General features: G+C 43.3%; 12 protein-coding genes and 1 pseudogene across 27 annotated transcripts; 7 read left to right on the top strand and 6 right to left on the bottom strand.

The window, feature by feature from the left end:
* On the top strand, positions 22595-24016 carry LOC8060305 (peroxidase 2). The gene is made up of 2 exons (XM_002457664.2): positions 22595-22907; positions 23021-24016. The coding sequence occupies exons 1-2, from the start codon at positions 22680-22682 to the stop codon at positions 23837-23839; spliced, it is 1047 nt and encodes a 348-aa protein (XP_002457709.1). The 5' UTR covers positions 22595-22679; the 3' UTR covers positions 23840-24016.
* Positions 24066-29650, bottom strand: LOC8078156 (60S ribosomal protein L22-3). The gene is made up of 2 exons (XM_002455450.2): positions 29409-29650; positions 24066-24242 (listed from the first exon to the last, which is right to left on the bottom strand). The coding sequence occupies exons 1-2, from the start codon at positions 29648-29650 to the stop codon at positions 24089-24091; spliced, it is 396 nt and encodes a 131-aa protein (XP_002455495.2). The 3' UTR covers positions 24066-24088.
* Positions 41490-42977, top strand: LOC8078155 (peroxidase 5). The gene is made up of 2 exons (XM_002457663.2): positions 41490-41929; positions 42067-42977. Exons 1-2 carry the CDS (start codon positions 41702-41704, stop codon positions 42832-42834), a joined length of 996 nt encoding a protein of 331 aa, XP_002457708.1. The 5' UTR covers positions 41490-41701; the 3' UTR covers positions 42835-42977.
* On the bottom strand, positions 44260-46422 carry LOC110434212. Of its 14 annotated transcripts, none has more exons than XR_002451687.1 (5): positions 46191-46420; positions 45922-46110; positions 45123-45199; positions 44708-45022; positions 44260-44619 (listed from the first exon to the last, which is right to left on the bottom strand). XR_002451687.1 is itself a non-coding variant. In XM_021458028.1 (3 exons), exons 1-3 carry the CDS (start codon positions 46311-46313, stop codon positions 44579-44581), a joined length of 378 nt encoding a protein of 125 aa, XP_021313703.1. In that variant the 5' UTR covers positions 46314-46422; the 3' UTR covers positions 44260-44578. The 14 variants fall into 14 exon arrangements, 4 of the variants coding, with proteins under 4 accessions (XP_021313703.1, XP_021313701.1, XP_021313704.1 ...); XR_002451686.1 differs by having other exon boundaries at positions 44260-44615; XR_002451689.1 differs by having other exon boundaries at positions 44285-45022; positions 45922-46097; positions 46183-46422.
* Positions 62212-63624, top strand: LOC8078154 (peroxidase 5). The gene is made up of 2 exons (XM_002457662.2): positions 62212-62541; positions 62665-63624. Exons 1-2 carry the CDS (start codon positions 62296-62298, stop codon positions 63424-63426), a joined length of 1008 nt encoding a protein of 335 aa, XP_002457707.2. The 5' UTR covers positions 62212-62295; the 3' UTR covers positions 63427-63624.
* Positions 70588-72967, top strand: LOC8078153 (transcription factor TIP2). Its single transcript, XM_002457661.2, has 4 exons — positions 70588-70676; positions 71169-71816; positions 71956-72408; positions 72610-72967. Exons 2-4 carry the CDS (start codon positions 71202-71204, stop codon positions 72679-72681), a joined length of 1140 nt encoding a protein of 379 aa, XP_002457706.1. The 5' UTR covers positions 70588-70676; positions 71169-71201; the 3' UTR covers positions 72682-72967.
* LOC8060304 (S-adenosylmethionine synthase 4) lies at positions 76982-79968 on the top strand. The gene is made up of 2 exons (XM_002457660.2): positions 76982-77103; positions 78471-79968. The coding sequence occupies exon 2, from the start codon at positions 78481-78483 to the stop codon at positions 79669-79671; it is 1191 nt and encodes a 396-aa protein (XP_002457705.1). The 5' UTR covers positions 76982-77103; positions 78471-78480; the 3' UTR covers positions 79672-79968.
* On the bottom strand, positions 81385-87525 carry LOC8060303 (squamosa promoter-binding-like protein 1). Of its 2 annotated transcripts, none has more exons than XM_021456925.1 (13): positions 87291-87525; positions 87150-87213; positions 86400-87062; positions 85019-85200; positions 84697-84912; positions 84540-84604; positions 84005-84079; positions 83788-83895; positions 83561-83678; positions 83322-83463; positions 83100-83241; positions 82413-83030; positions 81385-82043 (listed from the first exon to the last, which is right to left on the bottom strand). In XM_021456925.1, exons 3-13 carry the CDS (start codon positions 86927-86929, stop codon positions 81588-81590), a joined length of 2652 nt encoding a protein of 883 aa, XP_021312600.1. In that variant the 5' UTR covers positions 86930-87062; positions 87150-87213; positions 87291-87525; the 3' UTR covers positions 81385-81587. The 2 variants fall into 2 exon arrangements, with proteins under 2 accessions (XP_021312600.1, XP_021312599.1); XM_021456924.1 differs by having other exon boundaries at positions 84540-84607; positions 87291-87524.
* Positions 99700-100733, bottom strand: LOC110433854 (annotated as a pseudogene).
* LOC110433852 (pto-interacting protein 1-like) lies at positions 110325-115440 on the top strand. 2 transcript variants are annotated; one of them, XM_021456715.1, is made up of 10 exons: positions 110388-110530; positions 110824-110879; positions 112962-113065; positions 113203-113450; positions 113528-113654; positions 113763-114036; positions 114114-114246; positions 114405-114491; positions 114811-114925; positions 115091-115440. In XM_021456715.1, the coding sequence occupies exons 3-10, from the start codon at positions 112981-112983 to the stop codon at positions 115093-115095; spliced, it is 1074 nt and encodes a 357-aa protein (XP_021312390.1). In that variant the 5' UTR covers positions 110388-110530; positions 110824-110879; positions 112962-112980; the 3' UTR covers positions 115096-115440. The 2 variants fall into 2 exon arrangements, with proteins under 2 accessions (XP_021312389.1, XP_021312390.1); XM_021456714.1 differs by lacking the exon at positions 110824-110879 and having other exon boundaries at positions 110325-110530.
* On the bottom strand, positions 115560-117941 carry LOC8078152 (myosin-11). Its single transcript, XM_002455448.2, has 5 exons — positions 117373-117941; positions 117194-117301; positions 116644-117108; positions 116431-116532; positions 115560-116103 (listed from the first exon to the last, which is right to left on the bottom strand). Exons 1-5 carry the CDS (start codon positions 117568-117570, stop codon positions 115930-115932), a joined length of 1047 nt encoding a protein of 348 aa, XP_002455493.1. The 5' UTR covers positions 117571-117941; the 3' UTR covers positions 115560-115929.
* On the top strand, positions 126231-128117 carry LOC8060302. Its single transcript, XM_002457659.2, has one exon. It carries the CDS (start codon positions 126660-126662, stop codon positions 127818-127820), a length of 1161 nt encoding a protein of 386 aa, XP_002457704.1. The 5' UTR covers positions 126231-126659; the 3' UTR covers positions 127821-128117.
* LOC8060301 (CBL-interacting protein kinase 1) lies at positions 128549-133309 on the bottom strand. Its single transcript, XM_002455447.2, has 13 exons — positions 132861-133309; positions 132688-132750; positions 130986-131057; positions 130772-130879; positions 130526-130606; positions 130381-130434; positions 130163-130288; positions 129865-130071; positions 129655-129756; positions 129313-129429; positions 129150-129221; positions 128983-129057; positions 128549-128878 (listed from the first exon to the last, which is right to left on the bottom strand). Exons 1-13 carry the CDS (start codon positions 133050-133052, stop codon positions 128756-128758), a joined length of 1392 nt encoding a protein of 463 aa, XP_002455492.1. The 5' UTR covers positions 133053-133309; the 3' UTR covers positions 128549-128755.

Genomic DNA, 142012 nt, shown 5'->3' with positions numbered 1-142012 from the left:
CAGCATGAAGATAGAATTTTTTTTATGTCGCCCGACCAGGTAACAATGCCAACTTATTGTTCTGCCAACTTTTGTTTTCTTCTTTACAAAAAAAGGGGTCTGATGATGCTAACACAACGCATTGGAACTTGGAAGTATTCGATCTGCTATTCAGACCGCCTGCATGCATGTAGTAGGTGGCAGAGACAATGTGCATCACATGGTTGGTTCTCGGCGACGGCTAAATACGTTCTAGAGAATGTTTTAATTTCATCATGAGGAAGATATGTTAGTCTAACAAGGTAACTTATGGATAAGGAAAGTCTGAGTCACCTTATTACAGGCTTACAGCATGAAGATATACTAATTTTTTTATGTCGACCAACCAGGTAACAATGCAAAAACCTAGTTCTGCCTAGTCTTTTCAAAAGTTTGCCTATAAAGATGGTTAAATTCAGGCCTTGTTTAGTTCACAGAAAATTTTGCAAAATTTTTCAAATTCCCCGTCACATCAAATCTTTAGACGCATGCATAAAGTATTAAATATAGATAAAAATAAAAACTAATTGCACAGTTTGGCCGGAATTGACGAGATGAATCTTTTGAGTCTAGTTAGTACATGTTTGGATAATATTTGTCAAATACAAACGAAAGTGGTACTATTCCTATTTTGTAAAATTTTTTGAAACTAAACAAGGCCTCAGAACAAATATATAGTTTTAAATAAAATTCCAAATAAGCTAATGGGCCGATGGGCCATGCTTTCTTTATAAACTTTTGGATCAGCCAACCTAGATCATATGGACTCAAGCGGAGAGCTGATGATGGGCTGAATTTGGCCGGCCGTTCTAGTTTCAAACCGAGATTTCATCTATCTATTTTACCTATACATACATGTCATTGGCATCCGAATTATTTTGCATTGAGTTTTCATTCAAATTTTGGACCAATGAGAAAGTGGCACATCACAAAATAAATAAGATAGAAGACAAAGGTAAATCAAATTACCCAAAATTTTCAACTGAAAATCGCAACAAGCAACACAAATAAAAGAACGCTCTAAATGAAAACTGAATAGAAACTAACCAGGAAAATCAATTAGATTTCGATGAGCACGAATCCCTTGGTAAGTTGTAATATTATAATCACGTGCTACGTACTCACGTCTTCCTCTGTCCGTCAGCAGTGTGAATTGGATGTCTCACGTCTGTCACTGGAAACAGCAAACACACCATCCACCTTCTCAGCTACATCACCACCATTGAATCCTAAAAATGCCCCCAGCCCAAATCCTCTTCCCAAGTATATAATCATATAAATCAGAAATGAAAATAAAAACATGAACACTAAACAACCGGTGATAGAAAAAAATCTAAACTTATCTCGGTGCACTGGTCAAATTTCTAAATTATAAGACGTTTTGAAATATTCATGGATTCCCACATACTTAATACATATAGAGGATATGCAGGTGAAAGGTTGAGATGAGGGACTAGGGGGTGAATAGCCCTTTCTAAAACTTAATTGCACCGGCTTACCGAAACTTATACAAAATTGAAACTATTGGTCTATCTATCTAAGTTCTCTAGTGTAATACCCGATTTTAAGGACAAAACCAGATATGCACCATATGCGAGTTTTAAAAGGCAAATCTCAAATATAGCTACAAATAAGGGGTAATATTAAAAGACAATGCATAAGTATATAATAAAAGAGATAACCTTTAATAGCAAACAGCGGATAGACAACTCCAACTTCGGGTATTAACTTCACTCTACAGGATCCAACTGACTGGTTGATCACAAGCCTAAACTTCTCCTGAGGTTTGGGAGAAATAGCAAGAGTGAGTCCACGTCGAACTCCACAAGTATAGCAACTAGATTGTATTACTCCCACAATCTCATGATCAATGTGACATAAATAATGTAAAGCATTAAACAATAAACAATGAGCATATTTAACACACAAGAATCATCACCCTTAATGTAGATGCCCCCAAGGCCGCTCCTGACCGTGAGCTCGGCTAGTATACTAGTTTTTAACCCTCTGTAGAGGTTGCACATCTTTACCCATGAGTCATGATTTACCCTTTCGCCCGAGGTAACTAATCTCTTAACCCCCTTCCTAGGGAGGTCGGCAGGGATCACTATGAAGTCTTTCAAAGGTTCGTCTAACAAGTTAGGGCCGCTTGGTTTCATTAGCCAGTCCGTGTGATTCACCCGCAGGAATCCACCAGTCTGCTATTCCCCAATTGCGCCACAACGGTAAACGCTAACGAGCTAGAAAAGTTACTCATACTTAACTAAAGCCAGAGCCATTATAGCCCTCATGGTTGCACTGTTGTCCCGGGTGATCACGCACAGACAAATCATCAAGTTGCTAAAAAGTCATTTTTATCATTTATTACTTAACATTAATCTAGCCACACGATCATGGTTACAAAAATAAAATCCAATTGCTATACTTGCCTTAATCCAAATGCTCTTGTTGATCCCGCTGGTCTTACTGTTTGTCCAAGGCTCTGATCTTGATCACTGAAGCACTCTTGATCACCACGAATTGCTCAACGACTAATTCCAATCATCGATCACAAACAATCGAAGAAAACATACACGAAGCAAACAAAGCTACAATTAGAACAATACACCAATCATATAAAACAGTATGAAACATTTATAAAATGATTCTACGCATCGCTACGATTTCATAGACGAAAAGATCACGAAAATCGAAGCTAAAACGGAGAAGTTATGAATTTTCTAAGATTTTATATAGAAAAACAATTAATTAATTAAGGTCACAAAATTAAAAAGTTTCAAATTAGTAAAACAGTGAGACTATCATGTAGATCTTATTATTATGAATCCAACGCAATTTGAATGGGTCCAATCGGAGTTAAAATGAGCACTTTATGACTAAAACAAAATCAGTGGCAAACTTGTAAATTCAGAAAACGTATTTGAACTCAACTGATCAGGAATACGTATTCCAACCGAGAAAACGTACTTCAGGGAAGGCGCTAGGACTGCGGGTTGATATGCCAATTTTTTCGGGGACTCTTTAGCAAAATAACCAGCGAACCGGTAACTTCTTTTCTCGGCCGCCGATCTTCGATCGGACGGCTCCCGATCCATCCCGCAGCCGCACCGGCTGGCCGGCCACCTCCCAGAGCTCCAGCACGGTGGCGCGCCATGAGCACCGCCGCGAAGCTTGCCGGCGCACGCGAAGGAGACGTTTCCAAGCACCAAAAACTCAACCGAGGACATGGGCGCGTAGAGGAGGAAAAGGCGAATTCACCAAGGCACTAAGCTCGGGCCGGAAGGCAGCAGGGAGCTCGCGCCGCGTTGGGAAAGGTGTGCGGCTCGGTGAGATCCAACCGAGCTCAAATAGGGTGCCTAGGGTTCGGTTTTTACGGCATAGAAGGGAAAAACTGGGTGTGGCACGACGCTAGAAACTTTATAGGACACGTTATAGCAAGAAACTCCGAGGTTTTCGGGATTGAAAGATTTCGGTTGGCTCCACGCAGGGAAAGAAGAACCGGAGTCCAGCTCGGCTCCATCTCGTGAAGAAGGAAGGAGGAGATGGGGAAGATCTGTCGCGTGGGACCCGGCTGGCGGTGAAAGAAGGGGTGGGGCCTGCTGGCCAGCTAGAGAGAGGGGGAGGCGCGCGCGGGGGCGAGCTGGGCCGCGGGGTCTGCTGGGCCGGTTGTTCCACTGTGGGCCGCAGCGCGAAGAAAGGAGAGGAGGTGCACTGGCGGGCCGCGAGTGGGGAGAGGGGGTTTTGGCCTTCGAGCCAGGAAGAGGGGGAGGAAAGGGTTTTGTCTTTTTATTTTTTTTTCTATTTTCCCTTCTTTTATTCCAAAGCCATTTTCAAAAACAAATTTGAAAATCATTTAAAAAAACAGTTTGACTTATGTTAAACTTAAATTAAATCCACACAATTCAATAAAATATATGCCCAAAAATGATGCACAATCATGTTGCTAAATCCTTTAATAAATTTTAATTTAATGAAAAATATTATTTCTCCTATATTTTCATGAGCACAAGATACCAAATTAAATCCAATTCTTCTATTTCAAAGACTTGCAAAATTTAGGGTGTTACAAATCTACCCCCCTTAAAATGAATCTCGTCCTCGAGATTCGAGAGAGACACGGATCCTCTAAGAGAACACAGGATAAAGATCTTGGTAACTCTTTCAACCTCACCACTTGTATACCAAATGTAACTACTTATGTCTCGGAATCACAACTTGTGAACAGAGTTTGCATAGAATGTCTATTATTCATAATTGGTTGAAATCCATCTTAACTACCAACTTTTTGACTTATGCATCTTTCTTCAAAGGCAAGATGATCATAATCTTCCCACATATCCATAGGAGGTGTCATATTACGCTCATGATGCATGGGACGCTACACTCCTTGTCATCAAGTGACCAATGTCAGTAACACGGCAAGGATAGATGACCATAACCATAAGATATCTCAGAAGACAGTTCTCACTTCATGATAGTTTAAAATGCATCTTCCAGTGATATCAAGGTACTACCCCCCTTAAGACGAGGTTGGTTGGGGGACATTAGGGACTAATTCTCCTATCCTTCTTAGACGCTACACATCATAGTCTTTTAAATTCCTTGTACCAAGTCTCTTAATCCAAGGTTTGTTTCAACACTAAGTTCCATCTATTGGTACCTTTATCGCAATTAAGTTGTTTCACTCTCATATTGCATATGTAACTTTGTAGCCCTTGGTGTCATCTGATCCTCATACACAACTCTTAATCCATGAGTATCAGCAATGACATATATCTATATTAATATTCTCTAAATGGGATGATATCTTGAACAAGGGAGCATATGCTATACAAACCGGTTAGCTGTGCAAACTACGCAAACTCTAATCAAGTTCACATGATTCTAATCTGATGGCTTTAGACGAAGGTGGGTCAATTTAGCACTTAAATCCTCCCACCATTTCCATCCTAATCATTCTTTTCACAAAACAAACCCAGTAGTCGCCGTCTCCGTTACGTCCGTCACGAGTCTCCCGTCGCTCCTGTTTCGTGATACGTCGCGCCGCCTCCTACTCGCGCTGCCCTGTCGATCGGCGCGATCCTTGTGATCTCCCTAGGGTCGCACGTGGGAGGATCTCCCTAGGGTCGCGCGGGGGGGGGGGGCAAGGATCCTTGCGAGGGCCGGTGAAACGTGGAGCAGCGATCCTTGCGAGGGTCGATGAAACGTGGACCAGCAGAGATCGATCGGACACCTGCCGAGACATCGCTGGAGTCTGGCATCGTTGGAGTCCAAAGTGGTCGCAAAGTCCACCATGGAGACCCCCGCGTCCGTGACCCTCGATCACCACTTGTCGTTGACGACCATGGAGACTCCCCCTACCACAGCCGGTCATCCCGTCGTCAATTGTAGTTAATTGTTGTCCATGTGCTATTGCTAATTCATTTTGCAAGTTAATTATTATCCATGTGCTATTGCTAATTCATTTTGCAAGCTCTTGTGTCCTATTGATCGCCGTGCCCTAGCAGTTTGGTTGAACGTATATGCAAGCTCGTGTGTGCAATTGTTGGACGTCCATGGCCCTGTAGTTCGGTTGGGCATAAATGCATGGTCCTGTTCATGGTCTGGGACATGCAGACGAACTGCGGCCTGCCCCTGTCATGAACGATCTGCGTCGTGGGATCTACAGACGAACTGGGCCTGTGGACGAATCATCACAGGGGCAGTGGCGATCATCACAGTCAGCGGGCAACCATCTGCTGGGTGGGTGGGCGATCGCGTTCTGGGCGGCAGTCCATCTGGACTCTGGAGGGGGCGGGGCGGCGATTGGGAGTAGTCGGAGGCGACGCGACTTATCACGAAACGGGAGCGACGGGAAACTCGCGACGGACGTAACGGAGGCGGCAGCTGCTGGGTTGTTTTGCGAAGAAATGATTAGGATGGGATTGGTGGGAGGATTTAAGTGCTAAATTGACCCACCTTCGTCTAAAGCCATCAGATTAGAATCATGTGGACTTGATTAGAGTTTGCACAGTTTGCATAGCTAGCCGGTTTGCATAGCAAACGCTCTCCTTGAACAAACCCAACACTTGATGTCCTTATCGATGTTCCAGTCATTAATCACTTCTTCTCCTTGTAACTTCTTTAATTAGGCTACCCCCCTTAATAAAGTCATTTAGGGGACACACGAGAGGTAGCTTGCATGTTTTCCAGACAAGTTAACCAACATTGAGAACTTCTCACATCCAAAGAAACTTATATGTAAGAGAACAAACCGGTATCCTGAAATTTTCTCATAATATGAAAACATCAGCGTAATAAAATAGATATAACTCTTACTCAGTTACTCCAATAGAGATATAGATTATACCGTTGGAAAATTTATGAAATTCCCTACAACTTTCATATAGAAGCCTTTCTTAGATTCTGTCTTTAAGCTTAGGTAAAATAGCCAAACATATTATCCATCGTGACAATGTCTCAGCAAAGGTGCAGTAACTTCCAAAAGTTATATCTCGAGCTTCTTAATTCATCTGGAGATGATCCTTACATTTTTCGAAAAGCTTAGGAAATCCTTTACAACTTTCGTATACCACTTTTTCCCAGATTCTGTCTTTAACTTGACTGAAAATAGGAAATGTCAGATCTGTTCAGAGTTTGAAACAGAACAGAAACATCCAAGTGTAAATGTCATATCTCAGGTTCTACTTATCCAAATGAGTTCCAGCTTATACTGTTGGAAATCCTAGAAAATCGCCTACAAATTTTCTATAGAACACTTTTCCAAATTCTATAGCTATATTTGTCTAAAACAGTAGGCAACCAAAACTGGTCTAGATTCCTGACAGCACATTTATATCATCTTGTGATTTTTGTAACTTCCAAACCATAACATATATGAGGGTGATTCTTGCAGTCAGAGAAAGATCTTGAAGTCTATTTGTTCCCAGAAAAATTTGATAAACCTTGCACGATCAGATCTTGAGATACACCAGAACTATTGCAGACTGCTCCAGAAATCAGCAAGGGATAGAAACAAGAGATAGCCAAACCCAACTACTTATTTCATTAATCCTTATGCCTTAGGTCTATAAACTAATGAAATTGTGGAGAAATCCCACAAGATCATTGCAATCATTACAAAGATCCAAATCAAGCATAAGCATAATAACAAACCAAGCACACTTCACTCTATTTGCGATACTATCGTTCTCTTCATAGTAAGGGTAGAGATCTTAAAACACCTATTCCAATGATACCAGAAGGTGGTAAGAAAAAGTTCTAAAAGCATATCAAGCAAGGAGTGGGGATGAGAACAAGTCTTTAAAATAAGCAACAAGATGAAGATGAATAACAATGAAAAGGATATAGTATAGAGGAAAATATCAAGGTTTATAGAGCAAGGATCTTATAGCAATTTCAAAACCTTAAGATGGCCAATTTCTAAGTAGGCTTGCGTCCTATAGTCAGCATTGCTTTGATACCACTTTGTAATACCCGATTTTAAGGACAAAACCAGATATGCACCATATGCGAGTTCTAAAAGGAAAATCTCACATATAGCTACAAATAAGAGGTAATATCAAAAGACAATGCATAAGTATATAACGTACTTAGTATAAAAGAAATAACCTTTAATAGTAAACAGTGGATAGACAACTCCAACTTCGGGTATTAACTTCACTCTACAGGATCCAACTGACTGGTTGATCACAAGCCTAAACTTCAACAGAGGTTTGGGGGAAATAGCAAGAGTGAGTCCACGTCGAACTCCACAAGTATAGCAACTAGATTGTATTACTCCCACAATCTCATGATCAATGTGACATAAATAATGTAAAACATTAAACAATAAACAATGAGCATATTTAACACACAAGAATCATCACCCTTAATGTAGATGTCCCCAAGGCCGCTCCTGACCGTGAGCTCGGCTAGTATACTAGTTTTTAACCCTCTGTAGAGGTTGCACATCTTTACCCACGAGTCATGATTTACCCTTTCGCCCGAGGTAGCTAATCTCTTAACCCCCTTCCTAGGGAGGTCGGCAGGGATCACTATGAAATCTTTTAAAGGTTCGTCTAACAAGTTAGGGCCGCTTGGTTTCATTAGTCAGTCCGTGTGATTCACCCGCAGGAATCCACCGGTCTGCTATTCCCCAATTGCGCCACAGCGGTAACCGCTAATGAGCTAGAAAAGTTACTCATACTTAACTAAAGCCAGAGCCATTATAGCCCTCATGGTTGCACTGTTGTCCCGGGTGATCACGTACAGACAAATCATCAAGTTGCTAAAAAGTCATTTTTATCATTTATTACTTAACATTAATCTAGCCACACGATCATGGTTACAAAAATAAAACCCAATTGCTATATTTGCCTTAATCCAAATACTCTTGTTGATCCCGCTGGTCTTACTGTTTGTCCAAGGCTCTGATCTTGATCACTGAAGCACTCTTGATCACCACGAATTGCTCAACGACTAATTCCGATCATCGATCACAAACAATCAGAGAAAACATACACGAAGCAAACAAAGCTACAATTAGAACAGTACACCAATCATATAAAAACAGTTTGAAACGTTTATAAAATGATTCTACGCATCGCTACGATTTCATAGAAGAAAAGATCACGGAAATCGAAGCTAAAACGGAGAAGTTATGAATTTTCAAAGATTTTATATAAAAAAACAATTAATTAATTAAGGTCACAAAATTAAAAAGTTTCAAATTAGTGAAACAGTGAGACTATCATGTAGATCTTATTATTACAAATCCAACGCAATTTGAATGGGTCCAATCAGAGTTAAAATGAGCACTTTATGACTAAAACAAAATCAGTGGCAAACTTGTAAATTCAGAAAACGTATTTGAACTCAACTGATCAGGAATACATATTCCAACTGAGAAAACGTACTTCAGGGAAGGCGCTAGGACTGCGGGTTGATATGCCAATTTTTTCGGGGACTCTTTAGCAAAATAACCAGCGAACCGGTAACTTCTTTTCTCGGCCGCCGATCTCCGATCGGATGGCTCCCGATCCATCCCGCAGCCGCACCGGCCGGCCGGCCACCTCCCAGAGCTCCGGCACGGTGGCGCGCCATGAGCACCGCCGCGAAGCTTGCCGGCGCACGCGAAGGAGACGTTTCCAAGCACCAAAAACTCAACCAAGGACATGGGCGCGTAGAGGAGGAAAATGCGAATTCACCAAGGCACTAAGCTCGGGCCGGAAGGCGGCAGGGAGCTCGCGCCGTGTTGGGAAAGGTGTGTGGCTCGGTGAGATCCAACCGAGCTCAAATAGGGCGCCTAGGGTTCGGTTTTTACGGCATAGAAGGGAAAAACTGGGTGCGGCGCGACGCTAGAAACTTTATAGGACACGTTATAGCAAGAAACTCCGAGGTTTTCGGGATTGAAATATTTCGGTTGGCTCCACGCAGGGAAAGAAGAACTGGAGTCCGGCTCGGCTCCGTCTCGTGAAGAAGGAAGGAGGAGATGGGGAAGATCTGTCGCGTGGGACCCAGCTGGCGGTGAAAGAAGGGGTGGGGCCTGCTCGCCAGCCAGAGAGAGGGGGAGGCACGCGTGGGGGCGAGCTGGGCCGCGGGGTCTGCTGGGCCGGTTGTTCCACTATGGGCCACAGCGCGAAGAAAGGAGGGGAGGTGCACTGGCGGGCCGCGAGTGGGGAGAGGGGGTTTGGGCCTTCGAGCTAGGAAGAGGGGGAGGAAAGGGTTTTGTCTTTTTATTTTTTTTCTATTTTCCCTTCTTTTATTCCAAAGCCATTTTCAAAAACAAATTTGAAAATCATTAAAAAAACAGTTTGACTTATGTTAAACTTAAATTAAATCCACACAATTCAATAAAATATATGCCCAAAAATGATGCACAATCATGTTGCTAAATCCTTTAATAAATTTTAATTTAATGAAAAATATTATTTCTCCTATATTTTCATGAGCACAAGATACCAAATTAAATCCAATTATTCTATTTCTGACTTGCAAAATTTAGGGTGTTACATCTAGAACCTTTCAAAAGATCCTAGACAAGCAAATATGGTGCCGGCCTTAGCTTGAGCTCACCTAGATAATTACTGGAGCAAAATTACACAAACTATGCAACTAGTACTTTGCACAGGGGGAGCTCCTACACAACTAGAAAGCAAAAGCATAAAGCTCCTAAGCTCACTAGTAAAGCTCAATAACAAGGCAACCAATACCAAATTAGAGAGTGCAAAAAAACTTAGCTACACAAACTAATCAAAGCGACCAACAAGATCACTAAAACCAAATTAGCCACACAAGGGAGCTACTTCTGTGCTACACAACCAAGAAGGCAACTAGCAATCTACACAAGCTAACTAGTTACAAGAGCAACTACACAAGCATAAGTATATGAATGTAAGTATAGCTTGTGTTGGGGATTGCAAACCACCAAGAAGAGTAGACAAGGTTAACATGGTGATTTATTATTGAGGTTCTCTTGGTTGCCACCAAGCTAAGTCCTCATTGAGATAAGCTCCAAGATTATCGCCAGTCCTCTTGCTAGTGGTGACCCACAAGTCACACTCTCCCACATGGAGTGCTTACCATAAGCTCTAGCACTTGACCCAGCCAGACCACTTGTTTCCCTTCGCGTCTCGCTCTACTAGTGTTGCTCTTCGTGATCCCCGCAGGTGAGCACAATAGCCCTCACAATCTCTTCTCTGGAGCACCATAAAATCTTCTTGCGTGCTTTGATGGAGTCACAAGCCACCAAGCCGTCTAGGAGGTGGCAACCTCTAAGTCTAACAAGCACTACCGGCTTGCAACACGAACACCTAGTGCCACTCGATGTAATCTCTCAATGCAACGCACTAGGAATCACTCACTCACAATGGATTCACAATCTAGTAAGCACAAGTGAGTTAGAGGATTCTCAATCCAAGCACACACAAGGGAACCACAACCCTAAGGTGCTCAACCTCAGCCAAGCCCGAGCTCCACCTTTATTTATATCCCTAAACCAAATAGAGCCATAGACCCTTCATTTTAAAATATGCGCAGGTCACGTTGTTGCAGTAGCGTTCGGTCAATGTTGCAGTAGCACCGGACGCATATTGCAATAGCATCGGACACATGTTGCAACGTTCGGTTGCTACTTAGAGAGGATCTAAAGAGGTATTTTTATGATTGGACTCACCTAGCATCAGGTCATCCAGTAACACACATGTGTCCAGTGACAAGTTGCATTAGCGTCTGTTTCCTATTGCACTAGCATTCCCTTGTTGTTGCACTAGCGTCCGATTGCTGTTGCAGCATCCGATCACGTCTAAAAACCTTTGTTTCAACTCAAACTTTTTCTCTTTTGCAAATGTGCCAATACCATCAAGTGTATACCATCATGTGCAAGTGTGTTATCATTTTCACAATTATTTTTCAAAGGAGTTAGCCTCTAAACTTGTCACGCCACTCAATCCTAACACATATGCAAAGTTAGATCGCTCAAGTGGCACTATATGATCGATATGCAAACAAGTTTGCCCCTCTTGATAGTATGATCATCTATCCTAAACCTGGTCATAAACTTCTCTACTCAACTATGACTGGTGAAATGAAATGCCCTATAAATATATCTTTCCCTTGCGTATTCTATTCTATCTTCTCCGATGTTGATGCAACACATGCACCAACCAATCACTAAATTATATGATCCACTTCATATCATCACATGAATGTATTGGTTCATCGATATTGACCTCACTTGCTCTTCATCGTTGCCTCGGTCCATTGGTGCCAAGTCTTGCTCAAGCTTCACCATCACATGTAGTCCCTCGCTTCGAATTCTCTGACTTGCCCTTTACACCTGCAACCGGTCCGTCGAGCCAAGCCTCATCTTGATCTTCACCTTGGTCACATGGCTCCAAGTCATGTCTCATATGCAATGAGCTCCTCTATCATCACATATTCATCTATGGACTAATCTCCTGTGTATCTCACATAAACACAATTAGTCCACCTAAGTTATCACTCAATTATCAAAATCAAACAAGAATCTTTCCGTAGTTAATCTCAAATCAGGAGTGTGTAAATCTACTTGACCCCAACATGAAGTTGGCAAATAGCAATTCAGTAACGATGGTCCTGCTATGACCTTATCATACTTCATAGATTCAATTTATCCTTTTGATATGTAAATTAACTTTTATTATACCAAACATTGTCATTTTGTACTAAAATATACTATACTATATGTTCATTGTGTAGCTCTATTCATGTGAAGTCTAACATAATTAGATTTTTTATATTGTGATTTACTATGATTTTTAAAGATTCAGCAAAAATAAATAAATAAAAAGAAAAAGAGAAAATCACCATCACTGTAGCAAAACCACCGTCTAAAACTACTTGAGGGGGTTATTTGACAAGTTTTGAAAAGCTTAGGGGTAGAAAATCTGGTTTTATACTCCCTCTATCACTGAAAGCTTTAACTCCTAGAATCCGTGCCAGTCAAACTTTTTTTAACTTTGACCAACTTTATATAAAAGAGTATCAATATCTATTACATAAAATGAATATCTTATAAAAATATATTCTATGGTAAATCTAATGATATTAATTTGGTACTATATACCTTAATGTTTTTTCTAAAAATTTGGTCAAAGTGTTAAAAGTTTGACTTAGGACAACTCTAAAAGTTGCAGCTTTCAAGGACAGAGGGAATAGTTCAGAGGTGAAGTAATCCACTATATATACATATATAGTTGAGAGAGTTATATAGATTTTTTCCCTATATATTATATATATTGGCGGCGGAACAAGAACATTATAGTAATATAATATATATGTCGCACTTGCATTGCATGGACCATTTTATCTAGATATATTTCAGAAAAATTTGCAGTGCATATATATACATAGATAAGTCAGCGCCCAGCATTGCACCAATATTCACGGCCTTGTTTAGATGTGAAATTTTTTTGATTTCGCTATTGTAGCACTTTCGTTTGTTTGTGACAAATATTGTTTAATTATAGACTAATTATGATCAAAAGATTCGTTTCGTGATTTACAGACAAACTGTGTAATTAGTTTTTATTTTCGTCTATATTTAATGCTTTATGCATGTGCCACAAAATTCGATGTGACGGAGAATTTTGAAAACTTTTTGGTTTTTAGGTGAACTATACTTTATGAAAGCGTTAAAATTTTCAGCAGTTGCATGTGGAAGTTGTAGGCACGCCGCAACTAACCGCACAATGCAAGAACGCGGTTTTCTTTTTTGCACTTAAGCGCATATGCCCTCACTCTCCCACCCATTAGATTCGCTTTGAGAAGTCTACAAACACACATCTCAAAACAGTTTCGCATTGAGATGTGTGTTTGCACACTTCTCAAAACGAATCCAATGAGTATGAAAGTGAGGGCACATGCCCTCAAGGGCAAAGAAAACTTTACCCACAATGCAAGCACTACTCCACGAACTAACCACGTGTCTACGTCTCCACCTGTCCAGCCTGAAATACATATATAATTAAAATCATTCGATTAGAGACGACGATTAAGTATAGTACATTCCACTGCATCACGCGGTCAACATGCAATTGTAGCAAAGCACACGGTTGCGGTTGGTCTCAAATCAATGGATCGAAAATGATCCATCACTTGCTAACTACTTTATTACTTTCATCATGATCATGTGTACATTATCATACTACTACTACACACGGATCGAAAATTAAATTAAAAGTCACCCAGGCCGGCTTGAACTGCAAGCATGGGATCATATCGGCCCGTCGGTTGACCATCTAGCACACGCGATCCATTCCCGCGTGTAATTTGCATGTTCTTTTGAAACTGTGTGGTTTTATTTAGTTTTCCTTTTTGAATGAAAAAGAAAAATGTGACAAGTCAGTGTCTTCATCATCATCTTTTGGATCTCTCGCTCCCAATCAAATTGGGTTTGGAGTACTGCTGCTACAATATGGCCTCGCCGACAGTCTTGTGGTTACTTTTGGTTTTTCTGTCGTCTTTTCGTGCATGATTCCGACATTTTAACTCTCGGCTCGATCGTTTGATCGAGCTCAACTGCCTGAATGAGACGAGTTCGATCTAGCCACACCCAGACCCAGACACAGGCCACGCATATGTAGCTTGAATAGTTATTCTGCTTCTAATTAAGTTGGATATTCTTTTTTTCTCAGCATCCTTCCGATTCCAAGTGGTATTCGTTTATATAGTTTGAGTTCTGCCAACTTTTGTTTTCTTCTTTTCAAAAACACATGTGATGCTAACACAACACACATGCACATTGGAAGTATTCGGTTTGTTGTTATTCAGATCGACTGCATGCAAGCAGGCAGGTGACAGAGACAACGCATTGCATCAGGGTGGGTTCTCGGCGACGGCTAAGCGGCGGCGGCGGCGGCGGCTATCTTCGATCATATCATCGCAGCTTCTTGTCGTATGGGTTTGATAGTGTAACCATTAATGTTCTCATGAGCTAGCTAATCAGGTACCTCATGAGCTAGCTAGGATCAGTTTTTTCTTCGAAAAATTATTCTTGTATCTGGGATTCTGGGTTGATGCATGCAAATGAGTTTTTTTTTCTTAATAGCAAACTACCCATCAATTTCAAAGTAACCAATTGCTAGTTGAGTTTTTTTTTTCTTAATAGCAATTGACGGGTACTTTGCATATCTGGTTGTTAGTGGAATTAATTTGTAAAAGTCTTCTATTAATAAAAAATTCTTGTTCAAAAAAATATATATTATAATTTATTTAAGAGAAAAATATTGTATTCAATAAAATAAAAAATGATTTTACTTCACGAGAAAATATGTTAGTCTACAAGCAGATAAATTATGGGTATAGAAAGTCTGAGTCTCTAAGTCACCTTATTACATAATGAAGATATTTTTTTTGTGTGTCGACCAACCATGTAAGGGAAACCTAGTTCCGCCTACTGTTTTCAAAATCTTGCCGACGGTGTTTTTTTAATAATAAATTAGTAAACAGTACTTTTAGTCATGCCTTTTCAGCCAAACAAATGTTCCAATTTCAAACCGAGATACGATCCATCTATTTTACCTAATCTATCATCGGAATAAAAGAGCGCTCTAAATAAAAACTAGGTAGGAAAATCAGTTAAATTTCAATCAGCGTGAATCCCTTGGCAGGTTGTAATACAATCTCTGATCGGCCAACCTGGATCATATATGGACTCACGTCTTTCTTTGTCTATCAACAGTGTGAATTACCATCCTTTGTCCCAAACTATAGTCCATTTTGTTTTCTAGGTATATATACAATATATCTAAATACATAATAAAAGTTGTGTATCTGTAAATACCAAAATGACTGTAAATTAAAACCGGAGAAGTACATGTTTCTCGTCTATCACTAGAAACAGGACACACACCATTCCCTTAAATTGAAAACCACCTACTCCTCAGCTACATCTGCATTAAACCCTAAAAATACCCCTAGCTTAGATCCTCTTCTCAAGTATATCTCTACAACTAAAAACCTCAAATGATATCGTCATACCTCCCGTCGGCCTGCCTCTCCTGCTCGCTGCGCCCGTCCTCATGAGCAACCGCCGCGGCTCCCCCATGCACGTTCCCTTCCACGGTTCCCGAATGTTATAGTCGTCAGATTACGAATCGGCCTGCCATTGCTCTCCTTCCCTCATGCGCCGCGCCCACAAAACCGTGCACGCTCCCACGATCCTCCCCTTCTCCTCAAACCGGTCGCATAAACACCCCACCCCCACATGCCCTGGACGCCTCCCTGCCCCTCCCCTGCCGCCTCTTCTGCTCTGCGCCATCGTGCGGGTGCCTGTTCTGCCAAGGCAGCATGGCATGTTCTGCTAAAAAGCACGAGTGGCCCCCTCCGTCGCCAATGCCGGCAATAGGAGGACCCTTACGCACGCCGAGCCTCGTCCCTGTAGTTGGTGCAGTGAGAGCACGGTCAAGCGCGCCTCTGTGGTCGGTAGCTACCGATTTCGGCTTCAGATCCGCCACCGCCATGGATGCCCCAACCTTCACTGGAGCTTTGTGGGCTTGTGGTCGTGAATCGACTTCTTTGGTAAGGTGAGTGACTAGCATTCTCTAGCGAGCAGGTGGCGCCCGGATGCCTAGGAGACTCCTTCAACAAGCGGAGCGCCTGGAGAGGAGTGGATGCGCCTGGATGCTTCATATGATTTGGGGAAATCAGAGCAGATCGGGAGTCGAGAGAAAAGCTAGCACGTGCTCCTACTTTTGGCCTAATGTTGTTCTGTTCATGATGTAGTAGAGTGAAACTTACTGACGAGTTACTGTGCTCTTGAAGAAAGCGTTGAGAATGAAGAATCGATGGAAGTTCAGTTGATGTCTGTTGCTTGTTTGCTGCTTCGGTAAAGCAAGGAAGTGCTTGCCAAAGTATTTTACTCAATTGCTTTCATCAATTTAGATGGTAAAAGAGTAGTAAAAAATTGCTTACTGAAAAGTCTGACAACTATTTTAGATACTTACTGAAAACTCATACACATGAATATTGGATTTCCTGTCTGTTTCTTGTAGTGCCTTACAGTTGATATGTGTTGTTTAATTCTATCGAAGATGCAGGGAAAGCAACTGTTGTAATTTTTTTTATGCATGAACAGGTCAGTATGATGCCCATTTTATTTCAGACTCTCAATCGAGCAGAATATAACCTACGAAAGGAGCAATGCAGTTATCTTGATATGTAATGCATGAGTACTATCTACTTGTATGTTGCTGCTAGGTTTTCATACTCGTTGTGGCCCTACTCATGTGTTGGAGAGTTTGGGACTGATTTTTGCAAAGTTCATTGAGGTTGTGTTTAATAGGATTACCTGCTTTATTGCACTGAACAAATTTTTTATCATATACTAAAGTTACTGATCGGTTTCTACAAACTGGTGAATTGAGGTCTAAAAACTTAGAGTTACTGATATGTTTGTTGCTTTGCTCATGAGTGTATTAATATCTAAAATATTTTGTTATTTTTGTGGGTTAGCTCTCAAGTTTCTAAACAAACCTTCATCAAATATTTTTTTGGCTTTGTATTTGGAAACAAAAGTAGTCATTTTGGTATGTTATCAACAATTCATTATTAAAACAGTCCAAAAAAATACAGGTTTGAACACAAATTTATTGTATATTGTCATGCTTTATTGTATTGTTTTGGCTTAATGTTGTGCTCCTGTTGCAACGCACGGGCACTCGACTAAAAAATATATGGAGCACTTATGTGCACACTTCTATCAGCACTTCCCCCTCCCCCAACTCTACATCTATAATATATGATACTTTTAGTATTTTTCAACTAACTAATGGTTACCCTATGACTCATGGATAATCTCTACTACAAAAGGTACACTACAACAATTGTGGGTGAATTCAATGGAAAGTAGTGGCTCTCCTACACTATTTTGAGTTATGTGTTTTAATATTAATTATTATAATATTTGTGATGATATGAATTTTTACATATAATTTGTTATGCGATATTTTACCTGTAGCAACGCACGGGTACTCAACTAGTAATAATATAAATAAAAAATGAAAAGAAAAACATGAACACTAACAACCAGTGATAGAAAAATCTAACCTATCTCAGCTCAAAATATCACCGGTGAATGGTGAAAGGAATTAAGATGCTCCCTGCATTATAAATTATAAGACATTTTGAATTTTTCTAAATATATTATATATTTTTTACTATGTATCTAGATATAGTGTATCTCGAAATACACAGTAAAAACTATAAATCTAAAAAATACAAAATGTCTTATAATTTGGAATGAGTATAAGATATGTCTAATAAGCTCATAAATGACACGTGAAACAAAAACCATGTACCATTTACACAAAGAGGGTTGACGCTCATTATTCCTTTTATGAAGGCAAAATCTTTGCCATGATTTTATTAGAAGAAAAAGGAAATTAGTTTTTTTAAGAGAATATGGGCCCACAAACCATATAACTAGGAAGAGTGCGCGACACATCTTGCCAAAAAATTCGATACAATAACTGACCAACACTAACAACTTCCCGCTAGTAATTGCTCGGTATGCTATACTGAGCTAACTTGGTTGGAAACTGACCCAACTAGCAACTCAACGAGATCCAACTAGCAACTAATGAGCTAACATAACCCATAACTCGCTCTACATTGCATCATAGAGAACCTCAACCCAATTAACAACTAGCGTACGTAACCATTCTTTTTGGAAACTAGCTAACATAGAGTACAACTAACAACTGGGTATGTGGTAGCCACTATATATGGCCATGCATTGGGCCGTGCCAGCCCGGCCCGACATGACACCGGGCCACATCGGGCCACCGTGCCTCACGGGTCGTGCCTGTGGCGTGCCCGTGCCGCGCCTACGGCCCAAGGCACGGTCCGTGGGCCGTTTTGTCGGGCCGTGCCGCCCGGTGAGCCCGGCAAATTCAAGCGGACCGTGCCGGCGACAGCCCGAAGAACATGCACAAGTGAATCAGTGATTAACTAACACACAAGAATACAGGATTTACAGATTCACAGATCAAAGAACAAGACAGATTAAAGAGATAATATAATTAACTTTACTGAGCTATGAGCTGTTTTGTGCAATGCTGCCTCATTAAAAACCTTGCTAGGTAAAACTCACCCTTGTGAGAAACCCTAGCAAGGGAAAAAGAGTGCAGCCAACTCCAAAATGTGAAGTGTTTAGGACTTTAGGCTATCCTATTATAAATTTACAGTAGCCAACAACATGTCAAACTAGCAAGTGGCAACTGCCAACTCAATGTTTCAAGACTGCATGTCTATCACTCTATCCTATTAGGCTATTACAAGATCAACTCAATGTGACCAACAATCTCAGACTTGAAGTTGCAATGCAGACACCAGACAACCAGACTTCAAAAGAGCAGACCAAAAGCTCCTGCTGTCCTACACAATGTAAACAGGTTCTTGTCAAATTCTTACTCATTCTAATAAGCTAAATAGCTAACTGCAACAAAATGAAGTTCTAAACATGATCTTGTCAAATTCTTACTCATATTCATATCAATGTCATCTTCTAAACAAATGTATTGCCGCTGACGCTGCCATTTCCGCTGCCGCTGCCGCTTCCTTGAGCTTGACCTTGTTCGTCGAGGTAGAGGTTCTTGAATGCATCTACCAGGTCAAAGTCTTCAGGTGTGTGCTGCTCCCTTGTTGCTCCTAGCTCCCAGTCCTTGATGCATGTGAGCATCTCCACATGCTTAGGCAACAAGCGACGACGCCGGTCCTCTAGTACCCTGGAGGTACAACTGAAACACGACTCGGAAGAAACAGTAGACACAGGGACAGACATGATATCTCGAGCCATAATAGATAGGATTGGATAGGTAAGCTTGTGATCACGCCACCAAAGGAGTATGTCGAAGGATTCCTCATAGCATGTGACAGGGTCACTGTCCAGGTAAGCACTGAGCTCACTAACAGCAGATGGAGTAGAAGAGGATGTGGGGGAACAGGCAGGGGAGTCACCAGGACCTCCAAAGATCCTTCCCCATGCCTGTTTTCTCTTACCAGCATGAGTTGAAGGGACTACAGGCCTTTGAGACCTAGCTGCACCAACTTTATCTTCATACTTGCCAAACATTTTAAACATTTCATCTTTGACTTCACCATAGTATAAACTATAACTACAACCAATTGCCTTACCAAGCAGATCAAGTACATTATAGAAACCTTTCATCTTAGCTCTAGGATCAAGAATGAATGCATATGAATAAATGAGTGAGATTTTCTCCCAATATTTAAGGAATTTCAGTTTCATAGGAGTAGCAATGCTTCTGAAGCCTGTATCTTTTTCAGCTTCTTGCAAATGCTTAGCAATGGCAAGCAAATGGTGCAAAACAAGTGGAGCAGTGGGATAATAAACACCAGATAAAACAACAGTACAATCATAAAACAGTTCCAGGAATGCCATGATTTGCTCAGCATTATGCCAATGTTGTGGAGTCAACAAAGTAGAACCATAATTAGAGTTAATGAACACATTGAATACTTCCTTGTATGGCAGCAAGTGCTTGAGCATCAAGTAAGTAGAATTCCATCTAACATCCATATCTAAGCCAAACTTTCTAGGTCTAAGACCCTGAGCATTGCAGTAATTCTTAAACAGGGCAATTATTTGATTAGAGGAATTTAAAAAGTTGATTGCAGTTCTAAAGTCTTCAAGATAAGTTTTCACTCTCTTGAACCCAGTTTTAACAATCAAGTTAATGATGTGGCATGCACAGCGTTGATGCACAAGCAAGTATTTCACCTTGTTTGGATTCTCTCTTGTAGGTGCAGGGTAAGAACCCAAATAACCAAAGAAAACAGGTTGCAGAATCTCATGAGCTCTAGTATTAGCAGAAGCATTGTCAAGAGACACAGAAAAATCTTATCCATCAAACCAAACTCATCAACAACACTAGCAATCCTATCAGCAATATTTTCACCAGAATGTTTAACCTCAATCAACCTTAAACCAACAACTTTCTTTTGTAACTCCCAGTCTTTACTAACATAATGAGCAACAACAGAAATGTAATCCTCCTTGGCATTACCAGACCAAATATCAGATGTCAATGAAACAGAGGATGCAGGAGGCAACACATTTTTCATAAGCAAAGTACGTTGTTCATCAAACAGTTTAGACATATCTCTAGTGGTGGTCTGCCTAGAAACCTTCTCAAATAGAGGATTATGAGCACGTCTTATATAATCCTCCCAAGCCTGTGTCTCACCTATCCCTAAAGGTATGTCTAACCTAGCAATCAAACGACACAACTCAATGCGAGCAACCATAGAATCATAAACCCAGTTTTTCAAACCATCAGGATTTAGAGCAAGTTTAGACTGGGTCATTTTAGCATGGTACTGTTTTTTCATACAGGATCTCATGTGCCGTCTCAAATGACCAGTACCATTACCAGATCTAGCAGTGTACTTTGAACGACAATGCTTACGGATTGCAGCAATTCTAATCTTATTCGTCGCATCCTTAACCTCGTGAAAGTACGTCCAAACAACAGAAGTTTTCTTACCAGAGCCAGAGGTGGTTGAGGTACCTCCAGTGTTAGCGGGGCCGGCATCATCATCGTCCTTGCCATCGAGCTCGATCGGCTGGTTGCCATTGATGCCATCCGAGCCATCACCGAGGTCGACGCCGAACAACGCAGCTGCGTCCTCACGCAGGTCGTCGTCGTTCTCGTTCTCCATCTCCCGCTCGTCGTCCGAGTTCAGCGCTAGGTCCTCGCCGTCGACGAGGGGGCGGCGCTGATCCGCACCGGCCCCTGCGTTGCGAGGCCAGCACTTTCACCGGACGAACAAGACTGAGACTGAGAGGCTCCAACTCCAGCACCGCCCCTCGACGGGCGCTTCGGTGGCCTGGCCATGTTCGCCTCCACTCCAGAGGAGGAAGAGGCGGCGTTAGGCACCACCAACCTGCCAAGAAAAGGCGAAGAAGAATCAGAGTCAGAGAACACCGAGAGAAATCAGAAATGAAGTTAGGGTTAGGGTTACCTGTGCGATCGGAGCCCGGTGCCAGAGCCGGAGAAGAAGCATCAGAGAAGTAGAGAACACAACAAACGACGGCAAGCGGTGGCGGAGCGTGGAAGATGCACACAAACTCACATGCTTCACTGGAAAAATAGAGAGGAGTGGAGGGGAAAGGAGGGAGGGAGGAGAGCTGGAGAGGATATGTGAACTCAGCCGGAGTGGAGGAGCGGCCAACGGTGGGCGGCGGCGAGCCGACGAGGTGGAACCGTGGAGGAGCAGCGGCCGGCGACGGATCGAGGACGAGGAGACAAGAGCGTAGGAGACGAGGAGACGAGAGGGGCAGAGGGCGAATGAGCGATTGCGGCGTGGCGCAGTGGATGTGGAATGAGGGAGACGGGTTAGGGTTAGGGTTAGGGGGCGTCCGTGCGGCCGCGGCTTATATAGTGGCCGGGCCGGCCTGTCGGGCCGTTAGTTTAGTCGGGCTGTGCCGGCACCGTGCCACGGGCCGGGGTGGCGGCCCAGGCACGGCCTGGTGCGTCGGGCCGGGCCGGGCGGGCTACGGGCCAAAACAGCGGGCTGCGGGGCGGGCCGCCGGGCTGCATGGCCACATATAGTAGCCACTACTCATAGCATGTGAGAATTGTTACTAGGAGACATTTAGTAGGAAAATTTATTCTAAAATATTGAATGCTAAAATACTAGGAGAAACTCATATCACTCGAATAAGTTGTAGATTGTAGTTGTGTAGAACCTTAGAAATGACTAGGGCCGGAGAGGAAGCGCTCGTCATCGCAGTTTGAACCAAATTGGCTGCATACAGCCCAAAACTGGCTGTACTAGCCAATAATACCACTTTCAACCAGGTCAGCACTCAGGAACACCTTTAGGCTTTAGGTATGTATGTATTGCTGCACTTATTATTATATTTGAAGCTAACACTATGGACGTACGCACATTATGACTAACCGAAGTCGCAAGACGGGCACCTTCCCCGTTGTGCTGCTCTCATTACCGGCGCCAAGCTATCATCAATCATTGATTGTTGAAAAGGTAGCCGAAGCCGAATATAAACCCTGCACCTGCAGGCCCAGTCTCAGAGCTCCAGCATCCGTCTCTTGCTCATCATCAGCTACTCAGCTTACCACCCGGCTTCGCCGATCAGGCTTCAGGAAAGAAAAATGAAGCTCTCGGCGGCAGTCCTCTTCGCGCTTGTGGCTGTCCAGGCGGCGGTGCTCCTCGCCACCGTGCCGTCGGCGCAGGCCAGCGAGCTGGAGGTCGGGTACTACAGCAAGAAATGCAAGGGCGTGGAGAACGTGGTGAAGTGGCACGTTATCAGGGCGATCAAGGCCAACCGCCGCACCGGCGCCGCCCTCGTCCGCCTTCTCTTCCATGACTGCTTCGTCAGGGTAAGCAGCACTAAGCACTCAAGCATGCCACCAATTCATTATAGTAAAGTGTGTGGCGTGAAATGCATGTACAACTAATTGACGGTAAACTAAATAACTAATTAACCATGCAGGGGTGTGATGGTTCTGTCCTCCTGGACGCTTCCTCCGACAACCCTCACCCGGAGAAGGAGGCGCGGGTGAACATCGGTCTGGCCGCCTTCGACGTCCTGGAGGAGATCAAGGCCGCCGTCGAGAAGAGGTGCCCCGGCGTGGTCTCCTGCTCCGACATCCTCATCTACGCCGCCCGCGACGCGGCCAGCGCCCTCAGCAACGGCCACGTCCACTTCGCCGTCCCGGCCGGCCGCCTGGACGGCTTCGTCTCCAAGGCCGATGAGGCGCAGGCGGAGCTCCCGGACTCCACCCACGACGTGCAGCAGCTCATCGACAACTTCGCCAGGAAGAACTTCACCGTGGAGGAGCTGGTCATCCTCACCGGGGCGCACTCCATCGGCCAGGGCCACTGCTCCTCCTTCAGAGGCCGCCTCTCCGAGCCGTCGAGCCAGATCACCCCGGCGTACCGCGACCTGCTCAACTACAAGTGCTCCCAGGGATCGAACCCGCCCGTGGACAACAACGTCCGCGACGAGGACTACGACGTGGTGGCCAAGTTCGTGGCGGGGTTCACCAGCCGGGTGCGCAAGATCCCGGACTTCCTGGACAACTCCTTCTACCACAACAACCTCGCCAAGATCGTCACCTTCCACTCCGACTGGACGCTGCTCACGCACAAGGAGGCGCTCGGCCACGTCGTCGAGTACGCCGAGAACGGCACGCTATGGGACGAGGACTTCTCCGAGTCGCTGTTGAAGCTCAGCAAGCTGCCCATGCCAGCCGGAAGCAAGGGCGAGATCAGGAAGAAGTGCAGCGTCGTCAACCACCGGCTATACTAAGCCAGCTGCTGTACCTACAACAATGGAAATCCAAGAAAGATGTCGTGCCTAATGGAATAATGCCTACATCAAGCAGCATATGGTTAATTTTTCAATGTTTCTATTCTATCCATTCTATTGATTCTGATTAGTTGTACTGCTCTTTATATATTTATATTTAACATTTTTTTGTTCCAATTGTTAACTTGTCTCACTGCATTAAAACCATAATTCCACACGAGTGTCATTGTGTCAAGTTAACTATAATTGTTAACTTGTCATTGATGCAGAGATGGTTCCTAATCTACAGTAAGTCAACATATTAGCATATCCTTCGCCCTGGGACACCTTCCAGTTGTTGACTTCTTTTAAGATTAGAAACCATCTCTGCATCAATGACAAGATATGGTGCCACAGGATAACGCTTCTCAATTGCCATCTTGTTTCTTGTGACCCAAAGGGTCCAAGCAAAACATGCGAAAAGAAACGTAAGAATTCGTATTGGCAGGACCCCTTGCATTGCAGCCAAACTTCCGAGTTCTTGCAAGGAATGAGGAATATCTCCCAAATTAAACACTTTTTTTATGATTGCTCAGATCATTCTAGCAAGAACATAATCAAAAAGAATATAGTTAATAGTTTCTAGAACCCTACAAAGACAACATTTTCCATCTCCTCTCCAGCACCTTCTTATCAAAGACTGACCAACCGACACTTTGTTGTTAAAGATTTGTCATAGAAGAACTTTATTTTGAGTGGGATTTTATACTTCCAGATTATCCCAGCAACTCTACTCGGCATGGCTCAAAGCAGAGGAATTGAATTATTACTACTATGTCATTTTAGTTCTGTGTGAATTCAAAAGTTATTTTATGTTTGACCAAATTAAAAAGTTCCACAAAATATTACAGTATCAAATTAGTTGAGCCACTTCGAAATATGCTTCATCATGTAATGATGTAATTGCTACGGGAAGGATAACTTTTTCTTTTATAGAAATTCAACGTGAATGATTACTGAATGGTGAAATTCAGTAATCAAGTCAGAAGGTACGTTAATGGGCTGAATGGCAGAGATCATGCATGTTGGTACGATCTGGCCCATGTGCTCGGCATTGGGCCTAACTCTCTGTGTGCATGTGGAGTGTAGGTGCGCGCACTGTGATAAATCGCGCGTGAGTGACAGTTGTATCATATACAATTTTGACTAAATTCTGAACTCTTTGTTATCTGAATCCTCTTCCCAATGGAACTCATTTGGTGTTCTTCCCTTCTTGTTCCCCATTTCTTGCAATCTCCTCTAGAAAATCTCGATACAAAATTGCAAAGCAGTCGACATCATAACAAGTTCCAAGTCACCGAATGAAAATTTTGATCGCTTGCACGTTGGGCTTCCATTGGAGTCAGTAGACTCTTTTTTTAAAAAATAAGTTTGCAATTTATTATATCTAGAGAGGATCATTTCCATCATGAGACACCAGTTCTAGTACAAACTCTAGGAGGAGATTAATCCAAATATGCGAACGATCTGGGTCCCAATTCAACCCAATTCGAGCAAGCTCGTGTGCACACCAATTGCTAGAGCGTGGCATATGAACAACATCAACCCAAATAAAATTTATAGACATCAGAAACTTTGCTTCTCTAAACAACACGCCACAAGCTGAGAAATCATAAGAGCAGAATTGTAGAGCATCAACTAAAATTGTCGAATCAGTCTCCAAAATGATATGGGACAAACCATGATCCATTGCTACTACATACTAGGTAGCGAGACAAGCCTGGGACTCAGTATTCAATGCATCATGTACCACATTGATTCTACCTGCTCTAACAACCACCGTAGCACCTTTGTGTTCCCTCACAATAGAACCCCAAGGATCTTTCTGTTTGGCCTGTATAAAAGCTCCATCAATTTAATCTTTTGGACATCGACTGTTAGGGGAACACAGCAAGAAATTCCACTTTTTCTCTTATTTGGCCTCTCATGTGTATGAAGAGTATCAACATATAGAAAGCACCTTATGAACCATCTCCTCAGTACACATGATTTATCTCCAGTGTTTGCCTTGTTACAAGCATCCCACCAAAGCCAAAGAAAATAATATTTTATCCTCCTCGAGAGAAAGAATTTTGGTGGCTACCTATTTTGCAGAGTTAATATCAATTAAAGTTAGACAAAGCTCCTCTAAGTTCAAAGCTCTCCAACATTTCTTGACAAATTTGCATCTAAAAAAAACAATGTCCACCATCCTCATTTAGGGCGCGTTCGGTTAGAGGTGAATCAGGCTAGGAATCATTCCAGCTAATAAAAGGTAGTATAATTAAATTTGTCTTGCAATTCCGGCCGGAAGTTTTCCAGGGAGCTGTTCCCTGCGAAACGAACGAGCCCTTAGCCTCCAACAGACAGGACAACGTGTATCAATACTCGTTCCCCGACGAAGAATATTCATGCGTAGGGGTAAGCTATTATGTGTAAATCTCCAGAAAAAAGTTTCTGCTTCGGTGGACATTGAAGCTTCCATATCTTGTGCCAATTGTTGTTACAGAGAGAATTCAAGCTGGCACTAGCTTCGTCAATTTGCCTTTTTTCGATAGTTCTTTCTTATCTATTAGAACGTGATGTGTAGATTTGACTGAAAAGTCTCCCTTTGGATCAAAATGCCACGCCAAAGTATCATCCATTCCATTTTTCAGTGGGATAGAAAGAATATTTTTTGCATCTGCTTCCCAGATAATTTCAGTTACTAGATTTCTGTCCCATTCACCAAAAATTAGGTTAATTAGTTCAGAGACCTTATTTAAAATTGTCTGTCCCCAAAGGGTACAAGGTCTTCAAGTGACACCTTATGGGATCCAGGGATCTGTCCAAATATTATTTTTTGTGCCATCACGAACCCTCCAAATTAGTCCATCTTTTAGCGCTTGTTTCACCCGTCCAATGCTTCTTCATGCATAAGAAATTCCAGGCTTCTCCATTACTGACAAGCGATCACCATTAGGAAAGTATTTAGATCTCAGAAGCTAAGCACAAAGAGAATCAGGATTTAGTAGAAGGCGCCACCCTTGTCTTGCGAGCATAGCTAAATTGAAAAGGTGCAGGTCTCTATAACCCAAACCACCTCTTTCCTTTCTGCAACATAGTAATTCCCAAGATAACCAATGCATTTTATTTTTCTTATCCTGCTGAGCCCACCAAAATCCACTTATCATGTTACTAATCTCATCAGACAGAGATTTTGTTAGATCAAAACAAGACATTGCATAACTTGGAATAGCCTGTGCGACGGCCTTAATAAGAACACCTTTGCCAGCCTTCGATAAAAGCTTCTCTTTTCCACCCTTGTATTCTTTTCCAAACTCTTTCCTTCAAATATTCAAAAGTTCTTTTTTTGACCACCCCATATAAACTGGAAGTCTCAAATACTTCTCATTTTGTGCTTCTGATGTAATGCCCAAGACTGACATCAATTGATTTCTCTCTGCATTTTTGGTATTCATACTAAACATGACTGAAAATTTCTCTTTGTTAATAGTTTGCCCCGAGCAATCCTCATATAATGAAAGAATATTTGCAGATGATATGCACTCTATTCATCAGTTTTCAGAGAAACATCGGCAAATAAAAGATGATTTATACTCGGTACATTTTCAACACACAAAGGTTCTGTTGGATTTAGTTGGCCGGTGTTGACACTTTGCATATGACCCTGAGACGATCCTCCTACACTACAAGAAACACATGGTTTTTTAACGTTTAGTTATGTCACAATATATGAAATTTATGTTACAAATTAAGATTTGTGACATCTAGTTGACAAAAATCAAAACGTGGAAAAGCCCGCGTCATAAAATGATTATGTGACATTTGTTTAGTTCATGTCACAAGCATATGACATTGGTTTAATGTCACAAAATCGTAGACCTTGCCACATGGCAGCTGACATGGCAGGAAGAAAAAATGTCACAAAATAAGTTTTGGCCTACTAAAGCCCACATAGCTCATGGGCCTAAAATATTTAGAGTGGTGTTAGCTAGTCCATTATTTTCAACTACAACCCATATATATTTCAAGCCCACAATAATTCAGCCCATATAATATTTTTTTACTCTCATAATGCATCCCTATTTTATCCCACATATTTCAGCCCATAAAATTCAGCCAATATAACTGCATCCATATAATTTTTCAACATATAAAACATCAGATCCAAATGAATTAACATCTCCACAGTAAATACAATATCATTACATCAATCCACCAATTCATTACACATGTAGGGTCTCAAGGGTAAGAAACAGTTTTTGCTTTCTTTTTCTGAACTGCTTCATCCAGAAACATTTCAACAATGTTCTCTGTTCCACACAACATAATTTTACCTATGGCTAGGATACACATGCAAGCATCATGCAGCTATCTTTCATCTCCTTTCTTGGGTCTTGTATTCTCTGGAGCAGATGGATCAAATACGTGGGCTTTCTGGATTTGCCTAAAATTAAAACACAAAAACACATAAGTACAGTCACGATGTTCCGAAGGCATGGTTCATAGAAAAGCTAACCAATGAGCTAGTTGTACCTCATGCAAACAGATAAGTTTGAATTGAAATTAATGTAAGAGTTTTGGTGGAGTAAATTGCAAGGGACCACAAATTGTTTGAAATTATATGTAATCCAGCAGCTAACATTTGCCATTAAAATCAGTATGTATGAAGTTCAAATAGACAAGATGTCTACTTTATCAGACAGACAATTTTTCCACATCTAATTTCCCACCCTATGTACAGAAAAACAAGAATCAGTTTACAGCACCCTTGTTTGCATAACACCATTCAGAAATTCAGGGAGAGTACATGCAACTGAGAGGACCCTTGTCTTTTTTGTCTATTTTTATCATATGCAAGGATAGGTTCCTTCTTAACCTAGCTTCGGTACAGCAATGTGCTAAGACAGCAACCTTAATTTTATTTATTGCATAATCACAGGTATGCACCTGCCATACAACAATGTGCTAATAAAACTGTCAAGCCACTTACAAGTTCAAAATGTGATTTGTCCTAAGCAAACTTAATTTTATTTACTGCATAATCACAGAATGATTCACTAGCTGCAACAAAAAAAATGTACAGTCCATCCCCTTCGGCACCAATACGAACAGTGGATCTATCTAGGTGAAAAATATATGTCAAATTATTTACAAATTATTCACAAATTTCAGAAAAAATACAGACATCAGAGGAAGAGAAGAACCGAGTGCAGAGCTCCACGCTGGCGTGTGGCAGCATGAGGCGTCTGGTCAGCAGTGCGTGCGCGGGGCGTAGGCAGCCCACCTGGGAGTACATGCTCATACAGTCATATGCATCACGCCGGGCAGCCGTACTTGCCTGCAAACATCGGAGCTCAGCGCCGAACCGCGGCCAAATCGAATGGCCGACAATCAGCTCAACGCCAAATCGTGCCCAAATCTAAAAGCCCAAAAATCGGTTGAGTGAAACTAGAGAAACAACTGGTTGATGTTTAGCCTTTCTGATAAAGAAATATGCATTCGTGGATCTGAGCAGGATTAACTAGCACGCTTTGTGCTTATATACCTCTTGGAGAAAGGCCCATCGGAGGTGACGGTGACCTTGGTCTTATCGCGGGTGACGGTGATGCCCTCGCCGAGGTTGCCAGCCTTGCCGCCGGCGACCTTGATGCGCTCCTGCAGGAACTTCTCGAGCGTGGAGATCTCCTTGATCTTGTCCTCCACGAGCTTGGTGCAGTAGATTGTGAAGGTGACGGAGCCCTTCTTCTTGGCGCCGCCCTTCGCCCCAACCGCCACGCCGCGCGCCATCTCCTCTCCTCTGCCTCGCTCGGCTCATCCGCATGCGTCGCTGCTTCGTTGGTGGCTGCGCCGGGAGGGAATAGGGTTTCTGAGGATGCACCACTGAGATGGCTTATGTATGTAGTAGGGCTGAACGGATCGGACGGCCACGATTGGTTTGCAGTTTGGGCCTTTCGGCTGTCATGGGCCTCTCTTTTGTGGCCATCTTGTGTGCCCGTTCAGAGATGGAGTAGCCTATATATATATATATATATATATATATATATATATATATATGATACATGACCAAAATTATCAAACATGTGACATATCATTATTTATATACAAAGAATATGATCTGATATAATAAAAATAAAATAAAAAAAGGAAAAATATATGTTGACGTGGCAAAAGACCTTGTCAACATGGAAAGTTTTTTAAAAAAAAATAAAAAAAATAATTTGTGACACACAAACAGGCCTTGTGACATAGAAAATATTGTCACTAGATGAAATCAGATTTGTTAAGTGACATTTACTGTGACATACAATTTGTAATTGTCACTAAGTCACTATGCCTAAAATATAATGTCACAAAATGGAAGATATAGTAACATTCTTACAATTGTCATACTAAAAACGTTAAAAAGCCATGTATTTCTTGTAGTGTTATATCAACAGATAGATTTCTTGTGAACATTATTATTATTTGTAAATGGAGACGATTAACAATGACGGCTGCTGCTGTAATTTTCACGTAAATGTAATAGCGGAACGGTTAAATTTAGTTTAGAAAGAGAACATTTCATTTCATTTCATGGAAAGAGATTAGAGCACTTCTTTTAGAAACGAGAGATCAGAACACTTAATTGTAGTCGTCGTTTGTCATAGGGCTTTAGCCTTGTCTGTAGGTAGCTATGTCTATGTTAGGGCACTTGTTTGGACACTTTCTAACTTACTGTAGCCTTTTCAAAGTACTACCCCTCCATTTAGCATGCGAACGAACTAACGTATAAATGGAGGCGATTAACAATGGCGGCTGCTACTGTAATTTTCACGTTTATGTAATAGCGGAACGGTCAAATTTGGTTTAGAAAGAGAACATTTCATTTCATGGAAAGAGATCAGGGCACTTTTGTTTTTAGAAACAAGAGATCAGAGCACTTAACTGTAGCCGTCACTTGTCATAGGGCTTTAACCTTGTTTGTAGGTAGCTATGTCTATGTTAGGGCACTTGTTTGGACAATTGCTGACTTACTGTAGCATTTTCCAAAGTGCTACCCCTCTGTTTAGCATGCGAACGAACTATAACGTAGTCGACGGCTCTCCTACGCGGCCAAATATATTGACGCTGAATGGGCCAATGCAAATGTGTGGACGTGGGCCGAAACTCTTCCCGTGGGCGAGAGGAATTGTCCGCGTCGATGCTCTCTCACATAGTCACAGGTAGTGGGTACCATATATGTCCACAAAAAATCTACTTTTCTCATCCAACTTTCACGAAAGTTAATTTTTTCTTCCTCAACCTCAAAATCGAGCAAACCACCTCTCTCAACTTTTCAAACCATGCATTTTATCTCTTTGGAGCACTTCCGAAGATGGTTTTGCTATAGTGAATGGTGGTTTAACAGTGGTTTTGTCTTTTTCTTTTTAAATTATTTCGGCTGAATTTTTGAAAAATCATAGTAAATCACAGGAAATCATAACATGGAAAATCTAATTTTTTTACTCCATATAAGTAGATACACAGCTTCAAAAGTTGAGGGAGGCAAACCAATGGTACTGTAGCAAAACCACTATTTACTGTAGTAAACCTGCCTTCGAAACCGCTCTAGGGAGGTAAAATACACGGTTCAAAAAGTTGAGAGAGGTGGTTTGCTCGGTTTTAGAGTTGAGGAAGAAAAAACGGACTTTCATGAAAGTTAAGTAGAAAAAATAACTTTTTCCTATATGCCCATATACCAAAGGTTTGGGCGTCTGGCCATTGGCCCAAGATGCTGACTCAGAAGGCATTGTTTGGCTCGTAGCTGCCGGCCTGCCGCGGCTTTGCAATCACATATGGTCAATTAGGCTAGCTCGTTTAGGCATGGCACTAAGGTCAGTTTCCATAGAATTTTATTAGAGTTTTATCAATATTAAATATATTGATATAATATTATTTAATAAAAAAGAGAGATGATAAGAGTTTTATAATAGTAGAAAGAGTCTTATGAGGATGAAATTCTTCTCTACTGTTTCTAAAATATGGATGGATTCGAAGCGATGGCCTAGAGGGGTAGGATTAGCCAAATATGTCGTGCTCTGCGCCTCTGCCATCTGAGGGTTGTTGGGGTCAACAGTGATCCTAATTCCTAAGCACGACACTATGGCCTTGTTTAGTTCAAAAAAATTAGATTTCGGTACTGTTGACAAACATTGTCCAATCATAGACTAACTAGGCTCAACAAATTCATCTCGTGATTTATAGGCAACTGTGCAATTATTTTTTTATTTTCTTCTATATTTAATACTTCATGCATATGCCGCAAGATTCGATGTGACAGTGAATTTTGAAAAAAAATTGGTTTTTGGGGTTAACTAAACAAGGCTTAGCTGTGCCTGACCTAGCCCGATAGCCTCGTAGCCCAATAATATATAGATCATTGATGAACAAAAAATATATAAAAAAAGATTATAGATCTTCACAGGTGAATCAAAGTATATGCTGTTAGAAATTTAGACATTTTAATGTTTGATTTAATCCAGAAAATTACGCATAATATAGTGGTGGCATATATGTGCACGTGTGCAATTTTATCACTACTCAGATTAGAGATAAACATTGCAAGAACTACTGCAACTACGGCAGACATACTGAAAACGAAAAACAATCGTTTAAGATTGTACCCTGAGGAGGGACCAGTGCCGAAGGCACCGGCGGCTAAATTCGCACTAGTCGACATAGTGCGTTGGGTGAAGTAGCGGACCACAGTCGATGCAGGAAGATGTTCGCAGTGCAGTCCCGCGAACGTCCACCAGGAAGAAGACGAAGACGCTGTAGTTGATCTCGATCCACCGGAGTGGAAGAAGACGATCTCGCCGGTGAGCAGTCGCGGAAGACGCTCCCCAAAAACCTGATTGCCCGATGCTAGGCGTCGGGTTCCGGAGGTCTGCTCTCCAGATCTCTGTGCGCGCAGAGGTTCGGGACGGGAATGGACAGAAAGCAACGCGACTAGAATGGAAAGGAATGACTTGTGTCTCGCAGGTAAGGAAAGAGTGTCACGCGTATGAAATATATAGGCCCCAGGAGGAAACGTCTGATTGATGACAATTAATCACATTTAATTGCCATAAACCGAGTCAATCAATTAGCAATTAATTGCCATTAATTGTACAACGGTCAATCAATTAGCAATTAATTGCCATTAATTGTACAACGGTCAGATCCCGTTTTCCTCCCTTTCCTTATATTCACCACGCATGTGCCACGTCACGTCTGGTCTGGTCCTCGTGTGTCACGCCTCGGCATAGCGGCGGCGGCGCGCGCGTGTGGCACCCCTTTTTCCTCTCTCAACTTCTCCATAGGAGCTAACAAGGGCCACCTATTTAAGTTGAGTTAACACATGGTCAATCATCAATACGGTACTAAACCGTTTTCATTATAGCATTAATTATGGACCCTTGAATTAATCATCAAATATAATTATGGCCTAAACGCCCATTATATTCAACATATGCGCATAGTACAACCACAAATCGAAAGGGAATTGCCCTGAGAAGCTATGGATCTAGCGTGATTAGTGCTCTCGCTGTCTCGGCGTGCCCCACACCAATATGCATGTCCTGCTCGCCTGTCACTAGGAGAAGAGTAGAGGAGAGGGAGGCATCAGAGGATGGGGGTACCGGTGGCTAGGATAGTAAGGGAGAGAGTGGCAGGCGGAAAGGGTTGGCGGGTGCCATATTTCCAGAGCTACCGCTACGATCAAATTGGGTGCCATATAGCCTTTTATCCTTGAGGACATCAAATGACTGCAACCTGTCAAGAACATAGTGATATTTGGGCTTTGTGTTTGGGATTGGCATGGATTTTTCTTTTTTTGCGAACGGAACAAACTTTATTAAAAATTAAGTAACATCGTTACAAGAGAGAAACACAACCCAATCTGGAAAACAATCAAAAAAACACTGACACTCCCTAGACCTAGAAGCAAAATGCGCCAACTCATGCGCCAAATTATTCTGATCCCTATTAATCTTAACAACCTCTAATTTGCATAGCTGGCTGCCGGCCTCGTGCATCATCGCAAGGACATTCCACAGGACAGAACGATCACAGCCCTTGGCATAAAATTTGGCAACCACCAACTGACAATTAGATTCCAGGATCATCGGAATATGTGGCCATCTCAAAGCCATGTGAAGGTCCTCTAAGCATGTTGTCGCCTCGGCCTCCTCAGCGTCCCTGCAATGAGATAAAAAGCGCCAGGCGGTAAGTTTCATGGAGCCATGCCAATCTCGAATCACAATCCCTATCGCAGCATCACCAGATAGCTGATCAAACGCAGCATCAACATTGATCTTAAAAGAACCCTACGGTGGTGACACCCAGCATTTCCTCTTCTGAACTGAAATCTGCCTCTGAGCATTACTAGCCCCAGACACTGCACAATATTTTCCTTTGGCATCCATGTGCTCAGTTTGTTATCGGATATTATTCAGAGATGTCATATACCTGGTTAGGAAGGTGACCGATATGGCAATAAAAAGACATATATCTTCATGGATCACCTTATTTTGTATACTCCAAGTGTGCCAAAAGAACATAAAAACATTTGCCAGTACCTCTGGAGAATTATTGTGAATCAGCATCATCAACCATTCTGGATCAGCCTTAGCAAACATCTGCTCTGACGGTAACACCCAGTGCTCTCTCATAGCCAGCCGCAGGGACACAGCATGTGGACAAGCCAACAAGGCATGGTAAACATCTTCAGCATATTGCCCACATATCTGGCATATATCCTGCTGCTCAAGGTGGCGGTGTTTCTTATTAACACGAGTAGGCAGACCATTGTTAACAGCCTTCATAGCAAAAACATTGACTTTGGATGGCACATCAATCCGCCACAATTTCTTCCATCCAGCCCGACCTTCAACAGAACTAGAACTACTTGCAATATTAACAGCCCCATAGAAATTTCAGACAGCTAACCTGTAAGCACTGCGAATAGAAAAATAACCCGTCTTCTCATAGTGCCAGGACACAAAATCTGGGGTCTCATGAGCAGGCAACTTGATCTTAAAAATTTCAACAACATCACAAGGAAAAAATACCTCCGAACAGCCATTTCGTCCCAAGCACCACTGTCATCAATGAGGTGATGCACCCATCGAAGTCGACAAGAGCGCATAGGACTAATCGGTTTCAGTCCATACCCTCTTGGCAGCCAGTTATCTCGCCAAATCTGAGTCGATCTTCCATTACCAATCCGGTGAATGACGCCCTGTTTTAGCAGCTCCAAACCATATTCAATAGCTCTCCATGTCAGTGACGCATCACCGGCCGGAGCCCGGTCTAGAAGTTTACTGTTGGGATAGTATTTAGCTTTCAACACCTTTGCACAAAGACTATCGGGAAAAGCCACAAGTCTCCAGGCCTGACGAGCGAGCAGCGCCTGGTTCATCAGGCGAAGATCCTTAAAGCCCATACCACCCAAACCTTTCGGCAGCACCAATTTTTCCCATGGGATCCATTGCACCTTCCTTCGACCCTTCTCAGCACCCCATCAAAAAACACGAATCTGCTTCATGAGTTGATCACACAAGGTTAGAGGAAGTTTAAAAACACTCATAATATAAATTGGCAAGGCCTGAGCCACCGATTTGATCAACACCTCCTTCCCTGCTGCAGATAAATATTTTTCCTTCCAAGCGATCATTCTTTTGTGGAAGAGCTCCTCGAGGGGTTGGAATAGCCCTCTCCGGACACGTCCATTTGGAGTTGGCAGTCCCAAGTACTTGGCCTCAAAATCAACTCTTTCCACTCCCAAAACTGAGCGCACCTGCTCCGAGATTGAGCCATCCAGATCTTCATTTACCAGCAAAGAGCACTTGTTTGGACTTAGTAATTGTCCAGAGCCTTTTTCAAAAGTAGTAATCACTGCCTTAACAGCCTGGGCCTACTCCATGTTCGCCTTGAAAAACAATAAACTATCGTCTGCAAACAATAGATGAGACACACTCGGTGCCCTCCGACAAACTTTGAGGCCATCAATTTCACCAAGCCCTTCACTGTGCTTTAACAAAGTAGAGAGACCATCAGCAACTAAAAAGAATAAATATGGTGAGAGCGGATCACCTTGTTGTAAACCACGTGATGGGGAGAAGGAGCGCGACGGCACTCCATTGAAGCGTACTAAGTAGCGTACAGTCGAAACACAAGTCATGATCCACTGCACCCACTGACTTTGAAAGCCTAGCTTCTCCAACAAGCTTTTTAAAAATCCCCAGTCAACCCGGTCATACGCCTTCGACAAATCCAGCTTATATGCACAAAAATTCCTGCCACTGTCTCTTTGAATCGCATGAATACATTCAAAAGCAATCAAAGCATTATCTGTAATAAGTCTTCCTAGGACAAAAGCACTCTGCTCAACTGATATGATACTGTCCAAAATGGGTCTAAGTCGATTCACCAAGCACTTTGAGATCACCTTATATATCACGTTGCATAAGCTAATCGACCTAAAGTCTTTGAGTTCCGTTGGGTCTGATCCTTTAGGAATAAGCACAATAGCTGTATCGTTGATCCCAGGGGGCATATAACCATCCCGAAAGAAGCTCTGCACTGCAGCAACCACATCATCTTTAACCGTATCCCAATGCCTCTGAAAGAAACGTGCCGGGAATCCATCAGGTCCAGGTGCTTTGAGTGGCCCCATCTGAAACAAGGCATCAGATATTTCATCTGCGGAGACAGGCCGACACAAATCCGTATTCATTGCAGCAGAGATTTTTGGTTCAATCAGGTGTATCACATTATCTGGTTCAACACCCAAATCAGCCTTATATAAATTGGTGAAAAATTCAGTCGCCATCTGCTGTAATTGCTTTGGATCATCACACCATTCTCCAGTTGAATCCCTTAGTTTTTTAATTTTATTTTTACGAGCACGCCAGACAGCCTGTCTATGGAAATAACTTGTATTTTGGTCACCTTCCCTCAACCAGGCAATCCGAGAACGTTGTAACCACATCATCTCCTCTCTATATAGCAGTTCGTCCATTCTGTCAGTAATCTGGCGCATATCCGATGGCCTACAGGATGGGTTAGATTTTGCCCCTTCCAGCTTCACCCGCAACTCTTCCAATTCTGTGGTTACACTGCCATAGGTATTCTTGCTCCAATTGTGCGTAGAGCAGTTTGAACACGTTTCAACGCCGCAACCACACCACCCAGACCCTCTCTACTCGAGTCAGTGCACCAAGCTTTCTTGATTTCTACTACAAGAGACTCGAGCCGCTCCCACATAATCTCATACCTAAATATTCTTGGCTTATGTCTCTCCCAGTTCTCTTTACGAATTTCCAAAAAAAGAGGGCAATGGTCAGATCGAGAAGAAACAAGATGATGAAGCACTGCATCCCCAAACAGATCCCTCCAGGTAGAACACGCTACTGCTCGGTCCAATCTGACCTTTACATTGTCATCACCATTGTGCCAATTATTATAAGTATAGGGGAGGCCTGAGAACCCCAGGTCAGAGAGCCCACAATCAGACAGAGCGTCACGAAAGGCAACCAACTGACGTTCTGGTCTGGGGCACGCCGAGAAGTGTTCAAAACCCCACATTGCCTCATTAAAGTCCCCAATAGCCAGCCAAGGCTCTGATGATCTGCCATGTAAACGTCGCAACAGCTCCCACATAATATGTCGCTGATCAGTACGTGGTTCACCGTACACAAACGTGATGCGCGTCCTGACCGCCTCAGGATTTTCCTTGACATGAACATCAATATATCTCTGGTGTTTCTCAATCAGCGATACTTCAACAGACTCATGCCAGAAGAGAGCCAAACCACCTCCTGTGCCCACACTATCCACAGTAATGCAGTATTTTAGACCCAACCTCCATCTCAGATTTGCCACATGACCACCTTTCATACGAGTCTCCGAAAGAAAAACCAACATTGGACTTTTTGCTCTCATGAGAGCCACAAGCTTCTGAACTGTCCGGGGGAGTCCCAACCCCTGGCAGTTCCAGCTGAATAGATTCATGGCTCCTGACGGGCCTCGCCATGAGGACCCGTCAGGTTGATAGATAGCTGCTCACCATCACCAGTCTTGTTCCAAAAATTAACCTCATCTTGTATCTTTCTCCGTTTACTCGAAAAGTCCCGCACTTCAGAATTAGCACTGAGATCCTGATTCTGCACATTAATTTCTAACCCATGGCGTTTGCCAAGGACACCCAGCTTGTGCTTTAAAATTCCTGCATTGTGTTGCACAATTTCCCGCAGCTCAGGATCGAGATGATCGCCCCGACAAACTGCGACAAGCCGCTCGGCCTCACCTGCCGACATAGTTGGGAACTCAGTTCACACCTTACGAATCTCTTCTGAAGCTGTATGCCTGTATCCAAACCCACATCAGCCCCAGCTATTGCCCCTGCTGGTAATTGGAAATTTTCAGACGAGGAACAGTGACTTGACATGAGCGAGCCTTGGCCTTTTGGACACTTAGCCTCCGCCATCCGATCCTCCCACTCTCTAGCAACACCTTGTGCCACCTCAGCAACCCTTGTATGGAGGACAGATTTTACAGGGGCCTGAGAAACAAGACCATTGTCACCCACTTCCTCACCGTTTCCACCACCTTCATGTACCTGCGAACTCTTAAACACTAGACGGGGTGTCACAGATGGGCTATCCTGGAACCCCAGGGCGAGCACCTTACGAGCAATATCATTTGCCGCCTCAGTCCCAGCAGGGCCCCCTCCTTTATTGGCATCAGGAGCAGCAGGCTTGCTAACATCAGGCTGCTCCCTGCCTCCCTCTCCTTATCCATGGCTTTGCCTTTTCCATTAGCATCACTTTGTCTCTTATCATCATCCTTACCATCAAAATTCAGATTTCTTTTGGCCAACCCCTCCTGACGTTAGGAACCTAAAACTATTTTGGCAACATAATTCTTGAGATCTTCTAGCAAGAAATAGGCCATTTATTTCTACATTACATTCCCAAGAGGGTTCCTCCTTGAACAAATGTCTCATTTATGGATACATTGGGAACAAATTGAAAACCCTAGCCAGTATTTGATTTGAAAGATCAACAGGGCTACGATGGCATGGCCCTCGTTACCCACTAGGAGCTAGGGAATCTCTAGTCAAGTACTCCATCCAATCCAAACATCAAAGCGCAACATGTAAAAGCGTTGGCGAGGACCAAGCCTAGTCTCAAAGCATGTTTTCATGAGAGTGTTATGCACATTAAATAGGGTGCCACATAAGCAAAATTGCTGACTTGGCAGGGTCATTAAATGAAGGAGTTTCATTAGTTGAGAGAGGAGTTTCATCCCTATGAAACTCAAGTGGCTCGGTTACCTAGTTTATAGTCTTGATAACTATATCGTGAAACTATGCATTGAGACTGCCCTTAGTGCTACTCCCTCCGTCTCCTAAACTTTTTTAATTTTGACTAACTTTATAGAAAAAAGCAACAACAACTATGACATAAAATGCACACTTTATGATAAATCTAATAATACTAATTTGACCGTAAATTGTAGCATTTTTTATAAAAATTTAGTCAAAGTTAAAAATGTTTGACTTTGGACAACTCTAAAATTGATCCTTTCGTGGCGGAAGAAGTAAACTATCATAGTGCCATGTATCTATCGAAATTTTGAGAAGATTGGCATTTGGAGGCCAGCAACCAGCGAGTTTAGCCTAATTCCTAAATATATATGTAGTTAATTAACTAAAAGTCTTGTACCATTGAAAATATTTTTTGTGTTAACTATTAGATGTGTTGACACCGTTTTTGGTCACTTTTGCACCAACAAGACGAGATTGTTGCTATAAGAGCATTATACATATAGTTGACCATGAGGTCCGAGCCCGTTATATATGCATCCAGGGACCAGGCATGCATGGGCCATATCCTAGGCACGCGGCACGGCCTGGGCACGGCCCGCTCAAATGATAGGCACGGTGGCAGCCCCGGCCTGCTAATTCCACCAGGCACCAGGCCGCATGCCACTAGCCCACCAGCAACCCTAACTCCCCTACCCCACACATTCTCACTCTCTCACCCCTTCCCTACCTCCCAATCGCACACAACGGGTAGCAGCGCCACCCCACCCGGTGCCACTCACTCCCAACGCCGTCGGCCTCGGTGCGTCGCTCGCATCTCGTCTCTCCCCTCCTCCCTGTGAATCTTCTCCATCTCGCTAGCCGAGAGAGGGTGAATCTGTGAAGGTCGCCAGCCGGCACTCTGGCAGCCCCGGCCCCGAGCTCCGCCGGCCGGTGGGGGTGCGCCGACATGGTCTCCTCCACACCTCTGGGTGCGAGCATGACGGCCCCCTCAACCAGTCGACCCCGCTGGCCCGCTCCTCCGCTGACCAGCAGCGTGCTTTCGGGCCGACACGACCCGTTAGGCACGATGGCCTGTGATAGCCTGACCCTCACCGGGCCATGTCGGCCCGATGGCGTGTTGTGTCGGGTCGTTGGCCATCATAATTTATACATATAATTATTATTCTATTTATCGTTAGGGCCTACTTTAGGCCCTGTTTAGTTCCCCACCCAAAAAATTTTCATCCATCACATCGAATCTTTGGACATATGCATAAAACATTAAATGTAGATAAAAAATAAACTAATTACACAGTTTGGTTGAAAATCGCGAGACGAATCTTTTAAGTCTAGTTAATCTATGATTAGCCTTAAGTGTTACAGTAACCCACATGTGCTAATGACAGATTAATTATGCTTAATAGATTTGTCTTGCAGTTTCCAGACGAGCTATGTAATTTATTTTTTTTATTAGTTTCTAAAAACTCCTCCCGACATCCTTTCGACACATCTGATGCTAAAAATATTTCATCTTCAATCTAAACATGGCCTTGGAGCTTGGAATGGGGCCTTGGATTTTGCCGACACCGCCTGATGGTCAACAGCCCAGTTTCTGTATTTCCGGTTTAAGACCACTAGCTCTAACTGGCCTTGGTTTGTTTTTCCTAAATCTTGTGGTTAGGACTGAAGGTTCCCTTAAACGGCAGTGCAGGTGCAGAAGTAGGAGATTCGGTGGACAAAGGGCACCTCAACCAAATCCAATACCAACAGTAACAAAGAGTTGTCGATTCAAGTACAGACGCAGTTTTTCTGCTTGGCGATTAAACGGGTTTGTCGGCCGTTTTAATCTTTGTATGATTGCTGTCGGCGTAAGCCCATTGAGATGGATCTATCCTTGTGTGCCAGTACTATGCATACATCAACATGCTTGAGGGCATATGGTACAATGCTTACCTGGACGACATTAAAATTTTGGTGCAATGCAAGCATTCCAGCGTGGTCCTTCGATCTGGGATCCCGTATGGAATTTACAGCGCAAATCCTGCCTCTCTGATCAATTCGCCGGCTGCATGATCCTGCCCCATCTTCCAGCGATCGAGTCCTGGCTGTCCAACCCTCTCTATGCCTCTGTGCATGCCACCTGAGTCTTAAGCAGGAGAATCCCCAGCCCAGGCCCAGGTGGCCTGCAAAATAAAGTCAAACGCACCATGTGTCGGCGCCATGTTCGAAGCTTCGTCAAGCATCAGAGTCCAGGAGTGGCAGTGACAGCTATATAAATGCACACGAAGAACATCTCAAGCTGCAGTTCATCCAACCAGCACGATTTGCGCAGTCACCACTCGCCAAAACACCATTGCATCTGCACTACCATTTGCTAGTTGCTACCTATATATATATCCAGATCTTGCATATCCTCTTTGTCTAGTGTTTCAGGTCTCGCCTGCTCTGCCAATTAATCGATCTCAGCATATCTAGCGAGCAACGCGGTAGCGCCAGGAAACTTGGAAGTAACACTGCGCCAGCGCAGCATGTCACGCGGCTCTGACGTGATGCTGCTGCTCTTGGTAGCCCTCCATGCGCTTCTGCCGGCAATCGTCACTGATGCCGCTCTGCAGGAAGGTTTCTACACGAGCAACACCAATTGCACCGTCGACGTCGAGGCCACCGTGGTGAGCGTCGTCCAGCAGTTCATCTCCGCGGATCGTGGCGTCGGCGCTGGCCTCATACGGCTCCACTTCCACGACTGTTTCGTCAAGGTATAATACGTGTACCAGAACATAATTTGCACACTATATTCTCGAATCTGGATTGAAGATAGACGATTAAATCGACATGCATGATTATACTGCCAGCAACTAATGAATTGCTGCACATATGATTCTGTACGTGCCAGGGTTGCGATGGTTCGGTTCTCCTTGACCGGAGCCCTGCCAACCCGGACCCGGAGAAGGCGTCGCCGGCGAACGGCGGCCTCCGCGGGCTGGAGGTGATCCAGGAAGCCAAGCGGCAGCTCGAGAGCGCGTGCCCGGGGACCGTCTCCTGCGCCGACATCCTCGCGTTCGCCGCGCGCGACGCGTCCAACATCCTGAGCTCCGGGGCGATCAACTACGGCGTCCCGTCCGGCCGCCGGGACGGGCTCACCTCGGCGGCGTCCGACGCCAGCCAGAGCCTGCCCCCGCCGTTCGCGCAGCTCGACCGTCTCACGGAGCTCTTCGCCGCCAAGGGGTTCACGCAGGACGAGCTCGTCACGCTCTCCGGCGCGCACTCCGTCGGCCGCGCTCACTGCGCGTCCTTCTCGCAGCGGATACACCCCAACGTCAGCGACACCATGGACCAGGAGTACGGCGCCGGGCTGCAGCAGCAGTGCCCCGCCGACGCCGGGGACGACGGGGTGGCGCCGGTGGACCAGGACCAGGGCACACCGGCCGAGCTCGACAACCAGTATTACAGGAACGTGATCGACGGGAAGGTGCTCTTCAACTCCGACTGGGCGCTCATCAGCGACGACACGACGAGACAGATGGTGGCGGACAACGCGGGAAACCAGGCTCGGTGGGCGGCCAAGTTCATCGACGCCATGCGCAAGATGGGCACCTTGGACGTGCTCACAGGCGACCAGGGCGAAGTGAGACGTTTCTGCAACGTCACCAATAGCGGCTAACGGAGCTGGCCATCGCCGGCGAACCAGCAGTGTGAAAAATAGGGTCGTCATGATTCATGAACGTACATAAGGATATACGTATATTATTTAGCTACGTACTGCATTATTTGTAATCTGTTAACGTTTTTTTTAAGAGATAATATGTTAACGTTAATCCCTCCAACAGTCACACTCACACAGAAGTGTGTGCGTCACATATAATTAAACTATATAAACATCGATATCATGTACTCTCTCCATCCCAAATTGTAAGTCCTTCCAAAAATCTTGGAGAGTCAAAGCATTTTCACGTTTGACCAAAATTATAGAGTGAAATACTAAGATTTGTAACGTAAAGTGAGTATACTATGAAAATATAATTAAGGAAGAATTTAATGATATTTAGTTGGTATCATAATAATTATTATTTTATCATATAAATTTGGTCAAACTTTGAAAAGTTTGACTCTCTAAGATTCTTGGAATGACTTATAATTTGAGATGGAGGGAGTATAATTTACACTAGTAAAAATTCAATATAATACTTCCTTTCAAAAATGCTATTAGATTAAACAAATGCACATAATCATGAAAGGATGAGGTGATTTTCCTAACTGCCTCTGCTTCAAGCAGTTCACCCTGTTTTATTTGTTTTGCCCCCCTTGGACCCATCTTGATCTCCCATTGTGCAATGCACATGAAACATGGCCCAGACGCCCCGGAGTTATGCCCGAATGTTACATTCTTGACTGGGTGGTTCTCAAGTGGAGGTATGTAATGATGGAAACGTAACATATGCATCTTTATTTTACTATTTATATATGGAGAGCCATCAAATGTACAAGAGCTATCACGATTATGACATGAGGGTTACAGAATTCTGATAGGTGAGGTATTTTTTTCTCAGTGTCGAACGTATGTACATGATTGTGGGTGTAGATGCACCCATGAAAAAAATAGAATGCTTTTGAGTATATCAATTTTTTCACATGTTGCGGCTCTAAGTCTATATATTTATAAGGTAGATGCATTACCCTCTGATTTATTCTAGCTTCGTCAATGATTTTTCTATAGCTTGGTGTAACTTACCAAATTTTACAGTGCTTAAATTATATCACTACAAGGATTGGTGTTTTACATGACGATGGATTTGGTCACAGATTGCCAAAAATACGTCACAGTCAACTATCCATGACGAACGAAAAATGCGTCATGTATCTCAAGTCATACATTTGTTGCACCGAATTGAGCCGTCACGGATTCGTATTTATTTCTGTCATAGATTGCATGGGCTGGAAGCATAGCAAAAGGGTACTGTGATGATCTAAAACGTCATGGATTTGGTCCTTAAATTTTTTGTTCAAATACGACTTAAATTCAAATTTGAATCGACATCACATGAAGATCGTCACAAGTCACAACCAAATATCATCACATATCACAACCTATTTTCATCACAGAAAAGGTTTAGAAAATAAAAGATCAGGTACATATGATCAATGCAATCTCCATTACATGTTAATCTCATCTTCACAACATAGGGTATTAGTTACAGAGAAAATGGCAAGACTTACACATGTCAATGCCATCACCATTACAAGTCTCAACACATTTCAAACAAATATCAACACATTTCTTGGGCACTTGATGTAGTGGAAGAGGATCAAAATACATCTTCTTTAACTTGGATTGCATTCTTCAGCATTCTTCAACATCTTGATGTAGTGGCGAACAACATTCTTCAGCATAGCCACACATGCTTTTTTCACATGGATTGAGGTTTTATCCACTTCAAACTTGGACTGCCTTTAACAAGATTACAAGTACATGAAATTGAGTAGACACTGTAATGGTTGAAAAGAAATAGTGAACCAAGTTAAGTTTGAATACTTACACAAACTGGTAAGTATAGCAATATTTAGTGGTTGTTTACAAGCAACTGGTAAGTCCATATTTATCATTTACAAGCAACTAGTTAAACAATTGCCTTGTTTAGCAATTAGCTCATGACTGGTAAGTCCTCGAGAGCTTCTGAAGGGTGACGACCCAGAACAAGCGGCGGCGAGGACCCTTAACCGGATTGAGGCCGAGCCACCCTTCTCCACGCCACCCTTGATCAGATCAAGGCTGGGGCACGGAACAACGACCAGCTCGACATCCCCGATCTGGAGGGCGACCTTTGCCACAAGACTCACGATCCTTCCGAATCCTAAGCAAAATCACAGACTTAGGCGCAAAGAGAATCTAGTCAAAAGACTCCAAATCCAACAAATCAAACATGAAGAACAAGCTTGGTGGTACACACTCACAAGTAACCATAGGCGGATCCACCACTAGGGCGAGCCAGGGCGGCCGCCCTAGGTCCTTTTAGGGCGGATCTGAAATTCTATGGAAATTTTAGACATTAGTACAAAATAAAAAGAGGCTCCTAGAGTATCCGACAGAGGTTGAAGACACCTTAGACGTCTTGGACTGTGGTTCAACCCATATAGAAAACCACAGCCCACAAAACACAATAAGAATACGATCGGCCTTTCTCACGTTTCTCGCTATTGTCGACTTCTGACTTTTTGGTCGTCTCTCTCGCTAATTCACAAACTTGCGGAACCTAAGAACCTACGCCGGGCTGCAGGTATCTTCATTTTTTATTTGCCCTTTTCATATAGTTAATTGTTTAAAATTTGATTAAGGATGAATCATCGAATGATTTGGTGAAGTCAGTTTAGAACTATTAGTATTAGTAATTAGTATGTATGGCTTCTCTTAATTTAAGGAACAAACTTATCTAATTTTGATGTGGAAAATATATGCTGAAAACTTTAATATTGGTCAAATTATTATGTTGCTAAAGCAACTTATGAAATTTGTTAGCTTATATTGTTATTGGTTTGTCAAAATTTTATAGTATAAGTCCGCCCTAGGTCATTTCTAGAGCCGGATTCGCCACTACAAGCAACCGGAGTAAATCTAATAAATATGTTGCTGGCACCTGCTCATGAGTAAGTCGTCACCTGTATGTTGCTGTCACTCGAGAATATATGTAAAAAAATTGCTAGCTTATGAACCCCCCGCACCCAACACACAAAAGCAACTAGAGTAAATCGTCACCTGCTCAAGAACATGACTGCTAGCCCTGTGAGCCTTCTTCTCCGTGGCTGCTTTGGCTGTAGAGCGGCCCACACTAGCGACCTGTAAGCCCTCTCATGCTGCAACTCTCTGAAGGGCACATCCGTGACCTCCAACTCCCGCTCCCGCTCCGCATCCTTGTCTTCGCTCTCCGACTCCTACGACGAACCTCTTGGGGGCACCAGCGAACTCTGGTCAGTGCTCTGTGATTCATGCGAGGAGATCGGAAGAAGAGTAGCTCACCAGCTCACCTGTCCGTAGCCCAATTTGTTGGAGGCGCTGGCAGATTCTTCTTGAAGGTTGCCCTTGCTAGACATCGAGGCCATGGAGGCCGAGGTGGAGATTCCCATGCCGTGGCCGTTGTTGCCTCTCATGCCGGCGCATGGGCTTTGGCTGTAGATCCATCATTGGTGATATTGGTTTGCGGAAGTGCTGAGGCAGAGATGTGGACAGCGGCGTACAAAGGGGAGAAGGGCCACACAGGCAAAGAAGCTAGGGCTCAGAAGAGTCATGTGATCTCAACCATTGGATACAGAGATAAACGGCTGAGAGTGAGGGAGGGTGTAGCTGGGCTTTGTAGGAGTTATTGGGCCGATTTAGCATTTTGGGCTAAACAAAAGCTCTATCAGCCCGAAGATATTTATGTTTTTTCATTTTCTTTAGTGCAGAAATATGTGTAAATTCTAAAAAGATATATCATTGTATAAAGGTGTGACTAAATTTTTTAACAAAAGATATAGACATATATAATTAAAGTCTTCAACTTTTTTGGTCATTTATCCATTTGAATTTATTCAAACAATTTCAAATTTAAATTTCAAAATACTAGAACTTCGAATAGAATTTTGGCATAGCAAACGATCTTGTCATAGCGAACGATTTAAAATGAAAAGGTCATCAACATCAAAGTTATAAAACACACAAAGATTTACATCTTTTGTTTTAGCCATTTCTCCATTAGAGTTTGTTTGGACAATTCAAAATTTGAATTTTAAAATTTGATAACTTCAAATAGAATTTTGGATTAGTAAATGATTTCAAATATAAAAGCCATCAACAACAAAGTTGTATAACTCATTGAGATCTACAAGTTTTGTTTCGGTCAATTCTCCGTCCGATTTTACTCGGACAATTTAAAATTTGAATTTCATGACACTAGGACTTCGAACCGAATTTTTTGATAATAAAATAATTTCCACGTTGGATGATTTAATTGTGACCAAATCAGCCATTCGTCACAGATTGTAATACCCGATTTTAAAGACAAAATCAGATATGCATCATTGTAAGTTTTAGAAGCCAAGACTCACATATAGCTACAAATAAGGGGTAATATCAAAAGACAATGCATAAATTATATAACGTACATATTAAATTAGGGATAACCTTAAGCAGCAAACAACAGAAGATAACTCCAACTTCGGGTATTAACTTCTCTCTACAGGATCCAACTGATTGGTTGATCACAAGCCTAACACTCCTGCTGAAGTATGGGGGAAATAGCAAGAGTGAGTCCATGTCGAACTCCACAAGTATAGCAACTAGATTGTATAGATTCCACAATCTCATGATCAATGTGACATAAATAATGTAGAGCATTAAACAATAAACAATGAGTGTTTTAACACAACAAGAATCATCACCCTTAATGCAAGAATCCCCAAGGCCGCTCTTGACCATGAGCATGGCTAGTATACCAGTTTTAACACTCTGCAGAGGTTGCACATCTTTACCCATGAGTCATGATTTACCCTTTCGCCTGAGGTCGCGAGTCTCTTAACCCCCTTCCTAGGGAGGCCGGCAGGGATCACTATGAAACCTTTCAAAAGTTCATCGGGCCGCAAGGTTTCCTGGGCAAGCAGATATAGATACCCCCTTCTAAATGGCACAATGACGCGCAGCCTATACACATATATACACATAGGGACAGGGGCTCGCACTATACCCGTGTCGGTTAAGCCCCTCTAGCGCCCTTTCGGGTAACCTCTAACAAGCTAGAAAAGGTATTCATACTGAGCTAAAGCCAGAGCCATTATAGCCCTCATGGTTGCACTGTTGTCCCGGTTATCACTTACAGATAATTCATCAAGAGGCTAAAAAGTCATTTTTATCATTTATTACTTAACATTAATCTAGTCACACGATCATGGTCACAGAAATAAAACCCAAATGCTATACTTGCCTTGATCCAAATGCTCTTGTTGATCTTGCTAGTTGTCCAAGTACTGATCTTGATCACTGAAGCACTCTTGTTCACCACGAATTGCTCACCGTCTAATTTCGATCATCGATCATCAACACACAAACAATCGGAGACAACATACACGAAGCAAACAAGGCTACAATTAGAATAGTACACCAATCATATAAAACAGTATAAAAAGTTTATAAAATGATTCTACGCATTGCTACGATTTCATATACGTAAAGATCACAAAAATCAGAATTAAAACGGAGAAGTTATGAATTTTCTAAAATTTCCTATAGAATAATAATTAATTAAATAGTACCACGAAATTAAAAAGTTTCAAAATAGTGAAACAGTGTTACTAACATGTAGAGCTCGTAAATACGAATCTAACGATAATTGAATGGACAAAAACGGAGTTAAAACGAATATTTTATGAGCAAAACAAGTTCAATGGCAAAACTGCTATTAAAGCGTATTTTCTTTTAAGCCGATAAGAATACGTTTTCCAAATTGAAAAGCGTAAACCGGATAACACGCCAAGGGACGACGGGTTTTATTCTTAAGAAGTTTGAGGGCTCTTTAGCTAAAGTGACGTTGAACCGTTATCTTGTAATCTAGTGCGTTGGCTCCAGATCGGACGGCTGTAGATCGATCTGGAAAAAAACAGGGAGGCTGCCGGCGGCGCACAGGATCCCCCACGGCGGCTCCATGGCCGGAAGGGGCCAAGCTCGCCGGAGACAACGGTTTTCGCGAAACCGAGCACTAGAAATCAAAAGAAATACACTGGGCGGAGGAGAAGCTCATGCCTAACTCACCTAGGGCGTTCTTACGGTCGAAGAGGGCTTGGAGGAGGCGGGCGACGCGCGTTGGCGGGTGAAAGGCCCCTGTAGTGTTCGGCGATAGTTAGGGAACAGTAGGCGTGACAGAGGACACGAGATGAAGCTCTACACCTTCTTCATCTCGTCCCGAAGCTCGGCAAGTGGTTTTCGGTGTTCTGAATGCAGCAGAGGGCGAAGACCTCAACGGCGGGCGAGTTCATTAGCCGGAGAGATCTGAACTGCGCCGAAAGGGCGGCTGGGGCGGACTCTGGGCTTCGTAGATGGAAAAGAGGGTCGAGAGGGGGGTGTTGACGGTCCTTAAGTATCAAATTTAATTATCAAATAAATAAAGAAAAGGATCCAAATGAAATCAACATCTAGACTTAGGGTTTTATCTGACAGAATTCCACGAGTTTTGGTGTTTGTCTATTTCTGCATGGGGTTATCAGGAAATATGGAAGAAAGGCCCACACGTCGGGATTACGTAGAGATATTAACGTGCCGCGCAATTATATTACATCTAGAAGACTCCAGAAGCCACGAGACCGAAGCGGAGGCGAAACGGGGCCAGAGACAGGGCGCCCACCCTCCTGCCCTGGGCGCCCGCCCTCTGTTGGAGCCCAATCAGGACTCTTTCTCTCGGGAGATCTCCACCGACCTAAAGGATCAAGGATAACCGTTCAATCTAAGTCGGTTTAATCCAACGGCCCATATTCACTTGAAGGGACTATAAAACCAGACCCCCTGGCCCGTGGAGGAGAGAGCCTCTCAACCGTAATTCATTATTCTCAAGGGAGAAGAAGCCCCTGATCAAGATTAGAGCCACCACATCAATTAGATATCTAGATTAGCATAGCTACATAGGATTAGAACTAGAGGGAGTCAATCTTCGATTGGTTTCCGGATCTGTCAGGAGGATTCTTGGTAATTCTCTAATTGTGCTTCTAATTGCTTTCTAATCATCTTTGTTCTTCAATATTATGAATATAACTTTGTTCTACTTCAATATATTGCTTATGACTTTGCTCTACTTGTTTATATTCAAGATTATATTGTTCTTAGTTTATCATAGTTATGTACTTGGCTTAGTTAGATTGGATCTATATACATGCTTAGGATCGTATAGCGTTTATCCATCGGATCCATGGGTAAATGATAGATATTGTGTAGGCGTGGTGCTTATACCGTATTTATCTGCGATTGTACCCAATATGCCAGATCGTGGGGTAGTTCGTGATAGTGACAGCTTCATTGATTCTTATATAGTCCCCCTCTTGTGTATTGGGTTGGCAGAGCAATATTATTACAGGGGAGTGATTGCTATGTTTCTCATTTACCTTGCTAATATCACTATGCATGGGCGTAGTCTTGTCTCACAATGATTGCTAAGTATGCTTGCACTAACTATGATAATGCTAGACTATATAGTTGAGAATAACTTAGGAAATATTCTTGTAGTTCGTTCTAATTCCATGCTAATGACTTTCTAGAGTATCTAATTGAGGTGCTTATCATATTTATATGTGGCTAAGTTATGATCAGATTAATTATCTTTGTCACTATTCATTATTTCATATAACTTTTATGTGACACTTACCCCTGTATGAAAGAGTTAGATAAATGTTCTCAATTATACATGCAATGATAGATACTCAATCTCATATTCTATTCTGTAATCAATATTGATGATTGCTAATCCCTTCCCAGTGGTAAAAATATAAATAACGATACCTGGAATACTTCCCGGTTAAAATGCTACATCGGTATTAATCTGTGCGCTTGCAGATCCCATTCATTATTTATTTAGAAGAGCAATTGCATATTTCAATACCGCGTCTCTCAAGTCATGCTGGGGATGACAACTTGGATTAAGTGGTGTGAGGGATAGGTTTGGCATTTTTGGCACCGTTACTAGATTTAGAGAACTTAGTCTACTTTTGGTAATGATGTTAAGAATAACCAACAAGCATTTTTGGCGCCGTTGTCGGGGAAGGTTGATTACTAATCAGGAATGGATTAAAGAATTTTGAGTTATCATTCGCATCACTAATATGATTGAGCTTATCTATTCTCTCATACAGTTTTACCTCGATATTTTTCTATTTTATCTTATGTAGGGGAATGTATGAATAGAAGACATCTTCCAGGAAATTTTGTTGATAATCCCGAAGCATTATTTAGAAAAACTAGAGCCAAGCTCAAGAAGAGATCATCAACACTTCAGCAAGAAGCTTCATCCAATCAAGAAGATCACCGGAACTTGTCTTCAGAGTTCGAAGCCGTGGCGAACAAATCAATCCGCGAGTTCTCAGCTCCCACTACGGACAACATCTGCACTAGACCTGCTACAGAGATCGATGGCAACTTTGAGCTCAAGCCTGGACTTATCAACATGGTGCAATCCAACCAGTTCTGTGCGAAGGCACACGAAGATGCTAGTGCTCATCTCCAACACTTTCTGGAGATTTGCAGCACATTTACCATATCAGGAGTCCCCAGATATGCTATACTACTTCGCCTCTTCCCATTCTCACTGTTAGGAAGAGCGAAGCAGTGGTTCTACGCTACAAAGGAGAAGAATACTACGTGGGCACTCTGCTCAACAAACTTCCTGGCAAAGTTCTTTCCCATGGGCAAGACCAATGCTCTCCGTGGGAAGATTACAAGTTTTCAGCAACAAAATGATGAATCTGTTCCAGAAGCATGGGAGCGCTTTCAAGACTACATCCTAGAATGTCCCCATCATGGAATGGAGAGTTGGCTATTGATGCAGACGTTTTATCACGAGCTCGGCAACAGTGCCCGAGAGACCATAGATGCTGCAGCTGGAGGAGCATTCTTATCACTTACCATATCACAAGCCACAGCTCTTGTGGAGAAGATGGCGTCCAACCAAATCTGGAATGAAGAGAGGACCCAAACACGCAAGAAAGGTGGAGGTATGCATCAGCTCAAGGAGGTAGACATGCTGTCTGCAAAGCTAGACCTTCTCGTGAAGAAGCTCGATGATAGAGCTGGAGACAAGAAAGAAGTTATGCACATCTACGAGTCTCACATGACTTGTGAGGAGTGTGGAGATACTGGACACTCAGGCAATCACCGCCCTGAGATACTTGAGGATGTAAACTACATCAACAATAACAACAACAACTACTACTACAACCGTCCTCAACAAAATCAAGGTTGGAATCAACAGAGGCCTAACTACTCAGGTAATTATCAAGGTAACAATTCTTACAACAATAATAATAATAATTTTCCACCTCTGAGAGAGTTAGTGTCTAATCAAGGAAAGCTAACGGATAACCTGTCTAAGAAATTGGCATCAAATGATAAAATGCTAGAAAATATAAATAATAGAATGGATAATTTCTCTACTGCCATCAAGAATCAAATTAGCTTTCATAAAATGATTGAATCTCAGTTAAATCAAATAGCTGCTGTTGTTCCTACTACTAACCCTGGTATACCATCACAACCAGAAGGATTAGAATCTGCAAATCTTGTAGACATGTTTGATGCAGGTAATTGGAGTAACCCCGTCACTGTTTGATGCAGGTAATTGGAGTAACCCCGTCACTGAATTTACTATTGACCTTCTGTCGGTCAAGAGAGGCGATCCAGGGCGCCCCGTCATCCCGATCTCCATCGGCATGGTGGACGTCCCAGAAGCACTCTGCGACTTTGGCTCCAGTGTCAACATTATACCCAGGGTAGTCTATGATAAATTCTTTACATATCCTTTATTAGAGACAACCATGTGTTTGCAGTTTACAGATCAGGCGATAAGTTTTCCAAAAGGAATATTGAAGAACCTTTGTGTCCGAGTTGGTACCTTGTACGCCCCAGCAGACTTCGTAGTGGTAGAGACCGGTAATGATGAGAGAGCACCCATCATCTTAGGGGAGGCCATTCTTAAACACCTCGGGAGCTATCATCTACGCTAGTGCTGCCAAGATCAGTTTCTACATCAAAGGAAGGAAGGAGACATTTTTCTTCAAGAACAAGACTACACAAATCCCAGATCAATCCAGACGTGAATCAAGGAAGAGGACCAACAGGAGGAACAGGAACAAGCAAGTGTGGACCGAATCAGCTAAGATGGTCACTGCAGTTCATGGAGGCCAAGATCATCAACTCAAGCCACCGTTTTTGACCAAGAAGGACGACCTAGGAATGCCAAGCATCTACTGCTCCATAAATGGATACAGCTTCTACAAGACGTTTTGCGACACCGGATCGGGCGTCAACATAATGGCCGCAGTCACCTATCGGCTCTTGTTCGGAACCATGCCACTAAGACCAACATACATTCAGCTCCAGATGGCAGATCAGACATTTCGAGAAGTTAAAGGAATAGTAACTGATGTCCCTGTCAAGATAGACGATCACTTTGTCTACACAGACTTTCATGTTATTGACATGGGAGAAGATGAATACGATCCACCCATCATCCTTGGAAGACTATTCCTCAGCACCGTTAAAGCAATCATCTATATTGGAACCGGAGAAGTCCATATGCACTTCCCCTCAGAGAAGGTACGCCATTATTTTACTGACCCTAACTACATCTTTGAAGAATCTAAGTAGGTAAAAAAACGACGCAACCGCAACCAGAGGAGGCAAATTATCAAGGACGGATGGGCAGACTAGGAAAGAGAAGTGGTAAGGTCAGAAGACGTAGAGTTTAAATAGAATTATCCAGAGGAGACCGTAGCACCGAGTCAGGTATGAAAAGAGAAGATAACATGAAGAAGAGGCGCTGCCGGAAGTACCGACTCCGCCACCCAACGAATCCCAGGACAATTGAGAAAATGGAGAGTCCTGTTCGGAGGACTTAAAAACACCGAACGCCTTGCCAAGAGGTAAACTTGGTAGTTATCCTTTCTCTTTCAATTATTTCGAATAGTTTACTTAGTTAATCATATTTATATTATCCTAAACAGAAAATAAAAATGTTAAAAAAATAGTAAGCCCCATGTGAGTATACGAGTGGTATGAAATCCATAAGTACATTCACTGTGGTGGCATAAAAATAAAATAAATATTTCATTTCTGCTTTATAAAATAAAAACATAAAAACAAGGAGTAATAATTATTAAGGAGTCTCAACATGATAAAGGCTAGATATTTATGCTAACACTTAATCAGTTCCACAAAGCTTTGTTGTCTATTTGAGCTCCACAGAATTCAAGAATCAAGAAGACTAGTAGACGAAGGACATTCTAATCGCTGTCAGAATTCTACTGACTTTCAAATACACCTCTGCCACCTGCTAGCTACATCAAGAGAAATTACGTCAAAATTCAGCTTGGGGGAGAGCACCCTCCATTTATCCTGATAAGTATTTCTATCTATCTATCTTTATACTTATACTATTTTAGAATATAAATATACATAAACCAGGAAAAACCAAATAAAGATTTTGTGCTTATATCTTTTGCCTAGTGTGTTTAATAAATAAATAAAGTGGCTATGCTAATCTGTATCTTAATAATAAAACTCTAGCATGGATATGATGAATAGTTGCTCTGCCTAATTTGCACATTTTAAGTTCTCTCTCAAGTTTAGATATAACTGTTATAATTTAAAGCTTGCTCTAGACCTAAACTTGTGGGATGAAAACTTGATCTAAAGTCTAAGTTGTTAACGGATATGATATGGGAAGGTTGAGCTGTTGTTTATCTGTTTCTAGAGATGCTAGAATTCTGGAGAATTTTATCTTTGAAAATCTTTAAAATATTACATGATGAGTTCCTGTATGATGAGAGTTTAAATTCCTACCACAGCCATATATACATGCTTGCTAGACTTTGAGCCACACATTTACTATTTACTGCTTATGAGCATTGAGTGTGGTAAAGCTGTGTAGACCCTTAGGAGCTTGTCATGTGGTTAAATCAAGATTCACTTGCACGTTCACTCATACATGCTACTTCTACTCCGGAAGTACGCATCCACATATATCCACCCATTCCATCTCCAGAACCACCCAAAAAAATATTCTACTCCTAATTCGGGAGAGAATAGCCAAAAATATTTCTGTTCTTCCTTATGAAATAAATGCTCAAGATATCTTGTTACTACCACTTGCTATATTATCTCAAGAGATGAGTGCTCAAAAAAAAGAAAAAAAGAGATACGAGGAAATAAAAAGGGGCAAGTGCCCGGAGCCTCGAAAGAAAAGAAAAAGTGAGACGAGAGGTAAAAATAGACAAGTGTCCGACAGTAGAATTAGGGGTACAAAATACCCACCTGAGAGAAAAGAAAAATAAGAGCATCTCATTCTCTTCAAAAGTTTCAGAAAGCAAGGAAGGTATGTATCCCCTCAAAAGAGCAAAAGTAGAATTAGGCTTTCACCATTATTATAACCATCATCACCATACGCCATTCATTCGCCACACATGCACATCTTGATTTGGCTTATTGATTTGTTTCTTTGGATCCATGGTTTGACTATACAATAAATGTCTTGTGAGTATGTATATTTTATCTCCCACCTATGAGCTCTAGATATTAAAGCCTTATTAGAGTAGGGTGAGAGAGAAGGCAATGTCACTATGCCTTATACCACAAATACCACATATTTTGAGAGAAGGCATATACCATCACTACCTTGGTAAGGATCCAGAAATACCACAAAAGAGAGATTTGAGAGAATTATACAAGGAATCTCTGAGTTTTATTTGAAAATCTGCAAAAACTCCAGAGCTATAGCTGATCAAGAATAAGAGACATGGCACTTGACTAGACTATTCTATCTTTTAACTACTCAAGACAGAAGTGACGGTTATAAGTCCCATGGTGAAAGGTAAAGTAAGTAAGTTTTAAGTCTTGACAGTTTACTCTAATTCAGAGATGAGATCTTATTTAAAAGCATGTGTACCGTCAATTTTTAAAGATATTGCAACAACTTATTGTTGGGTATTCTTAACACCATTACCAAAAGTAGACTAAGTTCTAAATCTAGCAATGGTGCCAAAAATGCCAAACCTATCCCTCACACCACTTAAGCCAAGTTGTCATCCCCAGCATGATATAAGAGACGCAGTATTGAAATATGCAATTGCTCTTCTAAATAAATAATGAATGGGATCTGCAAGCGCACAGATTAATACCGATGCAGCATTTTAACCGGGAAGTATTCCAGGTATCGTTATTTATATTTTTACCACTGGGAAGGGATTAGCAATCATCAATATTGATTACAGAATAGAATATGAGATTGAGCATCTATCATTGCATGTATAATTGAGAACATTATATCTAACTCTTCATATAGGGATAAGTGTCACATAAAAGATATATGAAATAATAATAGTGACAAGGATAACTAATCTGATCTAGCCACATAATAAATATGATAAGCACCTCAATTAGATACTCTAGAAAGTCATTAGCATGGTATTAGAACGAACTACAAGAATATTCCCTAAGTTATTCTCAACTATATAGTCTAGCATTATCATAATTAGTGCAAGCATACTTAGCAATCATTGCGAGACAAGACTACGCCCATGCATAGTGATATTAGCAAGGAATATGAGAAACATAGCAATCACTCCCCTGTAATAATGTTGCTCTGCCAGCCCAATACACGAGAGGGGGACTATATAAGAATCAATGAAGCTGTCACTATCACGAACTACCCCACGATCTGGCATATTGGGTACAATCGCAGATAAATACGGTATAAACACCACGCCTACACAATATCTATCATTTACCTATGGATCCGATGGATAAACGCTATACGATCCTAAGCATGTATATAGATCCAATCTAACTAAGCCAAGTACATAACTATGATAAACTAAGAACAATATAATCTTGAATATAAGCAAGTAGAGCAAAGTCATAAGCAATATATTGAAGTAGAACAAAGTCATATTCATAATATTGAAGAACAAAGATAATTAGAAAGTAATTAGAAGCACAATTAGAGAATTACCAAGAATCCTCTTGACAGATCCGGAAACCAATCGAAGATTGACTCCTTCTAGTTCTAATCCTATGTAGCTATGCTAATCTAGATGTCTAATTGATGTGGTGGCTCTAATCTTGATCAGAGGCTTCTTCTCCCATGATGGAACAATGAATTAGGGTTGAGAGGCTCTCTCCTCCAGGGGCCAGGGGGTCTGGTTTTATAGTCCCTTCAAGTGAATATGGGCCCTTGGATCAAATCGACATAGATTGTATGGTTTAGATTCATCCTTTAGGTCGGTGGAGATCTCCCGCAAAGCAGAGTCCTGATTGGACTTGGGGGCAGGGCGGGCGCCCAGTAGGACAGGGCGAGCGCCCTGTCTCTGGCCCCGTTTCGCCTCCGCTTCGGTCTCGTAGCTTCTGGAGTCTTCTAGATGTAAGATAATTGCGCAGCACGTTAATATCTTTACGTAATTCTGACATGTGGGCCTTTCTTCCATATTTCCTGATAACCCCATGCAGAAATAGACAAACACCAAAACTCGTGGAATTCTGTCAGATAAAACCCTAACTCTAGATGTTGATTTCATTTGGATCCTTTTCTTTATTTATTTGATAATTAAATTTGATACTTAAGGACCGTCAACACTTATGATCCATAGCTGAGTCTATCCTTGCTCAGGGACGAGCAAGAGGTAAGCTTGGGGGAGTTTGTTGACGGTCCTTAAGTATCAAATTTAATTATCAAATAAATAAAGAAAAGGATCCAAATGAAATCAACATCTAGACTTAGGGTTTTATCTGACAGAATTCCACGAGTTTTGGTGTTTGTCTATTTCTGCAGGGGGTTATCAGGAAATACAGAAGAAAGACCCACACGTCGGGATTACATAGAGATATTAACGTGCCGCGCAATTATATTACATCTAGAAGACTCCAGAAGCCACGGGAAGAAAGCGGAGGCCGAACGGGGCCAGAGGCAGGGCGCCCGCCATCCTGCCCTGGGCGCCCGCCCTCTGTTGGAGCCCAATCAGGACTCTTTCTCTTGGGAGATCTCCACCGACCTAAAGGATCAAGGATAACCGTTCAATCTAAGTCGGTTTGATCCAACGACCCATATTCACTTGAAGGGACTATAAAACCAGACCCCCTGGCCCCTGGAGGAGAGAGCCTCTCAACCCTAATTCATTATTCTCAAGGGAGAAGAAGCCCCTGATCAAGATTAGAGCCACCACATCAATTAGATATCTAGATTAGCATAGCTACATAGGATTAGAACTAGAAGGAGTCAATCTTCGATTGGTTTCCGGATCCGTCAAGAGAATTCTTGGTAATTCTCTAATTGTGCTTCTAATTGCTTTCTAATCATCTTTGTTCTTCAATATTATGAATATGGCTTTGTTCTACTTCAATATATTGCTTATGACTTTGCTCTACTTGTTTATATTCAAGATTATATTGTTCTTAGTTTATCATAGTTATGTACTTGGCTTAGTTAGATTGGATATATATACATGCTTAGGATCGTATAGTGTTCATCCATCGGATCCATGGGTAAATGATAGATATTGTGTAGGCGTGGTGCTTATACCGTATTTATCTGCGATTGTACCCAATATGCCAGATCGTAGGGTAGTTCGTGATAGTGACAGCTTCATTGATTCTTATATAGTCCCCCTCTCGTGTATTGGGCTGGTAGAACAATATTATTACAGGGGAGTGATTGCTATGTTTCTCATTTACCTTGCTAATATCACTATGCATAGGCGTAGTCTTGTCTCGCAATGATTGCTAAGTATGCTTGCACTAACTATGATAATGCTAGACTATATAGTTGAGAATAACTTAGGAAATATTCTTGTAGTTCGTTCTAATTCCATGCTAATGACTTTCTAGAGTATCTAATTGAGGTGCTTATCATATTTATATGTGGCTAAGTTATGATCAGATTAATTATCTTTGTCACTATTCATTATTTCATATATCTTTTATGTGACACTTACCCCTGTATGAAAGAGTTAGATAAATGTTCTCAATTATACATGCAATGATAGATACTCAATCTCATATTCTATTCTGTAATCAATATTGATGATTGCTAATCCCTTCCCAGTGGTAAAAATATAAATAACGATACCTGAAATACTTCCCGGTTAAAATGCTACATCGGTATTAATCTGTGCGCTTGCAGATCCCATTCATTATTTATTTAGAAGAGCAATTGCATATTTCAATACCGCGTCTCTCATGTCATAGTGGGGATGACAACTTGGCTTAAATGGTGTGAGGGATAGGTTTGGCATTTTTGGCACCGTTACTAGATTTAGAGAACTTAGTCTACTTTTGGTAATGATGTTAAGAATAACCAACAGAGGGCACGAGGCTTAAATGATCTTGGAGAAGATCTCCTAATGCAAACAATCCCGTCCTATGCGGGATTTGGTTTCCACCGAGAGAGGGAGAGACCGACTCGGCCACGACCCGAGGAAAAAGAAAGGTAAGTCACCGACGTGTGGGCCCCAGATGTCAACGAATCAAGGCGCGGGGACCGGGTGACAGAGAGATGGAGAAGGGGGTGGCGCGGGGCTGGTCCAGCTGGGCTGCCTAGGGGCGTACTGGGCCGGGCGCAAGGGGGAGAGGGCGCGCGCGGCCAGGCCTGCTGCTGGGCTGCGAGCTGGGCCGGGACTAGGAAGCTGGCTGCGGGGCTGGGAAGGAGCTGGGCCTCGGCCATAGGTCTAGGCCGAGAGCAGGTAAGTTCTCTTTTCTTTTCGTTTTTTTCTTTTTGTTCCTTTTTATTTCAAAGCTGTTTTCAAATCAATTTGAAAATATTTTGACTTTGCCCAAACTCACACAGTACAAAAGTATAAATGCTCCAGCATGTATGCACATCCATGTTGCTAGATTCTATGATAAGTTTTATTTTAATGCAAAATATTATTTCCCTATATTTTATGAGCACAAAAATACAAAATTAAATTAAATTTCATCTATTTAAAAAGGAGCAAAATTTTAGGGTGTTACAAATCTACCCCTCCTTAAAATGAATCTCGTCCTCGAGATTCGAAAGAGACATAGATTCCAAAAGAGAAACAAGAACAAGATCTTGATAACTATTTCAACTTCCCAACTTGTATTCCAATGTAAACACTTATGTCTTGGGATCACAACTTGTGAATCAAAGTTTCCACAGAATGTCTATTATTTATAACTGGTCAAGGTCCATCTTGACTACCAACTTTTTGACTTATACAACTCAAGGACATGATAACTTTTTGATGATTTTTAAAAAGATCATAAGAAAACGTCATGTAAAACACCATTTCTTGTAGTGTATCCACCGTACAACAACTTGCACAATAATATCATATACAATTCAAATATGCTCAACAGACAGCATCTGGTCACACACCAGTCACATGAACATGAGTGGTTATATGTATAGTGATTTGCACATGCATGGGCGTGTGTAGAGACACCTTGAATTGATGTTATATTTCTCCCCGTGTAAAAACACATCGGTAGTTAATTGTAAATAGCTTATGAATATGGACATGACTGCAACATAAGATTGCATGCATTAGTCCCTTTTGTATGATGCAATGCACACACCATGAAATTACTATTATACATGCCATAGACTATTCTCAGCCCCTCAAAAAGCCTACGTGTGTACATGGGTGCTTGGTCTCATCAAGAACTACATATATTATAGCACTTGTGTGTTGGGCTTGGTGTGTTTGTCTATCATGCTAGCTACATGGCTCTCACCACTGTCAATGTTTGAATTGTCATTAATTCAAATGTAGATTGTACTGATGAATACATAACTTGTGATGTTGTTCTACCATACATGTACTTTGTTTTGCATGTGTTATCTATCATTGTATTTGTGCATCACTGTTAGTAGTGCTAAATTATCAGTTGAATGTTAATCGCAATCATGAAAATACTTATTGCACCATTGTCCTATCATCCTTCATCCATGTGTTCATTTGATGTGCTTGAACAATGTATACACAAACTACTCTTAGTTCCCGTATTTGAGATTTTAGTGCAATGCAAAAAAATCGAGAAAGGGTACTAAACTTTTTTGCTATTGTTCCATTTATGTGTCCAAATAATTGTCATATGCATATCATTGCTAATGTTTGAGTCACCTACTGAATAAATAAGTAGCACTTGGTGCTCAAATTAGTAAGTTCAGTGAATTCACAAAAATTAAGCCTATTTACGGGTTCACGGATAAGCATGCTTGCGTCCCTAGTTTATATATAATTACTTAGAAAAAACTATGCATTCTGAATTGCATGACATTTAATTTTTTTCTAAATATAATATTTTGCTTTTACTATGTATCTAGATATAGTATATATCTAAGTGCATAGTAAAAATTATGTATATCTAGAAAAGTCAAAACATCTTATAATTTAGAATGAGTGAAGTAATTGTTACTACTCCATCTATTTCAAATTATAAGTTGTTTTGACCTTTTTTTTAGATTCATAGCTTTTGCTACTTATCTAGACATAGAGTGTATCTAGGTTCATAGTCAAAACTGTATGAACCAAAGCGACTTATAATTTGCAAGAGGGACATCCACTAATAACAAAGTTATCATATTGTCACGACAAGCATGATGATTTAACTTATGTGCAACTCTATTTTAGGTTATCTTTTTATTTGTCATACTCAGTCTATCATAACAAAAACTAGTACTTTATATCTATGAGTAATCCATATTTAAAAATACAAGCGAGTTGCATCGCTATGCTGGTAAGATCGGGTAGCGCAGTGTAATTCGACACTGAATCCGGTGCGAATTAAATTTGTGTTCCTTTTGTTCGGCTCCCGTTGGCGAAGAAAGGAGAAGAACACGGTGCCTTGCAAGCTGTGTGTTTGTAGATCGTCAGCGCATCGCGGAACTCGTACAACAGCTCCAAATTAAATCCCATGTGCAGCATCGGCATTTGCGCGCGGCGTGTCGGGGATCGATCTCCATGGTGTGGACTGTGGACGCTGGAGCAGATGCCCTGCACACGCGTGCCAGTGGGAGCACGGTTTCCACGGTATTTCTTCGACCGTTTGCTAGAGAAGAAGAAAAACGAGCAGACAGAATCCGCAAATCATATGCTGCGAGCAAAATTGGCACGACTACCCACGAAACAACGTCTATCTTTGACAGTTGACACGACACAGGCTCGCGCACGTGGCAGTTACTCTGTATGCGCAGGTCAACTATTGTTTGCTCCGTTCGTCTAGGAAACACAATCGGGTCAGTGCATCGATTGGCGTATATAAATTACCGCCATCGCCTTGTTTCCTTCCATTTAGGGACACGCATTGATCGAGCACTGCCGTGTATCACTGCACAAAACCCCAGCAGGAGCGAGATCCTGACAGACTCCACTGCACTAGTCACCAGAGATGATGAAGAGAGGCAGCAGCAGCAGCACTCGTGTTGCTCAGCTTGCTGCTCTTACCACCCTGCTGTCGTGGTCGTGGATCGTCGTCTCCTCTGTCGCATCGTCGGAATTACAGGTCGGTTACTACAGCCGCAGTTGCCCACGGGCAGAGGATCTCATCCGCAACGTCGTCCACGCCGCCATCCGCCGTGACCCCGGCAATGGACCAGGCCTCGTGCGCCTCTTCTTCCACGACTGCTTCGTCAGGGTAATTAATTAATTATAAGCAGCAACAAGCCCGTGGTTGATTGGCATCTAAACTCACAAACAGAATCAGCTCTAGTCTACTCTAGGCAAGCAGAAGCTTAATTATCGTGCATTCTGGCTGCAGGGGTGTGACGCGTCGGTGCTGCTGGACGCGGCGCCCGGCAGCAACGCCAGCACGGTGGAGAAGGCGTCGCAGGCCAACAACCCGAGCCTCCGCGGGTTCAGCGTCATCAGCCGCGCGAAGCGCGTCCTGGAGCGGCGGTGCCGGAGGACCGTCTCCTGCGCCGACATCGTCGCCTTCGCGGCCCGCGACGCCTGCGGCCTCATGGGCGGGGTCGACTTCGCCGTGCCGGCGGGGCGGCGCGACGGCCGCGTCTCCAACGCGTCCGAGGTGCTCAACAGCCTTCCGGGGCCCTTCGCCAACGCCCGGAAGCTCGTCGACAGCTTCGCCGCCAAGAACCTCACCGCCGACGACATGGTCACGCTCTCCGGCGCCCACTCCTTCGGCCGCTCCCACTGCTCCGCGCTCTCCTTCCGCCTCTACCCGCAGCTCGCCGAGGACATGAACGCCACCTACGGCAGGTACCTCCGGACGCGGTGCCCCGCGGCGACGGGGCGGCGCGACCGGGTGGTCGACCTGGACCCGAGGACGGAGCTCCGGCTCGACAACCAGTACTACAGGAACGTGCAGACGCGGGAGGTGCTCTTCACGTCGGACGTCACGCTGCTCAGCCGGAACGACACGGCGGCGCTCGTCGACCTCTACGCGCGCAACCGGACGCTTTGGGCTTCGCGGTTCGCGTCCGCCATGGTGAAGATGGGCCACCTCGACGTGCTCACCGGCACCCAAGGGGAGATAAGGAAATTTTGCAACAGAGTCAACTAGAAGTGCTAGCTAGTTCATCACTTGCATTGGGGTGGATCATCTTGCTCCTTATAACACAATTGAATTCGTGAAAATTAGATAAGTTGCATAATGTCTAATATTCTTCGTTATTTTGTTTTTCTTAAGATTCATTGTATTCGTTTGATAAAGAAAGATGTATTAAGTGTTCGATTAGTTGAATTCCCGAAAATTAGATCAGTTGCATAATGTCTAATATTCTTGGTTCTTTAGATTTTTAAAATGATTCATTGTATTCTTTGATAAAAAAGGATGTATTATGTTGTGTTGGATTAGTAGATTTTGTAAGAGTAAGTCACACTTAAGATTGGCTGATAAGACATGGCTGAAAGTACTGTTCGCTAATTTATTGTGTGATAAAAACACTACTGAATGGTTGGCAGATTCGGTAGATAAGCTCAAGCAAATAGGTTAAAGTAGATAGGTTAATGATCGATCTATGTGTTAAAGTGCATCGAAACTTGCCTATTAAAACATAATGCCCCGCTCATTATTAGTACACATATACGGAGTAGGTAGGCTTGTTCCATGACCATATTATTTGTCTAAAAGAAACTTGAAATGACGTTTATATAACCGTAGGGAAAACGTTAGTTCTTAATGTCACTTTGGTACAACTATATGACAAATTATCATACTGCATGCCTTCTAGAATACCAAAGAGAGAGGGGTGAATTCGACTTGTACAAAGTTTTCAAGGAAATTGACTACGTATTGCGTGCAAATTTTACTGATGTGCTATTTTTTAGAATTACACAATACTAGGTGAGCTAAAAGAAAGACCTTTGTATCGAAACTTAATTCAGCCTAATGTATCTTGGACTCTTACCTTGCACCCACTTCCCACTATCCATCCACGCACACTCACACCTAATCAAACCAAACACTACACACAACTCACATAGACGCCAGATACATGTAACTTTGTTCAATTGTTCTCAGCTCACAACAAAGGATTCCAATATGGTGGCGGACCACTACTTCAGCCACCATGTCTACATCTCTTCCACGGTTCCATGTTGCCACCTAGCCACTTCCCTCCTACCTTTCCACAACTATGTAGCGCGAGAGACTGCGGTTGAGGTAGCAGACTAGTGGTCAAATACCGGATCTAGCAATGCCAAGATATATGTAGTTGATAATAGCTCACCGCCTATCGGCAACGCGAGGTGACCTATCTACCATAACATTTGGCAAGCAGAAACAACCACAACAAAGGCTAAGGTTCATTGGTTGTACTAATAGGACAATAAGGCTTTGCAAAATCACCACGACTCTAACAGTTCCAAGATGTAGATCAAGGCAAGGACACAAGATGTAGATGTAGAGGCTCTTTAGCTTGCTATGGTTGGTTTTGTTTGTAGTCTCCCCATTTACGCCCTGCTCTAAATCCTCTAAGTTATATATAGGTTGGTTCGGTGTGATCGAGATAGAGGTGGTAATAAGGGGGTCTACTCTTGTAGTTCGGTTTTCCTTTCATTTTGTTTTTTCTTCGTCTAATAAAAATACCAGCAAAACTTTTACCGTCCTTTCTAAAAAACAAGATGTAGAGGCAAGCCTAGGGTGGAGATTGGAAGGAAGGCATTGGGTATTATTCACTTTTTTTTATTTTTGTATGTATGTATGTAAATTGCTTTCTCGGGTATTTTTGAGAATCTAATTTTTGGGTAGGTTCTCATTTGCTTAGAAAAAAATTGGGTGCCAAGTATCAAACCCTGATTTTTTTTGGATAACCAAAATGCCAACCTCTACTCCTTATTACTACTCATTTATAGTACTATAAAAACCATTTGTACAAACTGTTGGTAACCATTTGTATGCTTGTTTAACCAACCGCTTGACTTTTGTGGAATGACAATTTGTACGAGTAAAAATATACAATTGCATGTATAAATTAGTTATAAAATTGTATAAAAGAAGTTATTAAGAACTTAGATTATTCTTCTCTAAAATTGCAATAAAGTCTCAGTTGGAAAATTTTTATATAGAGAAACTTCCCAAAAACCTGTTCGTGAATTTTTTAGGTTTGGCTACTGTAGCACTTTCATTTGTATTTGGTAATTATTATCCAACCATAAACTAATTAGACTAAAAAAATCGCCTCGTAAATTACAAATAAAAGGTGCAGTTATTTTATCTATATTTAACATTCTATATATACATCCAAAAATTGGATACTCCGTATACAAAGGCTTAAGTACGGGAGTGCTCTATTGGAATTGGATACCATACCGACAAGCACCAACGGCTAGAGGGATGACGGCAATATGAGGGTGTTGACTTTTGTACGGCAGAGGGTAGAATTCAACTGACGATTGCGCAACGTTCTTTTTTGGTGTCGATTCCAAAATTCAAAGACCTCCCTTGAGAGAGACAAAAAAAAAGCAACTACTACTCTGTACATGGGACCTGCGGTCCGTGTGGATTGTGCCTCCGCTCACTGGCAATTTTTTTTTTTTTTTTGCTTTTGCTTATCCATCGGAGAGATGTTCCTATATATGGTTAAAGCTAGGCACGCTGTCCAAGAAACCCCATCAGTAAAAACAATGAAAGTGTCTTAGCATAATAAATATTACATTAAATAATCTTTCTTTTCTCTCTCTTTGTCTCTTCCTCCCTCCGATACTTTCTCTGCTCTCCTGCTGTCCCAGCTTCGCATGATGCAGTACAGCGATAGAATGCACGCCGGACGCAGGAGTCCGAAAAAAAAAAAGACAGAACACATGTGGCGGTGCGGACAAGTGCGGCAGCCTTCAAGCCCTCGTGGTACAGGCAAGCACACGGTGGCAGCCAAGCAAGCGCGCGCGCGAGCGAGCGCAAACAGCAGACGAGCGGCGCCGGCAAGCCCACGCGGCGGGTGAGCGCACACAAGCGTGGCCGGCGCAGGTGGCTCCGGTGGTTCGACCAACACGAGCGAGCAGAACTGGCAGGCGGGCATGGTCGGCACGGCCATCGCGACCGGCGCGAGCGAGGGGTGGATGGCGAGTGGCGACCGCAGCCTGTGGGCACTGGTGCGGCCTGCGCGACGGCATGGCCATGCACGGCGAGCACGCGCACTACTGCGTAGCGAGGCGCCACTACGCACGGTGGTGGCCGGCGAGCGTTTGTGTAGCAATGGTGGGCGGCGTGGGCTAGGTGGCTGCTCGCCAAGGAGGAACGCATGCTCGGCTACTTGCGCCCGTCGTCGTCGTGGGGAGGCGTGGCCGGCGCGGCCGGGTGCGGTGGAGCGGGCTGCATGGTCGAGCAGGGCCGGCGAGGACTGGCACAGCGCGAGAGTAGTGTGGTGACCAGAGCCAGTGCTGGCCGCACGAGTGAGCGCGGGCACAAACGGTGTGCTCGGCCCAAGAAGCTTAACATCATCAGTCCTAAAATCAGTAGATATATTTAGCACTTGACAATTGACATAAGCCTTCAAGCTTCTTGGGCTGGTTTTGTTGGGCCTTTAAAGGCTTATGTCAAGTGCTAAATATATCTATCGATTTTGTTGGGCCTTTAAAGGCTTATGTCAATTGCTAAATTTATCGGCGCTGATGTTAAGCTTCTTGGACTGATGCAAGATGGTCTCTTGTTCTTTGATCTCACTGGGTGTGATCACACGGTCAAACTCAAACCCCACTACCACTAGCCTTTCCTGACTTATTCCAATGGCCATGCATGCATGGAGAGCCTTACTTGCAGAGATGTGATGAGATCATGCATACCATCATAGCTTGCCTCATCCCCAAATAATACTTTACTACTAGTAACTTTTTTGTTCTTCCTTTTTTTTTCTTGTTGACTCCAAAGTCGTCACAGCCGTTGGTCGATCGGAGATGATTCAAACCGCAGCAAAACCATCTGTGTTGCTAAATAAAAACGACAATGCTCGCTAATATCTTTTTATTTGGTTGATATATAAAAAAGGAAGTAATGGAGTGGAAGCCATATATTGCATTGCTCAGGAATATTTGTATATAGCATGTAGCACTACCAGGGGCGAAGCTAGAGCAAATTAGAGGGGGTGTCTTTCTCTTATATATAGCCGTGAAAATTGAATCTATAAACATGGTGAAAATTTGTTTCTAATAGTGATTTTACAAATTTTGGTGGGTGCCTGGGCACCCACAACCTTCAACGTAGCTTCGCCCCTGAGCAGTACGTAGCAATCTCGGAAGGACAATGCATGCAAGGGCCGGAAATATAATCTAGCGTAAAGCTCACAAGAGGGCCTGCAAATATAATCTGCAATGATAGACGTTTAATCGATCAGAAATGGTGAGGCAATGCCCTTATTATCCTCAGGCTAGTACTACGTTGGATGGAGGACGAGGCAAAAGCCTAGCCTGGTGAGCATCAGATCGATCACTCACCTATAGAGAAGATCGAAGCATGAATTGGTCAAAAAAGCAAGCGCCCGGAGTTGCATCGGTCCAGGAATATTTGGTGATGCAATGGATCGGCCGGTACAATAATTTTATGTGAGTATTTGTTAATTTGCTCTACCTGCCGCCGCCTCATTTTACATATGGTAATTGTAACTTAGCTTAATCTGTACCAGAGTAAATGTGACGTCTCTCTTACTTTGTAGGATGGATGGGGGCTCGTACACGGTACGGGCGCTGATGAGGTGAGAAGATGGAAAAAGGCGTGATCCAACCTCCAAGGGCACCGGTCTAACAGCTCGCGTGTCCGGTTAACATTGCATGATACTCTTACGGTTTTCCTCTCTCTCTCTCTCTCTCTCTCTCTCTCTCTCTCTCTCTCTCTCTCTCTCTCCGGCCAGTACACTGCTCGATGAATGATTACTCGGATCAGGTTCGTAGGAAAAGGGAGATCCTTGGACGTATTGTCAGTTAGGACCGGGCAATGTATACACGCCAGCAAGTCTCTCATTACTAATTTTTTTTATTAGGTTGTGTGGATATATATAGCTAGGAAATTAGCTATGGCTTTGTTCTGTATAAACTGAAAAACCCAACAGGTTTAATTTCAATTGTTAAGAGTATGCATGCATCTTCATAAAGTGACTTTGCAAGCATGGCGAACTAGGTTATTAGCGGCATATACAAGCAGCATCGCAACCATGACTGCTTAACACTGAGCCTACTCTTGCATATCTCACTTGCACGTAGGTCAATTGCCGTTGGTGCAGATGCTCCTACATATATGGATTGTAGTGTGGATGATTGGCTCATCAACACAGGAGTTAAACTGAAGAAAGGCTTTCCTGAAGTTGGTTGTGCCCTTTTTAGAGGAGCTAATTGTTACGCCGAAACCATCTATAACATCCTTATTACATACTCCCTACATCTTGAAATAGAGTGTGTTATTGTAATTTCTAAAATTTGTATTAGAATACAATGCATTTTATATAATGACTATGTTTCGATTTGAATAAGTTATTAAAAAAGAAAGGCATGATTTGAGAAGAAACTCTACAATTGGAATAATCTATAGGTACATGCGTCATTTGAATATTCCCTTAAGTTGTCTTAAAACCCATAGAACACACTATATTACAGGATAGAGGGAGTATATCCATATTTATTTAGAGGCACATACGGTTGAGATTGTAGAGATTGTATTGTTGCAAAACAATACATAGCGAGAAAATGTCACGAATGCCAATATGGCCATGTCATGGATCGGAGGTGGTAGCGGCCATGGAGTTCTCTGCAGTTGGTTTCACGGCTATATATGTGTTTGATGTTACATATGTATGTAGTTTACCACGTTTTATTTTTGTTTTATTCCATTGAACTTTATGGTTTACATTATGTAGTAGTATTATGCAATGCATCATGGTAAAAAAGAGCCTCAACTTTTTTTCTTTTATCTAAAGAGGAAATCTCACTTGCACATAGTAAACTGTTTACACTTTGGTAAATAAATAAACCTTATACAGTTCTAATTCCTCGGAGACAAACATTGTTGTTTTTGTCATGTTTCGGAGAACATTCAACACCTATTCTTCGACTGCATTCATGCCAAGTTCTTATGGCGCGCTGTTCACTGTTTGTTTGGGTTGTCACCTCCAACTGGCGTGACTGACCTCTTTTTGCGCTGGTCGAAAATTGGAAATAAAATTTACAACTCTTTGTTATTAACAGCAGCTGCAGCGCTTTGCTGGACAATTTGGCTAACAAGAAACGAAGTGATTTTTTATAAATGTAGACCAAAATATTTCTTGCAGGTACTCTTCAGAGGAACACACTGGCTTCGTCAGTGGGCAAATCTGCAGCGGCATGATGATCTTCGAGAGAAGCTGATCCATGTTGGAACTTACCTTGAGACATCAGCTCTGCATTTTTTTAGCGCCCGTGGATGGTTAGCTTCTAGATATATTGGTCATGTTTAGTTCAAAAATTTATTTCGTTTTGCTTGATCGATTTGTTGGCTGTCAAGAACTCTTTGTAATTATTGGTCTGATTCTATCAGTTGATAGAAGAAGCGGGATATAAACTATCCTTTATCTTAAAAAATTCTAATTCCTCGGAAATAACGACCTACATTTGTAGTTGGTACGTGAAAAACACCTATGCAGCTCAACATATACCTTGCACTCAAATAAAGACAACGCTAAAACCTGCACCTAAACATCAACGAACCAACTCGATCGTAGGGGCTAAAATACAATACAATACACTACCGGTCCGGGCAATTAAGCTTAGTGTGTGATGCCCTTTTTGTGTAGTCATATCGATCTGCAACTAGCTATAATCTCTCATGATCTCCTCCCTTGGTCGGCAAAGTAGTGGTGTACATACGCAAGGAAACCAAATCGTTGCATGTCGGTGTGGGTACATACAACATATTGGCCAATGCGCAGGCCACCTTTCTGAATCCTGCATGAGCGTGTACCACTAGAATTGTCAGTGTGTGCGGTGTATGGCAGGTTTTTGGCTCGCCAAGTGGGGCCCCTCCTGGGAGGAATCTCAGTAACAAACCGGCTCTTCCTTCTCAAAGGCAGCCCGGCCGGCCCCCGGCGATGTCGCTGTCGCTCTGCCCATCCACAAGGAAAAGGAACCAACAGCTGCTTTCTCCTACCCAATATCAGGTTGCCCCCCTAGCTAGCCTTCTATATACTCGATCATCCCTCCCTCCCTCTCTTCATCTCTCTAGGCCCTCCGGCCACTTCATATCGCAGGAGCTAGCTCTAACCAACCTCGCTCGATCGCCAGCAACGACCTTAATTAGTTTAATGTTTGCACTGCTAGCTGCTATCTCTTTTAATTTCTGAAGAAAAAGGTTTGGTATGCCTTTTAGTCCTGTTAATTGCGTCTTGCCTGTTTATTATATTGGAACCTGTTGCTTTGTTTTTGGTTACTTGACATATTAACTCGACATCCTTAATTCCTTTCCCTACAATCCAAATTCCCCTATCATCAGTCAGATGAACTTATGATTTGATCGAAGTTGTTCCTCCCAAGCCCATCATCTGCTTTTAATTTGCTTTCTCTGTTCGTTGGGTATAAGATGGAAGACCTTTTCTACCTAGCTAGGGCAAGGCTGCAACCACATGCATGTACTCAACTCATGATGCATTATATTCCATCTAGGCTAGTACTGTACTCATCCTTTTATTTGCTCACAGATCGATCAGTCACTGCACTAACATCCTTGTCGTTTCCACATGTCTGCAATCTTCTTCGTTTTAAAACTGATTAGTTTCTCCCCATTTCTTGAATCATTATTGTTGTTGGAACTTGATGATGTGCTGATCTATTTCTGTTTTTGTGTTTCAGTTGAGTGTGCAATCAAGCAGCAGGACGACGACGATGTATCACCCGCAGTGCGAGCTCCTGATGGCGCACGAAGCCCAGGACCTGGACGCCGCCGGCCAGCCGCATCACCTCGCCGTCTCCGGCGTCGCGGGCAGCATCCCGGCAGAGCTGAGCTTCCACCTGCTCCACTCCCTCGACGCCACGGCGGCGGTCAACAATTCTGTCACGCCGCAGTCCACCATCGACTACTTCCTCGGCGTCGGCGGCGCTGACCCTCACCAGCCGGCGGCGCTGCAGTACGAGCCGCTGCCGCCCCCCGGCGGGCACCACCAGCACACCATGAACATGCTGCGCGACTACTGCAGCAACGGCGGCGGCGGCGGCCACTACCCCACCGCCGAGCCGTACCTCCGCGGGACGAGGACAGGCGCCCTCGTGTTCGGGGCCACCGACGACGACGAGTCGGCTGCTGCATACATGCCCGGCGGGCCCTTTGTTGAGACCTCCCCGCCGCCACGGGCCACCGGCGGCCGGAAGCGGGGTAGGGCGCTGGGCGGTGGTTTCCATGCTGGGCTGGCCAACGGCGTCGAGAAGAAGGAGAAGCAGCGCCGGCAGCGGCTCACCGAGAAGTACACCGCCCTCATGCACCTCATACCCAACGTTACAAAGGTATACAGCGTAGTGTTTGAATTTTGATTGATATCGGAACAAATTAAAATTTTTGACGACTCATGCATCTCTTCCTCTGTTCATCGATCTCGTCAATTTAAATTAATTCACGATTCTTTTATTTTTGGCACTGATGCAGCCTGATAGGGCGACGGTGATCTCGGACGCGATTGAGTACATCCAGGAGCTGGGGAGGACGGTGGAGGAGCTGACGCTGCTGGTGGAGAAGAAGCGGCGCCGGAGGGAGCTGCAGGGGGACGTGGTGGACGCGGCGCCGACGGCTGTGGTGGTTGCGGCCGCGGCCACCGGTGGTGAGGCGGAGAGCTCGGAGGGCGAGGTGGCACCGCCGCCGCCGCCGCCGGCGGCCGTGCAGCGGCAGCCGATCCGGAGCACGTACATCCAGCGGCGGAGCAAGGACACGTCCGTGGACGTGCGGATCGTGGAGGAAGACGTGAACATCAAGCTCACCAAGCGCCGCCGCGATGGGTGCCTCGCGGCCGCGTCGCGCGCGCTGGACGACCTCCGCCTTGACCTCGTCCACCTCTCCGGCGGCAAGATCGGTGACTGCCACATCTACATGTTCAACACTAAGGTACGTTAAGTTAGCCGCGCGCCATCGATCTGTAATTCTGTATTCTGACGATTTCATGCATTACTTTTTTCCAGAGCTTTAATAAGTTCTTTGCAACTGTGCCTACGTGCTCAAAAATTAATGCAATTTTCAGATGACAAGTGCCATCGATCTGTAATATATACTTTTTTCTCTTTAATTAATTTGCTCACTTTGATGCAGATTCACAAGGGTTCTTCAGTGTTTGCGAGTGCAGTGGCCAGTAGACTGATGGAAGTGGTGGATGAGTACTAGGGCTACCACTTCAACTTCTAGCCCTACTATATACTGATGATGCCTGCCTGCTAGCTTCTACGTACTTCGTTGCTAGCTATAGCGTTTCTTGGATGCAAGACTAGTTTAGTTGTTACGTTCTATCTTTGCTTCAATTTAATCTGCTTGATTTATGATGGACATTTAGAGACTGAGTTGTTCTAAAATACCAAGGTTGTTTTGGTCAAATTGAATAAATTGGCACAGTACGTACTGGCCTGTGAGATTACTATATTTATGTGTATTATCATTTGCCTGTTTGTCGGTATTATTGGATTGTGGATCAAGAAATGATGTGATGACCATATATATGCATAGATAGGATGAGTAGGTTCACTTGCTTCAGTTCACCGGTATAATTCTGGATGCATCTGGTTAGGTGATCCTTTGGTCAGCTGTAAGCTTAATTCCATGTAATATATTGTCGTATTATAATAGAAACAATAATATATAGCTTTTATTATGTTTTCCCCTAAAGCTTCATGACTGACTTTGTTATCATCTTTATTACTCTACAGTCTACAAGCTAATTTGTACTGAACTTGATAAGTACATTCTGGTTTTTGGATGCTGGTTTTTTCTTACAAAAACAAAATTGGCTTGAGCCTCTGTGACTACATACAATTTAGTTCTTACAATATTTCACCTCATTAGCTGCTCAAGAAAGAGAACACAAAAAAGAAATAATTAAAAAAAATTTTTGTTGTTTCTCCACCTATTTTTGGCCAAACGTGAGCGAACTTCGACTAAACCACTGCAATTTTGGGGAGCCTTTAGTTTATATACATTGTGGGCGGTCTTTAAGCCGAACAGAGGAAACTTGAGTGAGGAGGACATAATTTTAGCTCGAAAATAGAATCTTACTAGGATTGCTAACGGGAGGCTTCAAAGGAGGCTCCATAATAAATATTCTCATCAGACCCGCTAGAAAAAAATATAAATACCAAAGGGCGTCATAAAATTCTGGAAAAATTGCCTTTAATTTAGTAGGAGTAAGCTCTAATCACATCACCAACAATAACCATCGGATCAATTATTCTAAAAAGGTTACTCAATATGCCATTTGAAAAAATAGAAAGTAACTCCAAGATTTGCATCAGAGTTAACCATCATTGTCATTATCAAAAGATAATTAAAATAATCCCATAAATTTATATATAAAACAAAGCATTTTTTGTATGAAAGATAGTGCAAAGTAACCTCTAGATTTACTTTTAATAAATTACACACACATCTACTTACTATTATGAAAAATAATCTAAAGTAGTCCTTTAATTTACATCTAAATTATTGACCCGTCGTCATAATAAATGGAATAAAATATCCCTCAAATCTATTTCTAAACACCAATATAGGCTACTATGGAAATATCTCAATGAAGTATGTTATATGTTCCTAAATTGCACAATTGTACTAGTGTTGTGATAAAAGTAAGCATAAATGTACTCCTTTGTTTCCAAATTGCAAGATGTTTTGGCATTTATAAATACATAATTTTTTCTATGTGCTTAGATATACACTATATCTAAATTTAGTAAAAATAGTGTATTTGAAATAAACCAAAATGCCTTATAATTTGAATTGGAGGAAGTATGTGTCACTATGTATATACCAAGTAAATATGCATACATTAAAATAAATATTAATTTAATAGTTTAGTCAATATTAGAAAAATGTTTTCTCAACAAAAATATGTACTAATGATACTGTCATTTTACTTTAAGTTATTTTAATACTTGATGACAATATAATTTATAACTTGGTACTTTAGAGAATTTTATACATTTTGATTGAAACATTATATGATGATGTATCAATATTAGTAAATTAATTTTACACTGTGTTTTTTTATTATGAACAATAGCAATACACATACAATTCTTCGACATAGCAAACAATACATGTTGTTGGTGGTTGTGTACTATTCTGGACTGGGACTAGTTGTATTTTGTATATGAAAAATGTGGATTATTAAAGAGGAGGTGGGAATTCTTATAATTCTAAAAATTATTAACGGAGACAAATGTCTTAAGCCACATGCCTCTACTGAAAATATTAAAAGAGATGGACGTTATAATTGTGTATCCTATGTTAACGAGAGTACTAGAGGCGAGTATCCTAACTGCCTTTGAAAATAGTCCAAGTTGTCTACCTCTAGAAATGGAAAACGCCTCTCCTCGTGTTGGCACGCATGAACCAAAGAAGAGAAACGGAAGCGATAAATATCATCCTGTCATAGACACACACTAATAATTGACAAACTAATTGTCATATGGGAAATAACAATACGAGATAGGAGATACTATACGTAGGAGTTGTTTGTACACACCATGGTACCATGTACTAGCAATAACCTAACTTTTGTAGGATGTCATCAGTTGATTTTCCAAGATTTTTTTTCTCAGTTTGCCTCCGTGTAGACTGTAGATACTTTCCCTGCTTTGTACTGAGGCAGAGTACCTGCCAACATCGCTAGGAAAAAAAAGTGTTGTTGGCTCACTAGTCAGGATAAAAATGACATGGATATTCTTGATCGTATTTGAGATCAAATTTATTTAAAAAGATTTAGATCTATCTGATATCGTATCCATATTTAAATACTTAAATCGTATATTTATTATGTCGATATCCAATATCCAATAGTATCGTAGCTATCCGGCATGGTTGAAACTACCGATTTGTTTTTATCCCTAAATACTCTGGCCACTTGACTGCAGCGTCAAGCTATACGATTGAAGGAGACGGTCAGTCGGGCCAGACGAGGAAAATCACCAAACCGTGTTGGGCTCGCATGGACTGGGCCTTTTTAGGTTTGGTAACGAAACACCCACAAGCCACAACAGCCTATAGAGACGGAGATGGGGTGAATCACGATTGGAGCCAACTCCACTCGCCCTCCCCTTGCCGGGCCCGACCCAGCGAGTGCGACGCGACCGACCTTTTGTTTTTATTTAATATACTCCCTCCGTCTCTAAAAGCTGCAACTTATAGAATTGTCCTAAGTCAAACTTTTAAAACTTTAACCAAATTTATAGAAAAAAAGCACTAAGATTTATAGTACCAAATTAATACCATTAGATTTATCATTGAATATATTTTCATAAGATACTCATTTTATGTTATACATATTGATGCTATTTTCTATAAAGTTGGTCAAAGTTAAACAAGTTTGACTGGCACGGATTGTAGAAATTGAAGCTTTCAGGGACAGAGGGAGTATATAATTATTATTTAACGATATTAGACTAATTTAATTCAAAAAATTCATCTCGCAAATTACAGGCAAACTGTGTAATTATTTTTTATTTTTGTCTATACTTAATACTTTATGCATGTGCCATAAAATTCGATGTGACTCACTCTGGGCGTTCAGTCAGACCAGACCGAACTCATCAGTCAGTTGAAAAAATAAGAACCGAGCAATTTCGGTCTCCATTAGTTTGGTTTGATCTCGGTCACGACTGAACTAACTGGATCAGCTTAGCAGCCAAAAAATAGCAGAATCTGTAGAAATTTCAGCAGCATGTTGCACACAATATAATATAAATATCTTGGTTCTCTTGTTCAAATACTAACTACAATATCTCACAGACCGAGAGAGATGTTCTAGGGTTTAGATATATAGGCTGGTGGGCTATGCTTCTTTTTGGGCTTTTAGAATTGCTACAGAGAACTTCGGTTTTCTTGGTTAGTTCGGTTAATCGACACCTATACCCGAACTAAACGTATAAAGTTCGGTTAGTTGGAAGTAGGGACTGAACTCATGACCGAAAAGTTCAATCTCGATCATTTCGGTCACGGTCTCGGTCTCGATCAGTTCGGTTTGATCTTTGGTTTCCGGTTAATTACGCCCGGCCTTGTTTAGTTGGCAAAAAATTTGGTTTTCGGCTACTGTAGCACTTTCGTTTTTATTTGACAAACATTGTCCAATCACGGAGTAACTAGGCTCAAAAGATTCATCTCATAAATTATAGGTAAAATATGCAATTAGTTTTTATTTTTATCTATATTTAATGCTCCATGCATGCGACTAAAGATTCGATGTGACGAAGAATTTTGAAAATTTTTTCGAACTAAACCAGGCCTAAGATATAACGGGAAATTTTGAAAAAAAAAAATGGGCCTAACCAACCAGGCCAACCAGCGCTGCCCGACTCCCATCCGCCGTCCGATCCCATCAGGGTGGCCATCCGCGCGCCTCCACTTACCGGGTCCGGGTCTACGCCCGGAACCCAGTAACACCAGCTATAAATGGCGTTCGCGAGCACGATCACACGGCCCCCTCTGCGTCGGCCGGCACAGCGGGTCGGATCTACTGCTATTACTACGGCGTTTCCGTAGTAACCGCGCCGTTCCGTTTCTGTCTCCCCCTTGCATCGCCGTCGCCGCCGCCGCGAAGCAAAGGTGAGGCGCCGTTCTGCCCGTCTATGTCCTTCCTACTCCGGCCACCGATGCTATGTTACTCTCATTCAATCCAGCTCGGTTATTCTGTTGTAGTACTCTGCGAGAGATTGATTGATTGATTGTTCATTGTTTCTTTCTTCCGGGTATCCTGGGGTTTTGTCCCGTTCACTGAGCAACGCGTCCGCTTTTCCCGGGAACTAGATTAGCGGCTACCTTTTCTGGTCAATTTTTTTATTACTTTTTGTCTATTAGCCGGGTTGCAGGATGATTTGATCACGAACGGGTAGGTTACAGCCAAGTCCTCGGTAATTGGTGGCCCAGATCTAGTCATCTGGCGTTGTTTCTTCTTGCGGAGGTCTTGGAAGGTTGTGTAGTCATTTCTCCTTGTAGTATAGCATCGAGTACTAGTATTGAAGGATCAGCGTTCGAGCAATGGTGAATGTGTGCTTCTATAGCTCTAGGAATCTTACTGTCGCGCACAGAAAGTTTTCGCGACTTTGATTCTTCCGCAACTAGATAGAGGAGGTGGAAAGGTGCAGTTTTTTTTTATGCTTATTCGCTGTGTAGAATCGCTTCCGTCGAAGAACAAAGCTGGTGAGGGCTGACTCAGATGCTTGTACGATATGGCATTGGCTTTAGTCACAGACTCTTTAGTGTGAAGTCAAGTGGAGTCCAATAGGCCTTCTGTTGTTTTCGTGGAATCTTGTCAGTTGTATAAATTTGGAGTTGTCTTTTCTAGCAGATTCAAGTAGTGTTTAGCATATTCCTTCAGTTTTCAACTGCTGAATAGATTCAATTCTGAGCAGCATTGGCTTGGGCACATTTTCAATGTGATCCATAATTGTAAATGGTGTTATTGATGAACAACCATTGGATTTTGTATATTTTCCCTGTTTGAACTTTGAATAATCTTGATGCAGACTTTCGTTTGTTTGTTTACTAGCAGTTCTTTCTTTAGTGCTTTTTTACCTGATAAGATGCCTTAGCATATTTTTGTCCTTTGTGATTTCTGCATTAGCATCTTCCACAACTGAATTGCTTGGATTGTACTAAGTTTGGACAGGACAATTGTGTTCTTTCTTGAAATGAAATTTCAAGTCATATGGTTTGGTCAGTCAGGTCGGTACAGATAGTACCTCATCTTGAGATCTATATCAAAGCTTATATGCTTGTATATTCAGCGGCTTTGTTATCTTTTATTAGTTTGATGAATCAGTTCTATTGGGAAGTAATTTAGATGTGTGTCACTGATCAAATATGTCCACTCAAAGCAGTCTTTGGAAAAATTTTGTAGTATGGATCTGGATAGTTTCCTGGTACTGTGTTTCTTCTGACTTCTGAGGTGCGCGTGTTACTGTGTTACACAGGTCCACGAAGATGGCTGAACTTGACACGTTCCTTTTCACATCTGAGTCCGTCAATGAAGGCCATCCTGATAAGCTCTGTGACCAGATATCTGATGCAGTGCTTGATGCATGCCTCGCTGAAGACCCTGACAGCAAGGTTGCTTGTGAGACCTGCACCAAGACTAACATGGTCATGGTCTTTGGTGAGATCACTACCAAAGCCAATGTCGACTATGAGAAGATTGTCAGGGATACCTGCCGTGGGATTGGCTTTGTGTCCAATGATGTAGGGCTGGATGCTGACCACTGCAAGGTGCTTGTCAACATTGAACAGCAGTCACCTGATATTGCACAGGGTGTTCATGGTCACTTCACCAAGCGTCCTGAGGAGATTGGTGCTGGTGACCAGGGGCACATGTTTGGATATGCAACTGACGAGACCCCTGAAATGATGCCCCTGAGCCATGTTCTTGCAACCAAGCTTGGTGCTCGCCTAACCGAGGTCCGCAAGAATGGGACCTGCCCATGGCTGAGGCCTGATGGGAAGACCCAGGTGACTGTTGAGTACCATAACGACAATGGTGCTATGGTCCCTATTCGTGTCCACACTGTGCTCATCTCTACCCAGCATGACGAGACTGTTACCAATGACGAAATTGCTGCTGATCTGAAGGAACACGTCATTAAGCCTGTCATTCCAGAGCAGTACCTTGATGAGAAGACCATTTTCCATCTCAATCCATCAGGTCGCTTTGTCATTGGTGGACCTCATGGTGATGCGGGTCTTACTGGCAGGAAGATCATCATTGACACTTATGGAGGCTGGGGTGCCCACGGTGGTGGCGCTTTCTCTGGTAAGGACCCAACCAAGGTTGACCGCAGTGGAGCCTATATTGCAAGGCAGGCGGCAAAGAGCATTGTGGCCAGTGGTCTTGCCCGCCGTTGCATTGTCCAGGTGTCATATGCCATTGGTGTGCCTGAACCGCTATCAGTGTTTGTTGACACATATGGGACAGGCAAGATCCCTGACAAGGAGATCCTGAAGATTGTGCTGGAGAACTTTGACTTAAGGCCAGGGATGATCATCATCGACCTTGACCTGAAGAGAGGCGGGAATGGCCGTTATCTCAAGACGGCGGCATATGGGCACTTTGGCAGGGATGATCCGGACTTCACCTGGGAGCTTGTGAAGCCCCTCAAGTGGGAGAATCCTTCTGCCTGATCAAAAACTTGCAGCCAGCTCTACATTGGAACCTTTTTTTTTAATTACCTATATAAAGTTGCAATGTTACTTTTGATGCCAGTCTACCCGTCACCACATGTTATCTCACTTCCCCACTCACTGCTCGAGTAGAAAGTGTAAGACCTTATGCATACTGGTTATCTCTTTCAACAAGCTTGTGTTGTGGGGGTTTGTGATGTCTTCTCTTTTCGTTATCATGTAATGTCGAGCCAAAGATGGGAGAGTACCGGAGAAACGAAACTTCGGCCTTGTTTAGTTTCAAAATTTTTTGCAAAATCGGAATAGTGCCACTTTCGTTTGTATATGACAAATATTATCCAAACATGTACTAATTAGACTCAAAAGATTCATCTCGTTAATTCCGACCAAACTGTGCAATTAGTTTTTATTTTTATCTATATTTAATACTTCATGTATGCGTCTAAAGATTTGATATGACGGGAAATCTGAAAAATTTTGCAAAAATTTTTGGGAACTAAACAAGGCCTTCCTACGCCCTTGTACTCTTTTTTTTGAACAGGTGGTGACCGTCTTCTGGTTGCAATCATAGTTTAGTTATTAGGACCGGACCGGCGGTCAGACCGCTAAAAGACCAAACCAGAGCTTGTACCGGCTCGGTTCACTTAAAAGACCGTTCATGCAATTGAACCGGTAAAAACCGGTTGAACCGTCCGTTTTTTTGAAGAACCGTTGAACCGGTCGGTTCTATTTGAACCGCTCCGGTCTGAGCAAGATGCTGTCTGTACTACGCGCATGCTCCCTCGTGTACACCTGCTGTTGGGCCCCTCTGGCTGTGCTGACGGCCTGCCGCTGGTGGCCTGGTGCCGAAGCTGGACCTTTCACGTGCATGCTAGTTAACTTTGGTAGCACTGATGTCAGTTGATGTGCATGCTAGTTAACTTTGGTAGCACTGATGTCAGTTGATGTCAGTGCTGCCTTTTTAATTTCGAAATTATGTATTTTTTTATACCAGCTCTAAATTAATAGATAATATATCTATTTTAATTGTCTCGACAAGCTATTATCTATGGTATGTTCTATTTAACGTTTTTAAGATTGTGTTCTAATAATAAATATAAATAAATATTTGAATTACTATTTAAATCTTTTTTGCACCATATATTATCTTTTCATGCACATTTTTTGCCTGGCTCGTCAAACAATTCTATATGATACAAAAAGTGTGAAAGCTGGTTACTTTGTTATATCATTATATTCTTTATCAGCTTATTTTGTATGTGGTCAACTATATGTTGTTAATTATCAATTTTTTAGATAATAATTATCTATTATATATCATTATATTGTACCGGTTCAAAATATTTGTGGACGGTTCAATTCATCCGGTTCAAAACTATCGAACCAGCGGTTCAACCGGTTCTAAACGGTTGGACCAATGAACCAATGAACCGATAGCCTCACCGGTTCGATGTCCGGTCCGGTCCCAATAACTAATCGTGGGCACTTCTGACCATCTGGTGGTCTGAAATAATTAATATTTTCTTATAAGAAATTAATGCCATTTGCTTGGTCCACTGATAAATGACGTCAATTACGGTTACGGACGATAATTAACAGGACAGGTGAGAATCTGGTTACCTTACCTGCCATTCTCAGCTACATCTTACCAACTTCTATATATGTGTGCAAACAATCTTCAACCCCCAGAATCGAAAGTTTTTATTCCTCTCATAGAAACAAGTAAAAGTTGTACCTCATTCTGGATGCAAATGCAAATGGAGTTACAAGGTAGGCAAGTTAGAGCACTTAACAGGTTTTACTATAACAAAAATTTCAATTTAGACATTTATAGTCTAAGTAACATGTACATCACAAGAATCTAGCTTCGCTCATCGCAACATCTTCATCATACACTCATACAATTGGGTTGGCTATCAATTGGGGCCCCAACGTACATTGTCCCAGAGGAAAGGCCTCATACAAGCAACTTGTGGCGGGCTCTTCATGAGCAATCCTACACAGACACAGACGGCAGCAATGGCGACCAAGGAAAGCATCGCAGGCCTATTAGACAAAAACCTATTTGTACGGGGTTGGAATGCAAACTGCTGAACCTGCTGGACACATTGTCTGCAGCTCGATGTTTCGTTGATGTTTAGTTGTTTCTCCACACCAAATGTGATTTGATCGGCAGACTTCAATCCGCTAGCATGCTTTCCGACAGCATCAATTGTGGTGGGGATGGTAACCAAGACATGATCTCTGCTCATCCTTCTGTCAATTTTGTCCTGTACCATTTGAATATAGGATACGTGGCCTCTCTGTCGAGCATATTCCTCAGGAGTGAAGCCAGTGGCATCACGAGCATTCTTCCACGCTTTGATTCCCAACTGAGACATTTAGGCAGAAAGAAGCCAGACAGCAAATTTTTCAGTGCTTGCACAATTTCTCAGAAGTAAATGGAAAAGTTTTAAGGTAATTTTTTTTATTCATACACCTTATGCAGAACTCTGATGTGATATTACCCTACACGATCTATTCGACAATAAATGTAACACACAAACCATGTTTTGGTGGAAGTCCTTTTTTCTTTTTGAGAAGTACGTAATGCATTTCGGATGAAAATGTTTCATGTGCAGACTTAGGTTCTTACAATAAATGGTGGTCTTAGCTTTTATTTTAAATGTGGTACACTAAGAATCAGAAATCTGCTACTCAGTGATGCTACAGTTAAGAACATGATAATTTAGAGTAGTTACCTGCTGAGGATCATCAGTTAAAGCATCTAAAACACCAGTAGCATCACTGATTGTGGCTGCAATATGAAGAGGTGTAATATTTGACAGTCCAGTCATCGCAGGAGTGAACAAGAACTGAACTGGAGCACCGTCTCCACTGCCCACTGGAGCATAATTTGTTGTTGTGTATCTTAATAGACATTCAACTAAAGGCTTTGAGCATTTTTTGACAGCAGTAAGCAACAGATTTTCTCCCAAGGCAAATTCAACTGGTGATGGCACATCTAGATCAATATCACCCTGGAACATGGTGTTCAGAAGCTTCCTTACAACAGCACACCATTCATGATCAATTGCAAAGGATAACAGCCATTTAAATCTTGCAACAGGGAAACGGTCTGGACAATACTGTGGCTGCTCAGATGTAGCTCGCACGTGGCTCCTTTGAAGGAGCCAGCCGATTTCATGCAAAAAATGTAACGACCGACTGCGATAAGCCATAAGATCATCTATTCTTTCCGGGGTTTCATCAAATGAAATTAAATTCAATCCATGCTCCAACGTCCGAATTTCAGAACATACATCATTGTCGGTGACAACAAAGGGAACAGAAAGGCTGCTTTGATCATAATCTTCAACCTGAAAAGGGAGTCAAGTCTGTAATATGAACAAAAAATGAGGACATAAAAAAATACACGAACCATGCACCTCTATGAATCCTCTTCCACTTGTACAAGGAAAGGAACATGAGAAGGTTAGGCATTGAGGGCCTTGCTGCATAGTTGAATCTTCAAGTAGCATTTGTGTCTCTTCTTGAATTAAATAGTTTTCACCAAACACACAAAGTAATCTAAAACAAAATTCAGATTTATCAGTTCACACAAGTTGGTTTAGACGAGATATTTAAATCTGAAAAAAAGAGATACATACTTTGTGGTTGGCTGAACTATATTGAAACCTTGCACGGAGAATTTTACAGATGAAGAACAAGCAACTGCAATAGGAGTTACACACAGTCTCTGATGCTTGTCACCAATTACCGGTTGCCAGGGAGATGCAAACATAAGACTACCTACCAAAAATAAGGAAAGAAAGACAAATTAAGCTGGTCTTTGAATATATGAAAAGAGAAGGAAGCAGAATAATGAATACAGATAAGACAAACGGACCATTGCAACTCAGTGTTAGGCAGTCCTGTACCCTAGCATACAACCATCCTTTTCTCCAAAATCCATCATTGGATAAGCTAATAAGCTTTTCTATCCAAGAAGCTGGATCATCATCAAGCTTTAATAGAAAAGGAAAATAAAAGTAAGTAAGCAATTTGCTTCTTCACTATATACTATAAAGAAAACATATACATATCTAAGTCGCAGTTAATGTATTGCAATACTACCTCATCCCACATCCAATTAGGGAGGCGAAGGTAAATAGTTAGAATAACACAGCCAGGCCTAATATAGCTTTCCATATCAGTTGGATAATGTGACAACCAGTTTTGGATCTGTAAATTCAAACCATTTAATGAAAGAGTTTGCATTAGCAACATAAATCTTCACACTGATAAAAGTTGTTAGAGAAACATGATTCTAGTTTGTAACATGATAAATGACCTGTTCCCGTAGATCTACAGGAAAATCTTTCGGCTCTTTTCCAAAGAGCTTGAACACAATTTTATCTGTTCGGCTCTGCAAATGTTATGTGCATAAGAGATATTGGGCTAAGTAGGAATCAAACATCAGAAATAATCTTGGAGAATCAATTAAAAAATTTCAGAGTAACTTTCAGAAAATTATACTAAGATTGGAAAACCTGTTGTAGAATTCACTTTTACAAAACTATACTTCTATTGCCAAATAGTATCATCAAATCACACATTTGTGCTCAATTCGTACTGGAAAAATACACTTTTTAACAGCTAAAAGATTATAGTTTTGTGATATTGAATGGCAATAACTGTGTAGTTTTGTGATTCGGCTGGACAATAGAAATGTAGTTTCACGAAGTTGCTTCTCAAAAATATACTTGAGAGTTGAGACATAGATTGACAATGAAAGTGTAGTTCTTTTTAGACTGGTTTGCAAAAGGTGCAGTTTTGCGATGTTTGTTCAAGATTATTGTAGTTTATGAAATTTACTAAAAATTTACCTCAGCTTCTTCAATGCAAGCATCATTCAAATCAAAATCCTGTACTCGCCTTTTCACTGGAGGCTCTTCTGAGAAAACAAGTTATTCAAATCATTTTCTTTTATAACTTTGGTATTTGTCATGCTAAACAGCATCAAGTAAATGATAATTTTTTTACCTGCTAATGATTCCCTCCCGATAGGAGTTGACCGTATAGTTTGCTCATGCATGATAGAACCATTTGCAGCATTATTAGCAGCATTTGACGGTATTGAATTTGAATTTGCATTCTTTAGAATATCTTGATATGACTGTGTGCTAGCAATAGCAGTAAGGTTCTTCAAAATGTTAACCAAAGAATTAGGATGATTGATTTGCTCAGAAGAGCTACCAGCTGCCATCCACACAAGCACACAGTTAGAATGACTATGTCTGGAACTCTGGATTGCATGTGATTTGAAATATTTGCATCTAAAATTGCTAATCGAAGGAGAACTTACACTCTAGCCCGGAAAGTTGTTTTAACAGAAGGAATAAGGCGCTACTTAGGGATTGATTTTCATTCATGGAATTCCCATTCACAGCAGCTTGTGGTTGAACTTTCCTTCTCCTTCCATTATGTTTTGCTAGACGTGAGCGGCAGCTCTTCTTCCCTTCATCAAATTCTTGAAGAAGGTGAAACCTGTCATGGCATACAGAATAGTTACTTTCTTCAGCTGATGAGCAAATGAAAGGAAATGAGAAATGCTTGCAATATTAAAATATGAATTCCATGTTTCATGCTAAACTCAAGATCATGGTAAGCTGCTAAACTCAAGATGTATGTAGAAGAAAGAACCATGGTAGTTCTTTTTCTTCTACATATATTTAGCGCTTATCATGATGTTACAACTTACAGGAGAATTATATAGCACAGCCTAGAGCAACACCAAACTTCAATTTTTCAGCGTATCGTGATGTTATAACTTACAGGGGAATTGCATAGCAATGACTAGAGAAAATGGCCTCTCATTAATCAAACGAGTCAACACCACTCTATTGATATCCTCTGCAATTTCATTGAATTATCTAAGTGCTCTTGTCTCTGATATATAGAGGTGAGAAATTATGATAACACATCACTTCAACAACTCCCTCCATTCTTTTTAGTCTGCTGTTTTAGACTTAATGTAAGGATATTAAGAAAAGTGCACAAACTTCTACTAAAAGTACATCCTTAAATTAGTGTCTTCTCAACTAACTATTTGCGGCCAATGAACTACAGACATATAGCTGTCTCTACATGGAATCCTAGAATGACAAACAAGAAAGAATACTTTTCACAAGTAAAACACAAACAAACAAAAAACGGAGGTGGTAACATCGAAGCAGAAGAATATCTTTCTTCAATAACAAAAGGCATTCTAATAGTAGCAGAAGGTAAAAATATGAGATAATCATAGAATGATATTGTACCGATAGTGATAGCACAGATCCAGGTAAAAGCACTTCTATATATTATTATTATATACTAACTAGTATTATGTGTGGGGCACAAGCATTCCTCAAGGTACATGATCAGTATCACCTAGAGTTCTGCCGAGCACAAAAAACAGCTTGGAATTTCTCAAGATAATAGTCAGCATGAACTGGGATCCTGTCATGGGGGCATAAACTAATATGTTCAGCATCTCTCAAGGTTAAATGATCAGCAATTCATTTGTGTTGTGTGCCTGTGACACCTGGGTAATGTGTCCTGGTGTGTTTTTTATTCTCTTTTCTTTGCCGCTTTGGGTTTTGTATGTACTGGATCAATCTTTCTTTTCTTTCTCCAATACAAAGATGCATGGGAGAAACAAAATGACCAGCAATTGTAATCTCACAGTGAAATTGGTGACCAACCTGCTGCACTGCTGACAGAACCGATGCTCTACATTCTTGATGCAGACCACAGTCGTCCTGGTATGCGCTTCACACACCTTGTGCCTCTTATGGTAGTCCCTGGCACCGCTGAGATCGGCGTGGCAGCCGTCAACCTGGCAAGACGGAGTGGTGCTCGAACTGGCACCTTTCCTGGGCCTCTCCTCCTCCTCCTCCTCACTGCTCCGCGCTCTCTGAACAGACACCACGTGATTGTTGTCTCCATCTGCTACCGCAGAATTGCTGCAGCCGGCGCTGCCGTCCTCCTCTGGCGACAGGCGCCGCCTCTTGTCAACGACGACGCCGAAATCGATCTCCCCCTGAGCTCGGCTCAGCTCCCTGATGCTGCACTCGGACGGCGCGGCGGCGGCCGCCGGTGTGGCCAGGAACAGGTTGGCGTCCCACCTCCAGTCGTTCAAATCCCAGTTGAGGCTCTTGTTCTTGTTCCCACCGGTCATTCTCGCCGCACTGGCTTGGTCGCCGCTCTCTTTCCACAGGAAACTAGCTTCCATTTCCTCTGCCTTCCCCTCCTCCCTGTCGCCCCTCTTGCTCTTCTTTTGCTGCTCTTTTGAGGGGAACTGATCCTCCTGTTGTTGGCACGTATGACAAGAATCCAAAGATCCCTGAATTCAACTACATCCCAGACTACAGACGAAACAAACACAGAGAATTACCAACCTTGGGTTGGGACAAATCCTGAAACTAATCAAGAGGACAAGAACCAAGAAGTACCTTAGCTCGGCCCCGGCGGCTAGAACGACGCCGTGGTTATCCAAGGCAAGCAACCGCCCTTGCACTGAAAGGCGAGAAATGATTGAAGAAATGGAGATGGAGTAGTAGCTCACGGAGAGAGCAGAGTCAAGAATTGGGTACCGTAGGTTAGGACCGGTTGGGGATGGGGCTACTACTACTACTTTTCGTCTCCCGGATCCTGTAGCGGCGGAACGGAGGGAGGAAGGGCTCGCGGTGGAACGGGGGGCGAAGTATCCTGGGGAGGCAGATCCCTCCGCCCCGGCGCCCCCGGCATATTCACACCACCGCCGCCTCTTTTTCATCACCCCTGTTTCTTGTCTGGCGCTCGGACAGCGACGCCACGGAGGTCCGGCTGCCGGTTGGAACTTGGAAGAGCAGGGGTAAACCTGATGACGCAGGGCGGCGCGGCGATTCACTCGTTTCCGTGACGACCCGCTCGCTGGGCGGTCAGGCGGTCAGCCCCACGGCCCCACAACCGAGGCCAGCGCTGCATGTTCATCAGGGGACTGAATTTGGGCATTATTTGAGGCCTTGTTTAGCTACTGTAGCACTTTCATTTTTATTTAACAAATATTGTCTAATCATGAACTAACTAAGATTAAAAGATTCGTGTCGCGATTTACAGACAAACTGTGTAATTAATTTTTGTTTTCGTCTATATTTAATGCTTCATGTATGTGCTGCAAGATTCGATGTGACAGAGAATCTTGAAAACTTTTTGAATTTCGTAGTGAACTAAACAAGGCCTGAATCATTGCTCACGTCTTACAACTGGAACATAGGCTTTGTTTATATTTCACTCAAAAACCAAAAACTTTTCAAGATTGTACGGCTCATATAGAAAACATTAAATATAAACAAAAATAAAAACTAATTACATAATTTATCTGTAAATCATAAGATGAATCTTTTAAATCTAGTTAATTTATAATTAGATAATAATTATCAAATAAAAACGAAAATATACCCAAATTTTAAAAAGAAAATCGGAACTGAACAAGGCCATACTATGTGAATTTTCAGCATTAAACCGTCGTCACATCTTCCAACACAGAACCTCCTTATACTATCAATATATTTTATAATTAATTTAATGATATTTTTTGTACTATCAAAGTAGGAGTACTTTTTTATATAACTTTGCTCAATCTTTAAATTGTTTTAACTCCTCAAAAGAAATGAGAATTGCATTTTTTTATGGATAGAAAGAACCGTTAATAGAACTAACATTATTTGTTGTCCTAAATTGTATAGTCCATTTTAGCTTTTTTTTATAAGCTTTCTCAACTTTGACCCACACTTGGGAATTATAAACTACCTTATGAAAGGTAAAGGCATATCCTCCACTCTACAGAATAAGATTTGTAACTGGTTTTATTAGCAGTATTACGAGATAAAATAGAGATTGAAATCTTAATTAGTTTATTTGCCTCTCCATAACCCGAACCCACACTCTCGGGAGGCCTACATGTATGCGCGAGAGATATCCATGCTGGCCACCAGGTACATCCATAAAAGCAGTATTACGAGCGTGACATTAAGAACATGTAAGTGCATTCGCCCCCAAAATGGATTTTGATAATTAATGACAATCAAATTAGAGACTAACATGTTTATCGAACATATCTACGGGTGCTAGTCCATTGATGGAATTGAACGAAAACATTCGGTGAATTATAGCACCCCTAAATTTCCAATGGATGAACGATGTTTCGACTCAAGTGACTACAAAGTTTTTATTCTTTGTTTGAGTTATAGAAAACGCCGCACTATCAAGAGGGATGCAAATCAAGTTGGTAAGATGAGGATAAGGGTGCTCAGGTCAATTTACTTCTTGCGCTTGAGAGACACGCTAGCACTCACAGACACTTAGAAAAGTTCTTCTCTGCCAGGGTGCACCGATAGTACCGACGCTCTGAGTCAGTGGTACCAGCAAGTCAAAGCTTTGCCTAAAAACACCCCTTAGTTCTGCGAGAAATTGAACTACCCGTAGTACCGGGCTCCGGGTACCGGCCAGCACCGGTAGTACCGGTGAAACGCCGGTAGTACCGGCAGGCCAAATCTGCATTGACTTTGGTTGCGGAGATTTGAACTGTCGGTGGTACTGGTAATGGTCGGTAGTACCGACAGAAGCCCGGTGGTACCGATAGGCTTATTTCTCGCAAATCCTAGAGACTTCTTACCGTTAGATCTGAGGTAGCTGATGGTACCGATGGTTGCCCCGGTGGTTGCCCCAGTAGTACCAGCAGTTGTTCATGACCTATGTATAAATAGCTCTTCTCTCATTTCTAACTGTTAGCTCTCCCATTCCTTCAACTCTACATCTGAGAAAATAGTCTTCAAGCTTTGACTCACCCACTCTCTCTCTCTCTGCTCCTAGACTTCACTCCTTGAGAGATTTGAGCTAGAGAAGTGAGATTAGAGAGTTGGGAGCTTCGATTTGTTACTTGAGCACTTGGTTTCTTCGTCTTGCCAGATTGGTTTGCATTTGTTACTCTTGGATTCTTGGACCCCTAACCGGCTAGGCGTTCTTTGTAGTTGCCCGTGTTGATTCATTTGTGAGGGCACCCCGAAGTGTTTGTATCCCCCTTTGATTCTTAGTGGAAATCTCGAGCTAACCTTAGTGGTTGCTTGGGGAGGAGACCTAAGTGGTCGGACCTTCGTGGTCACCTCAACAACGGGGACGTAGAAACTCCTTCGTGGGGATTGCCGAACCTCGGGAAAAATATCTTGTCTTGCTGTGGAGGTAGCATCGACTACCCTTGTTCTTGTGTTCTTCGTGTTCTTCCTCTCTACTCTCTTTCATAGGTGAACAAGGATCGATCTACATTTTGGAGAAGAATCGAACCAAGGGAACTTCAACATCATCCTCTACTACATCTAGGAGAGTGGGGTTATCAAGATACGCCTATCCACCCCCCTCTAGGCCAATTAGATCCTTCAGAACAAATCCCCCATTGACTTCAGGCCTTCAAGGGCTCAGGGGCTTCTAGGCCCACTCGTTAGCCCTTTAGGCCAGATGCCTTCGCCGTGCACCTGGTGGGGAGCCAATCCAACCTGACAAGGCCTGACGGTTAGAGCATCGGAGCAGAGCAGCGGGACGACGTGTTTGTTAACAGACAACCCACATCAAGTCATCTTAAAAATCAAATGGCATAGTGACATGCAAATAACAAACGGTGCAATTACCCTATCTTGACCATCTGTACTTCAATTAGGACTTGAAGTGGAACCACTAGCGGACACCAGAACATATCGGGAACTGCATTCTCGAGTAAAGTAATGCTACCACTCGAGCCTAGCGTTAATAACGTTCTAGAAGCCATGATTCTAGTCAAGGGTGAAAGCCCTAGTTTGGTTTTGGATAATTGATGAAACCCTAGTACTAACCTCTCTACTAAGTGTGTGTAGACTTAATGAGGTTGGTACATGCCAAGTGATGGAGCAAGTGATGATCATGGTGATGATGGTGATGACCACAAGATGATCAAGTGCTCAACTTGGAAAAGAAGAAAGAGAAAAACAAAACCCTATGGAGATCAAGGCAAAGGTATTGCTTAGGGTTTTGGTTTTGGTGATCAAGAAACCATAGAGAGTGTGATCACATTTAGGATAGATAGCCATACTATAAAGAGGGGAATTCTTTGGCTAAGCGGTTATCAAGTGCCACTAGGTGTCATTGTTCATGTGCATGCATTTAGAACCTAGTAAGCTAACTTAACTCCTTCGAAGAAAATGATTGTGAAAATGCTAACACATGTGCACTTGTTGGTTTACACATTGTGGTGTTGGCACACTTTGAGAAGGAGGTGGAGTTTGAAGGGTAGAGAGAGGATGGGATTCGGCGCTTTTTGAGAAAATGAAGTGCATATTTTCTATTGCGCCGGTGGGAAAATTGGACAAGTCGCGGGAGAAACACTCACCGGACGCTAGCTTCTGGAGCACCGGACGCTGAGTCTGAGCGTCCGGTGCAGACACTGCCTGGCCCAGCTAGGGTAAGGCACCGGACGCAGGCCTGTGCGTCCGGTGGTACGTGTCCGGTGTGAGGTCCGTTTTGCAGTGCTCCCTGGGTTTAAGTCCGGTGAGCACCGGACGGTCCGATGCTTAGCGTCCGGTGGCCTGCGCGTTTTGCAGACCTCTCTGTGTTTAAGAACGGTGTGCACCGTCCGGTGCTCTGCAGGTTACCATTAGACTCTGACACCTGGCTGACTTTGGAGCACCGGACGCGGGTGTTGAGCGTCCGGTGCCCCTTTAAGAACGTCCGGTGACCCCGTGTTCAACCCAGTGAAAGAGCCAACGGCTCTATTTGCTTGAGGGGCTTATAAATACGTGTTGGCTGTTGACGGTCCTTAAGTATCAAATTTAATTATCAAATAAACAAAGAAAAGGATCCAAATGAAATCAACATCTAGACTTAGGGTTTTATCTGACAGAATTCCACGAGTTTTGGTGTTTGTCTATTTCTGCAGGGGGTTATCAGGAAATACGGAAGAAAGGCCCACATGTCGGGATTACATAGAGATATCAACGTACCGCGTAATTTTCTACCATCTAGAAGACTCCAGAAGCCACGGGAAGAAAGCAGAGGCCGAAAGGGGCCAGGCCCAGGGCGCCCGCCCTAACCTGGACTCCGTTCGGGACTCTCTTCGCACACGATGTTCCACCGACCTAAAGGATCAAGGATAACGTAGTACCACATCGCCTACCGACCCAAAAACGCATAGAGGAGGAGGACTATATAAGGAGACCCCCTGGCCCCTGAAGGAGACAAGAAGTTATCATAGAGTTGAGGGGTGCCCTCGAAGGAAAACCTCTTCTCTAAATAGAATTTCTTTTTAGGCTTAGCAACCAATGTGAGTAGAAATAGATCTTCTAGTTTCTACTAGATTGAGAGAGATAGAGTGGAGGTGTAGATCGGAGGAAGGCCGGCCTGTCGGTGTCTACTCCAAGTTGTACCTACGGGATCAAGTCTTCTAACCCGAGGCTTGCTCCTAAGATTCTTCAGTAATTCGACTTCTAATTCTAGTAAGTTCTTGTTTTATTGTTCTTTGGTTTATGAGTTTACTTTAATCCTCTTCCGGTTGAGTATTAGAGTAATCACTGCTAGCGTAAACATGGTGTTTAGGCTAAGGTACTCATAGATATCCCCTGACTAGCTGGACTGTGGTAGTAGCGAGGAACGTGACATTTCCGAGTTACCTTTGTATCCCATATCTTGTTAGCAGGACGGGTAGGTTTATAGGTGCGGGTCGAACATCCTTTGTGGTGTCTAGATTCTGTAAGCTTCTCCAATAGAACAGTAGATCATCCTTACCAAGGTTAGAACAAGACTACGGTTGCAGTCTTCTCTATACATCACTCACATCGAGAAACATTCTTTGTAGCCTAAAGGGGTAGTAGCAATAGATTTGGTTAGTCAGATGCACCCTTTCTCCCAGTGGTAAAAATATAAATACGATACTCTGGAAAACCTCCCGGGTGAAATACTCACCGATATCCATGCGCTTGCGGATCATTTTCTAATTGCGTTACCAAATATCAACATTGGCCGGCTTAGGACTCACTCTCTTGGCATTCTAGCATACTTGACATCCTTGTGAGCCTAAGCAAACACCTCCCACTCATCTCCTTCATAGATTAAACATCTTTGTAAGATTGGGAGTGTTTCCAAGTGCATTTGCTTGAGTGATTGCATCTAGTGGCACCTGGGGATCGTTCTAGCTGCGGTTTTCTTATTACTCTTGGTGGTTGCCGCCACCTAGACGGCTTGGAGCAGCGGAGGAGGATTGGCACGAGTTGGTGATTGTTCGTGGCCATCTCCCGGTGATTGTGAGGGGTTTGTGCCTACCTCAGCGGAGAGCCAAAGGCAACATTAGTGGATTGCTCGTGTCATTAAGCTACCTCACTTGTGGGTAGGTTCTTGTGGTGTCCTAGTGAGGACGAGGTTCATGCTACACCTCTTAGCCACCGAACCACCAAGTGTTGGTCGACACAACAGGGACGTAGCGTGCCAACAAGCACGTGAACCTCAGGAGAAAAATTGTTTGTCTCAATTGTGTTTGTTCATTGGATTTCTCCTGGTGATTGGACTTCATATTATTGATTGGTTCATCCCCTCTACGCGGTGGTATAAAGATCAAACCATCTCTCTTACTTTCCCTCAAACTAGAGTTGCTTACTTACTTGTATAGAAACTTTAGATAGCTCTCTAGTGTAAGTAGTGACATAGCTCTTGTGTGCCTAGTGATCATATCAACTAGAATTGTTAGATAGGTGGCTTGCAAACACCCCCATTAGAGCTAGAGCAAAAAGCTACGCTTTGTTATTTACTAACCACTTGCTCTAGTGAGTTTTGTAGAATTCTTAAATAGGCTATTCACCCCCCTCTAGCCATATTAGGACCTTTCAAAGGGGTGTCACCACCTTGAAAGGATCAAGATGCCCAAGAGGGGGGGTGATTGGGCTTCTCTAAAAATTTAAGCAACCTATAAGCTCCAATTCAACCCCTTGTACCTAGTGTGACTTAGAGAGCTACCGGATAAAAAGTTTTGCAACCTAGTTCCAATCCTATTCTAGCATGGCAATTCTAAGAATGTAAAAACACAAAGTAAAAGCTAGAAAGTAAAGGAGTAGTGGAAGAAAGTGCTCGGCGATGTTTTGCCGAGGTATCGGAGAGTCGCCACTCTCCACTAGTCCTCGTTGGAGCACCCGCGCAAGGGTCTTGCTCCCCCTTGGTCCGCGCAAGGACCAAGTGCTCTCTATGGGCTGATTCTTCGACACTCCGTCGCGGTGAATCGCCCAAAACCGCTCACAAGCTTGACACGAGCCACCCACAAGAACTCCGGGTGATCTTCGTGCCTCCAATCACCACCGAACCGTCTAGGTGATGGTGATCACCAAGAGTAACAAGCAAAGAACTCTCACTTGACCCAAACAAGGCACTAGAGAGTGATGGATGCACACTTGACTCTTGGAACACACTAGAGGAGGATTCTCTCAAGAATTCACTCAAAAACCAATCCTCTCTAGGCTCTTTGCAACTCTCTTGCTCCACAACAAGTTTCTCTGATGTTCAAATGGGCAAGAGAGGTCTCATGGACGAGGTGGAGAAGTATAAATACTATCCACCAAGTCCAAAGGTCGGCCAACCGTTTTCCACTGAAAACGGAGTCACCGGACGCACATTATGTTGCACCGGACGCACTGCACCGTGCGTCCGGTGTGACATAACGGCTACCTGCTCTTCTCTCTGACAGGTCACCGGACGCTAACTCGCAGCGTCCGGTGCACCGTCCGGTGCTCGGGGAAACTTTACATGTTCCCTGCGCATGGGACCGGACGCTACCCGGCGCGTTCGGTGCTAGCGTCCGGTGCTCAGGGGAACTTTGCAAGCTCCCTGGGTAAGGGACCGGACGCTGCCCGGTGCGTCCGGTGCCAGCGTCCGGTGCCTAACCCTAAGCACCAAACTGCTCCAACGGCTAAGGACCTCACCGGACGCACTCACAGAGCGTCCGGTGCAGCGTCCGGTGCCCCTTTGGGCACCCAAACTTCGTCGAAACGCGATCGCTTCAACACGAAGTTTGTGCCTCTCGATCTAAGGACTATCTCTGAGCTGCCTAGTGCTAGGTTTACCAAGTGTGCACCACACCTAAACCTAAAGCCTTGCCTAAGTCAAGCTACTAGATCAAAGCCCCTCTTAATAGTACGGTCAAAGGAAAAACAAGGTCCTAAACTACTCTAAGTGCCTTTCTTCATCATGTGGCACTTAGACCTAGTCTAGTCTTGACGATGTCCATCCATCCTTTGAAAACTGAAACGATTTCCACTATTAAGTAGGCATGTACGTCCCTGTCCATCGAGTATCTATATACCATAACCTTACCTATGACTTTGCCTCTGCAAAACACACGTTAGTCATAGTAATCAATAATGTCATTAATCACCGAAATCACTAGGGGCCTAGATGCTCTTTCAATCTCCCCCTTTTTGGTGATTGATGACAACCTCGAGTATGAAAAGAGTTGAGGTTTTCAAGGTGACTTGGTTTCAATAAGCATATTACAATAAGAATAAAAGGATTAGACATGCTTATATCAACCAAGTCCAATATCCTGCATCCAAATATGTGAGTGGTACACGACAGGATATAAACAAAAAGGCTCAAGTACATCGGAGTAAAAACGCGGAAGCAAAGGTAATATGAGCCAAAACACATGACATTAAGATATCACAAAAACCACAAGTCATGTCTCACAACCATAGTACCTCACATAAGTGCAATGCATAAAAGTAAACGTGATGCATGATAAAGTAGCACACATATCAAGTATCTCAAAAGAATAGACTCCTCACAAGAAGACTCCTAAAACCTCTCTAGCTCCCCCTAACTCCTAACTCTCATACTACGAAATCTCTCCCCCTTTGGCATCAAGCGCCAAAAACCTAAGAAGTCGGTGGAGGAGGCGGAGCAGTGGAGTCCCTCGGCACGGCCACGAAGCGAGCTGCATCATCTGAACTGTCGGCCGTCGAGGCAGAGGAGGTGGAGTGACCCTCTGAAGCTGCAGGTGCTGGAGAAGCGGTCCGGGTCTGCTCTGGCGCTGTCACAGGCTGTGCTGGCTGCTCAAGTCCGGCTGACGAAGCTGGCACGGACTCGGTCGCTGTAGCTGTCGTCTCTGGAACGGTAGAAGACGGTGCAAGCTGCTCGGACGACGCTACTGACGACGACAGAAGCTCTGTAGTGGTAACTGGCGCCGTAAAGACTGCAGGAGCCTGCAGAGGAGGAGGCGTAGGGTCACCAGTCAGAGCACTGTAGGTGAAGCTGAGGTGTGGATCTGTCTGCGAATCCCACACAAGCTGTGACGCTGACGCTGACTGAGGAGTGAAGCCTGAGCGGAGAGGAGTGAACTGAGGTACCTGCTCAAAGCCGGAAGAGATAGCACCCTGAGAGACCTGGTGCTGAGGCGTCGAGAACGGCTGACTCTGAGCTGGTAACTGAAGCGGCTGCTGAGACGGGCTCTGAGTCTGAGGCACTGGAGTAGGTGGCCTGACAGTCGACGTGCCTGGGAGCTGGATCTGCGGTAGCTGAATCCCTGAGGCGGCCATGAGAGCGGCCATCATCGCTGTCTGCTGGGCCTGGAAAGCAAGCTGCTGCTCCTGAAAAGTGAGAAGCTGACGCTGGAGCTCATCCTGCCTGGCCTGCATGGCTGCATTGATGGCAGTCTGATCCCTGTCTGGCCTCGCCTGCTCCTCAGCTGCACGGCGCTGATCTGCCCTCATCCCCTCTAAGATAGCAAGCAGGGCGGGGTCTGAAGTACTCGAAGAGCCGCCTGCCTCGTGGTCGTGTGCTCTGGGAGGAAGGTCAGTCACTGGCGGCTGATAGTCGTCGTCTGAACTGTCTGAGGCGAAGTTAAACTCGCCCTCTGCCTCTGCATCGGCGAACGCCCCAATAGCTATATCCTGCTGCTCCTCTGTCTCTACAACAGCTGCTGTACTGCGGGTGCCCCTAGGAGAAGGTGGGGGCACCGGTCCACGTGGAGCACGAGGAGGAGGGGCACCGCGAAGGTCGTGGTGCGCTCTCAACATCTGCCGGGGGTCGTAGTGGGGGAAGACGGTGTCGGACTCTGTCAACTCCCTCTGCAAGTGAGCTGGCAGGGGCATTGGCCTAGCACGAAGTATAAGCAAGGTGATCCAATGTGTGTAGGGCAACTGACGCCGGCCCCTGAAGCTCTCTGAGATGGTGTCCTCTATCTCTGAGACAATCAGATCCCACAAATCAAACTCTGTCTGGGAGATGAGGTGAGCAACTAACCACTGCTGGATGCGAGTGAACCCGTCTCTGTAGCCTGTCCTGGGGAGAAGGGTCTTCCTCAACACGAAGTCAAGGATCCTGGCTGGGCGTGTCAAGTCTCCCACTGTCCTGCTGGAGCCCTCCCCAAAAGGTGCACGGAAGCATGGAGCAACGAAGTCAACCGGTGGTATCTCACCACCGTGAGGACGACGAGGGGGATCCACGTTCCCATAGCACAGTTGGTGAATCCTGGTGGGAGAGGCTCGCAGTCTAAGTACCTCTCTGGCTCTCTGAGCTGTCACTCTGTAGTCTGTCCCTGCCAGTGCGTAGTGGATATAGCTGTGATCTGGAGAAATCCACACTGACGCATAGAACTCTCTGACCCACTGCTCACAGTAAGTGCCTAGGAGTGCTAGTAACTCTGGAAGTCCGTGGAGGTAGGTAAAATATTGACGAATATCAGCTCCAACCACGTTCCCCAGTATCTCCAGGTCAATCACCCTGTGCTCCCTGAACTGTGACTGAGAACGAACCAATGCCTCGTGAATGTCCTCCTGGACGACGGTATAGAAGCGGGCACCGGCTCTGGGATCCCTGGCAGCTGGAAACCAAGACAGAAACGGAACGAACCGCAGCTGCTGGATCTCTCTGGCTGACACAAGGGTGAGATCCCTGTGGATCCTGACTGGCCTCTGGCGGGAAGCTGGAGTGCCTCTAGCCGGAGTGGCACGAGCTGTGGAGGTGGACTGACCGTGCGTACCAGTCCGGGGAGTAGCCTGAGTACGAGCACGAGTCGACCTCCGCAGTGTCTGCTCCTGCTCCTATCCCTCTGCTGGACCCTCTGCCTGGGTCTCTGTCTCAGTGTCCGGACCCTCCTGAGCCGGATCCCTAACCACGAGCCTGACCCTCTGTCCTCCAATCGTCACAGTGCCTGGAGGGGATCCATGGAAAGCCTCTGCCTCAAGCACTGCACGCCTCTGACGCGGCGTAAGATCATCCCCAATCCTCAAAGCACCTGCTCGACCACCTCTCTCTGCTGCCTCTGCTGCTGCTGCCACTGCCTCTGCGACCTCTGCATCTCTGTCACTGGCCTTGCGCTTCTTGGTGGCCAGCTTCTTTCCCTTGCCTTTCTCTGCCGCTGATAGGCGACGAGGAGGATCACCTCCATCATCACCTCCTGGGGAACCTCCTGAGCCAGCTGTCGGACCACTGACATTCTTGGTACGAGCCATAGCAAAACAAACGTCCGACAAACAACTGACTGGCAATGGAGAACAATGCACTGCAGAGAATGGACAGGATAGGGTCTAAATAAGAAGATACATCGACTAGAGATGAGATAAACCTATGGATCGCAAGAAAAGATAAGACACGGGCACGAATGGCTTACGATCGACTGACGAGACGCGTTCCGGATTAAAAAGTCGCGATCGGAAACCTCCGGAGACCACGAATCTTCCCCTAGAGGTGCTGCAACGAGAAGACCATCGAGATTGGAATCAAATCCTAAATCGAAAGTCAAGGACACAAAAGCTCGAGCACCTTGGGAGATAGAGCAGAGAACTTACCCCAAGCCCTAATTTCTTCGCAAGGAAGGAAATCAGAGCGAGGAGAGGGAAGGGAAGAAGTCCCTCAGCAGATCTGGCGCGGGGGAAAGCTCCAAACTCGCCGGAAAACGGCGCAAGGACGACGGCGGCGGCGCTAGGGCACGAGCGCGGCCAGAGATTTGGAGGAGAAAGAAGAAAAACCACCCGCGAAACTCTCTGGGTGCGGGCTTTATCGGCCCGCCGCGGGGTCACCGGACGCTCTTTATGTTGCACCGGACGCGTCCGGTGACCACCGGACTCATGCGCAAAGAGGTTTGCATTTTGGTTTTGCACCGGACGATGGGCACCGGACGCTGGCTTTAGCGTCCGGTGCTTCAGATCACACCAGGTGAGCACCGGACGCACCGCACCGGACGCAACAGGAATACTGTTCCTGCGTCCGGTGAGTACAGTCTGGCGCACTCACCGCACCAGACGCTCAGAGGCAGCGTCCGGTGCATCGTCCGGTGCTCCTCTGAGCACTTTTCCAACTAAGCACCACGTCCGACTTTGACCCAACCAAGTTCCATTTCCAAAAGCACACAATTAAACACAAAATGGAACTGGTATGAGTGACTTCTCTCAAACCCTCAAATTTTCACAAATATTTAGCCATAGGCTTAGTAGTTTTTATGAAAATAGTACGAGAAAATCACCAAGGAGCATCGTATGGCCATAAAGCTAGGGGTTTGAATCATAATGAGCTTTGAATGCTCCCCCTATCTATGGACGAACACAGCGGATGCTCAACGAGTAACCGAAAAGAAACGGTTAACCAACAAGCATGCATATGAAATGAGTTGTAATGCAATACTTGAAAGTAAACTAAACTTGTCAAGTTTGATCCAAGGTTAAGCTTTTTCACACACTCAAGGGGGTTATCTTAACCATGTTAGACAAGCCCTACATGCAAGTTGGATTTTAGATTTAGTATGCATGAAATGCAAAGCAAAAGTTATTTACAAGATTCAACACACAACTTTTATCTTTTAGTGAAGTTGGACATGTCAAGCACATTAAGTTCATTTCTCAACATACAAAACCTAGCTTCATCTAGGGGTTTTGTGAAGATATCCGCCAATTGATTTTCCGTTCCCACATTCTCTAGGGATATGTCACCTTTAGCAACGTGATCCCTAAGGAAGTGGTGGCGGATGTCAATATGTTTTGTGCGGGTGTGTTGAACCGGGTTGTTTGCAAGTTTTACGGCACTTTCGTTGTCACACAACAAAGGTACTTTGTCTAGTACTACTCCATAGTCTAGCAAAGTTTGTTTCATGTAGAGTATTTGTGCACAACAAGCACCGGCGGCTATGTATTCCGCCTCCGCCGTTGACAAAGCAACACTATTTTGTTTCTTTGACATCCAAGAGACAAGAGATCTATCTAGGAAGTGGCACCCTCCGGATGTGCTTTTTCTGTCAATCCGGCACCCGGCATAATCCGAATCGGAATAGCCACAAGTTGGAATCTTGCACCTTTGGGATACCACAAGCCTAGGCAAGGTGTGTATTTTAGATACCTAAGAATTCTCTTGACCGCAATCAAGTGAGATTCCATAGGCATTGCTTGATATCTTGCACACATACACACACTAAACATTATGTCGGGCCTAGATGCGGTGAGGTAGAGTAGACTTCCTATCATGGAGCGATAGAGAGTCTTGTCAATAGGGTTACCTCCCTCATCCAAGTCGAGATGCCCATTTGATGCCATGGGAGTCTTGATTGGCTTGCAATCCATCATCTTGAACCTCTTGAGAAGATCTTGAGTGTACTTCTCTTGAGAGATGAAGACCCCTTCCTTCATTTGTTTGACTTGAAATCCTAGGAAGAAGGATAGCTCGCCAATCATGGACATCTCAAACTCCTTGGACATCAAATCACCAAATTCCTTGCAAAAATCTTCATTAGTAGAGCCAAAAATAATATCATCAACATAAACTTGGCAAATGAAGATTTCCCCATTCATTTTCTTGGTGAAGAGTGTTGTGTCAACTTTCCCAATCTTGAAGCCCTTCTCAATGAGGAAGTCCCTAAGCCTCTCATACCAAGCTCTAGGAGCTTGCTTGAGACCATAGAGTGCCTTGGACAACCGGTAGACATGCTTGGGGTACCTAGGGTCTTCAAAACCGGGGGGTTGCTCAACATAGACAAGCTCATTAATATAACCATTTAAAAAGGCACTTTTCACATCCATTTGAAATAACTTGATATCATGACTAGATGCATATGCAAGTAAGATACGGATTGCTTCAAGTCTTGCCACCGGTGCAAAGGTTTCACCGAAGTCAAGACCTTCCACTTGTGAAAAGCCTTTTGCCACAAGTCTTGCTTTGTTGCGCACCACTTTGCCTTGATCATCCTTCTTGTTCCGGAAGACCCACTTTGTTCCAATCACTCTTGCATCTTTGGGCCGCTCTTCAAGTGTCCATACTTGGTTGCGAGAGAAGTTGTTCAACTCCTCTTGCATGGCCATGATCCAATCCGCATCACGAAGAGCTTCCTCTATGGTTTTTGGTTCATCTTCAAGAGACACAAAAGCGTGATGTTCAATAAATAAAGCATGTCTAGAACGAGTAGTTACACCACGTGATGGACTCCCGATGATGAGATCTTGAGAGTGATCTTGGAGGAGATGTGATGTTCTTCTTGGTGCCACTTGAGGGATTGGTTGGGGAGCATCAACATCTTGTGCTTGTGCCACCGCTTGCTCATGAGTGACTTGGGTGTCTTCATGAGCATCTCTCACATCCTTGTCTTCATCTTGTGGACCTTGTGAGGTGGATGGTGGCTCAATGACTTGCACATCATCATCATCTTCTTTAGGCTTGATGTCTCCCACCGGCATGTTCTTCATGGCATCCCTCAATGGTTCACCACCTACATCATCAAGATTATCACTTGCTCCTTGGGAGCCATTAGTTTCATCAAATTCAACATCAAATGTTTCTTCAACCATGTTTGTGGCATGGTTAAAGACCCTATATGCTTTGGACTTTGATGAATAGCCAACCAAGTAGCCAATGTCACATCTTCTTTGGAACTTTCCCAAGTGTTGGCGCTTCTTGTAGATGTAGCACTTGCACCCAAACACTCTAAAGAATGAGACATCGGGCTTCTTCCCATTGAGCAACTCATATGGTGTCTTCTCTAGGAACTTATGTGGAAAGAGCCGGTTTGAAGCATAGCATGCCGTGTTGATTGCCTCGGCCCACATCTTCTCCGAAGTGTTATACTCATCTAGCATTGTTCTTGACAAGGTGATCAATGTCCGGTTCTTTCTTTCTACAACCCCATTTTGTTGTGGTGTGTATGTTAAGGAGAACTCATGCTTGATTCCCACTTCATCACAATATTCTTCAATGTTGGTGTTGTCAAACTCTTTGCCATTGTCACTTCTAATTTTCTTCATCTTCACATCAAATTGATTTTTGGCATTCTTTGCAAACTTCTTGAATATTGATGCAACTTCGGCCTTGTCTTGCAAGAAGAATGTCCAAGTGTACCGGGAGAAATCATCAACTATGACCAAACAATATTTGTTGCCTCCAAGACTAGCATATGTGGTTGGTCCAAACAAATCCATGTGAAGTAGCTCAAGCACTCTTGAAGTAGAGAGATAGGCTTTGGTTGGATGAGTGTTTGCAACTTGTTTGCCCGCTTGACATGCACTACAAAGCTTGTCCTTTTCAAATGTCACATCCTTCAAGCCTCTAATCAATTCTTTCTTCATCAACTTCTTGAGTGTGCCCATTCCAACATGTGCTAACCTTCTATGCCACAACCACCCAAGTGAAGTCTTGGTGAATAAGCAAGTTTTGACATTAACTTCATTGGATGAGAAGTCAACCACATATAAGTTGTTGTGCCGGAAGCCTTTGAATATCACTTCATTGTCATCTTCCTTGGTCACAATTACTTCCCTCTTCTTGAATAGGCATTCAAATCCAAGGTCACATAATTGTCCAACCGAGAGCAAATTGAAACTCAAAGATTGCACATAGAGCACATTGGTGATGGAGTTGTCATTTGATATAGCAACCTTTCCTAGTCCCTTGACTTTCCCTTTTGAATTGTCACCAAATGTGATCTTCTCTTGGTTGTCAACATCTTCATCAAGGGAGGTGAACATCCGGGGATCTCCGGTCATATGTTGAGTGCAACCACTATCAATTATCCAATGTGATCCACCGGTCTTGTAGTTCACCTACACACAAGAGATCAAGCTTGAGATTTAGGGACCCACATTTGCTTAGGGCCCTTGACCTTCTCTACTAGTTGCTTTGGCACCCAAATCTTCTTTGGCCTTTGCTTGTTTGGTGGCCCCATGAAGCTAACCTTGACCTTGCCACACTTGTCTTTCTTACAATGTAATGAGCATTGAAGGCAAATGGTCTTGCATGCTTGGGCAAGGGTGGTGGTAGTGGTGCCTTACACTCATGAGCAAAGTGTCCTTCTTGACCACACTCAAAACATCTTTTTGGCTTTGGCTTGCTTGCTTGATCATGAGTGGCTAGAGACTTGATGAGCTTTGTTTGATGAGCCTTATAGCCAATCCCACTCTTGTCCATCTTCATGACGGTGTTCATGAAAAGCTCACTTTGAAGGTCCTTCCCTTTTGTGAACTTTGCTAACCCCAAGGTTAGGTGTTCCTTCTCTTTCTTGAGCTTGTTGTTCTCTTGAGTTAGCTTCTTGATGATTGGGTCATTGTTGCTAGCTAACTCATCCAAGATGAATGTCTCATCTTCTTCTTGCTTGTCATACATCAAACCAAGCTTGAGATATTGATTTTCTTCTTTGAGTAACTTGTTCTCATATGCAAGTTTCTTGTCTTGATCAAGTGACTCAATCACAATGGCGTTGTGCTTGGATTGGTCTTGCTACTCTTTCTTGAGCATGAAAATTTCATCCTTGAGCTTGATAGTGTCCTCATCTTAGCAGCCAAGTTCCCGGAACATAAGGTACGTGGTACGGGAACGTGGTACGCGGTACGGCATTCTCATAAACTATGGAACGTAGGGGGTATATAGTTTCGTCTCGTTCCTTTAAGTTGCGGAACGCGTTCCACTTTCTAAAGGAACGTGTTTGGGACGTAGTGGTTGGCTCAGGTAGTTTTACATGTTGTTTTGAACCAAATGAGTTCGATTTCTAGCGTGATATAATTTACTATTGTATTTTTGTTTCATTTAGGGCTATCCAACTCTAACCTTTTGGCTCATTGCATGTGTAGGCGAATGAGTCAATCACCATCTAGATTTTTCGCCGACCGCTCATGGACGGGCACGGCGCAGTATGCACACACACTACGAAGTTCCATAGTCACTTGGGACTGACGTTCCTATGATTGCTCCTATATATGATTCGTGTTCCACCGCATTTGGGAACGATGTTCCATGATGTTCCCGTTCCACGTTTCGGGACGAAGTTCCCGGAACGGGGAACGTACCCATGTTCCCGTACCCCGGCTGCTAAGGTCCTCATAACTCTCGGCCACTACCACTTTCTTGCCCTTACAATCAACACATTTGCTTGTGCTCTCCACAAGTAAGTCATCACAAGATGTGGCTACATCAAGCTTAGCAACATTGTTAGTAGCAACATGTGTTTCATCAATTGCAAGTTCATAAGCAATCTCAAGGTTGTCATAGTTTGCTTTTAGAGTTGTTAGTTCTTCTTTCATTGCTCTATATCTAGTGATAAGCTCATCATGAACACTCTCAAGTTTATCATGTTTTTCTTTGAGCTCTTTTAGAGAGAGTTTGAGCTCCTTGAGCTTAGTGGTCATGATCTCATTTTGTTCTCTAAGCTCATTACTAGAGTTAAGCTTTGCTAGAAGTGTATCATTTTCAAGTTCAAGCTTTTCATTTTCACTTCTAGTCTTTCTTATGACTTTTGTGTATTTGTTTAGCAATTTTACAAGTTCATCATAAGAAGGTGATTCATATTCACTATCACTTTCACTACTCTCATCCTCACTTTGTACCTTCCGGTCACCTTTGGCCATAAGGCATAGGTGTGTAGAGGATGTAGATGGTGGTGAAGATGATGGTGATGGAGCATCGATGGCGATAGCGGCAACCTTCTCATCATCACTTTCATTTCCGGAGGAGTCACCACTTGAGCTTTCAATGTCGGTGAGCCAATCACCAACAATATAAGCCTTGCCATTCTTCTTCTTGTAGTGCTCCTTCTTCTTGCCACCTTTCTTCTTGTATTGCTTCTTGTCATTTTTCTCATCATCACTTGAGTCATCATGCTCTTTGTTCTTCTTCTTGTACTTGTCCTTCTTGGGCTTTGGACATTGATGAGCAAGATGACCAAGCTCACCACAATTGTAGCAATCCATCTCGGAGATGGGCTTCCTCTTGCTACTTGTGAAGAACTTCTTCTTCTTGGAGTCAAAGTTGACTCCATTCTTGTTGAGCTTCTTCAACATCTTGGTGGTTCTTCTCACCAAGAGGGCAAGAGATGCATCATCATCACTTGAAGTTGATGACTCAACTTCAATCTTCTTGGCTTTGCCCTTGTGAGAAGCTTTGAGAGCCAAGTCCTTCTTTTCTTTCTTGGCCGATGAGGAGCCATCTTGAGGGTTCATGTGCATGTACATCTCATGAGCATTGATCTTCCCCAATATGGTGGTTGGTGTAGCGGTGGAAAGATCGCCTTGATGAAGCACGGTTACTATGTGCCCATATTTCTCAATAGGGAGCACACATAGTATCTTCCTTGCTACATCCGCCGTACTCATTTGTGTAAAGCCCAACTCCATTTAGCTCCTCTACAATGACATTCAAGCGAGAATACATTTCATTAGCATTTTCTTTAGGAAGCATTTCAAATGTATTAAGCTTGTTCATCACTAGGTGATAGCGTTCCTCGCGTTCACTCTTAGTTCCCTCATGGAGCGCACAAAGTTCCTTCCAAAGTTCATTGGCGGTTTTGTGGTTCCGAACACGGTTGAACACTTCTTTGCAAAGACCTCTAAAGATGTGGTTTTTGGCCTTTGCATTCCACTTCTCGTTTTCTTGCTCTTGTGGAGTAAGAGCGGTGGCTCTTTCCGGAGGGGCAAACCCTTCGGTCGCGGCTTAGGCACTTTACATCGCATGCCTCAAGGTATGACTCCATCCGTATTTTCCAATACGGGAAGTCATCCCCATTGAACATGGGTGGCGGTCCATCCCCGTTAGACATCTTTCTCTAGGCGGTGAAGCCTAAAAAATGAGCACTAGGCTCTGATACCAATTGAAAGGATCAAGATGCCCAAGAGGGGGGGGTGAATTGGGCTTCTCTAAAAATTTAAGCAACCTATAATCTCCAATTCAACCCCTTGTACCTAGTGTGACTTAGAGAGCTACCGGATAAAAAGTTTTGCAACCTAGTTCCAATCCTATTCTAGCATGGCAATTCTAAGAATGTAAAAACACAAAGTAAAAGCTAGAAAGTAAAGGAGTAGTGGAAGAAAGTGCTCGGCGATGTTTTGCCGAGGTATCGGAGAGTCGCCACTCTCCACTAGTCCTCGTTGGAGCACCCGCGCAAGGGTCTTGCTCCCCCTTGGTCCGCGCAAGGACCAAGTGCTCTCTATGGGCTGATTCTTCGACACTCCGTCGCGGTGAATCGCCCAAAACCGCTCACAAGCTTGACACGAGCCACCCACAAGAACTCCGGGTGATCTTCGTGCCTCCAATCACCACCGAACCGTCTAGGTGATGGCGATCACCAAGAGTAACAAGCAAAGAACTCTCACTTGACCCAAACAAGGCACTAGAGAGTGATGGATGCACACTTGACTCTTGGAACTCACTAGAGGAGGATTCTCTCAAGAATTCACTCAAAAACCAATCCTCTCTAGGCTCTTTGCAACTCTCTTGCTCCACAACAAGTTTCTCTGATGTTCAAATGGGCAAGAGAGGTCTCATGGACGAGGTGGAGAAGTATAAATACTATCCACCAAGTCCAAAGGTCGGCCAACCGTTTTCCACTGAAAACGGGGTCACCGGACGCACATTATGTTGCACCGGACGCACTGCACCGTGCGTCCGGTGTGACATAACGGCTACCTGCTCTTCTCTCTGACAGGTCACCGGACGCTAACTCGCAGCGTCCGGTGCACCGTCCGATGCTCAGGGAAACTTTACATGTTCCCTGCGCATGGGACCGGACGCTACCCGGCGCGTCCGGTGCTAGCGTCCGGTGCTCAGGGGAACTTTGCAAGCTCCCTGGGTAAGGGACCGGACGCTGCCCGGTGCGTCCGGTGCCAGCGTCCGGTGCCTAACCCTAAGCACCAAACTGCTCCAACGGCTAAGGACCTCACCGGACGCACTCACAGAGCGTCCGGTGCAGCGTCCGGTGCCCCTTTGGGCACCCAAACTTCGTCGAAACGCGATCGCTTCAACACGAAGTTTGTGCCTCTCGATCTAAGGACTATCTCTGAGCTGCCTAGTGCTAGGTTTACCAAGTGTGCACCACACCTAAACCTAAAGCCTTGCCTAAGTCAAGCTACTAGATCAAAGCCCCTCTTAATAGTACGGTCAAAGGAAAAACAAGGTCCTAAACTACTCTAAGTGCCCTTCTTCACCATGTGGCACTTAGACCTAGTCTAGTCTTGACGATGTCCATCCATCCTTTGAAAACTGAAACGATTTCCACTATTAAGTAGGCATGTACGTCCCTGTCCATCGAGTATCTATATACCATGACCTTACCTATGACTTTGCCTCTGCAAAACACACGTTAGTCATAGTAATCAATAATGTCATTAATCACCGAAATCACTAGGAGCCTAGATGCTCTTTCACACCTGAACACAGTGTTTACAATGTCCCAAGGGCTACGCCTAGGAAACCACATTTCTCGATATAGGGTGTACTACCCAAGCCAGACTCTCATAGAGACAGGAGAACAACGCTCTCTAATGAATGGTGCACCACCATCCTCCTTGGTACCCGAGAAATGCTCTCAGCACCCAAGCAGCTAACTGGCTCCTCAACACTTGGGAATATTGAGTTGAACTGCTCACAACATCGGTACCCATGGACAACTCACTAGTACTCACAATATTTAGAACTTACAGGGTCTACGACATCTTGAGGACTAAAGCTACTAACTAGCTTATCATTAAGTCCTACGGGGGCTATTGTCACATATATGGACTAGGGGTACCTGCAAAGCTCGTATATGTGACCATCACCGAGCTATCAGCCCAGTAGTCATAAAGAAGGAGGCCCGTGAGGGTTGACGTGTATGACCAACATGGAGATCAAGGCAAGCTAGAGAAGGCATATCTGTATGATAGCTAGGATCAATCTGTTGCGCATTCCGTGTAACAAACTAGAAATCCAACTTGTTAGTCCTACCCCTTTTGTCTATATAAAGAAGGGGACCTCAGACTTAGGATCCGTCTTCTACCATTTCAATCTACATCATAGCTAAGAGCAACAACCCTTGTAAGTGAGCATATGAATTCAATAGCAACAACACCACTAGAGTAGAGTTTAGTGCGCTATTGTGCCCTAAACCAATGTAAATCCTTGTGTCTTGTGTGTTATCATATGACTCTATCTATTCAATCTTATTGCTAGGCATTGTCAGAGCTAAATATTTGACACACATATACATAGATCCGCCTTTGGAGAGTAGTGCGACATGGATAGTTTAAGAGAGAATTCCCTATGAGCCACAAAAAAATCTCAATTCCTTATGTACCACCAGAAAAGTTACAATGTCACATGAGCCACTACTCCAAGTTTGGAGAAAGAACAGCTAACAAGAGCTCAAAATGTTTGTTTTCCCTTCTTAAAGGTGGGCTCTACGCGTCAGCCTTCCTCTTCCTCATATAGCCTCTCCTGCTCTCTCCAACCTTGCTTGTGTTGCTCTCATCCACTTGATCGTCCTCGTCCACCAGCCCTAGCTTGCACCGCACCTACTTGTCCTCGTCCACCAGCCCGCACTCTTATCCACCTGCTCGTCATCATCCATGAAGCTGAGTGCGACCTCCTAGGCACGGCGCTGCCGCCACACCCTGCATAGGGAGGACATTGCTGTTACTACAGAGGAAGCGAGTATGGGCCATCGTAGTCATGGTAGCGGCAGGCGCACCACCTTGGATGACCTACATGAGGGGCATCGTGCTTTGCCTCCTTCAATGGACTCTTGCTCCGACGATCAACACGAGCTCCGACCGTGCACGCTAGCCAGATCTATCCGCGCGGCGCGAGCTCCGATCGGTCGTGCACGCAAGCTAGGCCCATCCGCGTGAGCTCCAACAGTGCCATGGCCACGCACGCTAGCCAAGCCCATCCGTATGACACAAGCTCTAGTCGCGCACGCAAGCCAGGCCCATCTGAAAGTCCAAGTTTGGTTTTTGGTAATTAGTGACACCAAGTTGCTAATGCCTTGTATTTAAGTGATGTGAGTTAGGCATAGCAACACAAGTGACGAAGGTGCAACGTGGCATGGAAGGTGGCCACATGATTACAAAGAGATGTAGCATGATGTGGAGATCATAATGATAGACGATGAGCAAAGTTATCAAGGCAAAGGTATAAACATAGGGTTTTACTTTTGCCGGTCTAAGATGAGTAGAGAAGTGATTGATCGGGTTTAGGATAGATAGCCGACTATCAAGAGGGGAAATCACGGTCATCTCTCGAATCAAGTGCTACTAGGTCCATATCTTAAGCATACGCATTAGGATCTAGTAAAGTGCTAACTTAACTCCTTTGTTGAAAATATTTATGAAAAGCTAACACACATGCACTTTTGTGGTGGACACTTGTTGGTGTTAGCACACTTTACAAAGGAGGTGGAGTTCCTAGGGTTAAGAGGGGTGTGGGTTCCTCTCTCCCTCAATTACAAGTCGAGGAGCTCTTTTGAATTTAGTCATTATGGGAAGTGGACTTTACTGGATTGCCATCCCACAATTGGATTTCGCTAGGTCACCACTATAAAACACAATCAACCCGCCAAAATTCCATTCGGTGAGTTTGGGACTCAAAAATCAATTTTTCTTCCTCATTTGCCTCCGCCCTTTGCGCACGTACTCTCCCACAGCGAGCTCCCCCTTAGCGGCCCACGTCTCCCACGGCTAGTCCCCCCACGGTGGCCTGCCTCTCCCCGTGCACTCTCTCTTCTGAGCACTATTCCCCACGCTATCCTTTCCATGCGTGCCTGTGCCCTACCTTCCATGGTTGGATTTGCTGGTACAAAGAGCAATCCAAATCCTCATGAACTGTAGATGGAGTGACCTCATTTCTAGGTATGATTCTATTTATTTCAATGTTTGTACTCTTTTAACTCATATTAGGAAGCTAACACAGTGACCTTACTCGATAGGTTTCTAACATTGTATAATAATTTCTTCAGGCTCGATGGAAAGCCTGAGGTTAATGTAGATGTAGTAGACAAAGAAAGTAGCATGCCCGCTCGATCTCCCTCCATCAAGAAAGTAGCATGCCCGCTCGATCTCCCTCCATCCTCCATTTCGACTGTGTGAGGAGGAGCCCGTGAAAGCAAGGAAGGAAAGGGCAGGGATAAACGAGGAAGGAAAATTAGTCTATGAGTCTCAAACTCGTCAAATGGTATTTTGATAAGTTGGTCGTATTTTATAATGACGATCCTACAAATTCCCATTATATGATGAGAACTCAGGAAAGCCCACCTCTAGCAGCGGCTGAATTCCAAAAACATCACCTCGGGTCCCTGGCGCAAGCGAGATGGGCTCATGATGTGAAACAGTGAACGGTGTGAAACGGTGAAAAAAAAATCAAAAAAAAGAAGAAAAAAAACGGTGAAGCTTATGTTACGCCCACCGCGGGTGAGCAGAGAGAATTCCCAAGGAAAGACCGAAGACTCGGAACCAGTACACCACTACACCAGCTTTCCTTCTCTCCTACTCTCGCTTCTGCGGCGAATTTTCTTGGCCCGCGCCGGCCGCCGTGGCTACCCTGCGCCACCGCCCCCTTCCGACGCCTTCCGGGAAGACAAAAGGTGAGATTTTTTCTTTTGCCGTACTCGCGTTCTCTCCCCTCTTCCAGTTCCAGTACTTTCCTAAAGTTCTTCGAAGGCGTTTATCGGGTGCCGGGGAACGCCTCCCGTCCGCATGAAGCCCCAGCGTGCTGCGGTCCGTCGAGAACCGTCGTTGCCTCCTTTGGCGGCCAGGGTTTCCCCACGGCGGCAGCAAGTGGGAGGATAACCTGCGTGGCTGCGTCGATTGTGACGGATGTGAGTACTGTACGGGTTTGGGGGAAGGTTTGTGTATGATTTAGTTCTTATTTCCATAGGTTTGGACCTGATGCTGTTTCAATTTGCTTGTGATCTGGGATGCGATTACTGGTAGGTAGGTATCTATTCTTCAAGTCCAAAGAAGTAAGGTCTACCTTAATTCTTAGTCCCAAATCCGAATCATTTTTTTTTTCTATCGGAGCTAGTTCTTTGATAATAAGGATACTTCAAAGTGAAGCTTATTTTGGTTGTCCTTGCCCACAATTTGGATATCTATTCTTTGTTTGAAGTAGGTATTTGTTAATCAATCAGTTCTTTGTTTTTATTTCCTTCTGTTTGTTCTGTCATATACTCATATTTTACTGCTTCTGCCTATGTCCTGTAAATGGGATAGACATTGGAATTTGAAACAAATCCAAAGGTCATCAATCATCATTGTCTTATCGCGCTAGTAAAGAGAATTAGATTTCACGATATATATTATATATTTTTTGAATGATGCTTCCCTACGGCGCAGCCTTCATAGGGGGCCAGGGGTGTGGCCGAGTGGCACGAGGATTCAAACCCCCACTGGCTCTACCAAACCACAGGCCTGTCTGCACTGAGCCTACATTTTGGCGCGGGAACCTTTTTGCTTGTAATTAGTATGAGCATTTTTTTTGTTTTAAAGAAAATCCTGAGAAAAAACATGGTAGCAAATTAGCTAACTAATACTGAATGCTTGGTATGGCTTGTAGCGGCTCTTGCTTGTTTAATTAATGTTTTCTATGTGACTTTGTAATAGGTATATTGTTATTTTTGTGTATCCTTAAAAATCTATAGTGGGTTCTAGATGTCTGATTTAGTAAATTACTCCCTCCATAATCTTTTGTAGGCGCCGATAGATCTCACGTTTTTGACGTTTTATAAGTCGTGGAGTAGGTACCGTGGAGTCTAATCAGTGTCCTACCAAAATCTTCGGCAATTACTCATTGATCTAAAATCAAAGCGTTCCTTTGCGTGCAACCCGGGTCCCGGACATGAATTGTTTCTGCTGATGTACTGCATGCATGCTTGGATACATGCAGAACTAATCTGCGGCAACAACGTGGCCGAGTAGAGTACGACACATCATTTACCTGCCACCTCCCTCTCCTAGAGTTCCTTGGTACCTGTAAAACGCCTCTGTGTGCCTTAGAAAAGATTATGGAGGGAGTATTCCATAGCTACATTTATTCTTTGGATCATGCGATGGCGATGACAGGAGGTGATGAGCGTCATCCAGTGCCTTATTTTGCATTCAGCTTCAGTACTCAGAACATAAGTTATTGGATTAATGTTAAGTGGTAGATATATTTAATTCTAACTATGAGATGTTTGCACTGAAGGCATTGCAAAATTCTTCAATGATGTCATGTGGGGCCACTCCTACTCCAGAAGTAAACACGCCAGGGGCGCACGCAGATAACCGCCATAGTGCGCGATCACCGTATGAGAGGAGTGGCCCCACATGACAAATGATCTAGGATTTATTACACATAAAAAATAATGACATCTTGGACTTTATATAAGGATAACTCCATGTCTAGTCTGGAATCTTTGATTTTGTCCTTACTTTTATTTAAAATGCAGAGAGTCGTTTTCCAGTTCTTCTCTATATTTTAATGCAAGTGGTCTTTGGTAGTTTATTTTTTGGTTCTAGTGCCTGCTTGCCATTAAAATTCTTTCTTAGGTCTTCTCCCTTTTGTTGCTAGTGCTTCCAGATATCAAGAATGGAAGTAATTTTAGACAAAGTGCAATCAGATTTTACAGATTCTTGATAGTTGATACTAAAACTGTTAAACATTTATCAGCTGTAGGTCCATAAAACTTTGTTCTCGTGTTATTTGGAAATTCTTTGTTGATGTTACTTATTCAAGAGGAATACATTACTTATTGCATTTTGTTGCAATCTTTATTTATTATTTTGGTATTCAAAATTTTGAGTGACGGTCATGTTTAGGAAGTTGAGTATGTCTGTTAGGTACCTGTTTACCATGTCTACCATGGGGAAACAATCATTTGTGATTTGAACAAATCCTGTTAGTAGGCAGTGCTTTGCTTGTTTGACACATTATTTCCCCCTATTCAGTTGCTTGCAATTTTGGAGGTTTTTTTTTGGTGGCATTTTTAGTTTTTCTGCTTAATGCTTATAAGAGAAAGGTGCTTCATTTCTTAGGTCTTGGCTAAGTTTGAACATGTCGTGCTTGGCATGCTGTGGAGGCGAAGATACTCAAAGAACACCTGATAATGGAGGTCCATACCCTGGTGGCTACCCAGCAAGTAATGTTCCTCTAAATTATATATGTAGCTTAGCATTTCCTAAAACTATTATCCATATTCATATTATCAGCCTCATAACCAAACTATTATCGCAGTAGCTGACTGTAAAATTTACCTGAATTATTATCAACCTTCAGGGGATGATGCTTATCGCACTGCTGATCCAACTCCCAGGGGTGCTCAACCTTTGAAAGTGCAGCCAATTGCTGTCCCCACTATTCCTGTAGAAGAAATTAGAGAGGTCACAAAGGCTTTTGGCGATGAAGCTTTGATTGGCGAGGGGTCTTTTGGCAGAGTATATTTTGGTGTACTAGAAAATGGTAGGAGTGCTGCGATAAAAAAGTTAGATTCAAGCAAGCAGCCAGAGCAAGAGTTTTTAGCACAGGTGTGCATTGATTTTATCAATGAATTGTGCATCTTTGCTAGTCTTTCTTCTTATAAAATATATCTCTACACCTGCAGGTCTCCATGGTGTCAAGGCTTAAGCATGACAATGTCGTAGAGTTGCTTGGTTACTGTGTTGATGGGAACACCCGCATCCTTGCTTATGAATTTGCTACTATGGGTTCTCTTCACGATATGCTTCATGGTATTACTCTGTTTACTTCTAAAATCTAGTGTTCTAATAACTTTGAAATATATTATTCTCTTTAACTTCTTTCCGGATAGCTGATGAGTTTGAATTTGAACTCCACAGGACGCAAAGGTGTGAAAGGAGCTCAGCCTGGTCCAGTCTTGTCCTGGATACAACGAGTGAAGATTGCTGTTGGAGCAGCAAAAGGCCTCGAGTATCTTCATGAGAAAGCGCAGCCTCATATCATACACAGGGACATAAAGTCCAGCAATGTTCTTCTATTTGATAATGATGTATCCAAAATAGCTGATTTTGATTTGTCAAACCAAGCTCCTGATATGGCAGCTCGACTTCATTCGACCAGGGTTCTTGGAACATTTGGCTATCATGCACCTGAGTATGTGCAGTTTTCTTTTCAGTTTCACCGACACCTGTATCCATTTTTTTGCTTAAATGTTGAGAACTTTGGTGTAGGTATGCAATGACTGGACAACTTAGCTCTAAGAGTGACGTCTACAGTTTTGGAGTTGTTCTTCTGGAGCTCCTGACTGGAAGAAAGCCTGTGGATCATACATTACCAAGAGGACAGCAAAGCCTTGTGACATGGGTAAACATTTATATATATTAGCTATTATATGTTTTATAGTTCTACAGTTAGAGGTTATCTTGTATTTGTGCAATATATTACCTTCTTTTAAAAAATACTCATATTTATGCTTTGTGCTGCTTGATGAATCAAAGTAATGCCTATTTTAATGCCTGCAGGCAACTCCACGGCTTAGTGAAGATAAAGTTAGGCAATGTGTTGATTCAAGACTTGGAGGAGAATATCCTCCTAAATCTGTTGCAAAGGTATGATAAGTTATTTAGGTTCTAGTTGTTGCAACCTTTTGACTTGTACCGTTTCAGTTTATTTTTTCATTCACTGTTGTCTGTCGTCAGTTAATGTTAAATGTTCAATACTCCCACCATTCCAAATTGTAAGTCATTCTGCTTTTTTAGATACATAGTAAAAGCTATGTATCCAGACATAGTGTATATTGAGATGCATAGCAAATAATATGTACCTAGAAAGGCCGGAATGACTTACAATTTGGAATGGAGGGAGTACCTTAATGGTTTTGAAACCCTTATTTATCACATTTTCCTGTTCCTTTTGTTGTTCAAATAGTTTGCAGCTGTTGCTGCACTCTGTGTGCAATATGAAGCTGACTTTCGACCAAACATGAGCATCGTGGTGAAGGCGCTCCAGCCCCTGCTGAATGCACGTGCATCCAACAACCCTGGTGAACACACTGGATCACAATCTCCAATTCACCATTTATGACATAGAATACACAATGTCAAGGTTCATTTGTGGAGGAATAGCTGGGAAGCTGGCTGTATATAGATTAGTGCTTGTGATTAGAATTTTGCCCTAGAAGTACCTCATTCGATTCTTGTGGTTGCAGGATGAATGAATGACTGCCGTTGCTTTTACCTGACGAGAGTATCAGAATCAGACAAATCATGCAGCATTGAATTAAGATAAATATGGTGTTTGGCTTATACACTTGACCCTGGATGTTCATCAGGAGATAATCTCTTGCAGTTTCTGGATGTTACCTACTAGTGTCTGTATCCTGAGTGCCATAGACTATAAACTGTGACCTATTGTTCGGTTGCATTCCATCTGGTGTCGGTTAGATCCATGAGGTCAAGCAGCATCCAGTTTGAGGATCCAGTAAAATTCCTCATTGTAGCCTCCGATTCAAAATGATTCGTTACAGTTAATACATGGTCTGGCTTTCTGTTATCACCACACGAAGACGAGGGTATTAGAGCCTGCTTGTTTGAAGGCGAGTAGGCTAAAATGTAAGGCACACAAATATTAGGGCAAGCCAATATTTTGATAGAGCAATCGAATCAAGGTCCTTGGTTCGCTACCAACAAGATAAAGATGGTGCCTTGCCAATATTTTGGAAGGCATTGCCAAAAATTTAGTAAAAATTTGCTTACAGCCATTAATGCATATTTTACATTGCCATCCTGTGATGAGTATCACCATAATTTTACATCACACATTTTCCCATTTCAAATGGCAAAGGCTATAGTGTGGCTTGGACATGGTACAGTCACACTGATATGTCATGGGCGTGATGCCAACAAATTTGGTTTGGATCGTAAAGCAAAATTTGGTGATCAATTACATAGATAATGGCATATCTTTCTTTCGAACAATGAGCTACCTACTGATTCAAACATGTATGTACTTTGGATTTTCTGTACGCAAAAACGATACCGTGAGAGTTCATCGCTTTGCAAGTGTAAATAGAACCAACATTGACATGGATGCTATGAGCTTGAAGGCTGAGCTCTCCCAGAGATTGTGCTTGTCGCCTGAACCACTACAAGTGGGCTGCTCCACGGCCGTCTGATTTCTGACTTCTTTAAGAGTAAGAGCTCTGTTCCTTTTCTCTCTTAGCTGCACAAAGAAAAATGCAGTTGGAAGACCCTTCTGTAATAAAGTATGACAGTGCTAACCTTGCACTGCAGTAGTGAACGTGCTAAATTTGATGGCTTGTAGGAATGGCACATATGTTTGAAGTATTCAACGGTGAACACTGCTGCAGCCTGCAGTCCGTGCATAGCTTGTCCGTTTGACTCGAACCTTGGCAGTATACACTGTTGGGTACTTGGGTTTCAGTGAAGGTGGAAATGTTTCAAGAACACTTGCGTCCTTTGTTGACTAGTAGATGTTTTCTGGGGGAAAAAAATACATGATTTTGATATGAAAAAGCAAAAAAATTACCCTCTGGAATTTCGGTAACCGAGATCGTGGTTCTTGGATGCTGAGTTCAAGTCTTGTTACCCTCCTCTTCATCTCCTGGGCTGTCCTCCGATGCTTGTCCAACTATTTGTCAACAGATTTTAGATGTTACAAAGATATTTCACCCAAGTGAGGCATTTTTTTTTAGGGAATAAGTGAGGCATTTTGAAGCACCATTCATGACTCAAGGTCTACCTGTGATTCTAGTTCCTTGCTTCTGTTTTCCCAGTGAGCAGATAGCACCGTTATACGCTGTCTCAGCTTGGCCACACCATCATCCTCAAGAACCAAATCCTGGTCAATGTTCTCGCTGTTCTTTGATGGAACATCAGAATGGATATTCAGAATCTCGTTTACGATATGAAATCCAGCTTTGGCAAAGGCATCCGTGATGTCAGACTCGGTTCTCAAAGAGCAACAATCTTTGAATTGTCTTAGTGATGGATCTCTGCTCTCGTGGTACTTGTCAAGTTGATTGAGCTGTTCTGATACATTGTTCACCGGAAATTCACCCTCAGTCATCAAGCTGTTCTTATCATTCAGCTTTCCTAACAAATATGAGCAGTGCAGCATCGTTGTCTTGGCTGACACAGCAGTGGACTCTGCAGTAGCTTGGATCACTGAAAGTTGTGATCTGAGACCATCCAACTCATTGCGAAACTGTAGATGAGAAGAATTATTCATCATGGAGCTGTCCGCGGATTTCAATAGCAACTGAAGGAAGTAGAGAGCAAGGGGAGGACACCTGTTCAGTGCTATATAGCGATGCACGCAGCTGCTCATCTTTGTCCTCTAAGCATTTCTGCAGTTTGCTCACCTCATCCTCCAAATTTCTCGCCTTTAGCTCAGCAACCTTTCAACAATTTCCAATCCATTGTGACACAGAGCACCAAAGTCTTACCAATTACACAGAATGAAACATACCTTTCTGGCTTCTAATTCCTGAGCCAGCAACAGTTCCTGTGAAGCAAGCCTGTTCCTGGCATCCTTGAGCTCGGTAGCCATTGCAGTCACATTCCTCTTCAGGGTCAGTTTCTTCTCAACAAGATCCTTCAGCAATGGATCCAACTCAAGTGAAGATGACAACGATGAAGGAATCGCTGTACTCTCTGAAACTGACATCACTCAAAGAAATGGCTGCACTTTTGTAAGCTCAACAGGAAGAAAAACAAACATAAAGACTGCTCTCGGAGGTAACAAGTCTCACAGCATCATGGTGGCAAGACTAATATAAAAATAGCAGAGAACTGAGCTCTGCTTTGATCAAATGGATGCATCTCCACTCGCTGCATGTTGGGTCTGCAAGGAACTCCTCTTAGTTTCCCTCTTCCAGCCAGTGGCCACTGCAGTCTAGTTTTGGACTTCTTTTATAGTAACCTAGTTTGATAATACGCTAACAAAAGGGAAGATTTTATTGTGTCTGCTGCATGCGTCGTGCTGGAGTTGTGCTAAAGCTTCTGAACTGAGATCTTTCGCTTGCTTTGGATCAAGGCCACGAACTTGTGTGGAGCCAGACAATTGCTACTAAATGACATATATGTTGCTTTCATTAGCCATTTCAGACAATCCTGTGGCGGTGGTGAGGGAGCGAAAACAAACCAGTATAATGATCATATACTGATAACTGAGGCATTCAGTTGTCGTCAGTTAACTTGCCTTTGGCTTTCCTTTACATAGTGAAAAAACATATATTTGCGAACACAAGATTGAAATGTGCCCTTATAGTCCGATTTATGATGAGTGATTGTCAACGTGATCTACGAATAGGTTGAGTTGGTGACTAACCTTAGCGTGAGTTGGGTCGTGCACCATGTCTCTTGGCTTGTGGTGTGTAGGTGTAGAGCTCGTTGGCGGTGGTCGACGGCGAGGAGAAAGTCAAGTAGAGACATGTCGTGCCGATATACCTGGAGCGGTGAAGGACAGACGTGAGGCTTGGACCGAGGGACCAGGAGGCCAGATGACCAGCCGTGGTGGCTGATATCTGGGACATCGACAAGTGCAAGTGTACGTGTTGACCAAGTCAAGACCGCAGACGTGCGAGTCGAGTGAGACTCGGTCAGTCGAGGACGGCAATGATAGGTGTCGAGCGGCGGGGGACGCCTATGGAGTACGCTACTCGCGGCCGGTTTGGTGGTTTGGGCCTCAAAACCATCGGTGGCGGGTTTTATGGGTTTGGGCCTCAAAACCCAGGCAGAGGTTCCGAGGAGAAACGGACGACATGTGGCGGCATTGAGGAGTTCGCGTCGAGACAAAGCTATCTCATGAAGGTGCGCGGTGACCATCGGATGAAGATTACCTAGGTTGCACCATAACGCCCTTTGTGTTATGGGTTCGACTCAAAATATCTAGGAGTATCCTGGGAATGTGTAATAGCCCTAATAAATAAGAATGAGAGAGACCCAAACTCCCTCACCTCTCTCATTTCACATTTCCTGCCATCTCTTTAGGTTTTCCCTCCCCTAGAGTTCTTGAGTGTGATAGAGGTCCACAAATCCACAAATTTGTGTAAGCACTCAGATTTTCTTGGGAAAGGAGGTCCCAAATCCTCCTTGTGTCCTCTGAGATTCGATAGCAAATCGCATTTTTTGACCGTGTTCGTGTTCTTCGCATTCTTGCTCTCTTTCCTCTCGTTCTAGGCTCGATTCGCTGTTTTGAGACCAATTTGATTTGTTCTTTTTGCGTTGGCTTGAGATATGACGTGAGTTGAGTCTCCCCATCAACCAATACCTTACGAGCTTGCAGATTGAGTTGATTTCATGGCTAGGGTTCAAGAAACCCCCCTTTTCCCTTCACTTTCGATTTTCCGTGATTTGACTTTAAATTGGGCGATTACCTCTTAGAGGTAGCTTCCCTACTGCCTTGTGATCATACTCACAAAGTTTAGTGGCAGTTGGTGCTGATTTGGTCACAATCGAGAGGATCAAAGGAGGAGGTGATTGGAAATCGCCTGTTTTATGCTCTCTTCACGATTCACAAACAGTCCGCCAATTGGGGTTCGGGTGGAGCTGAAGTTGTTCTTTTTGTGTGTTTTCTGGTTTTTGAACCATGGATTGTTCGGCACCAGGTTGTGGATAGTCCACCATTCACTATGGATTAGTGTCCAGAACTTGGTTCACTCTGTGTTTTCTGCTTTTTGACCTGCGGATAGTTCGGGCCTGACCGTGGATAGTCCACCGTTGTTGTCTAGTTGTGAGTAGTGTCCCTGCTCATTTTTGGTTTGGTGCTGGCAAACAGTTTGACACTCTATCCCAGACAATCTAGCCCATGTGTCACGAACAGTCCGCCACTAGACCCAGGATAGTCTGGTAAACTAGAGTAAGTGCAGTTTGGGTTTGCCCTTTGGGGGTTTGGTTTCTTCGGTGTCCGTGTGTTCTCTGGTTTGTCTAAGACTTTGCCTGAGGTATCTTGCTATGTGTTAGCTCATGTATTTTCACGATCTTGTGCGATGCTTGTGGGTGTGTAGGCTTTGGGGTTCGAACCTGGGACAACAGTTGAAAGTTCTTCAAGAAATTTGAGGCTCCCATTCACCCCACTCTAGTCGTTGTTTCCGATCCTTCAATTGGTATCAAAGTTGATTAAATATCATTTCACCTTAATCGGTCTGTGATCCACGAAGGTGACATGGAGCATGGTTCCGGCAAACCACCGTTTTTCGATGGGACCAACTATCCCTATTAGAAGATTCACATGTTCATACAACTCCAAGGGATTGATTGGCTCATCTAGGAAATTTGTGAGGATACTACCTATGTTGTGCTTGAACCCCATGCTCAAGTCACACAAGATCAAAAAGATTGACACAACGTGAATAGAGTAAGAGTTGTTCTTTTCTCGAGTCTTTTGCTTTCTGAGTTCAAGCGTGTCTCTTTTTGTACTACTGCTCGAGAGATCTGGGTGAGGCTTCAGAGCTATCATGAGGGTACAACCCATGTCAAAACTAGACTCTATGAGATGTGCAAGAGAGAGTATGAGAACTTTACTCGGCTTGATGGTGAGTCCATCGATGCCATATTTTCTCGCTTTGAGACGATCATCAACAAGATGCGAGTAAACAAGGCTCAGCTACCTTATGATGATCATGAGAGGGATCTCAAGCTTCTATATGTCCTAGATCAGAAGGTATGAGATGTGAAGGTGTCTACCATCATTGAGTCTTTGAACTATGACACCATCACCATGGATGAGCTTTTCAGCAAGCTCAAGTCCATCAAGATCGACTACTAGACCCAAGTCAAGCTCAAGAATCCCTCTGCACTATCTATGGCTTTAGTCTTAGGTAATGGTTCAAGTTCTTCAGCTAACCCATCACATATATCATTTGCCTTGTATTCTTTGGTGTCTGTCATAGAGGAGCAGTTGGAGGCCCTTAGGGATGATGAGTTGGTGTTGATCATCGGCCGGTTCTTGCAGTTTCACAACAACCGCTTGAATCACCGTTGGGGTGGTGATCAAAAGGTGGGCCACTACAATTGTGGAGATCCTGACCACTTCGTCGCCCACTACCCCAAGAAGAACAACCACTCCTCCAACAAGTACAACTCTAGCAAGCGCAAGGACGAGCACAACTACAACTTTGACAAGCACAAGTCAAAGAAGGGATTCAATAAGGAAGCGCTCAAGAAGATGTACCGCAAGAAAGCCAAGGCTCAAGAGTGTGCTTTTCTTGCTTCCCTCAACGACCTCAACAATGACTCTGGTGATGATTGTTCCTCTTCTCCCTCGAGTGATGATGAGTCCAAGAGTAAGATGGAGGAGAATCTTACCGGTCTTTGCTTCATTGCCTATTCCACTCATAGAGGCTTCTGCACCATGGCGGTTGATATCAAGGTGAAGGCCAACAAGGACGAGGTCTCCTTCGATGATGACACCTCTGAGGTATCCTCTTCTATCGATGACCTTGTCGCTGAGTTTGATAGCATGAATGACACCTCGATTAGTCAAGATAAGTTGCTCAAGCGTGCTACCTATGAGAGGAAAGAGTATAAGGACAAGCTAGAGTTAGCGCTTAAGGAGCTTGAGGCTGCTAAGAAGTGTGTTATGGTAGTGTCTAACGAGGTTGAGTGCACCTTTAATGGTGAGGAGAAGCAGTTTGTAGTTGTTTGACCATCAGGTGTGGTTAGAACTGACTCTACTAACAAGCCAATATCATAGTCATTTGGGTATCTTGGAGCACCCAATAGCCTTCTTAGTCATTTGGTACACTTGCATGGCCGTCAGAGGTCTTTGGGACAATGATGGGTGCTTGTGGGCCCTATTATTTGGAAGGTTCTGCCACATCAGCCTAGCCCATGATTCTAGAAGAAAGCGTATTGAGGCGTGACTTCGACTCTGAGTAGAATAATGCCTGGACTAGTCAGATTATTATAGAAAGTACATTCTGTATTAGAAATAGAATATTATTTATGAATTCGTCTAGGATAACAAACTGTCTCTTAGCCATCTCTACTAATATAAAGAGAGGATGAGGGCACCCCTTGTAACAATGAAAATACCACACAATCAATAAAAGGCTAACGCCAATTGGATGTAAAGGCTTGTACTCGAGATCAAACTCAAGGTCCCAAACTAGGATGAATCGACTGTATCTTGCATTAACCATCGAATTCTAGCATATGCCAAAGCCTAAATAACTGTCTTAGGTATCCCCATGGTAGGCTATTGGTGGTGAAACATCAACATCTTCCACTTGTTCTGGTGTATCCTTGTGGTTTGCAAGAGCTTGTGTCTACCTTTGTGTAGTTCAGGTAGACATCAATCCATTGTGTGTGGTTGGGAGAAATCTTTTGTCATAGGTGGCTTCCTAGAGTAGCTGTTAGCCACCAGTTCATCAGGTTGCATGGGGTCAAGTTACCCCCTACCCTTTTGATCCTATGACGAGAAGATTAGGAAAGTCCCTACATTAAGTTGCTTAAGTCAAAGACCCTTGGGATTAAGCTTTTCTTGTCTCCTAATATCGCTGCATCAATCATCTTACTGAGTTGGCACAAAGCCCCAAGGTGCTATTGTTGGGGGAATGCCCTTGCAACATCACCTTTGCCTCTCCATCACCTAGGATAGAGCCCTCGCTAGCACCTACCGCCATGGAACCCTTACTACAAGGCCTCACTGTTGGTCCATCAATGGCACCAAGTCGGTGCATTTGTTTCCTCAGATACCTTCGCTAGAACTATATGTGTCTCCCGCACTAACTTCCCTAGAAAAGGTATCATCATGACGTCTTGTCTTTCAAGGTCGAGGGTTTGTTCCGAAGCTAACTAGCCGGGATGAATCTTTTGAGCCACCCCTAGGCGTCGTCACATGGGCTCATCAAAGAGGGGTATCGCAAATAGGGAAATATAATGGCATCAAGTAGGTGGTTGAATACAAAGTGTTAAATGACTAAGATTCCCCCAAGTATGTGTAAAAATATTTATGGGTATTAAATGCCTAAGATTTCCCCAAGTGTGTGGAAAAATGTTCCCATTCAATTCTGGTGCAAGTGTAATTTCATCGTGCCCCTTGGTATGGATTATAAATACTCAACGGGCATGACTATAGAGATGATGAATTAATGGCCACTTACCCCTAAATTTATTAGGCCTCTAATGTGTTACCTTTGCTTTCCTCACTTCCTTCTTTGCTTGTATTGCACCCTCGGCCTCCACCTTGCTGCCTCCCAATGAGGGTTTGAAGGCTGCTTGGAATTCCCACAACTACTAACTACCACGGTGAATGCTTCATCGGTCCTATCTATGTAGAATCTTGTGCTCACTAGCGATGTAGGAGCCCAACACATAACGCCCATGAGTGCTCTAGCTCCATTTTTGTTTCTACGCATGACTACAACATAACCAAATGAGAGAGGAAGAGAGGGGAGACACACACATTGATGAAGTCCTTGTCATAGAGGTATGCTGATGAAGTCATCGGTGGAGTTGTTGACCTTGCAAGGGTGACTTTTGTAGTGCTCCTCCTCATCGAGATTCATTAGACATTGGGTCATGAAGAAGTTAGGTGAACCTAACAACACACAATTGCACCATGCTATCAAATAACCACCCATGCTGCCCCTACATAGATCTAGCAAATAAACACATGGATCATTAACTAGAGTGAGCCGAACCATCTCCATTATCTTCTAAGTCCCACAGGCACCATTCACCAGGTCATCTACCATGGATTACGTTGAGGAAGGCACCAAGGTAGGAGCACCATGAAGTAGGTAGGGTGAAAGGTCCTAATATGGCTAGAGAAGGGGTGAATAGCCTATTAAAAAAAATCTACAAAGTCACTAGAGCAAGGAGTTAGTAAACAACAAAGCAAAGCTTTTTGCTCTAGCTCTATTGAGGGTTTGCAAGGCACCTATCCCAATAATTCTAGTTAGTAAAGTCACTAGTCACACAAGAGCTAAGTCACTGCAAGCTACACTAGTGAACTAAGCTACACAAGACAAAGTTAGATACTAGAGCTAACTACACTACTTTGCATGAATGTAAAAATAGAGGATATAATCTTTATACCACCATATAGAGGATGAACCAATTACCAAAATATGAACAATCAATCACTGAGAGAATGCCAATGAATCACAGTTGAGACACTAATTTTCCTCCCAAGGTTCATGTGCTTTCCATCATGCTAGTCCCCATTGTGTCGACCAACACTTGGTGGTTTGGTGCCTAAGAGGTGTAGCACAAACCTTGTCCTTGCTAGAACACCACAAGAACCTACCCACAAGTGAGGTAGCTCAATGACACACCCAATCTACTAGAGTTGCCTTTGGTGCTCTGTCGAGGAAGGCAGAAGAACCCCACAGAATCACCAAGAGATGGCCATGAACAATCACCAGCTCATGTCAATGCTCCTTCGCTGCTCCAAGCCATCTAAATGGCAGCAACCACCAAGAGTAACAAAAAAACCATAGCTCAAATGATCCCCAAGTGCCATTAGATGCAATCACTCATGTAAATGCACTTAGAATCACTTTTAATCTCAAAAAGATGATGAATCTATGAAGAAGATGAGTGAGAGGAGTTTGCTTAGACTCACAAGGATGTTAAGTATGTCAAAGTGCCAAGAGAGTGAGCCCCAAGCCAGTCAAACACTATTTATAATTGTCCCTAAAGAACAGAGCCATTACCCCCTAGGATAGTCCTCTATCAGGGGCATCGGACGAGCCGACACTTAGGCATCGGACGCAGTCCAGTGTCTGATGCTGCCTTGACAGCCGCTCTAGATCGCTACCACATGTCCTCAGTCAAACAATGATCCGTTGATCTCTAATGGTCACTTAAATATTAAAGTTCTCAGTTGAGAGGCGTCGGACACGTCAGGTGCTACGCACCGGACGCGCGACCCTCACACCGGACGCTACTTAGAGAGTTCAAAAACTACTTGGGGCTGCGTCGGACGTGTGTGACGGTGGTCCACTAGACACACCTCAGTGTCCGATGCGCACAACCTGAAACTCGCTCGCGACAGTTGCTGACGTCACAAGTCACTAGACACTGAAACAGTGTCAGACCAGCGTCTGACACGAACCCGTCGAACGCTCTCATGCTTCACTCAGAAGAATGACATTAAGTCACAAAGCACTGGACGCTGGACTAGCGTTTGACGCCTTCGCTACCAGCGTCCGGTGAGTGCTTTAGCTTGTGGTCATCACCACCATCACCATTATCCTTTAGCTCCTTCACTTAGCATGTATCAACCTTATCTAGTCTACACACACTTAGCATAGAGGTTAGTATTTTGAGTTTCATCAATTTTCTAAAACTAAACTAGGGCTTTCACAGGGGTCCTTTGTGTCATTAGTAGAGATAGGGGCCGCATGACACTATCGGTTGAAGTGCAAAGGCCATGCGCAACTATCAATTGGAGGGTAGATATACTGACCATCAAAGGGATGCCACAGACCTAGTGTTGACATGTGAGATATGTAAAGTGAGAGAGGTATGGTAGGAAGGAAAGATCGAGGGATGGGTGAAGCATTGATCAGAGATCAAGGAGAGGGAGGCACTAGTGGGAACGATAGACTGTGGGAGGACAAAGGGAGAAATGTGTTGCTCGGTGAGGAGAGACCAAGGGAGGGAGGGGTGCTTGATGGGGAGGAGAGGTTGGCGGCTGAGATTGAGATGAGGAGGGGTGTTAGTTTCTAGGATTGGAGGGAGGCTAAATGGGCCTAGACCTCAATTTCTAGATAAGGGTCTTTTAAGGGGTACACCTTTAGAAATGGTCCTCATTTTTAGTGGCGAACATCTTAAAAAGTCCACCTTTGTTAGTTGATTTTTGAAGATTATTCGTATATCACTGTAAATGGTAACCGCCTTTGAAAATCCTGACGCATTTTAGCAGATTGGAACATATTTTGCTTGCCTCTCAAAATAAAGAATTGTCTCTTGAAATTGTTGGTAGTAGTGTCAAGATAAATGACCTACAATATATTGTAAGTTGTTATTCCAGTAGAAATAAAATAGGAATCATAGTGAAGAATAGCATAGATATTTATTAATATTTGGTTTTCCTAACATATGATTCAAGGAATAAAACCATAATACTGTTAGAAAATTAAATAATAATAATAATAATAATAATAATAATAATAATAATAATAATAATAATAATAATAATAATAATAATAATAATAATAATAATAATAATAATAATAATAATAATAATAATAATAATAATAATAATAATAATAATAATAATAATAATAATAATAATAATAATAAATTCTACCAATGTTTTTCTCCAAACCCTAGCTGCCACTATCCCCTTTCCACCCACCCACCCACGCCGCCGCCTTCCAGAGCCTATAAGACTACCAATGTTAGCGTCCTGCCATAAACATCCCGCTTTCCTATTCATCGACCATACACCTAAATCTCGGCGTATCGCCATAAAGAAATCCTCTATATGATTAAGCTCTGAGATGGAAACTATCATAGACTTTCGATCTTGATGTACCTCATACCCGCCGCGCCGCCGCCGCCGCCACCGCTGTGTAGGTAGATCTCTATCGCCGACGAGTTGTGGCCTGCTATTTAGAAATTTCTAATGGCTCAAGAGAAGGGGAAAAATATTGTTACAGGTATTCTCTTATCCATGGAAATTTTACATTGGTTTGGGTTGAGAATTTTCAGATTTGTGAAATATTGAGGTCAAACCCTTTTCTCGAGAAACCCTAATCGACTAACACCGGCCCTTCTTATTTCGGCCCAGCGCCACCGATGAATTCCCCGCCCAGGTCGTTTCCAATTCCATTCCGGAAGCACTACGGCTGTGACGGCGACGGCTGCGCCTCCGATCCGGATACCTGGCCTCTGCACCGCGTGCTACGCCGTGGCGTGCCCTGCCGCCTCTGCAGCTCCTGTCTCATCCTCTCCCACCGCTCGTTGTACTGCTGCCGCTGCTTCTACCTCGTAACCTCGCCGTCGTACGACTTCGACGATCGCGACGTGCTCCTGGCCCCTCCAGCACCAACCGTCACCTGTCAGGTTTGCCGCGAAGCCGTGGCGCACCTCCCGTGCCTCTACAAGGAGCCCGCCGACGACGACGGCGCCTTCGTCTGCCCTCCCTGCACCGCGGCCCAGAACGGATGGCCCTTCACCTACGCGCCGTCCTGCAGGAAGCAGATCGACGAGTGCGGCGCGAGGGTCCTCCTCCTGGCGTCGCGCATGGCGCTGGCTTTGCTGCAGCGGCACGCGACCGCGACGCGCGCAGCCGCGGAGCGGCTGGCCTGGGAGGCGGCGGAGGCTCGGACGAGGGCGAATGACGCTCTTGGCGTGGCCAACGACATCGCTATGAAGGAAGATCCTTCCTGGGTCGTGCCGCAATCCCCCGAGAATGACCTACCACTACCAGCGTCTGAAGAAGAAGAAGAAGAAGAAGAAGAAGAAGAAGACGACGACGACGACGACGAGGCTGAGGCGAACGTGGGGAACGTGATGCTGGTGCGGCGCAACGAGATGCCATCGCTGGCCACGCTAACCATCGGCACGGCGAGCAGTGTTGCGCCGATGGCTCTCGCCGTGGCCAAGCACACGCCTCCGTCGTCGTCACAATCAAAGCCGCTTTTCGACCTCAATGAGAATACGGTTGAGAATGACCTCAATGACAACGCTGCTGAGAATGAGGCAGAGGCTGTCCAGGCTGAGCCCACCCCACATCGGGCGCCTAACTCTTTCAACGTGAAGGAGGTGGCGATTAACTCCTTCAACACGAAGGAACTGGCAATGGCTGCTGCGGAAGCAGCCAGGGCACCGCTGACGCTGCAGCTGTTCCCGAGCGGCAAGGCAAGCTCCAGTACCAAGATGCCGTGTACCAAGAAGCCGCGTACCAAGAGGCCGCGGACGCTGCAACTCTTCAAAAATGGTGAGAAGAAGATGTAAGAATGCTTTATGATCGAGCTTCATGCTGCCAAACTGATGAAGTGCTGTTGTTGTGAGGTGTTTTGTTCTATACTTGATCTGAACTTCCTAAGCTTTTGAGCCGCCAGTGATTTCAGGTGGGGGGCATTTATGCTACTTGCGTGCCCCATAATTGAATTTCAGACCAGTTCTTGTTGAATTGTTAGCTTATGTGACATGTATCGTCTCTTACATTACAGCTTGGTTTGCACTTTGTGCATACCAATGTATCATGCTATTTGCAGTTACATGTATGATGCTTGATGTATCGTCTCTTAATATCTTGGTTTGCACTTTGTGCATGACTTTGTATGATGCTATTTGCATTGAATAATGTAATGGATTCAGGGTGTTTGAAACTTGATTCAGAATGTTGCTTGCTAGTTTAAATTCTGAATCCTCCATGAGGTCATCTCAATATCCATACAGTTATTGTGCGCTTTTACTTAGCCATTGTTTGGATGCTCATGTATCTACCTTAATCCATGTGTGTTGGAGTGGTTGGTGTGGAACTTAAACTGGATTGAGGTGAATACATGGACATCCAAACAATGTAATGGGTTCAGGGTGTATGATGTCGAGGCCCGCTATCTGCATAGTGTTTCTACTGTCAGTTTGAAATGTCTACAAACCGAAGTGATTATCTGTATGAAATTTGCTCCCCAGCTTACGGTCTCCAGGACAATTCTTCTGATTTGGATGTAACCTTCAAACGAACATTTGATCTAGCAATACTTAGAAAGATTAGAAAGTATGCAACATATCATTTCTTATATTATTATATATATATATTCAACTTGGTGGCTAATTTGCACCGCTCGCTTTGTACACTATATTCATGATCCTAATCTAGAATTGCATCAGGAACGAGCATGTTCCTCATCCCCTCTGCCCAAAACCACATAGGGAAGCAATGATCAGAACCCAGATAGAGGGAACGCTTCGCCATCGAGGCTCGAAAGATCGTCACTCAGTGATTCAGTCCTCATAATCTGCTCTGTCTTGCAGGCCCCTAGCTCATCCGAGAGCCTCTCGCACAGCTGTGGTACATTTCAACAGAATTGCACTTTTAGATGCAGCACTTCATATACATCTGCAATAATTTAACTGGCAAAAGAATGTAATATTCGGTGTGCATCGTTACCTGTCTATACAATGTAGAGTCCCCATGGGATTTCCTAAGTTCTACAACATATAATGATGGCCCAAGCTCAAACACCTGAAAGATCATAATTGTACTGTAAGATCAACTTATATATGTTCTTTTCTGCATTGTATAGAATAAAAGGAAGGTGTCCTGTGTCATTTTACCTCAGTGCACACCAAAAATGATGACGGATTCCTGGACTTCTTGGAACATTTGCTATTCTTCAAGACTTTGAGCTGCAAAACAGCATGACTTTTAGTTTAGTTCAGCTATCCTATCAATTTATATAAAACTATGCTATGGTGATTATAATACATGCTTATCTACCTTGCTTGCCCCCCTATGAACTTCGAATCCCATCTCCATCGCAACGCTCTCAATCTTGTCGAATAAATCCTTGGGTGGATGCGTTGAAGTGAACCGAATCTTTCTTTGAGCTGCATCCTGCAATGAATACACGAACCATAAAAGTGAGGTAGATTTCCATGTCTCACTTTTTTTATCAACATTCAATTCTCAATGTGCAGGTATCCAGATAAGCTCATCGGGGTAGTGTTGACTGAGCTATATGCGATTTATAGAGAAAAGCGTGGGCTATACTACGTTGTGCTGTTAATTGAACTATACAAATATAGGGAACCAATGAAAAGAAAATGTATAAACACTAACCTCTTCCTCAAATAAACCAGAAAGATCAAGGGAAGAAGCCATTCCGATCAACTGAAAAGCATTGATATGAGTACACTTTTCTTGTGCTGGTTCTTCAATTTGCTTCAGGAACAAGAAATCAACAGTCAGCTTTATTCAATATGAAACCAAAAGAATGAGTAGTTTATCCTATTCCTATGTCCTCTCAAAATTAACTTTATCTTTATATACCTCTTTTATTGAGAGAACTGAACCGGAAAGGACATCTTCATCATCATCGTATGGAACAGCAGGTACATAGTCCTTCTTGAACCACTCATGCTCTCTGATCCCTGTGATGTTGATCCTCTTCATTGGATTTGGTTCAAGGATCCTTTTAAGAAGGTCCTGTGCGGCAGGTGAGAGCCACTTTGGGATCTGACAGTCTCCCTTGAAAATCTATATACCAACAGAGCAATTTGGTACTGTCAAGATGGTCTCTCAACTTCTATAGATTGCAAAATTTCAGAGCTTATTTTGTGATACCAACCTTCTGATAAAGAACAACAAGATTCCTATCATCAAAGGGAAGGTAACCAACAAGCATCACATAAAGAATTACTCCACAAGACCAGATATCTGACAAGGAGCCATCGTAACCTCTGTTTTGCAAAACCTGCATAATTTATCACACAAATTAGCACCTAGAGGAGAAATGAAAGAACTTTGCTTATTTCGTACTACTTTCTGCATGTTGTCGGTTTTTACCTCAGGAGCTATGTAATTGGGGCTGCCACATGTTGTGTGCAGAAGTCCATCATTCTGAAAGTTGTGATATGTTGTTTGGTAAATTATGTATACAGAAGAATAATTATATACACGGAACAAAGTTGAATAAATCATATCATCGTACCCCGAGATGTTGAGGTAGAGCACTGAGGCCGAAGTCAGAGATCTTGATGTTGCCTTTCCTATCAACAAGGACATTCTCTGGCTGTAATAGTAGAATAAAGAAGAAAATTGCTGTCACAAAAGAATCAAAGCCCTACTTGAGTTCCACGCTGTCAAGTAGTACATGAATGCAAGAGAAACAACTGATAAACAACTTCTGGCATCTACAAGCGGATGTAACGACAGATTAACAATTATATGTGAATACCTTAAGGTCTCTGTGGTAGACACCTTTATCATGGCAGTAGCTGACACCATCAATTAGCTGCTGGAAAAGCCTCCTGCCCTCATGTTCAGACAGTTTTCCCTTTATAGCCTTTGATAGTTAAAATGGAAGCAGAAAAAAAAAAGCGTTAAAAAAGATGAGGCACTAGTTTTACATGCAAACAAACAGTATTGACGATGAAGTTTTGGTGGCTTACAATCTTGTCGAAGAGCTCGCCTCCATTAACAAACTCAAGCACCATGTAAATCTTTGTTTTACTAGCAGCAACCTGCAGAGAGAAATTGATCCCAATATCAGTCACCGATCCTTTTTTTTTCCTTCCAGTTTCACACAGGTCACACAATTATTGATATTTTCAGCAACTAAGCGATTGCTGCAGGCAGACAAATTTAGCTTCTTTCCCTGCATCTTTTCTTTCCCCGGTTCAGTTTGGACGTTTGGTCCTCATCACAATTATTATTACCCTGAATGCTCAAGGCTTCTTTTGGTAGTACTAGACGTACTCGATGCCAGTGTTTTGTAGTGAAAAAAAGGGCTTTCGTTTGGTGAGGGAGCTGTTGAGCCTGCTCCTCTAAATCATCAATCAATCCCCCAAACTGTTCACGGCTCTCTCGTCTAGAGCACGGTGATTGGTGGTTGCTGCAAGCCAGTGACTGCTCTGGAGAGCCCAGAGATCGATCACAGGAAGGCACACAGAGTTGATGACCGCGGCCTGGGGGGATAGAGGAGCCAAAGGGGCCGTGGAACACGTGTGCGGGGCCCGCGTGACAAGTGTCCGCGAGAAGGCCCACGCGGTGTGGGTGACTTGGTGCACCCAGCTCACGAGGCATGGCCCCAAGAGTACCCGCCTGGCCAGATGTACCGGGACCGTGTGAGGCCGACGTGGCGGGCCCAGCAGGGAGCCGGCCACATGGCTCGACCGGTAGCCCCACAAGAGGCATAGAATATGCGTACCGCCCGGTGGGCCCGGCCCTTGGTGGCTACTGTGGGGTGGGTACCGGAAACCATTCGGCCGTGGCCGGCTCTCGGGTTGTTCATTCATTCATCAGTAGACACGAGACGTGCCTGACGCTTTCAATGTGATCACTTGGGATTCGGAACTGTGACTGTGAGGCTTGAAATGTCTCTGTTGAAATGCATATGGTTTTCACCACAAAATAAAAAGCAAACTTTTTTTTCCTTGTTATTACTACCACAAATCCACAAGCAATTTCACACCCAAAAAAAAATCTGGGCAAATCGCATCGTTTTCTTGCAAATTTTTTTTGTTGATGAGTTTTCATTTCAAGGAACCCGTGAGCCTTCTTTTTTTTTCTGCTTTGGAACCCACAGAGGCGAAGAGCCCGTGAACTAGACTAGACTAGACTAGACTAGACAGGCATCTATGGCGGTGTGGCGAGGCGAAAGCGCATCATGCCCCACCGTGACCGGGCATGGAACCAAACACAGAGCTAGCGGCCGGAGTAAACTCCGGCGAGATGCCGTGCGGCGTCGATGGAAGGACGACCGGCCGGCGGTCAAAGCTCCCGCCGGCGTTTTCCGCGTGAACAGCATTTGAGACGCAAGCGACGAGAGCTAGCAGAGCAGAAATTTGTTTGTTTTGTTTATGATGCAATGCAAGAATCTCATCCCGGCCGCGCAAGCAAAACCGCTAATCCTTATCTTGGTTCCAAGTAAAAGCCAAACTTTTTCCGTTACTTGCAAGTTTGTACAACTTGCTAGCCTAATCTCTGCAGGTTCGATCGTCAGATTATTTCTAGCGTCATCATAGCAGTCCACAGGATCGGACCCTACGCGTCTCACACAAAGAATTGGGAGAGCAGGAGGGAGAAGCATCCAGCAAGAAATGAACCAGGAGGAGGTTGAGGTTTGGTGTGACACACGCACACGCCACGCACCTCGTGCAAGCGGACGACATTTGGGTGCTTGAGCAGCTTGAGCGTCCCGATCTCCCTCCTAATCTGCCAACGCCGCGCAGGGAAGCTGGTGTGTCAGTAATGGAGGATGGTCGACCGGCCGGCCGGGCGCGGCGGCGGCGGAGGACTGGACTGAAATTCGAAACCGGCGGTACCTGGTCGTCGATGCGGAGGGAGAGGATCTTGCTGCGGTCGAGGATCTTGATGGCGAAGTGGCCGCCGGTGCCGATGTGGCGCGCGTACTTCACCTTGCCGAAGTTGCCTTCCCCGAGGGTCCGCCCGATCTCATACCTCCCCAGCAGCGACGCCCGCGTGCACTCCGCCCCCGCCGGCTCGCCGTTCACCATTCACAAACGCACGCGCGCCGGATTGGGTTGCCGAGAGTGGTTCTCGGATCGCCTCTCTCTCTCTCTCTCTGTCTCGCCGGATTGCTGCAGCTGCCGACCGAGCTGGGCTCTCTGGGATGGATGGAACCGGCCGGCCAGCTGAGGAACGGAACGGCGGATGGATGGATGGATGAGGCAGGGAGAGGAGGTGGAGGAAGAGGGTGGAAGGGGCGGGGTACTTATAGCTCCTGTCTGTCCTGCTCTTCTTCTAGCCTCAGTCGTCTACTTCTTCCCTTGTTGTCTCTTGTGTTGCAGGCAGAGCCTTTTCGGTTGCTTGCTTGCTTGCTCTCTCCGTGGCCTCAGCCTGAGGTTCCGTGACATGTAACCGGATGGGCAACTGGTAAACGCACACGCAAAAGCCTCTGTCGACGACTATTAACTATAGAGTATTGTTAAACAAAAAAAAAACAATGGGACAAATCCACGCGGGCTTGCTGCTGCTATGTCCACCAGAGCTTCGTACCGCCACACAATAAATAATAAATGAATAGTCACCAAGCCAATGAATGACGCTTCGGTTTGATTACTTTGTTTGGTTGATCGTTTCTACGTTCTGTGGCTAAAAAATAGTGGTTGTCGATAAAATGAACCAATTCCAACGAAACATCCAATAAGATATAATCAAAAGATGGTTTAGTTTTGCTAGGTGGTCAAACAAATAGCCATATACCTTAACCGAATGGCTACAAACTCTAGACACAAATATATATACTTCATATCTTTGTTCTTTTCTCTAAGAGTCCTCTTCAAATTTGACGCGGCCAATACTAATACAATGTTAAAGAGTTTCATTTAAAAAAATCTAGCAAAATAGAGACGAGTTTGTCAATCAGCTTGCCAAAGAAAAACCATGTGGTGTGGTAATCAAACATTGTTAACTCATTTGAAGTTTTGTCAATAGTTGGATTTTTTGTATTTGATTCCAAAAGGAGTTCAATTTTGTGCAAATAGTACTTGGTCCGTCTTAGTGAAAATTACAAAATTTAGATTATAATTTTGCCTACTTACAGACACCCTAAAATGGGATCGGTATCATTGCCTAACATAGAGGAACTTGACTACACAAGCTATTGTTGCATCTCAATTGTCGCACAACCATCACAATCACCTGTTTTACTTCGGTGGTGGAAGCCACTAGAATATGTGATTTGCAAGGATTCTATGGACTCTCTACAAATGTAATCACAAGTAAGCCTAAACTCTTGTGGTATTTTTGTATTTTTTTGAAAACAAAAAATCTACCACGTTTGCTAAGTTGACAATTCACATGCTAGCTTGTAGTATGTTTACACTATACTTCAATTTTTTATGTACGAAGGTCACTCTATGCAACATACACACACATAACAGTTTAAGTTATCTTTTTGCAACATATAGGTCTTATGTTTCTATTTCTCTTGTGGCAAGATTTCTACTACTCCCTCCATTCTAAATTATAAGTCACTTTGACTCTTTTGATACATCGGTTTTGCTATGTATTGATAGTAAAATTAGTGTACCAAAAAATTAAATCAACTTATAATTTAGAACAGAGAGAAATAGTAAGTATGATTTATCTTGTGTAGCTGAAAGCAGTGGCGGATTTAGGGGTATTTTCCAGTATTTCTGGGAATATCCAACTATTGCGATACACTTTTATGTAGATATGTATATATACTTATATATATATATATATATATATATATATATATATATATATATATATATATATATATATATATATATATATATATATATATATATATATATATATATAAATGTACAATGCTATAATCTATAGTATTTTCGGACATTTCAGCTCAAAACAGGTAAAAGAAATTAGCCTTTCAACTAGAAAGCAAATATTGGTTTACAGTTGCTGATTTTGCAGTGTTATTAACTATATTTTAAATCTAAGAATTTGATTTTTTTTTATGACGTGAAAGTAGAAATACCTAAGTTTTAAATTATGGCTCCGTCACTGGCTGAAAGATGGGTGAGCCTAGCAGTTTTCTTGTTTCCTCTATTCTCTGTGTATTAATTACTATTACTGATGAAACGGAGGAACGGGGCTTTACGTCACAGGGCGGTAGGAGGAAACCGTCCAGGCCCATACTGGCGCCGACGTGGGCGGGGAGCATCAACCTGGCCCACCAGGTTTCCGTCGGGCGCGACGGGAGCGGGTCTTCCCGTCCGCTCGGTCGGCGAAGATTACCGTAAACACACACACACACACCTGTGAAAGCGCATCACGGGGGGCAGTTTAGGAAGCGAGCGTGTTGTGGAATGATTAGAGAGAAACGACGTGGCAACGAATCACCGTGGCCTTTTGGACTGGACAAGAGAGGGATTTCGAAAAAGGGATAAATAAATAGATTGCGTGCATGAAGCGCGTGCGCACAGTGAACGGATAAACAAAAAGCCGAGATGGATGGCGTCCAAGCCGCCGCCTGCTTGCATACAAATGTAAGATTAGGCCTCGTTTAGTTTCGAAAAGATTTTAGATTTTTGGTACTGTAATATTTTCGTTTTTTTAGGTAAATATTGTCCAATTATAAACTAACTAGGCTTAAAAGATTCGTCTCGTAAATTACAAATAAACTGTGTAATTAGTTTTTATTTTTTTTCTATATTTAGTGTTTCATGCATGTGATACAAGATTTGATGTGACGAAAAATTTTGAAAAGTTTTTAAATTTCGGAGTGAACTAAACAATGCCTTACTACAAGTAGCTGAGGCACGGTGGGGTCATGAGTGGCCACGCATTGCTTCTGGAGGAGCCTGGGTTGGGATCGGAGTTGCCATCTCGCTTCCTCGCTCCAGCTCGACCCATTCTCATGCTCTGCCCGTACGCATGCATCATCGTCAGCGGTCCTAAACTAGGAGGCCTAATCCATTTGATTATTAGTATATATATTAGTAGTTGATGGATGAGCCCCACTGGCACTGCACGTTGCTGCTCCCGGGAGGCAAAGAAAGCTACGTCGTCACGTGGAGAGCCGGACACGTCGGACCAATGCAAAGCAGGCCCCGGCCCCGTCCGTCCTGGCCGCTGGTGACACTGCGTAGCCGTGCACCGGCCTGCGGACGCGGTGAACCGTGCCATGATGCCACACAGGTGGCGGAAACACAAATGCAGTCCGTCCTGGCCGCTGGTGACAAATGCAGTCCGTTGGCGTCATAAGCCATCTTTTTCTGCCACATATGCAGTCCAACCCCTGCCCACCACCACCAAAAAAAAAAGAGACTAGAGAATTTTCAAGGCAAATTAGTGAGGAAGCTAGCAAAAAGACCTAGGTATCTCTCACTAACGAACCGCGTCAAATACTGCTGCGTAGTACATATACAAGTACAAATAGCGGTAGAACACTTCAACATAAAAAATAGTGCTAGAATACTTTCCGTTGCGTGAAATTTTCTGAATCTAGTAGTAATTAAGCTCTTACTTTTATGTGAGGATGGATGGAGTTGGGGAGGATTTTTTTCAGATTACATGTAGAGTTCAATATGCTTTGTCGAGTTGATTTGGCAATTAAGGCTCTATTTATTTTAGAGGACCATGAATGATGCAGACAGCAACGCTATAGTAGGTAGTACGTAGGTTAATTAGTACGTTATATACTCTACCCACTAAATATAAGTGTGTAATAATTGTGGGAGTATGTATTTGGTTTCTTCAATTCGGGTTAGATTTGCGCACACAATTTGTAATAGTGAGATGTACGTAAATTTTGTTTATATAACAGCAACACGATGATGTTACGATACAAGACACAGTAATATATACTAGGTACTGTACCTGTACCAGTAGCTAGATTCTTTAGTGAGCGCCTTGGCAGGCACTTGTTCGATCGGGACATGTTGGTTGCATCCGTTGCGTTCTGTTCTACGAAAACCCAAAGAACTAATGATTCAAAAAAGAAAAAGAAAAACTCAAAGAAATAATGGACACAAATGCCTCATGAATCTCATGCTTTTTACGGCCATTTGTTGGCTTCTGCCTGGAGCGCGTTTGATTTCGTTCTCAATGTGGACATCGGTGCCTACCCATCGTAAGAGGAATATAAGGGCAAAAAGATGAGCGGACTACCGAAGCCTGAGCCAAAAAAAAAAAAAAAAACTTGTGGCTGTGATATGGAGAACAACTAAAGTCCTATATGCGTCTATTCCGTTTCAGAGGCAGGATCAGGAAACAGACTATACGAGTGCCATGAATGATTCCGTGCTATATTCAGCCATGAATTGCAGTTGATCCTAATACCATGAGATGGGCCCACTACACAGTATTGGGCACTGATGATGAGCACATATATATATATGTAGCAGTGAACACCAAGCAAGCGAGAGCAAGTAGTTGGAGAATTCTCGGCCGGTGACGTGTTTCTTGGGGCTGCATATATGCTCGATCATTGCTTGACGCTTGTTGCTCATTGGCCAAGCTTCCATTATCTTTGGTGTTAAGCTGATGGAGCTGTGTGTACTGCAATTGCACGCACACGTAGTACATGGTTATTCATTTTTTTAGAGCTGGAACCCAATTTTTTGCGGTTGAAGATTCCATTTCCATGATATGAGGGCCCCCATGGCCCCTGGTAACTGGATATATTGAAGAGACCTGCTGGCTAGTAGTACACGTCAAGATCCCGTACTAAATATAATTATAAAATACACTGATGGCTCCCCGCCAATCTCTACGTACGGGATTGAAAGTTCTAGCAAATCGATGTGGTGGACGGATCTGCAAAAGTTCAGAAGTGCATTTGATCTTTTCTGGTCAGGTTTTGACAAAATTCGTTCCGTGTCATTTTCATTTGTTTTACGGACAATCGTTTTTTTTCGCTGTAAGCGCGAGTAGGCATGCAGTCATACGTATGTTTCTCAGAGTCGTCATAGTTCATATGATTGCATTGCATGGCCGTGACAGTTCGCTCCGTATTTGAACTTTTCCAACCAAAAACTTTTTACTCATCACATTAAATCTTTGAGTACATACATAAAACATTAAATATATACGAAAATAAAAATTAATTACATAATTTACCCGTAAATCGCAAAATAAATCTTTTATATTTAATTAGTCTATAATTAGACACTACTTGTCAAATAAAACGAAAATACTACCATAGTGAAATAAAAAAATCAGAACTGACAAGACCATATGCACGTTGCCAATACGTACGTGCAAAATTAAAAATTATTTTATTCCCCCTTTAAAACGGAAGTTTCAATATCTATGCAGCTGAAGTTCATCCTCATTCATCAGGTCCTGCTCTTGAATTTCATGGTGCATAGATATTGAAACTTCCTTTTAAAGGGGGAACTTCAGCTGCATAGAGTGTGGGTTTTACCATTCCTGACAAGTACCCCCTCAGTTCAACGCTCATGATCTGCTCTCTGTCTGACCTGGAACAGGATGTCTCTCTCTTGGAGCAGGATGTCACTGATGTGGATCCTTCAGAGGCACCACCTATTGAGCAGGAGCCAAGCAAGGCTAGAGGTAAACCTGTCCTTGTCGAGAGTGAGCTCAGAAGGAGCCCTAGAATCCAGAATAATAAAAAAGGCTTCCATTCCTCTGTCTGCAAGGTGAAGCAGTGCTTAGGCTGTGAATCAGCTCCTCCTTCTCTCTCCCCCAAAGTGATCAGAAACATTTGCACCTCCCTTTGTGATGTTGATATTGCCCTTGTGGGAGATGAAGCTCTGAAGAAAAAAAGAAAGACTGAAGCTCCCATTGGAGCCAAGCATGTGAAAAAGCCCTCTGCAGATGTTGAAGTATCCAAGGCTGATACTGAGAAGAAGTCTGGTGGCTCCAAGAGCAAGACCAACAAGAAGAAGTCAGCATCTAAAGATGCTGCTCCAGAAGAGAAGGACCCCAAGAAGTGAAGATATGAAGTGCTTTCCAAAGTACCTGTCTGGTGGTGGTTTTTGGCCCCACATTTATCTTTTATTTCCTTCTTTTAGAGCCTTAGGTTCTTTTTTTCAGCTTTCAAACTCTTTGCTGCTCTATGAGCATGCCTGCGATTGTAATCACCAGTACTTGTTTAGTAGCACTACTGTTATGCAGTGTTGTGCTTTTTATTATCCCTTATGGTTTCATGGATTTTATAAATTCTAAAAGGGCTTGGAAGGTGCTGTGTTGGAATATTAGGGGTATTAATGCTGAGAGCAAGTGGGAATCTCTTAGAAATAAGATTGTGGAATGTAATTGTGATATTGTTAGCATCCAGGAGATAAAAAGAGAAGTTTTTGATTTATCCTATATTAGAAACTTCTGTCCTGGAAGTTTTGATGACTTCTGCTTTCTGCCATCTGTTGGCAGCTCAGGAGGCATCTTGGTGTCCTGGAAATCCTCCTCTTTTGCTGGGACTGTGCTTTTCAAAATCAGTTCTCCATTTCTGTTGAGTTCTCCTCGACCCTGAATAATGATTCTTGGGTTCTCACTTCAGTTTATGGTCCCTGCGATCCTGTGGGTAAGATTGCTTTCCTAGATTGGCTTGGTAATTTTCAGATGCCTGATGATGTGGAATGGTTGCTTCTGGGAGATTTCAACCTTATCAGGCGCCCTGAAAACAGAAATAGGCCTGGTGGGAATGCTCTGGACATGCTCAGGTTCAATGATGCTTTGAGTGCTATTGGGGTGGTTGAGATTCCTCTGCAGGGAAAAAAAATTACTTGGACCAACAAACAACCCCCCCCCCTTGCTAGAGAAAATTGACTGGTTTTTTACCTCACAATGTTGGACTGCCTCTTATCCAAATACTTCTGCTCACTCCCTTGTTATGGAAGTATCAGACCATTGGCCTCTTGTGGTTGATATTCAGTCTAGCATTCCAAAAAGTAATATTTTCAGAGTTGAGAATTTTTGGATGCTCCATGATTCCTTTCTCCCCCTGGTCAGTCAAATTTGGAATGGTGAGTTCCCCCAGTCTGATCCTGCTAAGCTTATTACCGCAAAATTTAAGGCTCTTAGAGTGGCTCTCAGATCTTGGCAGTCCAAGCTTTCCAGGCTGAAAGGCACTATCCTTAACATTGAGGCAGTTATCTCTCTTATTGACCTTATTGAGGAATGGAGAGATTTGACGATTGAAGAATGGAACTGTAGGGTAATCCTCAATGGCAAATTATCTTCTCTTCTCCACCAGCAGAAGCTTTTCTGGAAGCAAAGAGGGACTATCAAGTGGGTCAAGTTGGGGGATGAAGGTACAAATTTTTTCCATTCTATTGCTACTATCAAGCACAGAAAAAATTCCATTGCCAGCCTAAGTGATCAGTCTAGGATTCTGTTGTATAATCATGATGCCAAAGCTAATCTCATATGGTGTGATTTCAAAGAAAGATTGGGCTCTTCATGCTATGAAGGAATGCAATTTGATCTGGATTCTTTGCTTCATCAGAATTTTGATCTTAGTTGTTTGGAACTGCCCTTTTCTCACCAGGAAATTGATGATGTTGTCAGAAACTTACCTCTGGACAAGTCTCCTGGACCAGATGGTTTCAATAATGAATTCCTGAAAAAGTGTTGGCCAATTGTGAAGCATGATTTCTACAATCTTTGTGCTGCCTTCCATGCTGAGTCTATTTGCCTCCAGAGCATAAATGGATCATCGATCTTGACCTCACTTGCTCTTCACCATTGCCTCGGTCCATCGGCGCCAAGTCTTGCTCAAGCTTCACCGTCACACGCGGTCCCTCGCTTCAAAGCATCTGACTTGCCCTTCACTCTTGCAACCGGTCCATCAAGCCAAGCCTCATCTTGATCTTCTCCACCTTGGTCACATGACTCCATGTCATGTCTCATATGCAACGAGCTCCTCCATCATCACATCATCACCTGTGGACTAATCTCCTGTGTATCTCACATAAACACTATTAGTCCACCTAAGTTGTCACTCAATTACCAAAACCAAACAAGGATCTTTCAGCTGTGTTTGGTTGCTTTCAAAGTGATGCATTGTATATCCTGCATAAGTGGATGCAGACTGAGTAGATGCATTGATCTGAAAAGAATAGTGTTTGAATGGTTATATAGATTGATGCAATAATCTTGTACCTCCAGATACAATAACCATGTAAAGGTTTTTGCATGGTTGCCTGCATGGGTGTGGATACGAGGACTCTTTGTCAAAGCCATGACATGCGGGGCAACATGTGCACTGAATATTTTTCTACCGGTACCCTTTAACCTAGGCCCTTATCCACCTTAACCTAGACCTACCTTTATCCTATGGCAATACTAGTTGACCCTCAAATCACCTAGCATGCTTGTATCTCTAGATCACAAGGATCAACCCTCTCAATCTTCCCAAAGCATCATTTCTTTAAAAGCTTTCTCAACTCTATCCATGTCACCTCTCTTGCAGGTATAGTACGAAAGAAAGGAACGATTTAAGCAATTATAATCTTATGAGATCACTCGAACATCATGATAGGTGGGTACCACTACTTATTGAACCTTATTTTGGATACTCATTGTTCACGTTTACATTACTTTGTTGCACTTCGTGGTAAGGATGTTTAAACAACCATATTGACCTCATTAAAGTTAGTTAAACTCCCACCTTATAGTGGTTAGCCTTACTTGATTACTACTTGAGGTTCAGGATGAATAATCGTGCTTAGTTGGCTTTAAACTGGTAGAAGTTTACTCTCCTTCAGGATGTGGTCAAGAAACATGCAAAATCAACACCGCTAAGGGGTTATGTCTTAGTGAGGGATAAAGAAATAGACATGCCACTAATGATGTATAAAAATAACAGGTAACCAATTTGAGAGAAACATTATGATAGGTTAGTGATATCGTACATGTTAATTACGATTGGACGACCAGCCGTAACTTACTACGTGGTATTCTGATAATTGGTGACAGGCCTCTCTTGGCCATTGGTTACACAGAAGAGTGATGAGCGATAGTTGTCGCTCATCGCTAACCTAAATTATTGTTGGTG

This window comes from Sorghum bicolor, chromosome 3 (assembly GCF_000003195.3).
Source record: "Sorghum bicolor cultivar BTx623 chromosome 3, Sorghum_bicolor_NCBIv3, whole genome shotgun sequence".
Taxonomy (NCBI): Eukaryota; Viridiplantae; Streptophyta; class Magnoliopsida; order Poales; family Poaceae; genus Sorghum; species Sorghum bicolor.
Note: the sequence above shows the minus strand (reverse complement) of the source record. Positions and strands in the feature narration are given on the sequence as shown.

Coding starts and splice junctions, on each gene's coding strand:
- LOC8078155 (XM_002457663.2), top strand. CDS start 41,702: ATGTCACGCGGCTCTGACGTGATGCTGCTGCTCTTGGTAGCCCTCCAT. Junction 41,930..42,066: donor TCCACGACTGTTTCGTCAAG/GTATAATACGTG, acceptor TGTACGTGCCAG/GGTTGCGATGGTTCGGTTCT.
- LOC8078153 (XM_002457661.2), top strand. CDS start 71,202: ATGTATCACCCGCAGTGCGAGCTCCTGATGGCGCACGAAGCCCAGGAC. Junction 71,817..71,955: donor TCATACCCAACGTTACAAAG/GTATACAGCGTA, acceptor GCACTGATGCAG/CCTGATAGGGCGACGGTGAT. Junction 72,409..72,609: donor TCTACATGTTCAACACTAAG/GTACGTTAAGTT, acceptor ACTTTGATGCAG/ATTCACAAGGGTTCTTCAGT.
- LOC8060302 (XM_002457659.2), top strand. CDS start 126,660: ATGAATTCCCCGCCCAGGTCGTTTCCAATTCCATTCCGGAAGCACTAC.
- LOC8078152 (XM_002455448.2), bottom strand. CDS start 117,570: ATGTCAGTTTCAGAGAGTACAGCGATTCCTTCATCGTTGTCATCTTCA. Junction 117,109..117,193: donor CGCTATATAGCACTGAACAG/GTGTCCTCCCCT, acceptor TCTCATCTACAG/TTTCGCAATGAGTTGGATGG. Junction 116,104..116,430: donor GGTTACCGAAATTCCAGAGG/GTAATTTTTTTG, acceptor TTCTTTGTGCAG/CTAAGAGAGAAAAGGAACAG.
- LOC110434212 (XM_021458026.1), bottom strand. CDS start 46,313: ATGAGAGGCAACAACGGCCACGGCATGGGAATCTCCACCTCGGCCTCC. Junction 46,098..46,190: donor ACAAATTGGGCTACGGACAG/GTGAGCTGGTGA, acceptor GGTTCGTCGTAG/GAGTCGGAGAGCGAAGACAA. Junction 44,620..45,921: donor GCAGTCATGTTCTTGAGCAG/GTGACGATTTAC, acceptor ATCTTGTTAAAG/GCAGTCCAAGTTTGAAGTGG.
- LOC8060301 (XM_002455447.2), bottom strand. CDS start 133,052: ATGGTGAACGGCGAGCCGGCGGGGGCGGAGTGCACGCGGGCGTCGCTG. Junction 132,751..132,860: donor CCCTCCGCATCGACGACCAG/GTACCGCCGGTT, acceptor CGGCGTTGGCAG/ATTAGGAGGGAGATCGGGAC. Junction 130,880..130,985: donor GCGAGCTCTTCGACAAGATT/GTAAGCCACCAA, acceptor TAACTATCAAAG/GCTATAAAGGGAAAACTGTC.
- LOC8078154 (XM_002457662.2), top strand. CDS start 62,296: ATGATGAAGAGAGGCAGCAGCAGCAGCACTCGTGTTGCTCAGCTTGCT. Junction 62,542..62,664: donor TCCACGACTGCTTCGTCAGG/GTAATTAATTAA, acceptor TTCTGGCTGCAG/GGGTGTGACGCGTCGGTGCT.
- LOC8060303 (XM_021456924.1), bottom strand. CDS start 86,929: ATGGAAGCTAGTTTCCTGTGGAAAGAGAGCGGCGACCAAGCCAGTGCG. Junction 83,464..83,560: donor CCTAACACTGAGTTGCAATG/GTCCGTTTGTCT, acceptor TATTTTTGGTAG/GTAGTCTTATGTTTGCATCT. Junction 83,242..83,321: donor ATAGTTCAGCCAACCACAAA/GTATGTATCTCT, acceptor ATTTTGTTTTAG/ATTACTTTGTGTGTTTGGTG.
- LOC110433852 (XM_021456714.1), top strand. CDS start 110,340: ATGTTACGCCCACCGCGGGTGAGCAGAGAGAATTCCCAAGGAAAGACC. Junction 110,531..112,961: donor GCCTTCCGGGAAGACAAAAG/GTGAGATTTTTT, acceptor TTCATTTCTTAG/GTCTTGGCTAAGTTTGAACA. Junction 114,247..114,404: donor AGCAAAGCCTTGTGACATGG/GTAAACATTTAT, acceptor TAATGCCTGCAG/GCAACTCCACGGCTTAGTGA.
- LOC8078156 (XM_002455450.2), bottom strand. CDS start 29,650: ATGGCGCGCGGCGTGGCGGTTGGGGCGAAGGGCGGCGCCAAGAAGAAG. Junction 24,243..29,408: donor GATGGGCCTTTCTCCAAGAG/GTATATAAGCAC, acceptor GCAATTGAGAAG/CGTTATCCTGTGGCACCATA.
- LOC8060304 (XM_002457660.2), top strand. CDS start 78,481: ATGGCTGAACTTGACACGTTCCTTTTCACATCTGAGTCCGTCAATGAA.
- LOC8060305 (XM_002457664.2), top strand. CDS start 22,680: ATGAAGCTCTCGGCGGCAGTCCTCTTCGCGCTTGTGGCTGTCCAGGCG. Junction 22,908..23,020: donor TCCATGACTGCTTCGTCAGG/GTAAGCAGCACT, acceptor TTAACCATGCAG/GGGTGTGATGGTTCTGTCCT.